This window comes from Strongylocentrotus purpuratus, unplaced genomic scaffold (genome assembly GCF_000002235.5).
Source record: "Strongylocentrotus purpuratus isolate Spur 01 unplaced genomic scaffold, Spur_5.0 spur5_contig_816, whole genome shotgun sequence".
In the NCBI taxonomy this organism is placed as follows: domain Eukaryota; kingdom Metazoa; phylum Echinodermata; class Echinoidea; order Camarodonta; family Strongylocentrotidae; genus Strongylocentrotus; species Strongylocentrotus purpuratus.
This window is the reverse complement of record NW_022145520.1, coordinates 1,208,034-1,352,212: the sequence shown is the minus strand read 5'-3', so window position 1 is coordinate 1,352,212 and position 144,179 is coordinate 1,208,034. Positions and strand designations below refer to the sequence as shown.

The 144,179-nt window shown below is 37.7% G+C and overlaps 6 protein-coding genes and 1 non-coding gene across 12 annotated transcripts; 5 read left to right on the top strand and 2 right to left on the bottom strand.

Moving 5' to 3' along the window:
• Positions 1 to 29,650: 29,650 nt before the first annotated feature.
• LOC115921679 lies at positions 29,651 to 41,593 on the top strand. 2 transcript variants are annotated; one of them, XM_030979548.1, is made up of 2 exons: positions 29,651 to 30,037; positions 35,308 to 41,593. In XM_030979548.1, the coding sequence occupies exons 1-2, from the start codon at positions 29,659 to 29,661 to the stop codon at positions 35,709 to 35,711; spliced, it is 783 nt and encodes a 260-aa protein (XP_030835408.1). In that variant the 5' UTR covers positions 29,651 to 29,658; the 3' UTR covers positions 35,712 to 41,593. The 2 variants fall into 2 exon arrangements, with proteins under 2 accessions (XP_030835408.1, XP_030835398.1); XM_030979538.1 differs by lacking the exon at positions 35,308 to 41,593 and adding an exon at positions 32,342 to 33,430.
• A 4,459-nt stretch (positions 41,594 to 46,052) lies between these two features.
• Positions 46,053 to 55,180, top strand: LOC105444240. Its single transcript, XM_011678206.2, has 4 exons — positions 46,053 to 46,417; positions 51,443 to 51,784; positions 52,399 to 52,500; positions 53,207 to 55,180. Exons 2-4 carry the CDS (start codon positions 51,619 to 51,621, stop codon positions 53,407 to 53,409), a joined length of 471 nt encoding a protein of 156 aa, XP_011676508.2. The 5' UTR covers positions 46,053 to 46,417; positions 51,443 to 51,618; the 3' UTR covers positions 53,410 to 55,180.
• Positions 55,181 to 63,786: 8,606 nt separating this feature from the next.
• Positions 63,787 to 73,394, top strand: LOC115921538 (cell wall protein DAN4-like). Its single transcript, XM_030979022.1, has 5 exons — positions 63,787 to 63,817; positions 64,412 to 64,609; positions 69,707 to 69,892; positions 72,381 to 73,321; positions 73,380 to 73,394. Exons 1-5 carry the CDS (start codon positions 63,787 to 63,789, stop codon positions 73,392 to 73,394), a joined length of 1,371 nt encoding a protein of 456 aa, XP_030834882.1.
• A 56-nt stretch (positions 73,395 to 73,450) lies between these two features.
• On the top strand, positions 73,451 to 82,871 carry LOC100894105 (mucin-17). Its single transcript, XM_030979522.1, has 9 exons — positions 73,451 to 74,339; positions 74,758 to 74,895; positions 75,407 to 75,534; positions 76,405 to 76,597; positions 78,004 to 78,075; positions 78,641 to 78,679; positions 79,320 to 79,391; positions 80,373 to 80,560; positions 81,418 to 82,871. Exons 1-9 carry the CDS (start codon positions 73,454 to 73,456, stop codon positions 82,093 to 82,095), a joined length of 2,394 nt encoding a protein of 797 aa, XP_030835382.1. The 5' UTR covers positions 73,451 to 73,453; the 3' UTR covers positions 82,096 to 82,871.
• Positions 82,872 to 84,806: 1,935 nt separating this feature from the next.
• LOC115921677 lies at positions 84,807 to 98,360 on the bottom strand. The gene is made up of 2 exons (XM_030979508.1): positions 98,094 to 98,360; positions 84,807 to 86,294 (listed from the first exon to the last, which is right to left on the bottom strand). The coding sequence occupies exon 2, from the start codon at positions 86,206 to 86,208 to the stop codon at positions 84,856 to 84,858; it is 1,353 nt and encodes a 450-aa protein (XP_030835368.1). The 5' UTR covers positions 86,209 to 86,294; positions 98,094 to 98,360; the 3' UTR covers positions 84,807 to 84,855.
• Positions 98,361 to 100,071: 1,711 nt separating this feature from the next.
• LOC115921668 (probable cation-transporting ATPase 13A3) lies at positions 100,072 to 142,480 on the top strand. 5 transcript variants are annotated; one of them, XM_030979474.1, is made up of 29 exons: positions 100,072 to 100,227; positions 103,081 to 103,157; positions 104,842 to 105,009; positions 106,293 to 106,375; positions 114,101 to 114,281; positions 114,835 to 114,992; positions 117,798 to 117,867; positions 118,739 to 118,873; positions 119,722 to 119,788; positions 121,163 to 121,291; positions 121,676 to 121,852; positions 123,257 to 123,367; positions 124,551 to 124,597; positions 125,216 to 125,404; positions 126,593 to 126,799; positions 127,538 to 127,645; positions 128,622 to 128,775; positions 129,224 to 129,344; positions 129,922 to 130,046; positions 130,808 to 130,983; positions 131,839 to 131,949; positions 132,817 to 132,896; positions 133,695 to 133,847; positions 135,406 to 135,502; positions 137,467 to 137,539; positions 138,884 to 139,034; positions 139,277 to 139,428; positions 140,234 to 140,418; positions 141,769 to 142,480. In XM_030979474.1, exons 2-29 carry the CDS (start codon positions 103,107 to 103,109, stop codon positions 141,949 to 141,951), a joined length of 3,642 nt encoding a protein of 1,213 aa, XP_030835334.1. In that variant the 5' UTR covers positions 100,072 to 100,227; positions 103,081 to 103,106; the 3' UTR covers positions 141,952 to 142,480. The 5 variants fall into 5 exon arrangements, with proteins under 5 accessions (XP_030835334.1, XP_030835328.1, XP_030835357.1 ...); XM_030979468.1 differs by having other exon boundaries at positions 100,073 to 100,227; positions 114,038 to 114,281; XM_030979497.1 differs by lacking the exons at positions 100,072 to 100,227; positions 103,081 to 103,157; positions 104,842 to 105,009 and adding an exon at positions 105,118 to 105,180.
• Positions 121,981 to 122,112, bottom strand: LOC115921744. The gene has a single exon (XR_004063090.1). It is a non-coding gene; the product is annotated as a U4atac minor spliceosomal RNA (small nuclear RNA).
• Positions 142,481 to 144,179: the final 1,699 nt, after the last annotated feature.

Sequence of the window (144,179 nt, the reverse complement as noted above, 5' to 3'; positions counted from 1 at the left end):
AAATAACCCATATTGAAGGCTGATGGTGTTTCTCAGCGTTTCCAGTATTGCCCGTTCGCCTCGCATCGGGTACGTGGCGACTCGGTTTACATGTAATGACTAGCAATATCCGGTCACACTGCCAGAGAACTTTGGCGAAGACGGGGGAGTATGGAGGGACACATGCCCCGATTGGATGGCGAAGAGAGAGAGAGAGAGAGAGAGAGGATACCAAAAGCGGGGAGGAGGGGTGGGAGGGGGGGGGGGGGGGGTCAGAGTGCCTTTGTCTACATTATTTTGCCACTCTCCACCCAGGTGTTAAATGGGTACCCGGTAGGATGCGAAAGCTAATGTGGTTAGATTAGCAAAATTAATGTGCGCTTGTAAAAAAAGACGCCTGGCTGGAATGCTCCTCAGGGAGTGGAGAATGTGCATACATTGTGTGCGGGTAAGCCTGAATCCTATGACCGGGGTAATAATAAATATATCTGTAAAGCGCTTTGAGAGGGCTTTCGGTCCTGAAAAGCGCTATATAAGAACTAGCTATTATTATTATTAAGGGGGGAGTGGGAAGTCAACGTGAAAAGAAACTTACGAAACCCTCCAACCGCGCTCATCCACCACTCGACAAACCTGTTTCCTCGCATTACATCCACGTACTAAGTCGAATGCCTCTCCCCCTCCATGACATCAGCCCCCACCCCCTCTTCAATGGCTAGACCCATGCTACACCAATGCCAGAGAATATCACTGAAATGTCAATTTATTTCACTTAATTCCCCAACAAGGATTTTTATGCCTTGGCCCTTCATTATCCGTCCATACATTTTCTACATAAAATTAATAATGAGCTCAAATCGCTGTTTGGGATGGGTGGACGTGGGAGGCTTACAAATGAGTATACCTCGTAAGGTATCCTCGCATGACCTGAATAAAGTCAGTATAAGGCTTTGCCAGTAATTCTTGATCAATATAAATCATGTAAATATTTTTTGTGTAAGTATAGTCTGTATAATTTTGTTATCGTTGACAATTAGCACCGTTTAACTTCTGCTAAGAGTCAGCAAGACTTCAGCAATAATTGCCCAAAGATTTGATACTCTCCTGCTTCTAAGCAGACGACTAAGAGGATTTAATATAACATCATCTTCATCATCATCATCATCACCATCATCATCATCATCATCATCATCTTCATCATCATCATCGTCATCTCCATCGTCATCATCATCATCATCATCATCATCATCATCATACTCTCATTTTTTAGACCGCTCGCGAAAATGCCCCCAATTTAGAGCCGATTTCGGTCCTTTTTCGACCAGAAGGCTAACGATCCCTATTCAATACCCATTATTATCGCTTGACCGTTAACAATTTTATCTGAAAGACTTTATAGTTTGAAATTCTTACAACTGATGTGGTATAGTTTTTTCAAAATAAAATCGGATCTGAGTCAGATCGTGTATTCTATTCAATTCAATATAATTTTTTTTTCTTCTCCACATTTTGGTTAAAAACAAAGAAATACAACAAACATTGTGGCGGGGCTACATTAAAAATCAAACAAAAGCACGAGAGTCGTGGACAGAGAAAGAAAGAACAACAGTTGGACCAACATGCAATTACAACAGAAACAACACCAACAACAGAAGTATGATCATGACTTTATGACTAGCATACTGAAGCTTGATGGAGAGTCGCATCATTACGCCGTGATCACAAGACGAAAAATCGCCATTTACCTCTTCGCAGAATTTGAGGAACTAGCTCGAGCGCACCCGTAATGCTTCGCGAAGCGTGAAGAGACATCCTCGAATAGGCATAAGTGCTTTGTAATTAAATCTTTCACGAGCTGAAAGGAGCGGCGTGACTCGGAGGTGTTCAGAATTTCACTTATTAGCATATATCCGATGTCAAGAGCGTATTAACAAGCACAGTCTCATGAAATAGAGAAAGATCAGGCCTTTTGTACTCGAGCAATCATGCATTGATCCGATCCTTTGGGAGATTTAAACGTGTCTGTAGACATTTTGTTCTTGGATGGTTTTCACCATGATAAAGAATTAATAACGCACGCACACGAATACTCCCTCCATCTTTACTTGGTCATGTTAAGCTCCATTCCTCTAATGAAAATGAAGCAATCAATTTGATTTTTAGGGAAAAATCAATACGTTTCACATCAAATAATTTTTCAACAAAGTATTAGGAAAACGACTTCCATAATTTCGCTTTCCATGATTATGATAATTTATTTTCAGCCTAATCTTTTTCTATTTTGACCAGGATGATATTTTAAAAACATTTAGGTACCCATTTCCCGCTGCCACAAGTTATACTTAATGAAATGAGGTTTAGTGATACCAATAAATCAAATGATATTTGGCATTTCAAGTAGTTTATGTATAAATAACCCCCGACAACCACAGTTTGATTTTTAGTGTTTTCTGACTGAAATTAAGAAAAAATAAAAATCAACAAAAGCATTTTCTGAAACAGTAACCACTTGTTATTTTTGCTGGTTAGTTTGCAAAATTAAACAATGTATTCGTCCATGTCATGTCATAGACGTGGTTAGTAATCCCGTATATAGAATATATCCTATATTTCTTCGTATAATCCTAATTCATATGCTTCGCCGCCGGCAACTACAAATCAAACGGACAAGTTATTCTTATACAGAAATAGAAATGGAGAAAACAAACAGAATTATCCCGAAGATTTGGTTTCATTTTGTCAACTAACCAGCAAAAATAACAGGTGGTTACTGTTTCAGGACATATTTTTGTTGATTTTTATTTTCTTAATTTCAATCAGAAAACACTATTAATCTAACTGTATAGTTGTCGGGGGAAATTACATGAACTACTTGTAATAACAAATAGTATTTAATTTTAGTGGCGCAATTAGATGACATGACTTTGATCATTAATGTCACAAAGTTGGTTGGGAAAAAATTGTGAACCAACTTTCATGCATGATTATAAAATACATAAACTTGATACATTTTTGCCACAGACAATCACATTTTGATCGACAAAAGGACATAAAAACTTAAAAATCACTGGCGCGATGCCACTGTACAACCACCTGTTCTAACTTGTTATCAAGTAAGATAAGACTGTAGATGAGATGTCAGTTATAAATCTTTTTTCTTCCCTGTTTCTCTGTCCCTTTCATTATGCTATAAACTGTCTGTCTGTCCGTCTATCTGTATGTATGTCTGTCTATCTAGCTATCTGTCTATCTGGCTATCTGTCTATCTAGCTATCTGTCTGTCTGTCTGGCTATCTGTCTGTCTGTCGTTTCTCTTAACATTTAAACAATCTTTCCCCAAAATATTACATTTCAACTAATGTCCTTTTAATAATCTGCTTCCCAGACAAGTATAAGTTACGTTTCAAGTCATTACTCTGATGGATATTCGAGATCTTCAGCAACTGATTTAAAGATATTCTAGTAATGATTTTTTGTTATCTAATCGGGAATCAATCAGTGAAATGTTGTAGTGTGTTGTAATATTGTAGAAGGAAAGAAATACAAAAAAAACTACGAAGAAGCATTTGATTTTACCGAATAATACCAGAATCGATAATAATAAAGTAGTGTTGGCCATGATATTTCTTTTAGGACGATCAATCTATAATATTCATGTTGAACAGGAGCGTTAACTCGGGGACGGGAGGGGGAGGGGGGGGGGGGAGGTCTGGAGTGGTTGCCCTCAAAGACTTTATTTTAAATTTGCATCATGGAGCATAAACCGCCGATAAATTTACAAATAATAATTATAGTCTTATTCACACAGTGTGTAGCTCAATCAATATGATTACTGCATTCAACATTGCAAATGTTAACTATTTGATACCAGACATGTCAGATTATTGTAAAAACTTGATAAGTTTGTTAGATTTATGATGTTAAAGTTTGGTAGATTTAAAAGTGTAATTTCGGCATGTTTTTAACTCAAGTTTATATAGCCCACATGTAACACAAGTATGCACTAATATGAAAGTTGTGATGTTGTTTACAGGTACTTTTATTGCCACCAAAATATCCAACCATTATAAATATGTATTTTCAGGCTCTTTCAAACGGCCGTGCATGTATTTTTGTGTGGGGAGGGGAGGGGATCGGAGGGGGGGGGGGGGGGGGTGCTGCCGCTGCATTAGTAAGAATCGAATAGTTCAATGTAGTCCCCTCAATCCTGAATGCGAATCTACGCCCCTGGTAATTGATATTCACCGGGTGTAAGATAAACATCACTCTCCACGATGATGATGTTCTCAAAAATCAGCATTCATTCCAGCCCTCAAGGGGACTTGTATCAAAGCTACATGTATCTATACGCGAGACTGTGAGTGGCGTAGTGTGCACCTAGCCATTTAGGGGGAGGGGGCGCCAGTGTTACTTGAAAAGAGGGCGATAAATCGGCCGTGGACTAGGATGATTGTGTTGAAGGAGATACATTCATCTTCTTTTTGTACATTGTCTATCCCCTTTCACTTTATTCCTCCCTAATTCTTTCCCCCATGCATTGAAATTTCCTTTTTGCCATTTGATTGGGGGGACCGGTCTAGCCAGTTGAATTAATGCGAGAGAACAATGCCGTGAAGTGGGGCCAGTGTCTGGAAGGGATGCAGTCATAATTTCATAACGTCGCCTTGATCATCTCTTTTTCTTTCCCTTTCCATCTCTTCATTTATTTTTTCGCCATTCGATAGGAAAATAATGTGCCCTTCATGCCGCCCCCGTGGCTACGCCTCTGAGCCCACTACTCTTAGCTTGTCCCCTCTGTCCAACTTCAGGGTTTAGTGAGCATGGCATGACGTGAGCCACGATCGGCTTACCCCCGCTGCCAGAATACCAAGCAGCGATAGTGACGTCATAGTGACGTCAACTGAATGATAATGAAAGATGTGTGATGTTATTGTTGTGAATCTTCACGTGGTTCTTCGAATAACTTCGACATTTTCGGGCGTTTTGCGGATAGTAACATTTTCTTCTGTAAATGATTAAATACTTTTAAAAATCATTGCTCTTGATTGAAAAATAAATTAACACTTTGAAACAACTGTACTGAGAAACAAAACATGGTATTAAAAAGGAGTGCAAAAGGGTACAGAGGGGAATAGTGAGAGACGCAAGTTCATTTAGCAAGAAAATGTGGCTACACCTTTCCCCCACAGTGCTATACAGTGAAGGCAACTTTTCACAATTTTCCTCTCACTAACACACACGGAAGTATCAAGCAATACAAATCGCTAAAGTAAAGTAAGTGATAAAGTAAGTGTTAGGCGCTATATAAGCAAATATAATTATTATAATTATTATTAAACTTAGCTAAGCTCTACCCGTGACCGATGCTTTATGTTAGCCTCCCTTTCATTAACTCCTTTAAGATTAATATGCGTGCGCATACATTTACATAATCACTATAAATGTGTATAATCATCAATACTAATGAAGATTCTTAACACTCCTATAAATTTGAATCTTCACGCTTTTGTATTTACAGAGGACATTGTTACACTTGAAACCTTATGTGGGCGAAGGGAAGAGTAACTTACCCGACGTAGGACATTAAGGGAAGATTAGGAAAATGCCAACAGTAAAATACATTCTGTCTCTCTTAACTTCACCTGTAAAAGCAGAGAAAATTTGTTATCCAATGAATCATACATGTACATTAATGAAACAACGAACACAAAATGGATAACTTACTGAATTAAAAAATCCTCTGTAACCCTTTGACCTAGTTGTCGTGTAAATATTATTTAGAAAGAGAATGCATTTTAAATATTGTGCTCTATTATTCTTCGCAAATCTTCATAACGCATCGTTTCAGCGGTAATTACGTTATCAATCTTGCCTTTTAAATTTTCCAAACGGTTACCAGCTTTAAAATTGTCTCTTTTAGTTTAAAGTACACTGACGAAGCAGACCACATTTTTGCATTTCACATCGAGCACTCTTGACGCGCCGGGGCCCGCAGGCCTCCCAGTTCGTTCGCGGTCGCATGCAATCGCAAGAGGTATAGCACATTCCCCCCGGGGTTGTGTATCCGTTTACATAATTCGTGTTGTTGAAAACGAAGCAGTGTCCAAACCGTCTTGCATGTAGTGCGTTACTACCGCGGATGTGGTGTATTGGCCGCGAGATATGTTGGCTTTAAAAATGAGGTTGGCACAGGGAGAAATGGGGGCATTTTATGTATAGCACATGCATGACAAATGGGAACTTCTAAAATGAAACAAGAGGATAAGGGAGAGAGAGAGAGGGGGGGGGGGGGGGGCTTGGGAGGGCCAAGGCGTCAGTCATGTAGGAATACTGTAGCATGCTTGACCACAGGTTATTTCTTCTAAAGCTAAAATACACCCTAAATGAAGGATTTTACGTGGTTTTTTCTTCTTCCGAATTCACCCCCTAAACGGGTATTTTACTAAAGTGTTCCTAAACATGTATTGTAAAATCGTAACCCTTGAGAATTTTGAAGTGCGGTTGTTGACAATGTAATTCACAATGTAAACATTTATTTCAATAAAGAAATCAATAACATCAATCCGTACACTTCCAAAAGGGTTTAATGGACAGCTATCATAAAGTCCTTTCTTTGACGAAAAAAGGATTTAATTTCGTCGTCGTCGTAAACCCCGGTCGTAAACAAGCATTTCATATGCTGGTATACGCGAAGTATAGGGGCCACTGGCGTACCTATGGGGGGGGGGCAGGGGGGGCAGAGTGCCCCCCCCCCTGACGGGCTCCAGGGGAAAAAAAGAAAAAGGGGAAAGAAAAGAAAAGAAAGGGAAAGGAAAGAAAAAGAAAAAAGGAAAAGGAAAGAAAAAAGGAAAGAAAGAGAAAAAAGGAAAAAAAGGAAAAGGAAAGAAAAAAGAAGAAGAAGAGAAAAGGAAGAAAAAGGGAAAAGAAAAGGAAAGGAATAAAAATGGGGAAAAAAAAAAGAACATGGCCGTAAGCACCAGGGGGGGGGGGGCAGTTGACCCCAGATATTTTGAAATCGTACAGTTTTTTTTCTGAAAATGTAGTGTAGGCCTATACCAAATCCTTCAATTCTACTTTTGAAAATGCAAAAGTACCCTCATGACCAGTTCGGTCGCTCGAACTCCCTTCACTCCTTTTGCTTTTGAGATTCTTCGAAAACTTTTAACGCATCTTTCCCCCTTCCCCCATCAAAAAAATATTCCGCATACGGCCCTGAAAAATTAAAACAAATGAAAATAGGAAAATATAAGTGATATAACAAATTTGAAACTCTTCGCTGGCGCGAACTGCTTGCTAGCCTATTTTGTATTAAATGTTTTCACTTCCTCGTCCCCCTGAAAAAAGAAAAGGATTAGTATTGCCTAGAATACAATTGTGCCTGCCCCGACGGGCCCCGACCTGCAACCATGGCAACAATAACACACAATATATGTACCAAATGTTACTAAAAGAGACTAATTCATTTTTCTCGCTCGCTACACTCGCTTGCGAATAAAATGAATAGACATTGCTTTGGAAACATTATTGTGCCCACCCTTGACCTGCAACAATATCATTAAAAATGGAAGAGTTTTTTCGCCCTCTCGCCGAAAAGGAATTGAATCGCGTTAAACGCGATTGCGTCCATCCTGACCTGCACCAATAAAAACAAGTTTATTTATTAATTTCTATTTATTTATTAAATCGCTATGCTCGCTCGCCAAAATGGAATTGACACCGCTAACGTGCCCGCCCCAACCTGCAACAACCAGTTAATAATTATGAACGAAACGTTATTCAAAGAAGTTTTGGTGTGCTCGTGCTCGCCAAAACGGAATTAACATCACCTTAGACATGATTGTGTAAGCCCTGCCCTGCAACAAAAAAATCTGAAATTTATGAACCAATTATCATTACAAAAATTTTGCTCGCTCGCTACGCTCGCTCGCCAAAATAGAAATAACACCGCTTTTAATAATCACGTCCCTGACATGGAACAATTAAACCAAGTTTATATACCATATTTTCCTATAAAGAGAAGTGATTTTTTTTTGCTCGCTCGCCAAAATAGAATTAACACCGCTTTTAATAATCACGTCCCTGACATGGAACAATGAACCCAAGTTTTATGTACCATATTTTCCCTATAAAAGAAAAGTGATTTTTTTTTTCGCTCGCTACGCTCGCTAGCTCGTGGAATTATGTGCCCACCACTAACCTGCTACAATATCATTAAAAAGAGAAATGTAGGGGGTTGCCTGCCCGCCAAAATGGGATTGACATTGCCTTAAACACGATTGTGCCCGCCCCCTACCTGCAACAATGAAACAAATTTTATATAGCAATTCATTGAGAGAAAGATGTATTTTCGCTCGCTAGCTAAAATGGATATAAAATCACCCTAAACACAATATTGTTTCCGCGCCCTGTATGGGACAATTGAACCAAGTTTAAGTGGCAATTATTAAAAAAGAAGTGATATTTTTCTTGTTCGCTACATTAGTTTGCAAAAAAACGAAATTAACGTCGCTAACAAGTGAATGTTCCCACCCCAACTTGCAACAATACCAGTTTATATACCAAACGTTACTTAAAGATTTTTTTTGCTCGCTCGCTCGCTCGCCAGAAGTGAAAATTAGCATCGCCTTTCGTTTGTTTCGGTCGCTTGCCCCCCCCCCCTGACGGAGTACCCCAGGTACGCCACTGATATGGGCCTCATTATGTATTTTTACATTAGCAAACTTACGTCACCGAAAGTTATATACAACCCGCGCTTCCCGACCAGCTTTCGATTAGGAGTCGTGATCTAGAAAAATACCCGAAACGCGTACAGCAGGATCTTGAAAAAAATACCCTTTCTTGAAAATTTTCGTTTTTTACCCCTTAACGCGGCACCGCGCGGACCGCGTCTAACGCGTTTTCTTGGTCACGCATGCATGGTTACATTATTTGAATGAGACCCCTGGAGACACTACACAACAAATGTAATTTACAGAAATTCATGTTATTACTAAGGGGGACATCATTCGTCATTGGAAGTAAAAATCGAAACTTCAATTTAAGGAAACTAGCCAGGGGAAAGCTTAGAAAGAGAGAGAGAGAGAGAGAGAGAGAGATGGGGGGGGGGGGGGGGGGTGAGAAGCGATTATAGATAGTTAAGAGGTTTTAATGTCTCATAATTAGGTTTATTATCTTGATAGGGCATTGTACTTGGTTGAACGAATGTTAAATAATTGGGTTTGAGGGAGTTTGTGCGTGTGTTTATGAAGGATCGAAAGAGAAAGAAGGATCGAAAGAAAGAGGCAGAAGACGAGAGAGAAAGCGAGAGAGAGAGAGAGAGAGGGGGAGAGGGGGGGGGGGGAGAGAAAACGGTAGAGGGATATGTTTAGAATTCTAATAATGGTCAGGCTGTTGTTGACGTTACATTTTTGTCCGTGGTTGGACGAAATAATGAAGTGTCGAAATTGAAATCGGGGGCACACACTGGGGAATAGATAGGCATTGGCGATTTGTGTGAGTGTCAGTGCATTTGGTTTATTGGTGTGTGTGTGTGTGTGTGTGTATGGTTGTCTGTAGAGAGAGAGAGAGAGAGAGGAGGCAAGAGAGAAATAGAAGTATATCATATATAGAGAGAAGGAAATAGATAAGGATATAGATAGGAGAGAAAGAAAAAGAGAGAGAGAGAGAGAATAAAATATACAACAGAGATGGACAATGAAAGAGAGAAGGGAAGAGAGAAGAGAATAGAGGGAGAGAGAGAGAGAGAGAGGGGGGAATACAAGAGAGTGTGTGAGAGAGAGAGAAGGATAGAAGGATAGAGATTAGAGAGGCAGAGAGAGAGAGAGACATAAGAAGATATATTTAATGGGAAAAAAGCAGAGAGAAGAATATAAAAGAAGAGGGAAGAGAAAGATATCAGATGGATACAATTTTTTTTTGTTAATCAACAATGAAGATTAAAACAGAGAATCAAAAGAGGCAGGAAAAGGAAGAATAATGTGTTAGACAGATAGCGAGAGAGAGAGAGAGAGTATTGAAAGATTAGAAAAGGGCAGAGGGACAAGGCCGGATTAAAGAGAACTCTGGAGATGTCATTGGAAATAATCCTCGGCTTAATCTCATTAAATGTCATCCCCAAATTAATTCTGTCCACGCACAGCATTGACCCTGGTCCCAGCTTCTCATACGAAAAAATGCCCCGTCATTACTCATTTTGGAAACCTGTACCAGGGTAATGAACGCCGTGATATGAGATATTGTGCATAGAGTGCTTTTAGGTTTTACTTCATGCATGACAAAATGAATGTTTCTAAGAATCGCAGCTTAATTTCCACATTTTGACATGAGATATTGTGTATTAAGTGCTTTTCATGTTTTTGTTCATTACAGAACGAGCGCTTCTTAGACTTATACCTTGAATTTTCATATTTTGACATGAGATATTACATATGTTTTTTAGTGTTATTTCATGGGATAAGTGTTTCTAGGAATTTTAGTTTGACTTTCCATATTTTGACATGAGATATTGCGTATTACAATTTGTTCGTTGTTATTTGAGGGCCTAGTGTTTCCAGAAATTGTAGCTTAATTTCCATATTTTGACACGAGATATTGCGTATTACGAGTTTTTGTTTTCAATGCTATTTCATGGCCTTAGTGTTTCCAAGAGTTGTAGCTTGATTTTCTATATTTTGACATGAGATATTACGTATTACGATTTGCTCAGTGTTATTTGATGGCCTAGTGTTTCTAAGAATTTATTTTAGCTTGATTTTTCCAAATTTTGACATGAGATATTGGGTTTTACGGTTTTTTCAGCATTACTACATGGCAGTATGAGTGTCTGTAAGAATCGTAGCTTTATACCTGTTGAAGAATGTGGCAAATTTATAAACGTTTACCTAGTGACGAGCTATTATAATGCATTTTATATTTCATGGTATCTCATTTATTTAGTGAACATTCAGGTTACAGGAGTGGTTGCGAGGTCGGACCGACGTTATTGCCTGTCCAACTTAACAATACACCATTTGTAATTTGCATTTTGAAAATTGAATGAAAATACGGTTATTCTTAAAGGAATCGACCAGTTCTGGTCATGCGATTTCATTGTGAAAGAAACTTTGTGGAATCGATCAGAAAAGGTTGATCATCTAGCATAGATCTGGAATCATCATAATGATAAGAAATTTGGCCCTGTCTTGGTAAAGTTACAAGCACTGTGCACAGAAATATGTATAGGGGACTACGCGATATCTATCCAGGCCGGATAGATTATTGGTAGGCGGTTTCCCGGCAAAATATTTATCATCACGTATTAGTCAAAACATATTCTATCACATGATTGGTATTAAAATCGCCCATTTCATTTTTTGAGAGAAACTGGTCTATACCTTTAATTGAAACAGGTGAAATAATCCTATACGAGGCACTTAGCAAAGAAGTAACGATGCATCAAATTTGATTAAATTACGAAAATGGCATATTTCCACTACTGATGTAGCCATTGTTGTTGTCAGAGTGAACCCAAAGCCGCTATTAATGCTTATTTTATTCAAGGTAACGACTTTTATGAGAGCACTATGTGTTATCATATTTAATCAGTACATGCAGTTCAGCTATTGCCGTAACGATGTTTTTATTAACACAAATTCTCGAAGAGGTGAACGCACTATTCGATATGTTATGGTACATGCTAAACTGTAGGAACAATTCACTTATTTACCATTGATATAATATGGGCTTAAGCCCCACTGTACTACTTGTAGCTACTTGCTCCCTCTATGTAGAAAACAATGCCTAATCGATGACCAGTCGTCCCCCATGATCCTAAGAACTAGACAGTTTATTCCTCAGCACTATACATCCTGACTTATGGATCCTGCTGAGTATCGTCGTAGAAGATCCTCTTTTTCTTATGTTAATTGAGAGCTGAGTTGATGGGATAGCCACCTGTCAGTGACCTCCCTGGGTGGTCTAATCCCTCCTAGCCAAACTAGTACAAACGGCCTTTAAACCCATAAACAATTCTTCTTTGGGATTACTGTTAGTATTTTTTTTTGTAATAGCACGCTTGATGAATAAGTTCACATCTGTAGTGGATAACAATATGTGGCTCAGTGGTTAGAAAGATGCTCTCACAACCAGGAAGTCACTGGTTCAATTACAAGACGGACTAATTATCAATGAGTTCAAATCTATTGTTGATGTGGCGCGGTGCTAAGAGCAGTGGTCCTACCGGTCTCGGATTCGAATCTTGGACAGACCTATCGACGAGATTATCTGCATTAGATTTCAGTATGTGTTTTACAATGGTCTTTGAACAATATTAGGTTAAAGGTTCTGCTCCAAGATAGACGAACAAAAAAACTCGTAATTGCAGGAGTGATTTGATTATTATAGAGGTTTATAGTGGTGGTCTTAGAACCATTGAGATCATTGGTTTGTATCCATGTGAAACCAAACGACATGTTCATATCTGCTTTAGACAGTAATAATAGTTCAGTGGTTTGAGCGCTTGACCTATAGAACTCCAAGGTTTCTGGTACCAGTGAAAGAAATCAATCGACAAGTTCACATCTTCATTAGATAGTAGGCACAATACATGGTTCTGGGGTTTGAGAGAAGGATCTAGAACCCCAGGTTCAGGGTTCCAAACCTTGAGAGACCAACATAATATAGTTCATATCTACGGTAGATAGTACTATGGTTCAGTGGTTTGAGCGGGAGACCTAGAATCCACAGGTTCGCGGTTCTATATCGAGGCTAACCGATTAGGCCATTTCTTCAGTAAATAGTTATATGGTTCAGTGGTTTGAGCGAGGGACCTAGAATCCACATGTTCCCGGTTCTCGATCAAGGCTAACCGATTAGGTCATATCTCCAGTATAGATAGTAATATGGTTCAGTGGTTTGAGCGATGGACCTAGAACCCACATGTCCCAGGTTGTATTTTTGAGACAAACCGATCAACAAATTTAGTGTATATCTGTATTATGTATACTTGTGGCTCACCGACTTGAGCATAGATCCCACGTTCAAATTCAGGGCTGAATGCTAATGCCCTTGTAATTTGAGAGAGGTTAGATTATAAACGTAATCAATAAAATGTAATAAAAAATCTACCCTATACTTGCGTGAAGAGTGTTAGAAGACTCTTTTTGTTTGCTATGGTATATTTTCATAACAAGCGGTGAAAAAATACGTCGAAAACCAATTACATTCTCTCTAGCTTATTATCTAATTTTCCTTACTCCAAAGAGCTCCCTTACGGTATATTGAACACAAGCAAATCGGCATAAGAGAAAAACAACACATTTCGACAGCGTTATTGAAATTTTCTTAGCGTTTGAAAATGTATTAAAACACGCACATTATAAGCAAACAACCACATAAATCATTGTACTTATCGGAGGAGCCAACGAGCGATGAGTACTATTAGCAACGAGGTCCCAAGAGTTCCCTTAACCCTTTGGCTTTTATTTAAGCGCTCCCGTGGGAATACCCAGACATCGCAATTACACATATTGCTTTTGGTGCATGTCCGACATACAGTACAGGACACGGTCACGTGTCGACGATGATGCTGGTTGACACTTGATGGTTGTTTACTCCACTGAGTATTGCCCGCTCCCGCGAAAAAACCAAGTGGTTTGTGTGCATAATGAACGTGTGATTGGTTGATTACGTGCGGGTGTTAAGGTTTGGTTAAAAGCAGGAGTGAGTCAAGAGGGGAACATTGATGGTTGCAGGACCTGCGTGGAAGATGAAACAGCGGTGTCGCTAAGTGGTGCGCTGGTAGACACGAGTGACATTCATGGCATTAGTGATTGATAAAAAAAGAGAAGAGGAGGCGAGGAAAGGAAAAGGACGAGGCCGCCTACATCGATACGTCAAAAATGAATACATCATGAATAATTTCAATGCAATTTCTAAAATTTCCGGTTACAAGAAAGTTGTATTCATTATAGCTGCTTTAAGGAAAAGTTAGAATGCGACCATTAAAAAAAAAATGTTTTTCTCTATCTAGAAATAGAAATTCTATGTAAATTTTGTCATAACTGTGTACCGGAGTGTTGGCTCAGTCAGTATAGCGTCCGCCTCACAACCGGGAGGTCGTGGGTTCGAACCCCGGCCGCGTCATACCAAAAGACGTTAAAAGGTGGGAGTTGTTGCTACCTGGTTTGGCGTTCAACAATATGGGATAGAGCAACGTCGATCTGGCGCTGCTCAGTGGCTGCCGGGCTCACGATCAATTGGGCAAAAAGAATTTCCGTTTCGGTTTAATAAAATTTGGAGTGGACTTATTAGGCTATTATTATTATTATTATTATTATTACTACTTTGAAGAAAAAAAAGGTTAATATGATTATAAAAAAAGGTTTGTATCTATATCAATATGACCCTCTTTAGCTCTTAACACTAAGAGTTGCAGAGATAAAGAGCTGAATAGTTATATTTGAAATTAATAACATTTACCGAGAGAGAGAGATGGAAACTATAGTAGAAAAACAAACGAGAACGTCGAATAAATTGGAGGAGAAAGAAAGATGGAAAGAAGAGACGAAGAGCGAGAGAAGAGAGGAAGAGCGAGAGGCCAAGGGAACAAGTACCGCTCTCGAGAAAATTATAGTGCTTGAGCTGGGTTGAAAGACGCGGTACAATCTGAGTGGATTAACTTTGATGCGAGCTTGAGACCAGGGATTAGCTCGTCAGACAACCATCGGATAATCAGATAAATCATGGACAAGAACAGAAAGCTGTTAAAGAGGAGTTTAAAGCCCCACTGCACTACTCATAGCTACTTGCGCCCTCTATAGAGCAAACAATGCCTAATCTGTGACCACTGGTCCCCCATGCTCCCTTTTCTTATGTTAATTGAGAGCTGATTCGATGAGATAACCACCTGCCAGTGACCACGATGGGTGGTCTAATCCCTCCTGGTCAAAATAGTTCAGATAGGCTTTAAAAGAAGAAAAGAAATAAAGGAAATTAAACAATCGCGACCTTCACTACTAGTACTAATCATAACAATCATTCTGGATATTCTCAAAGCGCCGATAAAGTCCAGTTCTTATCATAGCTTTAGCCCCACTGCCCTGAAGCGCTAAAAGGACTTAAGGGATCCGGTAACTTTGTCTCAGATTCTGAAACAAAATTCTGGATCTAGCTCATGATGCAATGATAATTATAAACCTTTAGGTCAGTCAGGAACCCCATGACTTTTACAAGCCGATCGCCTGTGTGATTATTAAGATATTTATGATTGGAATAACAAATTTTGAAAACCGTTCGCCTGACGGTTTTCATAACACTACAGTCTATTGGGGAAAACGAGTATGGTAAAACCGGTCGCACAAAGATTTTTACTTTTTTGTGGCACTTCTTGATCATTTTGAAGCCCGATTTTTTTAGGGCTTCAATATTACACCATATCACAGACACTGATAACACGTAGGGCCGTGTATCTCATATTTATCATTGTTAAATGATCCCTTTAAGGAATAACTTCCTACCGAGTACTCCTACTTATATTTACTACTCCTGGGTAGAGGATGGCAAAATGCAGATTTATATCTTGCCAAAGGACATTGGTATGATTGAACAGAACTGGGACTCGAACCGCGACCCTTGTGATCCACAGTCCGGTGACGTATCCACTAGACCTAGGCACCAGACCATCTGTTATAAACATACAAATTAAAGCCAAGAACACGACGGAGCAAAGCAAGAAGGGATAAAGAAGAAAAGAAATAATATTTTGTTTTTAAAGATGAAGAAAGATAGATTTTGAATGACTATAAAAAGATGACAGTTGGATAAATGTAAAATTCGAGCTGAGAAGCAAGGTTATACAATAATTAAGCAAGAGAGGAGAAAGAAGAAAAGAATTGGTTAATATTGAAAATTGTAGATATAATAAAGTCTAGGATGTAGTAAAAAAAAAAAAGTATAAAGACAGTTTGATGTCAATAGTTTCAATGTAGTTAAAACGAAAAATGAGCAGGGGGGGGGGGGGGGGGGGGGGGGGGAGAAAGAGGTGATAATAGAAAATTATGTAGAAAGATGGATATGAAAAGTCTATGCTATGGTCATAGATAGATAAAGACAATTTGAGGAAAATAGTTTATGTGAAATCTAAGCGGAGAAGTTATTAATGCTCGAAGCTATAATGTCCAGTGTTACTTCATGGCAAAACAAATTGTTGCTTATCATGAGATATTGTGTATTGAGTGTTTTTCAGTTGTACTTCCTGACAAATTGATTGTTTCTAACAATAAGAGGTGATACAGAGGTGTAGAAAGATTGATACGAAAAGTTTATGATAGTCAAAGGTAGATAACGACATTTTGAAGTCAATAAATTGTTTAAAGGTAGTTAAAAAGTAACATGAGAAAGAAGAAAAGAGGTAATAATAGAAAGTTTGTAGAAAGATGGATATGAAAAGTCTATGATTTAGTCAAAGATTGATACAGACAGTTAAGGTCATTGGTCATGAAGCAGTTAAAGAGAAACATAAGAAAGAGGAAAAGAGGTGATACTAGAAAAATGGAAATGAAATGTATTTGGTATGGTCAAAGACTGATAAACACAGTTTGAGGGAAACAGGTTATGTGAAATATATACGGAGAACTTTTTTCCTTCTTATTTTGTATGAAATCATTAATGTTCCTTGTTTTTTACCCTTGAAATGCTCTGTATATATTTCAATGCTTGCACTGTTAATTAAAAAGAAGTTAAAGTAAAGAATGAATAAAGACTTAACTGATCTGAATGTATACACTATAATCATAGACGAATCGTACAGCGGTGCAGACCTGCTACGAAATGAATGACAGCTACATCCGGGACATGTCTGGTCGTGCCAGTACATACCGCCCCCTAGCAATGCATTAATGTAAAACACCCCTGAAATTAGGTCCCACAATTATGCACGGATACCTGAAGACATTCCGGTGCACTGCTACAAGCACTAGGCATAAATAAATGAACATACTGCCACGTGAATAAGAAATGGACCCAGATGGAATGTATGTATACCAGGTTATTTGAATTATAAATAGGGCAGAGAGAAAGAGAGAGAGCGCGAGAGAGATGTATGATGTAGTCTTTTGTTGTCCAAACCCACCAAAATTTTCTTACATGATTGTAAATGATTGAGAGAGAGAGAGAGAGAGAGAGAGAGAAAATAAACGCTAGATCTAGTTAACTTAATTTAATTGTTAGATCTTTAATCCTAACAAAATCTTAGGAAATTTAGGAAAGTAGTGGGGCGATGCAAGAAAGTTGAGTCGCAATCGATTGCAAATATCAGTTGCAAGTTTAATCAATCGCAACTTTCTTGCAACACCCAATAAGTGTGAGAAGAATATTGTGAAGGGAGTGGAGGCACACAATGTGTGATTTCGATGAATAATGCATTTAGAGCAGTTGTGCTATGTACAGGATTATTCACACACCATGTAAATTTATATTTTTGCGTTTTTCGTAACTTAAGAATGAAAGGTGGACTGTCTGAATTATAGGGACTTTGTTGAATATTTTTAGATAATAAGCTTTAATAATATACAATCTCAAGAAACATAATTCTGAACAGACCAAATTTCTCAAACTTAGACAGTTACAAACTTGGTTAGGGCTTGAATGATTTAGTTGCCAACTAAAGTAGCGAGCGTTCCGCGCAAGGTAAGGTGCCTGGATATATTCACCCTTTTTTACCACGTCAGCTGGACTTTTAAAACTAGCCGCTTCTCGATTTTCGATTTAACTCGACCTGCACTTGGCGGAAATGATGTCGGTCATTGATCGGTCCAGCCGTATAATAAGTGTCCGGTATAATACCCCCGTGTGACGCGAGCATGACGTTTAAAGCTAAACGGGGCTTCTAGTGAGCTGATTGGGAACTGAACTTGAGCCAGTGTGCATGCCTTGTCAGGCTTGAAGATTACACGATCCTTTTCAGATTCGCGAAATTAGGGCAAGGAAATTGATCACGTTTAAGTGGATTTTAATCATTTTTCCCGACCCCTTCTTGCAGGCTTTGCCTTATTTTGGAGGTATTTGAATGTGACGTGTATGATGCCACCACGCAACGGGAGTCTCACGTGTATTAGATATTGAATGAAATAGAAAGTGCAACATTTACAGATAATTACGAACTATTGTATGCATAATGTGTAAAATGTACAGATAATCACGGAATATTGTATTCACGAGGTGTAAAATTTACGCGTACTGGTAGATCACATTCTCTCTCTCTCTCCCCCCCCCCCCCCCCCCATCTCTTTCTCTCTACCTCTCTATATATCTCTCTCTTTCTACTTCTCTCCTCGATGGATGCTGGAGATCAAGCTCATTCCATTCCGCAACTCTCTGTCTTATCATTCTCAATTACATCCAACTCCTCTCTCTTTAAGCTATTTCGGTAAACCATCCATCCAAAGTACCCTTACTGTTCCTCTAATGATGTTCTCCACTTTCCCTCGATCTTCCTTGTCAGTGCCACATTAAAACATTCTCTAACCTCAACGTATACTGATTTAACAGACTCTCTACTCTGCCTGTTTTTCTTCTCTTTGACTCTGGAGGATCCTTGCGCACTCTACTTGTCGCGAGGAATATCTTCCTTTTGTTTTTCTTCTTCTCTCGAAACTATTTAGTTATTCTCATTTTCTTACACTTTTCTCCTTTTCCCCTTCTTCTTGTTCTTCTTCTCCCCCTTCTTCTTCTCTTCATCTTCTTTCTTCTTCTTCCTCCTCTTTGTATTCCGCTTCTTCTTGTTCTTCTGCTTTTCCTGTCCTGTCTAATTCTTGGCGCTTGGCGAAGAACCGTACTTGTGTACTTAAAGATGTCGATGTTGTCCCAAACACATCCTTACCATCCTGACTCAAATCATCCCGAACTTTCCTTTAATACTCCATTACCTAGTACCACACCATCCATAGCGATATTAGGGCTTAGGTGTCTGGTATTCAGGCTCTACTGACCACATCAAAATGCTCTCTTTTATGAGCCGCGATATGGACAAATCGATCCGTTTGAGAAGAGGGTGGAGGCATTGGCGCATATTGATATCATGCTTCAAGTTGATGCAAGTTTAGTATTCCCGTCGTAGTTCAATCCATTTTGTTTTTATTGTTTTTTGATCTTCATGTTTTATTGATCCCTTTCATTTCAAATTAAACATCACATATTGCTTGTTGCTTTTAGGAAAAAGTTGTTGACAAATTTTTCGGAAATTTTGGTTCGTCAACACCCCAAAGAAAAAATGGTCTGGCGACGATCTTGGGCAGGATCTGATGCAGGATTTTAATAAAGAGGGAGAGGGAGGGGGGGGGGGGGGGAGGGGGAACGAAAAATCTCTCATAAGCTAAAACAAATGACGAACAAAATACAAAACAAACAATAAAACATAACAAGCACATCAAAACAACAACAAAAACAACAGCACAAATATTCATTTTCTGTTTTAAATGCCAGCTGATATTAGGAAAAAGTTGTTGACAAATTTTTCGGAAATTTTGGTTCGTCAACACCCCAAAGAAAAAATGGTCTAGCGACGATCTTGGGCAGGATCTGATGCAGGATTTTCTTAAATGAGGCAGAAAGGGGAGGGGTGCTAAAACCAGTAAAGCAAAACAAGGTAATTCCTGCATTACTGAACAATCGCATGCAAATCAATATTGTCTATCTTCACTTCCTATTCACTTCCTGGCAAAAGTTTGACTCGGATGTTCCAAAAATCGACAACAACCACCCCTGGATGTAGATAAGTGAAAAGTAGGAGGGAAAGAATAGAAAAATGCTGAGCCTTTTAATGTTTTAGCGAGATAAAACCTCAGTGAAATCGGAATTTTTCCAGCTTTACGCCTTTCGGGTTTATTCAGATTCTAAAATCAATGCGAAGCAAGAACATTTTAAGCTGTAAGGTCTGTCATTTTATTCAGATTATACAATCAAAGCGAAAGAAGGAAGATTTAGCCTTATGGCCTGTTGTTTTATTCAGATCCTAAAATCACGCGAAGCAAGGAATGTTTTTAGCTGTAAAGGCCTGTCGTTTTATTCAGATTCTAAAACCAATGCGAAGCAAGGATTCATTTTTAGCTGTAAGGCCGGTTGTTTAATTCAGATTCTAAAATCACAGCGAAGCAAGAGATCTTGAGCTTTACGGTCTGTCGTTTTATTCAGATTACATAATCACTGCGAAGCAAGGCAAACTTAGCATTACGGCCTGTTGTTTTATTCAGTTTCTAAAATTACAGCGAAACAAGGAAACTGTTAGCTCTAAGGCCTGTCGTTTTATTCAGATTCTAATGTTAAAGTTCAAATGAACTGACTTTTTAGTGTGTTTCGGTGTCGTTAATCCCTTTGCTTACAGCCTCAACCTCGGACTGACAAAGCCATTATTTCTCCAAAAGAAAATCCGGTTAAGTCTAGGAAAATGAAGCAGAAAGGGAAAGACGAGGAATGAAGTGGATGGTGAAATCTGGGAAAGATTTATATTCGTTACGCGTATCGCCGAGCGGAGAAAATTATCGACAAATTAAGTGATGAAATGTGAGAGTCACTCCAAAGCAATCCAGCGCTTCGAAAAGGGGCGGCGATCGTGGGGGCACTGGGTCGGTAGCTACCCCCTCTATAGGAATGAACGTGTTCCTTAGGCAGCGCACACTTTTCATTAACGCGTTGTCGCCCCCTTCGTCAACGCAAATGCGTCGACGCCGCCGCGGCGTTGTCAAGACACAGGTATTTCATTTCTTTTTGAGTTGTGTCCAATCCTGCGTCATTTCGTCTCTCCACATTCAACAGTCGTTTCTGTCCCTCGCCATCTGCATGCGAGGTCAGGTTGCCCCAAAGAATCTTTTTATCCATTTCTTGCCTGCAACACATGCAAGAAGGCGGTAAGATTTATGTATTGTTATTTGGTATGCAGTAACGGCTTTCTTGCGGGCAGCCGACATTTTATGCTCGCGCGCGCGAAGCTCCTTAGTTATCGATTGAAATTGGACTTAAATAGGAAAGCACAGTTCCGTCTGGTTCAGGTAATGAATATGACTCGTGCCCCGAAGGTTGATGACGTCATACTGAGAGAAAAGGTGATGGGAGGGTGGGAGACAGTGGAGAGAAAGAGAGGGAAATGGAGAGAGAGAGACAGAGAGAGAGAGAGAGAGAGAGAGAGAGAGAGAGGGGGGATAGGAGAGGAGAGAGAGAGAGAGAGAGAGAGAGAGAGAGAGAGAGAGAGAGAGAGAGAGAGTCTGTTTCTGAACTATAGATTTTTATTCTAGTAACTTGAAAGAAATGAACCAGGAAGAAAAGCTTATTTAGAACTCAGGGACATGATAACAGAGAAAACGTGTTTTCATCCGAGAAACGGTTACAAAATATATTTATAAAATCCAACCGAAAATTAATAACAAAAATACAAAGATTCATATAAAGCGTGAAGATGGTCTTAAGCGATTGAATGGTGATGAGATTGCACCATAGAACATGTTCCCAAGATAAAAATAGTTCGTGCCACATGAGAGTACTTAAGTTTATGATGAAAATACATTTATTTTTTGTTAAGAAGGTTTGTGGAACACTGAAGAAATTGTATGTTTTGCGATGCTGTTTTTTTAAAATAATGGCAATATTGACTATTGCAGTAGTAAGATTCAACAGTAAAAACAGTGTAATTATGTTTATCTAGTGGGAAATAAAATTGTTCTAATACTCGGAGGAGCTCAGAAAATTTCACAATTCCCTACGTGCGACAAAAATGAGAGGGAATACGAAAATAAAGGATTATCAAAAGCTACTTGTTAATAATAATAATAATACCGCTTTTATATAGCGCTTAATACATCTATGATGTCTCTAAGCGCTTTACATATTATTACCTCTTATATGATTGTTACCCCCACTTTAAGGGGGGGGGGGTCACTAAAACATAATTCATGGGCTGCAGAAAAATGATTAGATTATGTTTTTTAAGATAAAGTAGAAAAAGGAAGAAGGGGAAACAAATTGAGAATGGGGAAAATACCGGGAGGTTTATCATGTTAGTTATTCCATTTTCGAAAACTCCACGATAGGTAGACGTTTGATTAATTTCTTTAATTTCGTTCACCTAAATGTTCTCTAAAGTAGACCCTAGTGTCAGATTAGATGTCGCCCACGTATGTCTATGTCGGTCGTCAAAATTGAACCGAAATAGCCCCTTAATGGTAAACAATTATGGTGAAAAATCTAATGCGATTTTAACAAAAAGTCATTAGCATGAGAGAATGAGTTTTGACAAGGAATCAATAAAATTCATGCGCAGCAAACCTTGCCATCTGATATCAGAATAGAAGAGAGGAAAAAAAAAGAATAAGAAGACAGAGGGAAAGAAAAAGAAGAAGAAAGTAGTAGAAGAAAGGAAAAGGAGATGAGGAAAAAGAAATTGTTGTAAAAGGTGAAGAAAAAGATGAAGAAGACAGACAAAAAAGAAGAAGATGGATAGAAGTTGGTTTGGTTCGGTTTTATTTTCCGTATACAAATTCAAATTCATGCAAGAATACAATTTACAAATATAATACATATCAAGAATTAAAAACGGCTGGAATGCTCTATTCAGAGCCATTATCAAAGTGGCTCTGTTCTTTCTAGCGGTCCAGGAACAGATAATATTAAACATATAAATAAAACATATTACGAAGATATTAAATACGCACTATCCAAACCCCCTCCCGAACTCTCTATATCACATTATGAATACGACTGTTACCCCCCTCCCCGGAGTAGCACGTATGTGAATGACATTTATAGTTTGACATTCATCGTGTTAAATGTCATTCGGTACTTTAGTCGACAACCATCTTTTTTCCTATCTGCCTGAGGACTTCTTTATTTTTCCTTCAAATTATTAAATGACCCGCCCTCTTTATTTTACTTTAGCTCTCCTCATGTTGTTATTGTAGCTTCTCATCTCCATAAAATACCACTTGTCACTCATACTCTTAATCATTCAGACATTATACTTCTCTATAGTGACAGGAAATACATTATTCACATTAATGTTAGACATTTGTTGAGGTTTTACACTTCATAAATCATTTATGTTAAAGCCCCTCCAAAGAGCCCCACATATTTGATGGCAAAATTTCACTCAATTTCTATCAATAAATGAAAGAGAATGTCTTTTAAGACACATTGCTGCAATGATTTCAAAACAAATGTGTTTGAAGTTGAATATTGATGAAAGATTGCAAAATTTTAGTATTCTGCCTTCAACAGAAAACCCAAATTATGTATTCTTTTATCAATATCTGTCTTCAAACACATTTTTGGGGGCAATCTTTGCAGACGTGTGTCTTAAATGACATCCTCTTTCACATTATGATACAATTTAAGAATAATTTTCCCATCAAATTGTTGTCGAAGTTGGGGCTCCCGACACTTTAGAGGGTTTCTTTTACTGAGCGTTATCGAGCACATTCTGATGGCGTCGAATCGCGATTCTAATTGACATAACACTGTTGTGCGCAGCCTCTTTTTTTGAGAAAGGTTGCCCTCGAATACACAACAAATTAGATTCTGTATTAGTAATATGAATTATAGATATTAGTACATTGATATTAAGCCCTTATCAAACCAGAGGGATGCTCAAGGTACCTACCAAGTACTTTTATTCTCTTGTTGGAATGCTCTCCAGGGAGTGGAGAAAGTGCATACATTGTGTGCGGGCAAGCCAGAATCTGATGACCGGGGTAATAATGTAAAGCGCTTACAAACTCGGACATTCCCGACGTATTAAGCGCGATATAAGCAAAAATATTATTTATTCCCGAAGTCGCTTCCTACCCAAGTACCCCTTTACTACACCTGGATGGAGAGAGGCAAATCTAGATTAATGTAATGCCGGAGAAAAAGTAGTGTTGCGCCGGGAATCGAACCGCGAAGCATGTGATAGAAAGTCGGAACCGTTTCCACTAGACCACGACACATTTGCAATAAAAGTAACAAGCATTGTGAACAAGTCCTGTATTTTCTTAATATCACGATGGCCAACGGGGTTTACGGAGAGAAAGTGGGAATAGATCCCGCCAGTTTCCTCGTTTCTATTCCATATTTCGTTGAACTATTGATCAAAAAAAGAAAGAAAACGCTATACCCAATCCCAAATGCAATCTGTAATTCTTGTCTTTCGTGTCCTCAGGCGAATTTTCTCATTCGTTTTGATTGCCGATGTACCATTGTCACACTCCTAGGTCCCCGGCTAGCACGACTATTGTGTAGGGATATGTATTTTCACCACGAACACGGAGTTTAAAGAGCCGGTCTTAGCACCGATAATGAAAACTATATAATATTCTTGTAAATTATATTTGGCTTTGGTTATGCTCACCTAAACAAATAATTATTGAATTGTAGTGATTTATAATTAAACTTTGATTGCAGCCAATCGCCACCCGCTGTAATTCTTACTAGGCAAACTAGGAAATATATAAACATAATCATGATATAGATAGGCCTATATGAATAATCATATCAATAAACTGACGTGATACAAATTTCATACGATTGGTATCCAAAAATAATGGAGTGGAACTCGGGTACCATGGTTAAAAATCAGATCTGCATAAATTCCATAACAAGTTATTGGAGAATTGAGTGATATGTCTCTAGTAAAGCGGACAATATCTATGCAAATTTCTTTCGTTTTGAATTATTCATGTTTTAGTTGTGACGTGATCGACGTAGTACAATATTAAAATAGAAGAACAATAGGGATTAAGAATGAAAAAGAGAAGAATGAAACATGAAGAAGAAGATGCAGACGAAGATGAAAGATTTAAAAGAAGACGAAGGGAAAAGAAGTAGGAAAGAAGAAAAGCGCGTCGTACACAGAGTGGCTAGAACTTTAACAGCCGCGAATGACATCGTGAAAATCCTCTCTTCAATAGAGACACTCTCCCTTGTCAGGTCTCCCGTGATAAATGATGCATCCTTCTTGTTCGCTTTTCCCGCACTCACACTTCTCTCTGCCTCTCTCAAGTATGGTGTTTCCTCCCCCCCCCCTCTCTCTCTCTCTCTCTCTCTTTCCCTCTCTCTCTCTCTTTCACTCCCTTCCCACCCACCTTTTCTGCCTCTATTTCACTCTGACAATGCAGTTGTAATTTGCTTTGCCTCGTCGTATTTTTACGGCTTTGTGCTGCCGAGACTTAGACAGGCATTTACTCAAGCCAATTCTGCAAAGAATGAATGTCCTTCATGCTCTCGGCAGCGTTTTTATGTCGTTTTAATTTACGCCAATCGAAATCATTCACTGAATCCATTGAATGATGAATTTTCATATTGCCCATAGGTTTAATACGTGAACAAGCCGATTACAGAAGGCAATGGGTGAACGGAATAACTTCCACATTTTATAAGCACTTACATACCGTTACATCGATTCACGACAATGCAAAACGCTTATTGTGCTGATTGTGTCGTCTTGTGAAAATATATTTTCTATCTATAAAAAATAAAAGCGTGAATGATAACGCACTTTTCCATGTGGAAGTGATGCAAGTCCAATGGGAAACGTTTATATCTTTATAGAATACAGAATCTATTCTTCTGAAGATTCCTTAAATAGGAGCAATGCTTCATACAGCGGTCAAGGGCATATTGTTTTCTAGCTTGCTACGCGGTCTGACTTCAAAGATATTCTGTTTGTTTCTTCATCTAACCCGCGGTCAAAACAATAAATCCTCATCACGATTGCAAATATATTGAAGGGGAACTAACCCCAAAGAATAAGTGTATATATTCTGCAAAACGAGATAAATTCCTGCCTTTTGATGTACAACTTTTGAACGTGTACAAGAGATATATTACTGAAGATTTCTTGGCATGATGTTATGCCTTTTAGCATGAAAGAGGCGCAGCCATTTTCTTGAAAATGTGACGTATCAGTTGGAGTTGTACATGTATCATGCACCAACATTTAATTGGAAAGACTTTTTAATTCAATAACAAAACCATTACTTTTCAATGAGGGAAAATCATAGCTGAGAAGATAACAGATTACATTTGGTGAAAAACATATAATAGGGTAACAATAAAAATTGTAACTCATACTGAAATATAGCGGTTGCAAAATATATTGCATTTATGCGAAACCTTCACCCCAGAACAGCACCAACTTAATATGCATTTTGCGTTCTGGCAATTGGAGTACAAAGGATAATAGCAGGTGGTTGAAATGTTTCAACACCACAAACACCTGGGAAGGAAGCATCCATAAATTTGAATACATTTAGTTGATAAACGACTCCGCATAGTACGTCATGCAGTCAAGAAAATGGCGATGCCCATGTCTTGCTGAGAAACTGTACTTTATTCTAGCTGTATGCCTTTCTCATACACTTTGGTGGGGAATCTTTGAGACGGCATGGCTACTAGTCTTATTCAACGGTCATCCAATGATACTTTCTATAAAAAGAGAAGAAAAACAGTTTAGTCCTGTTTAGGCAGTAAATACCGAATTATGAACAATTCATATCAGCATTTACAAATCAATTCGTAATTGCATTCACCATTAAACATACAAACCACCAGCATATAAATCAACCTCAATAGTTTGAGGCCTATACAGAAGCGTCCTGTCAAATAAGCCAGTTCACGGTTGCAGTCTGAGCATGAGCAGATAAAGGTCATTGCAGAACAAATTTTGAAATACACGGAGACGTAATACTGGATACGTGCTCATGAAGGGCATGTGATCATTACTCATTCATGCTTATTCAGTGCACTCCATGATACACAGGTGGAAGTATTCTTTGAAAAGGGGAAACAAAGGCTACTTATATATCGCTGTAAGAGTGATTATTTCAAAATGTACAAAGTGGGACGTCTTCATGTTTTGAAGATCTGTGCATATTCGGGGTCATTGCAGTGATGTGTTAACCGTGAACTGGTCTATTCAATACGGTCTCTTTTTACAACACGTTCGCGAAATGGCTATGTATCATTACCATTATAATGACAGAGCTGTGAATAGTCTCCGGCACGCTAATGACACGTTTCAAGGATTTCATGATAATCAGAAAGTGATTGCGAGCGAGATTGCTGGTACTATTTTTACTCTGGCATTTATGAATGTCCATTAATATTCCAATTAGTAGATTTATGTAAGCTGTGAAAGGTGAATAATTTTTGAGGCCCATGCAAAAGGCTGACATTTTGTTTGAGACTGCAAGCGAGTCTGTAAGACTATGAGCGATATTAGATTGATTGTGTAATGATCTGCGGCGATCGGTCATCATTAATATAGGCCCTTTAACCGCACCTGTTAACATTGGTTTCAAGGAAATACATGAAAAGAAAACCCGGACCTCAGTTGTGGTAAACTGAAAATATAAATTAGCATGCAGATATTGTGTGCAAAATAAACATTACATGTAGGAAATCAATACAACGAAGCAATTTCAATTATTGTTTTAAAAAAGTGGCTGAAAGTAACTTGAATTGTGATTCGTTGTAAATTTTCCTTGAATGAGGACAACGTCAATTCATATACGCGGTCAAGTATATTTTCCGCATTGCAAACTGAATGCGATATCATTATTTCAGATCCTATAAAGATTTTTGAGAAATTATTATTGTTAAACGCAAGTCGGTTGTAATGATGACAATTTCGAATGTTTTATCTATAGGCACACCTGTTTTAGACCACTCTCATAATATGAACCGAAAACTGCGAATTCAGCCGCCAACTAAATTAAGTGGAGTCTTGATATTAATTGCGATACAGTGATTTCTTTGCATGATTAAAATGCTATTGAAGTAACCGTAATAATTGTACTTTTATATTTATCTCTGTTTATCTACATCTATATTCCATACCTCTTTCTATGTCGTCACGCTCTGCATTCCTACATGCAGTGATATGGGAAGCAATCAACAAAACTTGTCGTAGATGGCGTAAAAGAGTTTTCCATGAAAACCAACTCGCTTCTATAGTTGAAATGCAAGTAAAAATGTGCATGAAATCGAAAAACACGTTAAGAACACTCAAACTGTTGTGCCGATAATGCATAAGATTCGATGAACAAATCCAAGTAGCTATACCAAGCCCTCCCATATTACCATCTCGAAAATGGACCCTTGAGATAAAAATACAGGATATTTTAACAAAAAAATATAGTAGCCCATACTGTGAAAGGGATACTAGGCCCAATTGAATGGAGAGAATAAAGATTTTACGGAAAAGAAATAATGTACAGCTAAATGAAGAAGAGAAGAATAAAGATTAGTAAGAAAAAAAGAGGAAAAACAACGAACAGCGGAAAGTGATTACCAAAAGAGAGCTTAACAAGAATTGCGGAGGAGGAGGGGGGGGGGGGGAAGCTGTTATAACGAAAAACCGTCAGTTAATGTAGTCTGCCTACTCAAGTTGATGGCAGGGCATATATTTCCTTTCAAAATAAATAAAATGTTTCGATCCAAACGAAATCCAATCGCTAACGCGGTTGGCTTTCAAACACTTCCACTGCTGTCAGTTACACTGAATATAGCGGACAGCATGCATGGCGTCACGGCGTTTACCCCCTCTGCGGTTTCCCCTTCTCGCTTTAGGGAGACTTGAGTGCGAAAAGTATGTAAATGACAGCGAATGGATACGTTAACATCCCTATTCTGGTGCATAGTTAGACTAATGGATATTCCTAGAAATAAGCGGGGTGATATCTTTGCTACCGCTTTGACATTTTAGTCTTCATGTGGCAGAATGTAATCACGGTAATGGAGTAAATCATGCTCTCCGGATTTGTACTGCTTGGGAAAATTGGATGGACCGTATTATTCTCCTTTTTTTTCTCTTCTTCTTCTCCGCCTTTAAACTCCTCCACCTCCTTCTTCTTCTCCTTCTTCTCCTGTGTGTTTCTTTTTTTGTTCTTCTTTTTAATTTGTTTTCTTCTCCTGCTCCTTCCCCTTCTTCCCCATTTTCACTTTTCTTGTTCTTCTTTTGCTCATTTCTTGTATTTGTTCTTGTCCTTGTTCTTCATAATCATTACCGTCTCCTTATCGCCATCGTTGTCTCCTTCTCCGTTTCCTTATATATATATATGTCTCTCTTTCCCCTTCCTCTATTTCCTCAGACGTCCCGTTTGACATTTACAATATGTTCAGAGGGAGCCAGAGAGAGAGAGAGAGAGAGAGAGATAGAGAGAGGGGGAGAGAGAGAGAGAGAGAGAGACAGAGAGACAGAGGGAGAGAGAGAGAAAGAGAGAGAAAGAGAGAAAGAAAGTGAGGGGGGGGGGGGGTTAGGGAAGAAGAGACAATGTGCTTGAATCTTCATGCGAAAAAATAATTAGTATGTGGTAAGACTTTGTTTTTAAACATAATCACCTAGAACCCATTTCTTTTCTGCATGGTATTATAACTCGAAGATCGTAGGACACTGTCTCATATTGAAATGCTTATAAATTTGTTTAAATTTGCGTTAATGCCTATCTGCATTATACTGTTTGGCCAGGAAGGATAAGACCTCCCTGCATGGTCACTGACTGGTGGTTATCTCATCAAGTCAGCTCTCAATTCACATAAGAAGAAGAGGACCATGGGGGGGGGGGGGACCAACGGTCGCCTCTTAGGCATTGTTCGTTCAATAGAGGGCGCAAGTAGCTTTAAGTAGTGCAGTGAGGATTTAACGCAACATTTCTTTTAATGTGAATGTTTTGTCACAGAATGCAAATTGTAATAGCTTCTGTTGTTCATCATTGTTCTCCTCTTACAGCCTCTACCGTGCCTAACAACAACTCCACCTCACTCACTCTCGTTCTCACCGTACCCCAGAAACATCTTTATTCCAAAAAGGCACTCCTGGTGTGGTTCTGGCACCCTTACGAGCCATCGCCGGGCCAGGTCATGAGCTACTTCATCACGTACCAGCAAGAAGGAAGTAACTCCAAGACGGTTATTACGGTGGATACCGCCTTTACGTCAGAAACCCTGAGGAACTTGCAGCCGGACGAGCCCTACAGGGCATTCGTCAAGGCAGTTCTCAACAGCACCGATGTTCCTTATATAGACAGCGCCCTCACGCAGTTTGAAACACCAAAACAAAGTAAAGAATCTAATACTGAATGAATCCGTTTCTGTAATGGGCAGAGAACGAAACGAGGAGGACATTTGGGGAAAACATTTGGCGTAAATTCAATAGCCACAAAGCTTTCAAATAACAACAAGTTTTCTTTTTCTGACTCTATAAGACGGGAAAACCAAAAATGTTACAAAAGTTGCTTGAAAGTTATAGTGGCACGGATTCTTTTTGGAGATGCAGCCAAATGATTGAAATAACTAACTAGTCGGTGGGGAATATTGGTTTGTTTTTGTCCGAGAATCCTTAGATGCTCAGATAATCTTAGAACGTCAACATGGTCAAATTGGAAATATTGGTATACGTAAAGCAGTGCCCAAAGTGCAAAATGAAAAAGAAAACAAAAAGTAGGAGCGGAACTGCTATGGGCTATAAACAAAGGGCGAAAGGGCAATGGCTGAAATAGCATGGCAAAAGTTTCGGTATTTTCGGAGGGGTTTGTGGATATATATCAAGTTCTTTGCTTTCTGCTTCAATTGAAGATGCTTTATTTCAACTAATAAGTATTGTTACAGTAGAATTCATTTCATTGTGTTGTCACCTAATGTTCATAACATTTATCTCTTAATACCATGTATTGTAGTTTTGTCACGCCCATTTCGTCTCAATCTTCCGTCTTTCCTCTACATCTGTCCATAATTATATTTCTTCTGTTTAATGTATGGAATTAATCTTCTTTTCCGATGAAGTTCTATACTTTGATTATGTACAATCCTTTTACATCAGAATCTATCTTAGTTTAACACATTCCTTATAACAATTTCAATAAACTTTCCCCAAATATTAGTAGACCTGGGGGGGGGGGCGATGTTTCACAAAGATCCTTAGTCGAACTTATCTCTAAGTTGGACTTAACAATTATGGAAAGCCGTTAGCATCTTTGAAAATATTTGGTAAGAGTTATTTTAAAAGGCACAAAATGTTGATTCAAATCATTCTTATTTTCTATTATCAAGGAGATTTCATGTTCTTGATGTCGAATTTATAACAATTCTAAAATACACTGTCGCTCACATAGGTGGAATATTTTTGTTTTACCCCAATTTATGGAGTTATTTAAAAAATAATAGATCTAGATAAAAGTATACATTCTCAGATTTTATTGAATAATAAGTTGCAAATGTGTGTTTTGCGTAACTGCTAAAGCATGTGTATGCTACCATGCTTATCAAATAGGGGACCTACGCCCTTAAGTCATAAATGACAGTAATGAGGATTAATGCCCCCACAAAAGGGCACTAATATAGCACATCGACACGGTTTTGATCCTGGGGCCTCACAGTTACGAGGCCATTGCTTTGTCACTGAACCATAACTGTACGCAGCGGGGGCTAGGAGAGGGGGCAGTTTTCATACATTTAAAAAAAAACAGAAAATGCAATAAATTTGCAATAATTTATTGCATTTTACCCCGGTCCCCAACATAAACTAATCCTCTGGTTGGCCATGCATTATGGCTCAAGGCATGGGCACAGAGAGGATTTTTATGTTGGGAACCGGGGTAAAATGCAATAAATTATTGAAAAATTATTGCATTTTCTGTTTTGTTTTTTAATTTATGGAAACTGCCCCCTACCCTAGCCCCCGCTGCGTACAGTCATGGTTCAGTGACAAAGCAATGGCCATGTAACTGTGAGGCCCCATGATCAAAACCATGTCGATGTGCTATGTTAGGGCCCTTTTGTGGGGCATTAATCCTCATTACTGTCATTTATGACTTAAGGGCGTAGGTCCCCTTTTTGATAAGCATAGAAGCATACACATGCTTTAGCAGTCACGTAAAACCCACATTTGCAACTTATCATTCAATAAATCTGAGAATGTATAATTTTATCTAGATCTATTATTTTTAAATTATTTTTAAAATAATTCCATAAATTGGGGTAAAACAAAAATATTCCACCTATATGAGCGACAGTGTACTTGAATTTTCACTTTTGAATATATATATTTTTAAGGCTACAAATGGCTCTTCATAAATTTTAAGTCCAACTTAGGGTTAAGTTCGACTTAGGATCTTTGTGAAACACCCCCTAGTTTATAGGTACACAATATTTGATGATTATGCTTGGTATTTAGTCAAAAACCGAACGGTTAAGATTTAAAGGGACAATGGGAAAATTACGACCACCCTTTCAACACAAACGATTGTGACGGTTATTAACTCTTAACAGAAGCCGTCGTATTGAAACGGTTTGATGAATTGAACATCCAAAATATAGACTCATCATCGTTAAGTAATTTCGTAATAACTAACATTTTCATTTTCAGGGTTTGAACGCAGTAGTATGGGGGTCACGGAATTTGTCATCCTGTTTTTAATCTTCGCACTTTGGGGATTGGCCATGCTAAGATTCTTTGGCACGTGGAACAAGAAAATGAATTTGAGAGTGACCAAAGACTCGATAAGGACTCGAGACTCATCGCCGACTCATCGCCACTTGGAAGCGTATAGGATGTACAAGAAGCGTCGCGCAGCGGCTCAACAGGCAAAACCGCCGAGGGAAAGGTCACAGGAAGAAGCGGGCGGTAGCGGCGGCGGCGGCTTCGGTAGGAGTTGGCAGCGGTCATCCACCATGAAGAGTTTTAGGGCTCGTGCGTCAAACTTCAAAAGGACTAGATTCGGATCGTCAAAATCCTCAGCGCCGCCGTCCCCGCTACCGACCGCACCTGAACGTGAACCGTTGCGGTCAGGAGAACTTTTAGCAACGCCCCACCCTAGTATGCAGCTGCAGACACTGCATCATGAACATGAACATCATCATCATCAACAACAACATCAACAACCGCAAGACCAACCGCATAATTTAACTCCACCGCGGTCTCAACCGCACTTGACCGCCGCGGTTGTAATTGGTGTGCCTGTCCATGTGTCTTACGAAGCGGCCGGTGGTAGAGGTGGTGGGTCCCCTACGGCAACGGTCCGGTTGAGTCCTGACCACGAGCCGCATTCTGTCATATGACAACATGTGGGTACTCTACGTTGTTATGTATCTTGCCTCGATGCTTGGTTTTCTTCTTTATTGGTGTTTGTTGCATGCTGCCTATCTTCGTCTCGGTGTTTTGTGTCTGCTTTTGTGAGCAAGAACTATAGTTAGTGTGGTTTATGCTATTTTCGGTTACCCATTTCTGGCACATGTTTGTAGAGTTTTTTGTGAATTATATTCTGTGTTACAATGCATAATAATATTTAAGTCACTTTTTCATTAAGGCGTTTTAGATATCAGAATCTCACTTTGTTTCAATATAATTTATGTTTAACATTTTTTCCCCATCCAGAATATGAATGGTACAGGCTGATTGGAGGCTGGAGAAAGGGAGAGACAGAGAGAGAGAGGGAGAAAGATAGAGAGAAAGAGAGAAAGAGAGAGAGAGAGAGAGAGAGAGTGATAGAGAGAGTGAGAGAGAGAGAGAGAGAGAGAGAGAGAGAGATAAGGTGGGGGCGGGGGCTATGCAGGGAATAAAACATAGCGCCTTTGTCATTAAAAAAAATCATGTTAATTTGTATAAAAATGTGTATACACTATAAACATGACGAACAAAGAAAGCGGACAAATATACAGTTCCTCAGGTAGATAAAGGAACATCTCTTCACTGCTATTATGTAAAAAGGTGAATATGCTTGTGACACCTGTTCTACACATTTTGACATAATAGCAGTGAAGGGATGTTCCTTTGTCTACCTGAGGAACTGTATATTTTGTCCGCTTTCTTTGTCAGTCATTTTCATAGTGATATTTGTATAACCTTATTTATTATCTCAGGTACTTTGTTACCTAGTTCACAGAATGCATTTGTTTTGTAAAATATTGCTTTCCTTAACAAAGTACCAGTATTCATGCTACCCTTTGGTTGCAGATTGCTTGCTTGTTACTGTGGTGTGCTATGGCAAAGGCTTTTCTGTGTCAATCGTTTTCCAAATACCGTGCAGGTCTAACTACTTTTCATTTTTGCATCGTAAACAAATTACCAGTTGCTGTTGTATATCTATCGTCTTTGCCAATGTTGATTTTGCTCGTGCTCGGCTTCTTTTTTGCCCGCAATGCTTCAATTTCGTACGATCATTGTGCTTTGTGAATAAAAATGGTAATTTATCCCTTTTGCACTCCCCTGTTGGTGTAATTATTATACAGCCGTCAACGATAGGTGGTGAAATTGACTTTGCTCTGAATCTCAATAAACAACACTGTCACGCCTGTGCTGTCTGATCAGTATAGGGGGCGCTAATTCAGTTTATATTTACAAAGAGTTAGTAAGTGCTGCACTATAAACGCACATGATGTATATGTTGTATGTACATGTATAATTATATAGTTTGTCGTTATGCACTTTTTTTTTTACTTCGATTTTTTTTCTACAATGGAATATAGTTGGCATATTGAATTTCATTACTATCTCCATGGCGGCCTTTCTTCTTTCCCTTTTTTCTCCTTATTAATTTGTACTCGAAGCAAACTTAGAGATTTTCTTCTATGCATGCTGCAGTTCATAGTATCTCTCTTTTTGAGTTAAAAAAAACACGATCACATCCCTTCCCAAAGTTTATTCGATGTTTCTATTTTACCCCAAAACCTTTTTTATTTGATATGTACATTTATGGTTGTTCGCACTAACATTCTTTTGACATTGTTTTATGTGCATGTTTGGTACTTAGATTTAGAGATTATATGATGAATGATTAACACAGATTTAGAATATCTCATTTCTTCTTATCAGACTATCATTATAATGTTTCAACCGCTACTATTCTGAAGATGATTTCCATCAAAGTGTTTAATCAAAAGAAAAAGGAAATTCGTACATTGGAATTACTCATCTACTTAATATTTCTCAGATTTCACCCTGTTAATTTGATTCAGTTTCATAGACAAGGGCCCACCCTCTGTGGAATGCTTAAAACAATTTACAATAATTGTTTACAAGGACTTTGTTTCAAATGAATGTATTAAATACCCAGTTATATCCTGTGTTTTATTCAATAATATCAAAAGTTTAGTAAAAGCAGAGTCCTTTAATATGAAATAAGTTGGATAGGGGGCGGCATCGAGTACTGCTGCAGTTCGGTCTTTCTTTTCTCATCAAATAAACCGTTCCCCCCTTATTTTTTAATGTTGGTAGTCATCCTAGTTATGACTGCGTACTCTGAGAAAGAATCTGATTGTAGACAATTATGTTCAGTATTGCAGTTGAATTAATCTCTATTAAATTATTTTTATTCTCGATTTGAATGTTTCTAGTTGTGACCCCGCCTTACGAGGGAAAGCCCGGTCTCATGAAGGGGCTCATTACCATGGCAATGATGCTCTGTTTCTGGGTCTTCGTCGTCCTCCTCTTCTTGCGCCAGTGGCGAATAATCCGCCAGCTGGAGCCGACACCGACCACGCGGAGGTTCCACCTCGTTCACGACGAAGGTGATGGAGTCGACAGCGGTGGCGTCGCCGTCTACAAGCCGTACGAACCGCAAAACATCGACACCATACGCGTGGTCAAGAATGCCAGGGATAGCGTCCTCAGCGGGGATAGTCCGAAGCGGATGTCGTTGAAGCGCTCGTCGTTGAAGCCGGCGTGGGCCGACATCAAAGAAGACGACGAGGAGGTTGAGTCCGATGATGATGACGTCAGGTTGTCGACGCGGAGTTGATTGATTTATAGTGGGCTTCTATATACACTCGACTGCGATGTGTAAATGGAGTCCACGAAACTTGCCTTGTATGATTATTTTCTACCGAGAGTCTGATACTGTAATGCCTGTCTGAATTTCCACCAATATACAGTTACAGTTCCAAAACATTTTCCAAATTTATGCACCGTCTCTATATACTACATTGGTTATCAGTGACGACCCTAAAGATACCAAGAGGCTCGCCCGACATAGAAACAAATGATGTACTTTTCCGGCATTCGTAATTTTGACATGTTGTAGTTTGTTACAGGGGGATGCAATGGTTGGTAACTAGGGTCTTTGGGGGGGGGGGGGGGAATATCTTATTTTGTGAACTGTTATATTTTATCAAAAGAAAGGGCTATTGCTACAGGGGTCCTGACTTGATGTGGCATGGATGGAGGGTTTAGAATGGCACTTTTACGAAAGTAAGCACCAGTAGTTAGTAAATACAATCTGCCCATGAGCGGATAAACGTCATTGTTAACAATTGTACCCCTTAGACATGGATACATGTTCATAAAAGTTATGCTATCAGTATTCTTTTAATCACCACAGGGTACATTGTCACACACAAGTGAAATTATCTCTGAAGAGGGGGGGGGGGGGACAAACAGGTTGGTTGATAGTGTTCAATACTTAATGGAAACTGTGTTCCAATGAACCTACGAGTCATCACCATTCATCCGGAATCATGAACTACTTCTGAATATATCATAAGTTAAAGGTGTCCATGCATGGATATATAGTCGTTCGTAAAGTAGGCAACTTGGCGATCACTACATAACACGGAGCCAACGGGTATTACGCTCCCGCGCGTAAAAACGTTGTGCTGCCCTCTGTAACCTCACGCACGAGCGACTTTAAAGTACTTCGTTTTGGCTCGGGTTGGCGGTGTTTAAAGTTTAGGCTTATAGTTTATTCAAGTACTTTTTGATTGGTAGGAAAGATATTCTGTTGCTGGTGCTGGGTAAATACAGTGTGTCCCAAAAAAGTTAACAGTTGGAAAAAAAATACGTGTCTTTAAATAGATACATAAAGGCCTATGTCAAAATATTCGGAGGGCAAGTGGGTAGGTAAGAGCTTTCGCTATGAATTGAGATCAACCAATTTTATATAATGTTATGCTTGAGTGAGCAAAAACCACTGATGTGAAAGAGTGGTAAATATTAACTTTATAAGAATTGATATTTGTTGTTTGATATGCATCCTGAAAATATTATGAAATATTTATTTGCGGACATTTTTTCCAATTGTAAACTTTTTAGGGGTGGGGATCACTGTTTTTATCCTTTTAATTGTGAATGGAAAAGGGTTGAGCAAGAGGCCCTCATTTGACCCTGAGATCGGTTTTAAATTCAAAAATGGAAACTCTTGCTTAGTTTTACTTCAATCTAGACGGGAAGGTACTGGGGTATTCTAGCAGACCGACAGTCCACGAGGTCGACAGTCTGCGAGACCGACAGCTCACGGCATAGACCCGGGAAAAATTACAGTCAGAAGGATCACGAGGCTAACATGTCGGTCTCATCGGCTACCGGTCCCCTGAATCCTCAGAATACTTCTTCAGGAGACTAATGAGACCTGAAATTTGTGGTCCAGGGGGGTGTTTCACAAAGCCTTTGTTCAATGACAAATTACAAATATCAGTGACATATCTGCTGATAACCAATCAGAAGCATGGATTACAGTAGCTTATAACAAAAAGTGTCATTTGTCACTGATGACAAGTTTTGTGAAACGCCCCCTGATGGTTGTCGGCATCGTTGGTTTTCGGTCTCGTGAGCCCTCTGAGAATTTTTCAGAAGACCTGTTAGACCAACATGGTCGGTCTCCTAGGCTGTTGGCCTTTCGGTCTATACGCACAAGAGATGAAGAAAACACACGGAAGAAACTGCCTTTTTGGCGCTCAAGGACTGAGATGATCCGTTTTCCAGAAATTAAAGAGGACGCTAACGGAACGACTTCCGTCTTTTATTGTTTTATTGATTGGTGATTCACCTTGTTTATGTATATATAGAGAAAGAAAAAATACTTTACATTCTTTGATACTTATATTGCTAATTTTTCTATTTCAAGTTTTGATAAAATAGTTGATTTACTCTTTTTGAACGCATACATTTATATTTTTGTTAAACTTTTATCAAAAGATTTTTGACGCATAAATTATGTACAGAAATTCTGTTTTTGATCATTTGGTTAGGAATGCATCCCTCGCGTTGCGAAACTTCCAGGATTGTGCGAAAATATTTAGAAACTGTTTATTTGTTGACATTTAAGAATTATGTAAATTTCTAGCACAACTGACTATTAGACGCATATAAGGCCTATATTAAGTTCATTTTGTCGCAATAGTAATACATGTAGTAATAATGATAGTAGTATTAATGATTATAATCTGGATTTATAAAGCGCTTAATACGATAAACCGTCTCTAAGCACTTCACGTATTATTATTACCCCGGTCATTTGATTCATTCACGCACACAGTGTGCACCATCTCCACTCCCTGGAGAGTATTCTAGTCACAGTGAGGGAAAAGGGTAATTAATAACGTAAATGCTTTTTTCATCCTACCTGTTCCCCATTCCTCTTGGGTATGGATTGGCAAATGTAGATTAATGCGAAAGCGCCCTGTTACTGCCGTGTCGGGGATCGAATCCACGACTTTTGCATTTCAAGTCAAGTGCTTAAACCACTCGACTACGTCACCTCTAATGACATCCATATTGCCAGAGCGGTGCAATTATAACTCAGTAATTGAAGTTAGAGAGGATTGGAATAATTTGAATAATTTCCTCATTAGCGAGAGATAATGAAGAAATTATTCCAATGAATAATAAAGCTGTAATTACTCAGTGGAAGATTCGAGTAAGATATTTATCTTATCTTCGTAGAATATACGATTTTCTTGAGTAAATATAGAAACTTTATTTAAATACAGCAGCGAGAAGATTGCTTGTCTAGACATTTTTCTGGAGATTATTTAAATGTACTTCCACAGCTTTACTGAACCTAGTTAATATTGCCGGGGAATATATTTTTCCATTCCTCTTCCTTTTTTACATTCCCTTCAAATCGTCTTTTCTCTTTATGTGAGAAACAATCTTCGATGTACAACGGAGGATGCGTAGACATTGACTGTTTTGGATGCACTCATTTAGAATATTTGAATTGTACTTTGTTTTGTTTATTAATATCCAATTGCAGACTGAAACATCACAATTGAGCAAGAATGTGGCCATATCTTAGGGGTCCATAAAAACTTCTGCAGCGCGACTTTATTTGTCTAGAAAAATTAAGAAAAATAACACATTTGAAAACACATCACTATTAATATGCAAGTACATGCAGCTTAAGTACCCGTAACAAGATATATCTACAATGAACGATGTACAAACTGTAATGCTAATCGTCTTTAAATATAGATCCATAGGATTTTCGTGCATTACATTTTGAATAAGACCTAGTGTTAAACAATACCGAAAAGAATAATGCTATGATGAAGTGCCTATGCATCAATTTCTTAAATTGTATATTTAATTATTTATTCTTATGATGATTAACATTCGAGATGTATATAGCTCATAATAACCTGCGGTATTGATTATTGCAATATTGGTAAATGGACGGTGTAAATTGTTCTGTGTATTTGTGTGTAAGTTAAACACAATTCCATTGTGTGAATACAATATTTTCGTCAACAACACATGACCTTTTTCGACGTGCACTTCACATTTACTGAGCGGTTGAATAGGGGAAAGGGAGGCAATAGTGATTCGGAAGATTAGGTTGAGTTTTCTTTCCGTTTTTCGGCATTTTTTTCTGAAAGGAGGAAAAAATCATGATCTGTTATCAGAATAATATTAATCATTATAATAAATGATAATTATGATATTGATGATGACGACTATAGATTAAATCTACTGTATTTTTGTGTAAAGGAAAAAAAACGCAATTTTGGCATCTCATAAATATTTGAAAACATGAGTAGATATAGACCGACTTTATGATGACATCAAACCTGATCAATATGCTCAAATGAAAGAATGATTTTACGATTGAATGAAGAGAAACGAGTCATAAAAAGGTGAAATAACAAAAATAATGTACTGTATACCTATCAAACATAAATTTTACCTTTAATATATTTGACGTTGGTGTGTGACGGAGTTTTGACAACCAAATACCATGTTGCAATATTATTCCCCAATTTGCAGTCGTGGTGTGATAATTATAGCAATAGATCATGTTTTTATCTAAACCGATTTCCACCAAAGCGTAAGTAACAATTTGCAGGCAAATTGTGCCCAGGCTCATTAGTGCTGTCCTTCGAAACATTTTTACAGGTGTTTTAGCATAAGGTTTTAGCATAAGTTTTTAGCGTATCCATGATATGATTATGTTAAGAATGTTGTAAATAATAAATTTTACGCAAAATTCATGTCATTTAGATCCTGTTTCACATGTGTTTTTTAAGGTGTACTACCAACCCCTTCATTCTAAAAGGATTGAAAAATATTGAAAAGTGTTGATATCTTTCTGTTTGTTTTGGGGTATAATTATGTCAAGCTACATTAACTCAGACTGATCTCCTAAAAAGAAAGGATTTAGAGGTTTACTTTCTTGATATAATATTTTACCAGGATAACATGAGAGCACAAATAGAAAGTCAAACGGTTAAGAACTCTTTGTTGAATTAAGTGTCAAACCCTCAAGAATGGCTGACTTTTTTTAGGTAGAAAAATCAGCAAGTAAAAACATGGTGTTTCTGTGAATATCATTTTGCTTTAAAGCCCCTCTGTACTAGTTTGGTATGGATAATTATACCTCCCTGCGAGGTCACTGACAGGTGGTTATCTCATCAAATCAGCTCTAAATTAACATAAGAAAAGGGGCAACATGGGGATCAACGGGTACCGCTTAGGAATTGTTGGCTGTATAGAGGGCGCAAGTAGCTATAAGTAATGCAGTGGGGCTTTAAGTAACAAAATGAAATAAACAGGAGAGGTTCTGAGATATTTTATAATGGATTAGATCCTGTTGCGGTCGGTACCTTATAATATACATCATACAATTGCTGCCTTGTGCAACCAGATGAAATGCTTGGTGTACACTAATTTATTTTATTTTCAATTTAAAAGACTTTTATGGAAATGAATTTTCTAATTATTGTTTATGTATTTTGTAGAATTTCGTATACATCAAGATTCTTTGGTTGTGTAAGTTGTAATAGATGTTAATGTCATGAGGTTGTTCTGCAATTTTTTTTCTTGCAGACAATTCGGTACCCAATGCCATAGTAACGGTTATTGTTAAGACCCCGAAGTAGTTGGGGGATGTTAGGGTTATTTAGGGGCAGTTCCAGGGGGCGCCCTTCTTGGCGCCCGTGAACAAATCAAAATAAAGTCAAACCAGTCTATAGCGACCGCCCAAGAGAAACACAAAAAGTGGTCTTTGTAGACAAATTCCTTTAGTGCATTTTTCAATGAGAAACAATTTTCAAAGGAAACAAAACATATGGTCTTTGTAGACAGGTGGTCACTAAATCAGGTTTGACTGTAGTATGGTATATGGTCGATATCTGGGCCAAATGTGGTGCTTTTAGAACAATCTGAACCAAAATATCCCTTACATCCCCCACTATAAGTTGTAACATCTTGTTTTAAGACTGTCTTGTGCAGAGTAAACCGTGACGCGTATACAATATATTCCTTTGGAGATGCTTTGTTTGAAAATATACAGTATAAGTCTTCAGAACTTTTTTTCTGGAACTACGATTTGTCAATAACTTCTCATTCTGTAAATAATTGATTTATAAATCTAGTTTGTCATAAATAAACACTTTGAAGAAAAAAAGACGAACGTTTCTCGTGTCCATTTATGTTCGTTTTGAAGAATATACAACTTAAAGATAGGATAATTCTTTAAAAGAGTTTTAAGAGATAAAGGGAATCTTTATGATATTGTTATACTAAAGATGACAGAGTAAGAGGGAGAGAGAGAGATAGAGAGAGAGAGATAGATAGAGAGAGAGAGAGATAGATAGAGAGAGAGAGAGAGAGAGTCTGAGTGAGGAAAAGAGGGACAAAGAGAGAGAGAGAGGGAGTGAGGGAAAGAGGAAGAGAGAAGGAGAGAAAAAGAGAGAAAGGGGAGGGGTGGACAGGGAGAGAGGGAAAATAGAGAGAGAGGGGAAAGGGGGGGGGGGGGGGGTAGAGGGTAGATAGAAAGTGATGAAAGACGCTGACAAAACTGAATAATAATGAGATACTGAAACAGCTTTGAAAGTACATTCTATCTATGCTCGCATAATGCTCCCACAAAAGCAACAGGATGGACCAACCAAGATTCGATTCGATTCTATGTCAAATAAACTTATGGTCTTGATTTGTCGAAAAGATGCAAATATAATATCAATTTCATACATTATTATGAAACTGCTGAGTAGAAAGAAAACAAAAGAAAAGGATCCAGACAATTTTTGCGCACAATGTAACACTTCATTTCCGTATATACGAGCTGCAGTTTCATCAAACAAAATTGTCACATAGATTCTTGTTAACCAACAACAACAAAACAAAATTAGAAACTGTCCCTTATCAACCCATGAGTGTCAATGTGCTACAACGGAAAGCTAGGTTCAGATTTGACGAAATGACAATGGAGAAGGAAGGACATCATTTATCCCAACTTTCTAATCGAATCCGGTATGTATACCGCATCCCTGTATTAATGTGCTTCAACACGTGATTACGTGTCAAAGAGGAGATTGACTTTTGGTTATAGGATGCAAAAATAATGTGTGCACTTCCTCATTCTCAGTTTTCTTATGTATAACTGATTTTCTTATAAAAGATATGGCGTATATATTCAATAATGAATGAACGCCAGTAAACTATTACCAACAACAACAACAACAACATTTTATTCATTGAATTACGAAAAAGATTATTGCTGTAGTATTGCCCCAAAGCTCTAATATTCAAATCATAACTAACAGGGGCGGATCAAGGATTTTTCCAAAAGGGGCGGGGGCGTGAAGTTTACGAAATTGCGAGCGCAACGAGGGGAAAAGGAGGGGGGGGGGGGGGGGGGGGCTTTTGTCCCCACGTCCCCCTGGATCCGCCCCTGACTAATGGGCGATTTAGACCAACTTGAAATACTCTCATACTCATTTGTGCATTGCCTTTACTTTGTTAAGTTAGCAAGACTGAATTATCACGAGAAAAAAAATGAAGAGGAAAAAAACCGAACAATACAGTTATTCTTATTTACATCAATCTTTCCCCAACTTATTTCTAAACCTGTTTCACAAAGCCTCTTTTTAATGAAAAATGACAAAACAAAACAATCAGTGACAAAATAATCTGCTGATAACCAATCAGAAGCAAGGAGTTTACTAGCTTATAACCAAAAAATGTAATTTCAATGGCAAAAAATAAATACAAAATCAGTGACAAATCTGCTAATAACCAATCAAAAGCAAGGATTTCACTAGCTTATAACAAAAACTGTAATATGTCACTGATGACAAGTTTTGTGAAACAAACCCCCCCCCCCCCCAGTAATCGAATTTACCTTTGAAATTGTTTCACACTTATGTAGCGGCGGTATTATGCTGCTTAAAAACGAAGGTTATACGGTTTACAAGTTATATAGATTTCCTGAAAAATAAATATTCGCTCAATGTCAAGGTAAACTGTTTGGCCTCCCCACCCATCCCCAAAATGACAAATGTCAAGAATTCCAAACAATGATCACAAAAAATAAATATGGAGGGCCATGAATCGAATGAAGAAAGATAAAGGCCGCAAAGGTCGAACATCTTTTCGCTCTGACACGTTGAATCACACATCATCGATAACGCGAAGCCATAAGCATAGCTGTGCCAACCCACTTTAACCCAATTTTGAGAAAACATCTTACAAGTTTAAACACTATAGGGAAATCTGTGGATTTCCGATAAAAGGAAACTATCGATGGTTTTCAAGCAGTATGTACTGTGTGTTAAACTATATTACTATATTACTATATTACTATATTACTATATTACTATATTACTATATTACTATATTACTATATTACTATATTACTATATTACTATATTACTATATTACTATATTACTATATATTACTATATTACTATATTACTATATTACTATATTACTATATTACTATATTACTATATATTACTATATTACTATATTACTATATATTACTATATTACTATATTACTATATTACTATCTTACTATATTACTATATTACTATATTACTATATTACTATATTACTATATTACTATATTACTATATATTACTATATTACTATATTACTATATTACTATATTACTATATTACTATATTACTATATTACTATATTACTATATATTACTATATTACTATATTACTATATTACGTATTACGTATTACGTATTACGTATTACGTATTACGTATTTCTGAGGGATGTACCATTTTCTTTACATTTTGATATGTTATGTAAGACGCACAGGCCCTTATACTATAATCGCATCACATTTTTTTTGACAAACAGAACTGTCAGTAATTAGTCGGCTAAATTTGCCTGTGTTAAAGCTATTAAATTCGAGAGACAGTTGGTGCTAGTAAATATTTCGGTCACACCTCCAACAAACTCCCAAACCGACCTATTAATGGCCTCTGTAAATTTGCGTACGGTCTGTAGTCGGTCTGGTGACGGTCTCGTTCGTCTGACCTGGGACCCGTTTCACAAAGCCTTTTTACAATGACAAATGACAAATATCAGTGACAAATCTGCTGATAACCAATCAGAAGCGAGGATTTCCGTAGCTTATAACAACATCTGACATTTGTCACTGATGACAAGTTGTGTGAAACACCCCCCCCCCCCCCGATTCCAGAGAGGGTGCGAGAGATGGTCCATACAACTTCTTTTTTTGGCGCTTTTTCCCTTCTTGCTTTGATAATAACAATAGATCACGTTGTCAATGCACTATACTGCCATATATCACTTATTTCCAATATCTTTTCAATGTAGACAAACTTTAGTAGTTCTCCTTATGATACCGTTGAATGGTTTGCGGATATTGTTTGCACAATGGAATGAAACCTGGTTTTAAAGTTTGTTTTAGTGAATGTACGGATAATGTTTGCAATTACTAAGGGGTCAGTTACATTGGCCAATAACAATGGTTATGTATTCTGATAGCTCACATTGTCAAAACAATATTACCCATACAAAACAATAATGATAATGTTAAACAAAACAAAATCCATGTCCACTGGTGACGGTACCATTATATTCCTCCGATGTCGCCTTCTCTCTCCCTCTCTCTCTCTCTCTCCCTCTCTCTCCCCCTCTCTATCGATAGTTAGCATGCATTCCCTGTAATGTAAATGGTATTAGAAGACGCACAGGCCCAAATATTATAGTCGCATCTCATATTTGACGAACACGTCGACGTCAATTAGCCGACTAAGGGCGCGTTCATGCTTGATTTTGAAGGCAGAATGAGCGATTTGTAACGCTCATCGTAAACGCTCATCGTAATCGCAGTTCCACGGTGCACTGTTCATGCTCACTTCTCCAGGCAATTCTCCTTGGGTGGCCTTCAGCTGGATTCGCAAACCTGTGTGCGCATGCTACGTAGACCCACTAGAGGTCAGTGCGTTGACCCCATTTAAACGCGTTTACAAATTGTAAACGCATCTTTTTGTGAGTTTACGATCGGCGATCGTGATCGCCGTTTTTCGGTGATTCTACAAAAGTGAGCATGAACGCAAGCGTGTTTTAAACTAAACGCGTAACAGATGCCTGATTCTGGCCGTCAAAATCAAGCATGAACGCGCCCTTAATTTGCCTATGGTAAAGGTATTGAATTTGAGAGAAAAAATTGGTGCTATAGTACTACCTAAAGTAGGCATAGTAATGATAAAGCTAAATAAAAAAAAAAATCCATGTCCAATTACTATTACGGTACCGTATGTTCCTCCGATGTCTCCTCCCCCCCCCTCTTTCTCTCTCTCTCGCTCTCTCTCTCTCTCTCTCTCACACACTGATACCCACTCCCCCCCCCCATCCCCCCGAATCCCCTCGGTTCTTTCCACTGGTCTTTCGACTATTATGTCAGGTCGAGAAGCGTGCTTGTCTCCCCAAATAAAATGTCTGAATGTGTAGACTAGGCCATTGCCAACGTCAAAACTCGGATCAATACATTGCAACGCTTTCTGCTTTCGACCAGACTAGACCAACTCAGCGCGGCGACTATTGTATTGTACGTCAAAATGTGCCTTCGCTCTACCGATCGGCGCACTATCGGGTGCGCTCGTTCTATCGTCGTTTTTCGCAAATCGGCCAGCTGATCGCCTGTTGTTATTACCTTTCTGCAATTTTATCCGTGCTATTGATACTGCTACCGTTTTCATGCAGTGTCAACAATAACCAACTCGCCAACAAAACAGACTTTAGTCGAGACGTGGAACAGTATACATGCTCTCATTTCTGGTGGTGTGCCATTAATGCTTGAGCGTAATTCGGGATAAGATTGTGGAAGCATATCTCTTATTGTTAAGAGACGCCGCCAATTCTTAATAGATGCACAGCCATATTTACAGTGAGACGAGCGGAGAGTGTGTTTTACTAGCATCGCCGTAGGATAGATGAATATCACACTACGCACGTCCAGTCGGTAAGTTATGAATACCTTTTTAATATTTATATTCAGTGATCTTTGACTATTAGTTTATTGTACATAGGCTGTACATGTTGGATACATTTTGCAAAACATTATCAAAATGTTGTTAATGACTTCTTTGAAAGGACACTGCTGTGCAAAAACTTTACAACACGTTAAGCAGGCATTATACCAATTCATACTCTCCAACCTAAGCAAAATTAGAAAGCTTTAAACCTAGCTTAAAATATGATGACAAATTAATTTCTAAGGCCCTATATACATCCCTCAAACAATAATTATGCCTCATTTTCGAGGAACATCTATGACTCGATATTTTTCTATCAATCTCGGCCTATTCTTCCATGGTTGCCCAACCACATATGAGTTGAATTTTTAGACAGCTAAAGTGTAGTCACACAGTTTTCATTTCAAGAGAAAGAAAAATCAACAGCACAGAATAGACAGCGACATTCTGAGACTGAAGTTTGAAAAATTTAACACATTTCTTCTCGTAATAAAGCACGTTTCACCACCGGCTCAGTGAATTGACGTACTACTATATGACCTCAAACAAATTACCTTCACAAGTAAATGTCAGAATAAATATGCTTATTTTTTTTCAGAATTCGTTTCCATTTTCCATTTAAGAATATTTTGTGAAATGATGCAGATAAAATCGCTGATTTCTAGTGCTAGGTCACAAAGCCTTCAGCTACATGTACTCCCGGGCATGTACTCCGGTACGCATCTAGGTTATCCAGATTAACTCTGAATTTCTAATCAAACTTTCCGCTTTGCCTTCTGATGCAATAGGCGAATATAGGGGGGGGGGGGGGGGGAGGTGGGGGTACAACAAAGTCCAAGATAATAATGGCAAGTTTTTGATAATGGCATTGTCCGTGTGATTTCCTTTTTCTTTTGGTCGTTTTCCGGCCTTCATACTTCGGTGTCGTGATTACCGATTTTAATATAACACACTGGATATTCGAACGTCTACATCAGAACATTGCTAAACATGATGGTATTTAAAGCCCGTCTGTACTAGTCTTGCCAGTAGGGATTAGACCTCCCTGCATGGTCACTGACAGGTGGTTATCTCATCAAATCAGCTCTCAATAAACATAAGAAAAAAGGGGACCGTGGGGGACCAATGGTCACCGATTAGGCATTGTTTGTTATATAGAGGGCGCAAGTAGCTATAAGTAGTGTAGTGGGCCTGTAAACATAACACACTAAACGTCTAAACATTGCTAAACATGATGGTATTTAAAGGGAAAGTTGGCTCATGGGAAAGAGCAAAAAAAAAAAATTAATTAGCTTTCTCATCCATGTCTGTCGGTTTGAAAGAATATCATTGTATATATCTTCCGTTTGGAGCCAAAAGGGCTTTAACTCACATAATTGAACATACACGTATATATTGAGTTAATACATAGACTATAATTATACTGATGACATGTTAGATAACGTCCTTTTGGGTCCAAACAGACGATATTCCTCCGAAAAATAGTGGGTGGGTGTGAGAGTGGGATAGTTATTTAGATAGTTGTATTATCGTCCTTATAACCGTCTGTTTCTCCTCCGCATAAAACAAATCTTTTTTGTGTTTCATTCGATCGGTAGAAGGGGGAGGGGCGTCGTCCCCATGCCCTATAGGTACTACTCAAGTTAGTGTTTTATAGTAATACTCTAAAACAAAAATTGGTACATGTATTCAATTTTCACTTGTCGATGTATGCATCTACTGCACACAAAAAACAAAATGAAACAGAAATGAAAACATAATTATTCAAAATAAATAAGACAAAAATGGTGCTTACGTGCCAGATTCGCTTGGTTCAAAGTCCTATCTAGCACGCGGCGATTCGTCATAATTAGTAGCCGACATCACCGCTATCACTATACATGTCAAATATTGTTTACAATCAAACAATCACGTACTATACATCGAGATAAGAAATCGGTCGAATAGATAGTAACACTATTATATCAAGATATTAAATGCCTAACAATAGATAGGTCATATCGTTTTTTCTAGGTTTTTATTCTAGGGGGTCTTTTTCGTGAATTCACGATATTTTTTAGTCTTTGAATGCTTGTATGAAGTATTTAGTTCATATTTTTCACCAAACAATACAGACGGAATGAATTCGCATAATAAGAGTTTTTTATGCGTGCAAATAGGATCCGAGCAGAACTTTGGAGTGTAACGGCCAGGGGCGTACGCAGGGGGGGGGGGGGGGGGGGGGGGGGGGGGTTGGGAGTTCAAACCCCCCCTTTGGTATTTTATGTGTGTAAACCCCCTAAAAAACTATTTAAAAAAAAACCCTTTTTTTTTTTTTTTTTTTTTTTTTTTTTAAAAAAAAAAAAAAAAAAAAAAAAAAAAAAAATTATGCCCACGGCTAACGTAAAGTGACCTTACCCCTCCCCCAACGAAAAAAAAATGTCAAATTTTCAAATTTCGAGACCAAAAAAAAAAAAAAAAGTCTCCGCTACCACCCCCCCCCCCCCCCCCCCCCCCTCCCCCCCCCCCCCCCCCCCCCCCCCCCCCCCCCCCCCCCCCCCCCCCCCCCCCCCCCCCCCACTGAGCGACTTTTCGGCCGGCGCGATTTTCAAATATTCGGGAGCAAAATATTTTGGGCCAGATTTTAAACCCCCCCCCCCCCCTTGAAAAAATCCTGCATACGCCCCTGGTAACGGCCATTGTTAGCGGTGTATAAACAATGTGATTCTAAAGTTCAAGGAGCTGAACATTAATTAATCATGTGAGTCGGTTTATAGTTGATTGAAGATTACATGAAGGAGGCTAATATTTATGTTTCAAAATAGCATCTAGGAAGGCTCTCGCAATGGCCCAATGTGGGAAGTTGGGTCACGTGATGCAACATGAACCAAAGTCGTGTAGCAGATAATGCCCCCGTCACATATTTCATATTTTGTTTTATGAATTGATTTATTTTTCCAAACAGAAGTACATGTAATACAAATCAAAAGAAAGCTAATACAAATGACATCATTCAAAAGCTAAATCAGTTACAAGTAAAAACCCAAATTCGTACATTCTCTTTTTCATCCAGAACAGTGTACAGATGAAGAACAATATTTAAAGGGGAAGTCCACCCTGAAATTAAGTTAGTTTTAATAGGAGTAGAAAAATGAGAGAAACAAGTCAGTGAAAGTTTGAGCAAATTCCGATTAAAAATAAGGAAGTTAGGATTTTTTAAGTTGTGATCAATCAAACACAAATTGGCAACTCTATGACGTATCATGCGAGCTCAACTTCTATTTGCTCAGTACTAAAAAAATCTAAAATTTTCATTTTCCCTCAAGAAAAATTTCAACCATACACCCTAAATATAATAATTGCAAATATGTTTCTATACTCCCCCTGCAAGGAACAAATATATATTCCGTCATCAATAACGAAGAAAACATGATTTTATGGAATATTATGCACAAAGCAAATGAAGGAGAGCTCGTATAATAAGTCACAGAGTTGCCAATTTGTATTTGATTGATCACAACTTCAATAATTCATAACTTTCTTATTTTCATCAGAATTTGCTCAAACTTTCACTCACCTGATTTTCTTATTATTCTGCCTCTATCGAAACAAACTTATTTTGGGGGTGGACTTTCCCTTTAAAATATGCAGACTTTTTACAATAATTGTTTCAAAATCAAACAATGCTTTGTAAATAAAATAATAACACTCTTAAGTTAAACACAGTACTACCCCTGAAGAAGGAGAAACCCCCCAGCAAACAAGCAAAAAAAGAAAAAAAAAACATCGTATGTTCGATCTGTTTTCGGTCTAATGTTGGTCTTGTTCGTGTAACCAGGGTACTAACTAATGTGTTAATATTTTACCGAAGTGCACATAGATACATTTCATGGAATCAATGGTTAAGGCTTTAAACTTATTATTGAAATCCAAATCGCCATTTTATGCCGTTCGCCAGTCAGGCGCGGATCCAGGATTTCTTAGGGGAGGGGGCCCAACTTTTTATTTTTCTTGCTTCCGAAAATTTGAAAATCGCGCCGGCCGAAAAGTCGCTCAGTGGGGGGGGGGGGGGGGGGGGGGGGGGGGGGGGGGGGGGGGAGGGAGGGGGGTAGTGAGAACTTTTTTTTTTTTTTGTCCTCAACAAAAATTTCAATTTGCACCCCCCCCCCCCTTGAGCGCCAGGGGGGGGGGGGGGGCCCAACCCCAAAAATAGGTAAAAATCACGTGATTTTACATGATTTTTTCTCAAGGGGGGGGGGGGGCCGGGCCGGGCCGGGCCCCCCCCCCCCTGGATCCGCCACTGTCGTCAGTTTTCGCTTCCTCTCCCGCGTTAAAAATTTATAACCATGCCAGTGGAGAATGAAGGCTGAAAACGGGAATTACAGTAAACTAAGATGGCTCGTCGTCTAATATATTTATGGCTATAAATGTATCTACATCATAAAGGACGCCATGACACAGCATTAAAAACTTTGAGAAGAAAATAAGGATGTGGGGCGATTTCCGACGGGTTGATGAATTTACTTTCCAAACATAGTGTATACTTGAAAAGTTCGACTTGAAAATGGCTTCGAAGAATTGCTGGCTTTCTTTCGATATAAGAGAGAGGAACGTTAAAGGACGTCGACGTCTAAAAATTCATAAATGACCCAAGTTAAAGGGAGTGTAGCATGGCAAATACTGGTTAACGCCATCTACGACTTCTTTTGGACAACTGCACGTAAATGAATGGACTTGATTAACGGTCAGCGCGCGCCAGCGTTCGCGAGACTGAAGGAAGTTCTCCTCACGCTTCGGCTTCGTGTATGTTGCACGCACGTGAATACTGCTGTCGCGCCGTCCGTATCATACCCGATTGGCCCAGAGTCAGGCCCCGAAGTATCGTCATGCTACACCCCCTTTAAGTCAATATGTAAATCTATCACTCCATCAATGAAGTGGCAATTTATTCATTCATCTATTTACTTTGCTTCCTATGAGATTCTTGAGAGGGGATATCAAACTTTTGAATTTTCTCTTCCATTTCTTTTCAGTACCGCACATCCATGACATCTTTTGTCTCCTGGAGAATATAAACCTTCCGTCAGCCTATACTGATTTCTTAACTGAACTTCATAACAACGTATACTCCAAACGCCTGTTATTGCGACATTGCAGACAGAAAAAACATTTTCACGCTGTATGCTTATTGTCAGAGAGGGCGGCAGACATGAATGCGACAACATCGCTTCCTGGCAGCATGATGGCCGATGTTTCCAATACAACGCTGGAGGCTCGACTGCAATCGGTTTCAACAGAGGGCGTTTTTCACGAGGGGGAGAGGACACCAGCGTCCATTCTTTCCAAACTCACGACTTTGGTCACAGAAACTTTAGGTGAGCGGATAAGTTTTGATCCGTGTTAGCGAGGTGATCATGTGACAGGATGGGTCATGTGACTAGAGAAGGCCTAATGTGTCCAGGAAACAAGGGGGATGGTTGCTATATATATGTTTTTTTTATTGGGGGGGGGGGGGGGTAGGGGCAGTTTGGGGTCGTCTGATAAAAAAATTTCCGACAAGTAGAAATTCTTTCACAAGCAAAACAAAGCATGACAAAATATTACACATGTTATGCAATTTGTCGTTAAGATTGTAATATTTGATATTGTTAATTTGCCCAAAACTCAATGGGGAGGGGGGGGGGGGGGACCCCACGCCTATTCTAGCGCCGCTCTTTAGTCAGCCTTCATTAAGCTAATGTGGTATAGGCCTTCCGCCTAACAATCCATAGTGTTGCAAGTTTATATTAAACCCTTCCGTTTTTAAGTTTGCAGTATATTCCCCTTTTCTAAGTATCACAGTAAACGATAAGCTTTTGCCCACATTTTTTTCTATGCTGTCAATTAATTTAAAAGCAATTTTAAATAATTTAGTTTTTAAATAACAAACTGAAGTATTATCTTTAATATTTTACTTCATGTTTCCAATTTAACCCATTTCCCCTTCCAGGTAATGATACTCTGCATCTGAACACATCATCATCGTATAGACCGGGTAACTGGAGTTCACCGGTTAATGTGACTCAGACTCCGACAGAAGATGATGATAATGGTAGGTTGAACTCGGTTATTAGAATGAATACAGTGTTATGATTTATGAATTAAGATGTTGGATGATGAAGTAAACAGATGAATAATGCTTGATTAAGCGACGATTATAGCGATTCAAATTGGAAGGGGATGAGAATTAAGACAAACGAACAAACTACCCGAAATTTTTTTTCTTCCGTTTTGCATCATAGTTTGCCAAATCTAAACGAGCCCAATTTGAAAATTGTAATATGTGTAAAGTAATTTTGTCCTTCATATTTTCGAATGGATTGTCATGGTTATTATTTTTTCCTATTAACAAAATAAGTCATTGTAGAAGGTTCACGCCTTAGACAGATTCCTGTTAGGGGCAGGGGGGGGGGAGGGGTGATGAGAGGATTGTCTTGCAAAATATAGTCACAAGAAGATAAAGAACAACAACAACAACAACAACAAAATTTCTCATAATCAAAAAACGAAATTTATTAGAAATTAATGAAGAAACCCATCCCTGTCCACAACTCGTTGCCACTGTGAGTGGTTAATTTACAAGGAGAAAATCAAAAAATCTCCAATTATTGCTCGTTTGATTTCGAATCGCCTGAACATTGCTAATAAAAAAATTAATGCTTTTGAACGCTGGTTGTGTGCTATTACTATTTCGGCTAACCACACACACACACACATACCACTTTCCGTCCTATATTTTCTCCTTCGACATCATTTAGGCATCAAACGCCTGGTCGTCATCCTCACCAACATCTTCGTCGTCGTCGCCATCGTCGCCACATGTTTCCTCGCCTTTCAACATCGCCGATGGGAGGAGAGTGTAAGACAAGAACGGGAGAAAGGCCTCCTCTGCAAATATGACATCGTTGACATTGAAGAGGAAGAGGAGATCTGCGAAGACTACGAGATCTTCGACAAGTAGATCGTCGTCGTCGCCATCGTCGTCACCTGTTTCCTCGCCTTTCAACATCGCCGATGGGAGGAGAGTGTAAGACGAAAACGGGAGAAAGAGCCCATCTGCAATATGACATCGTTGACATAGAGGAAGAAGGAGAGGAGATCGGCGAAGACTACGAAATCTTCGAAAAGTTGATCGACTCTAGAGACTATTTGATAGAATTCAAAAGGAATCGATTTAGGGAGTCGGGAATTTAATTTATGCAGAGTCTTATTTCTTTTTTTGCTAGTACTAGTTTAGGGTATACGCTTGATCACAGGTGAATTTAAATGGGTTTATATTCTACTGGGTCTATAAAGCTGAGTTGAACGTGCACATGTCAAAACTCTCTTTTTCAAAACGCTATGGTTTTATGACATCTACAAAATCTATGACACGGCGATCGCTCGACGGCATCTTCTAATGATCGAAAGAACTGGTGGTTAAATTGCGTTTGCCATTACATGTCGCCAAGATGGTTAAAATAATTAGGAATTTCGTTTTTATAAATGTACAACGAGAGGATCTCTCAACCGGCATCTTCTAGTGGTCGAAAGAACTGGTGGCTGACTTCAGTTTGCCAGTACATGTCATCAGGATGGTTTAAGTAGTTAGGAATTTCGTTTTTATAAATCTACGACCCGGCGATCGCTTAATGGTATTTTCTGGTGATTTAAAAACTATCTGCAGCTTGCCAATCGACCTACTTGTGTGAGGAAGGTGACTGAACCATAAATATCGAAACTGTCAGAGATAATTTGGACGTGTCGTCGAATTAATAGCTAAAGATTTGAGAGATTATTTGTACGGACTTGGCATGTATAAAATTAGAGGTTTTGACTGAAGCGAGACAAGGAAGTGGATGTTTAAAAGCCAGCTATACGATGTCATAGACTCGACCAATGGGGTTCGGTTACTACCAATTTGTTTCCGCTGCCAGAACCCCAGTCACAGCCTTCGAGATCGACTCGAGACCGACCACAGACCTAACAAACAGTTACATTACCCCCAAATGCCAAAGAGTTTGTCGGTATTTTTCCATCGGTGTTGAGTCGGTTTGGCGCTGTTAATTGAGATATAAAAACAAAGACATGGGGAAAGAGATAGCGGGGAAAAAAAGGCGGGAAAGATATGACGGGAAAGAGATGGCGGGGAAGTTTCGCCATTAAAACAATTTTCTGATAAAATCCTACAACTAATACCAGAATATTGTACATTACGAAAGAAAATGCAGGTATTGTAGTAATTGCTTTCCGCATTCCAAATATATTTTAATATGGAGACCTATTCAGATCATACAGGTATAATATTTCCATTGTATTAAGTATTAAAGGTACATTATAAATGTGCTGGGTAAATCTTACAGTATCTACAATGTACTCTCCATGAGTTATTCCAATTTTTAATTTTGTTATATATATATACAATATCATTTGAAAATCTATTTCACTAATTTATTTGTACAAACGGTTTACAAAAGTCAATATGTGAGTATTGTGTAAAAAAAAACCCACATATAACGAATACTTGCCACGATTGTCCCTAAAATTCAGTATTAATTCCTTTTTTCATTCCAAAAAAAAGAAAAAAGAATAGGTAAACAGAAAGAATGTAGAACAGAAAGTGAGAGTTGGTCTTTCAAAACATTGTAATTGCATTTTTTTCAAACGCTGCTAATCAATTAATTTACTGTAAAATGATATTTATAATCGTTTTGACTTGTACATACACAATAAATGAACTATTATGCTATTATTATTAAAGAAATGTGTGATTCAGTGTAGGCCTTCATTACAGTTGTATTTTTTGACAGACGGTCAATCCTCTGAAGGGGAAACGGAAAGAGAAACAGTGCTAGACAACGAGAAAGGATGATAGGAGAAGATAGAAAGAAAAGAAAGAAAACAGAAGGAAGAGAAGGGAAAAAAAGAAAGAGAGAAAGAGCGAAGAAGAGAGAGAGAGAGAGAGAGAGAGAGAGAGAGAGAGAGAGAGAGAGAAAGAAGAGAAAGAGAGAAGAGAGAGAGAGAGAGAGTGGGGGGGGGGGGTGTACTAGAAAGGGGGATATGATGATATAATGTGTTGTCGGTTTGAGAGTGAGGAAATTACGGCCCCGAAAAGTAGGCAGCCCTCCCCTCCCCCTCCGATACAAATATTTACTTTTGCGTGCAAAATCAATCAACCCTAACCGTGCCATCCTACAAATTTTAAAACGAATCTTAGTCATGCATATTGCAAAAATATTGCAAAATTATTTACTTTACTTGTATCAAAGAGAACTGTTGCTGAGCTAGCGCCATGAGCGTCCCTGGACGGTGTGTGCGCTCTATAAGTTTACACTATTATTATTATTATTATTATTATTATTATTCACCGAAAGGAGCCGTACGGCACGACTGATTCAACTGTTACAAAATCGATGGATCATTATCTTATTTCTGCCCTATAATATCTTCAACCGGGCATATCTGAATCACTAATCATAAAGTTTGATGTTAAAGGTACTATGTCCCTTTTGCAGCCAACATCAAATTCTGTAGGACTTTGCAGGAATAACGAATATGTCATGTATGTCCTATCTGTGAAATTTAAACGTCAGCAGTGTCCTAGTATTCAAATCATGCAAGGAAACCCGTTACTTTCTAGACCTCCCTGTCAGGCACTATTGAGTGACTGACTGACATCTTTTTTTCCTTAATAGCGTACATAAAAATGAGCTGTAACAGGTACATGAAAATTTTGTCTACATCAATAACCCACTGCTCGTAATGGCCAAAATTAAACAGCACAAAACGTACGACCATTCGATACAAGGGTCTGACAATCAGACTATTACTTAGGTGGTTGCAATCATTTATGTCGATTCGACAACTAATGATCGTTATTTTCTCACAAAAAAAAATCTATTTTCATACCCTTTTGTTTTTTGAAGGAAGTTCTAAATAAATATTGTCTTTCAAATGCCGTTGATATTTAACCTTTTTATTTTTTGACCTGCAAATGGGACATAGTACCTTTAATATACCACTCGGGTGTGATAGATAAATAGATCATAAATACCTTTACGTTTCGCAAGAGGTTGCACGAAGTCATTAGCATGCTTGCTACTGTCGCGGTAAGGGTTAGGAAGGATATCATAGGAGAAATGTTCTCTGAAAAAGATTGCACTTCAAATGCCCTCATAATGAAATTTGGCAAGAAATGGGCCTAGCTCAAACGTTTGGTCCCAATTGCATGCCACGTCGTAGTACTCTATTTTAAAATATTCTATAGCATTCATAAAACAATGTGCAGTCATTGTAATTTGTACTAAAACTTATGAATCAAGTACTTTTGATTATTACGATTCAAGTCCAAAAAATTGTTCGCTTTAGTGCTGCATACCATAACTCACTACAAACTTTTATAATAATAATAATAACTAGAATGGAATAAAAATCTGCATAGAATCCCGGGGCTGAACTGTATAATATTTTTACAAAAAGTATTCACATGATATTAAAAAAATACATTAAATAGAAATACTAATGTTTCTTTTCTTCAAACGTTCAGGCCGTCCCGAGAGTCTGAACGTATACCATATTAAACAATCTTTTCTCATCATGAAATTATGTTAATGTTTCGCATTATGTTAATGTAACACCACAATGTCGCCACAATATGGAGGTTATTCGGATCAATCCGGTAAGGCGGTATGCGTACCCGAACACCTCAAAGTGGTCACCGCAATGTACATTATGACGTCATAAAAACTCCGATAACGCAGCGGCGTGGCATCCGAAATTCACCGCCCTGATGACTGGTTGGTACTTATCAGTGGCGTAGACAGGTTCGTACACCTGGGGGGGATGACTCAGGGGCGGATCTAGCTTTTTGCTAAGGGGGGGATTGACCAATAATGACGATGCGGAGCATCGTCCACGAGCCGCAAAGCGGCGAGCCGATTTTTTTGGGGGTGTTTATTTTAACCCCGTAAGTGATGTTTTCCTGGCATCTATTAACACAATGGAGACCATAATAAGCAGTGCATGATAACGTCTTTTTAAATCAAGTAACAGTTAAATACACAGTTATATCCAGAGTTATCATGTGTTGAATATCTTCTCACAATATTTGCACTTGAAAGGGTTTCTCTCCAGCGTGCGTTCTTTTTTCTTTCTTTTTTTCTTTTTTTTTTTCTTTTTTTTCCCTTTTTTGTTTTGTTTGTTTTTTGGGGCCGCCCAAGGGGGGGGGGGGTTAAACCCCCTAAACCCCCCCCCCCCCGTAGATCCGCACCTGTTTAATCTTGTGGTTATCTTGTGGTTTCCAAACCACAAGATAACCACAAAATACTTGTAAGATTCTTTTTTTTTACCGTCTGAATTGGCTTTCACCGTGTGAATGCGGCTAATAATAAACACAATTACAATAATGATGAGGATTATTATTATCATCATCATCATAAGTATTATTATTATTAGGTGATACGTACGTAGACGTATCACCTTTTGATTTCGTCAAGATTTTTATTATTTATTTATTTATTTATTATTATTCTTCCTCGAATTTGTTCGCAGGATATCTCAAGACTGAATAAAGCCATTATCATGAAACTTGCCATGATGATAGATCTTAGTCTAACTTAGAACTGCGTGACTTTTCAAAGACTCAAAATTATCGTGACGTCATCCAGGCGCCATTTTGTGAAAATAAACTTATGATCATATCTTCATAAAGGAAAGCCATTTTTCATTCATATTTATCATGATTTAGATCAATATCCGTCCGGTCAATTTTAGGTCAATAAACATGCGTAAATGCGCGCGTGCGCGCTCGTCCGCGCGTTTACGCGCGCGCAAAAATTAAAAATGCTCTAAATCATCCCAAATTTTTTTTGCATACGTTTCAGACCATATGGAGCATTTGATAAAAAAATTACGCACACGCGCATGCGCGCGCGTTTTCGCGCGTACTAGCATTTTGCAACATAGAATCGCCGAATTTTCTCTATCATCTTATTTGGCACATTTTTCCAAGCATTTTGATAACTTGTTCATCTTTTAATAACGCAATGAGCGTCCGTCAAAATTGACAGCACGCGCGGATTTGCGTTATCTTTATCCACAATACATGGGCAAAAACATGCCTATATAAAATTCATTGTAACTCTTTAGAATAGATAGAAACTCCTAATATTTTTTCATATTTGGATAGATTCTGAGTCGGAGATATGATTTCATGTCTCATTTTATCCTCAATTAACTCATGACGTCATCATAATGGCCTCCAAACTCAAAATTTAAATTTGCATATTATGACATCAGCATATTTTTAGGAAATTGATTGTATCTCTTTAAATATGGATCAATTTTCTTTTTAATTTTGATATGTTCTAGCTCAGACAATTTTCTACAAATGTAGTATTCACAATTTTTATTTTTGACAAAAGTATCATGATGTATTTTTTGCGATTAAAGGAGGCATGTCAATTTTTCGCATTTAGCGTGTATTCTCTATGGGACATGACTTGTTCTCAAAACTGGATTCTACACTCCTGTCTTTCGCGAGCAAAATCTCCGTTGTTTTAGCTTTGTTTTCGCTGAGCTTTGGATATGTTGTAGCTGAGACAATGAGCTATCAAAAGTGTGCCTTTTATTTTTCTATTAGATGCCGGGATCATGCTCATATTTCACTTGCAAAGTAGGATTTCTGAATTCCATTTCCCGTTTACGTGTAATCGCTATAGGAGATGTTTTGGTATATCGGTAACGCACTTGACTTCCAACCTCGAGATCCCTGGTTCGAGTCCGGGTGTCTCCAACAGTTTTTTTTTTCACTTTTTTTTTCCCTTTGACCTTCACTGTACCATCTCCTTTGATTATTTAAACACGTAGATTCGCAAATAATGTCATAAATAACCCTTTTTACTTTATTATTACCCTATTTTCACTTAATCCATTACTTTTTGCGTGTAATCCCTATGGGAGATGACTTTTTCTAAAATCTGGAGTCTACATTCCTGTCTTTTGCGAGCAATATCGCCGTTATTTCGGCTTGGATTTTGTTGATTTTTGTGTATGTTGTTGCTGAGACTATATGCTATCTAAATCAACCCTCATTTTTTCAATAAGATGTTATGATCGCGCTCATAATCATGAACATGATCATCATGATCATCATTATCATAATGATGATAATCATTTATCAATTACATTTTCATTTCTTTGAATAAGATAAAAATCGTCAAAAGGTGTTCTTCATGATGTAAATTAGAGTCAAATGTGTAACTGGTTACTGCACAGGGTCAAAGGTCATATATTGTTTCAATCTATCTTCCCTAGATCCATGATGATCAAGGAGACATAATTTTATCTTGACATATGAATAGATCATAATGGGAGAAGCATATGAATGGGAGAAGCATTTTATAAAATAATATATCGTGTAATGCATTATTCGTTATGTAAACCATTATCATACGTATCACCTAATTCGTCTAAGTGACGAATTAAAGTCTAGTTAATATTATAATTGTTATCATTATTATTATTACTATTATTATCATCATTATGACTTATTAAGTAAGCAAATATCATTCCCCAAAACCTGGGGGGGGATGATTGTACATGCCATCCCCCCCACCTTGTGAGGTGGGGGGGATGCATCCCCCTCATCCCCCCCGTTGTCTACGCCCCTGGTACTTATCATCTATACTGATAAGTGTTAGGCAACGCCACACTTGTACAAACTGCGCAGCTCAACTAGCATGAACTAGTTTACATGTGTACAACCTGCAGAATCGATGAAAACGAGAGCAAAAATATTATCTGGGAACTCTACCGGTCTTCATTTTCGTAAAAACAACCCATCGAAGTACGTGAAGAATGAAGTGAAGATTAGAGTTTCATCGTTATACAGCATTATTGAACAGGAACCAAGAGGCAATAAACAAATTCGGAAGTTTGCTACGAATTTTTTGGAAAACAAGGTCGCCTTTCGTACTCCGAGAAGAGGAGGAGTATATAGGAGGAACTTCCATACTGGGAAGTATAACATCTTTTTTTTTGGTTGTTGAGGCTTTTGAAAGGATGCCATCGGCTACCATGGTCGTAACAATGCATCGGATATTCTGCATATCAATTCTGGTGTGTGGACTTTTTGGAGGAAGCTTTCACGTCACAGCTCAAGGTAAGATATTGTAGAATGATTTTTATATAGTTGCAGAATATGATTTCGAAAATATATCTTTACATAATTTGTAATGTTTCTTCCATTGAATGATTGTATTCATTGCAGTTATGGCCGAGTCAAAAGTATGTCTCTTACTTTAAAAGGTGTTGTTGAATTCTCTCATGGAATTGTGAAAATAATTTGACATAAAAATATCGTTTTATTTGATGCTTTGTATGATTCAAGTTCTAGTAGAGCTATCAGCTTGATATTGTCATCAGTTCTACTGAAATATAAGATGTAGTCGGTAACGTACGATACAAAAAAGGAGCTTGAACTTGCCTATATAATTGTGTAGTTAAATATTATACTAAAAACTTAAAATGAGAGAACTGTAAAGCATGATTTTGTTCAATTCGTTATAAACACATTACAGTGCGTTGCAGTTGAGTATTTCTAATACAGAAGCTACGAGGACAGATGATGCCTCATCTAACTTTTAACATCTAGCATATTAATTAATCACATCTTCCATAAGATTTTAGACATAATGATTTACTTATAATTTCGTAAAGTACAATACTGAGTCCATCTAAGATGAATAAATCAACATCACGATATTGTTAAATTATTTAAGTATTCTTGCGTCGAGTAGTTACTTGTTGATTTGTAGGTTGTCGAGAAACTATATGCATAATCAAAATACTTATAGAAAAGATTAAAAGGATACCTTAACATGTTTTGAATTAATGAAAGATGATTAAACTGGAATTAAGTATGATAACCGAACAACTTAATTTTTGTAACTCTATTGCATTACGATTCTATTGATATAGAAACTAGAAGTTTATGAACTTTAGAAAGACCGATGAATATTTTTTTAATAATCAGGAAATTTCTTTCATTTCAATGATGACTCAGTCCTCTTTCAAAAACCATTGCGATTAGGTTTCTTTATTGGATTACAAAAAATAAGTGTCTTTAAAAAAAATAGATGGTTGGTAATGGTCAAGATTGATCCTTTGTTGTTTCCGATGGTTGTGAATTTCCATCAAATCCAAGTTTTATTGACTGCGGCTCAATTCTTCGAGATTTATGGCGCCTAATAAATCAGGAATCACAAACCGAAGTGGTTAAGGTATATCACCGCATCCACTTCCAAGTTTAACACTACAAAAATAAGCTATGCTTTCCAGTTCTTTAGGTTCCTGTGTCATTTCATAATTTTGAACTTACTTTGCCGCGTCATACCAAAGGACGTTAAAAGATGGGAGTTGTTGCTACCTTGTTTGGCGTTCAACAATAAGGGATAGAGCAACGTCGATCTGGCGCTGCTCAGTGGCTGCCGGGCTCACGATCAATTGGGCAAAAAGAATTTCCGTTTCGGTTTAATAAAATTTGGAGTGGACTATTAGGCTATTATTATTATTATTATTATTATTTAACTATGTTCTTTATTGTTCAAACAATTGATATGAAATGAAATAAATTCGAATCAATCAATCAATCAATCATAACCACGTATCCTTTACACAGCGTCGTTCATATGACACATTATAATTGAAGATCATTTCCAACGTATGAGTAATTTCGATAACATTATTACAGTTGTGGTGTAAAACGGCAAGATTTAGCTGGTCAACGTGATGAACTAAAAGGTGGTGACTCCCAAGCAAGTTATGCGATCTTGTTTGAACTGCTTATCAAATCGACTTTTTCAGGTGGTAGTTCGGTTTGATCACATGTAGACAATAAAACGGGTGCAAATAATCTCACATGCCACTGTGAGGCATATGGAATTTTAAGTAGTGAAGAATGAAAATGAAATTAGTGTGTATTGTCATTAATCAAAGTTTTTCATTGATCGTAAATTTCAGGGTTTATTTAAACTTTTCACAAACTGAGGCTTTTGGTAACACTATGTGGCATACGCACCCATCATAGAAGAGAATATTTATCTAAAATGCTTAAAACAACATTTTGTCAGCCAAGTTTACAGCAATGTTCATACCATTATCCTTAATGTTGCCTTATACGGAAATATCAAGCGTATCTTAAACATCTTCCGACTTCCTTAAAACAAAACTTTCTAATTTTCCATATGAATAGTTACCAGAAAAACGATAACAAAACCTAATATAATATTAAACGCAAGAAGGATGGCTTAAATCTTTCCGATTTAGATTTCTCCATAACATAACTAAACGTTAAACGCAAGGCATCTGTTCATAATCGCTATCCTGTCAATTATTTAAGTTTATACAAAGAATTTGATTGGTTACCCTTTTAAAAAAAATGGTGGGATTTTCCAAGTTTCTTTTTCAGGTATCATATTCCTTGCAATAATTGACTCTAAATCTCAAGATTATGGAATCGAAACAAACCAATTTGTATCGTCCTGCCAAAGAGTTAGGATTTTCTCATTGGTCATGCCGAGAAGTTTAAGTTTATACAAAGACATTTATAGGTTACTATTGTACAAAATGGTGGAATTTTCCAAGTTTCTTTTTCAGTTATCACATTCCTGGCATTCATTGACTCTAAATCTCGAGAGTATAGAATCGAAACACATACTTATTTTGTATCGCCCTGCGTAGATCGTCATCCCACATCGTACAAATCTATTTCCCTTATCTTCTTCAAACATTGTTTAAGATAAACCTCTTGCTTTTTTCCTCCTCGGTTTTTATTTGCGTAACTTGCTGGACACGTAATATTACAGGGTGCGACCTGCTGTCTTAAATAAACATTAACAGATTTTTAATGATTAGTCAAAGTTAACCGTATGTCATTGCATTTTGAAGCTCCGGACATTGCGAGTTGTAAAGCATTGCAATGCACATTGTGCCTAGTTATTTATGAAGTTCTTATAGTTTCATTTATTTCGTGCTTTTATAAAGAATCGCTGGTCATACCTAAGTCAACTCCAACAATTAAACGCATTAAAATATTCAGATAATGTGATGTACAATATATATATATACATAAAGTATTGTTATTATTGTTACTACTATTAATATTATCGTTATCACTCTAAGTGTTATTATTATTAACATCATCAAGACTTACCCAGTATATATAGCTTCCTGAATGAGCTGCTAATTATTCCATTGATCATTATTATTATTATTATTATTCAGTTCAGGAATTTGTTTATATAAAATGATATTTTTCTGTATTTTTGATCTGCATACATTTTAGACGCAGATTCATATTATGAAACAAATTCAGTTTAGCGGAACCACGAGTGATTTAATATCAAGTAGTGGTCACAACGATGTAATTGTATAGCCTAATAATCAAAAGATAATATGTGTCTTTTGTATTGTATTTCCTTTTTTTTCCTCCACGAATATCAGAAATACATCATTGAAAAATAGTTTCCTGTTAACTCAACAATACCTGAATCTTGAGTAGTCAATTTTATTTATGTTATAAATGTAAATTATCTTGAATATATATTTGTTAATCTGTTGCAACTGAAAATGAATAAAATCCCTATGGAGGGAAAAATATGAAAGAAAAAAAATTATTATTATTAACATATCGAAAGTTTCACCCCGTGAGAAAAAATAAATAAAATTGAATCCCATATTAAGAGGTGGGGGGGGGGGGGGTCTACCTCCTGCCCCGAAATTACCTCTGCCACAGGCTCCTCAACAAATAAGTATCAAATAATAATGAGAAAAAGCTGAATGTAAAGAAAAACTCATGAAAACACTTTCGAAGTCAAACTTTAGTAGGCTAGATCTACATAAAGCTGATTGCTTTATAAGGTAATTAATATTTAGCAAATAACTTTTGAATAAATCACTAATTGTTGCCAATTTGGTCCTCGCAGAATGCTCGTCGATCCCTCTGAGTGACCCCACGCGAGTGGTGGCCACGCCCCCTCAGTCCGGTTCCAACTACACTTTCTACGAACGGGTCTCTCTATCGTGCAACGCCACGGGAGAATACACTTTCACTGGAAACGACTACAGCTACTGTGAGGGCAATAACCAGTGGAATCCCGACCCAGCCACAGTCATATGCTATGGTGAGTATTACAATCTTAGGATCAAGTATTTCTAAAATGATTTATGCATGAAATACCTGGGGATGTTTCACCAAGATCCTAAGTTGACCTTATCTCTAAGTTGGACTTAACAATTATGGAAAGCCGTTTGCAAAATAGCATTAATTTTATGAACAATATTTTGTATAAGTTATTTTAAAAGGCATACAATGTTGACTCAAATCAATCATATTTTCTATCATCAAGGAGATTTCATGCTCCTGATGTGGAATTTATAAGAAGTCTAAAATACTTGATTTTTCGCTTTTGAATATATTTTATTTCAAGGCTACAAATGGCTATCCATAATTTTAAATTCCAACTCATATAAATACCGCAGTGATCATAAGCAATTACACACCTAATATGTGCACCATCTTCCCACTCTATTAGGAGTATAACATCACACAGTCACCGCGAGGACATTATGATGATTATAACCAAAATGGTTTTCGTCATCCCAATCCCTTTCCTGCATATTTATCAAATAAGAGGTGATACGAATTTTGCAAGCCTTCTTAACAATCTTCATTATCAGAATTCATTTCATGGACTGTAATAGTTTAAAGGTATAGACCAGTTTTGGAAACGCCCCCCTTTAAAAAAATGAAATGGAAGCTCAAATTACAAATCATGTGAAAGAATATGTTTTGACTAATACGTGACGATACAAATTTTTGCCGCGAAACCGCCTACCAATTGATATATTTGGTAAATAATCATATCGATTAGCTCTGAAAAGATATCGTGAATGCACTTCAACATTGAACATTTGGGCATATATTTCTGCTTTTTGCGAATTTAGGTTGAAGTATTGCCATCTAAACCTCTGAATGCAATATTTAAACTATATTGAATGGATATTTCGCACCCAAAACCCTTGAACCGCAATGTTACCACTAACGATCTTTACCTTTAATACTATAACGGCACATTTTTGTTACATTCAATGCCCAAGGAAGACTTTATTTTTGGAGTTCTTGATATTGAGTGGAGATAAAATCTTAAAAGATACTGCCCTCCTTGTTTTTATACGTAAGTCTTTTATTTCAAAGCAAACATGCCCAGTGTTTGTCTTGGTCCCCGAACCTTTGTTTGATGTCAAGTTAATGAGGAGATTATTTGTGTAACGGGTTAAAGAAATAAACAACGAGAGGGGAGGTGTATAGATATATAAAGATAGAGGTAGAACGAGAGAGAGATAAACTATATGCATCTTTTATTATGTTGGACGATCTCGCATTCAAAATATTTGAATGAATTTCCTGAAAAAATGAAGAAGAAAAAAATAGAATTCAAGGGAAATGATGAAGACATGTGTAGTTACACTTTTTCACGCAAAATTTGTCCCTTAGCAAAAGCTATCTCACAGGTTGTTATACCTTTGTCTGAGAATAGTCTTTCCTTTTTTTTTTTACCTCTCTTAATTAGGTTCATAATTTTTATTATATTTGTTTATTTCTACATGGTTCATCACATTGAATAGAATGACCAAGATAAGACATTTCGTCGCCTTTAAGAGGGAGGAAGGAGGGGGGAGGGGGTGGTGTTTGTTACTATGCAACTATATTTCCTATATCGACACCTTGAAAATATATGATGAAATGTTTGTCATCAAATATGTTAATTAGTTAAATACGTTTTTACTTCAAATTAATTATGTTTATTTTCACATGAGTTCATTACGATACCGTAAACCTTTTACCAACATAATATCATGTTTTAACTTACACGATACATTTTTATTAAGCCCAAAAAGAAAAACGGTAAAATAATATGTCTCTAGTTTCAAATCGTGCACTCTAAAAAAAAAAGATTCCCAATATTGGGTAAAATTTTACACTTTACGACGGTAAAAAGGGAACATGCATGTTTGTTGGGTAAAATTTGACACAGGGGTGGTTGGGTAAAAATTTACCCAGCAAATGTTTAATGTTTTACCCAACTGATGTGCAATATATTTGACCCAATGTAAAAGGTAAAATGTTACCCAACGACAACCATATTCCCTTTTTGACACAACATTGGGTAATTTTTACCCAACTCATCCTGGGTACTCGTTTACTCTGTTCTTGTGTAATTTTAACCCAACCTTATTGTATGATTTTTTTTTTATTTTTACACAGATTTGGGTAAAAAAGAAAATTTGTCCGAGGAGTTAGCTGGAAAAGTACATGCTATATGTAGTGTAGTGTATAAGTAGCAGACCTCTCTCTCTCTCTCTCTTGGCTAGACAGTCTTTCGCTTGGCGTGCTCGCAGTAGGTGACTGCATCGCGGATGACATTCTCCATACGAATAATGTGTTGTCCAGAATTATAAGGAATTTCATGTCCATATTGAGAAGATTTACAAGCATTCATGCAAAATAAATGCTGCGGAAAGACACAAGTGCATGATCGTAGTTTATTTCGAACAAAGTCGTCCATCCTCTGTCGATCTTGAACACGATTAATTTGATGAACAGCTAATTCGGAACGACCGACCACGCTAGCGCTTCAATCATAGTTTTAACATCAGCTGTGTCATAATACCAACGTTTAGATTTTAAAACTTGTGTTTACTCAAATATTAATCTGCATCGTTACTTTCTTACCCCGGAAATGCGAAAAAGTCGAACTTTGATATGACACTATGGCAAGTGTAATGAAATTTCGAGGGGACTTGGTGTTTGGCACAAGGTTGGGTAATACTTTACCCAACTTTTTTAAACAGCGATTTTGCACAGCAAAATTTTGCACTCTATTTTTAGATGCATGATGTCGGTAAGATCAAGTAGCACCGTAAATGTTGAAATACGAGATGACAAAACAAACCAAAAAAGAAGTACATACATTATTTCCTCACATTTAACTTTTGTTACAATATCAACATTCAACAAACACCAATGTAAACACTAAGCTGCACCAAATAGTTCAAAAGAGTTCTCCCCCATTCTGAGATAAATGCAATATTAAAACAGAAAAATAATTGATTCCAGTTCTTGAAATATTTACATATAAGCTTAAAATCAACCGGAATATTGTCACTTTCTGTGTATGTGAATCACTTTTACATGCTTTTAGTTATACCGGTAACAGCGACATAAGACCGGAAAATGATCGAACAAAAAATATACATTACCCGGAAGGGCAAAGATTCTGTCGAATATCGGTTGGTTTGGCGCTGGTGCAGTGTTGTGACTGGTTATTTCATGGTATCATAAGACATAATACGATATAAAACTACCAGGTAGTTTTTACTTGGTAGGGCATCGTAAATATGAAGTAAACAGCGATATATGAACATTAAAAAGAATATATCGTTTAAAATCATTGGGAGAATATTTACTGTGGTTTGAATCAGTTCAAATCGTACAGCTGTCTTCTCGACTGAAAAGCTATTTTTGTATTCATGCACTCCATAATACTATTTCAAAATTTCTTACACATTTCTCTAATTTAATAGCTAATTTTTTTGATACATTGTGTTTTTAATTAGCCTTAAAATATAATATTGAACTTCATGGCTTGTTATCTAATATACTATAGTTGTGATAAGTTCATTTAGAAGGAAAAAAAATAAGGATAAATTTGTTCAATCGTTGAGATTTCCAAGGTTATTAGGCTATCTAATGTTTATTTATGTTCCTTGTAATCATGGTTATGTTGTAGACTGTGGATAGAGGATGTCATAGAGTGATAATGTTATCTGTATTTAAAGGTAGTTTCGGTAATTCTGATGTGAAGCATGGTCATCTCCTGTTACCACAAGAACATAGCTAACAACAAAATCAGCAGCGAGCGAATGAGTAAAAAGTCCTCTTCCGACAAGGAAGATGTGAGCTGGGATGGTGGAGTTGGACTGCTGTTTTTTTCTTCACAAAGACTAAGATCGACTTTAAAGGGATCCGGTAACTTTGTCTTAGATCCCTTAGAAATAATCCTTGATTTAGCTCATGCTGCAATAATAATTATAAACCTTTAGGTCAGTCAGGAACTCCATGACTTTTACAAGCCGATCGCCTGTCTGATTATCAAGATATTAATGATTGAAATTACAAATTTTGAAAACCGTTCGCTGAACGGTTTTCATAACACTACAGTCTATTGGGGAAAACGAGTATGGTAAAACCGGTCATTCAAAGATTTTTTACTTTTTTGAGGCACTTCTTGATTATTTTGAAGCGCGATTTTTTTTAGGGCTTCAATATTACACCATATCACAGACACTGGTGACATGTAGGACCGTGTATCTCAGATTTAACATTGTTAAACGATCCCTTTAAGATGGACTTAACTATGACAGGCCATTCGTGCCACTGGTTGCTCTCACCATTGGTCTCTCAATTATGATCTTTAGATAATGTTTTTTCCTTCAATAATGAACTATCTAAAAAGGTAAATTCTGTAGATTTGTGACCACGATTTGCACGTCCCTTGAGAAACCAATGCCAGGAATGGATAGAGGAACAAGTGGCATGAACGGCCTGTCATAGTTAAGTCCAACTTAAAGTCAATCTTAGTCTTTGCGAAACACTCCCCTGGCCAATCAACTGACCCCGGTTCATTACCGAGTCGAAGTTTGATAGAAAGTAGATGTTTAAGTGTGTTCCAAGATGCAATATTCAGATTTTGGAGACTCATGTTAGTGAAAATTTCAAAAAATGAAACAAACATCACACACATTGGACATAATTACGATATCTATCATCTATCATATCCCATTATTGTATTAAGTACATGTATGTGAAGATAGCATTGTCATTGTAATTATTTAATAAAAAATAAAAGATTAAAAAAAAAAATCACCCCCATGGCTGACCTAAGAAAGGTGACCTTACCCCCCCCCCCCCCAACGGAGCAAAATGTCAATTTTTCAAATTTTGAGACCAAAAAAAAAAAGTGTCCTCTTCCCCCCCCCCCCCCCCCCCCCGCTTATTCAGCGGTCGGTTGAGTCGTTGCGATTTTTTTGAGACCCAAAAAAAAAAAAAGTGTCCGCTTACCCCGGATTACAAGCCACTGCTCTACCAACTGAGCTATCGCGCCTCCTCATGAATAATCTTCTTCAAATCCAAACCAAAATGTTTTTTTCTTCTTCAGAAAGATGTGCGGGTAGTCTCATCCCAGACGATGTGACCCAGGAAGACTTGGAAGGCAACGCAAAGACTTACTACGAGCACGGAGAATACATCTATCTATCTTGCTCTGCTAGTCAGACGCTGATTGGCCCAAGTAGGATCACGTGTCTAGATGGCTCCATCGGCGATGATGCAGTTTCGTGCGCAGGTAAGAAGACGAAAATAAAATATGTAACAAATATATTCTTCTTTTTGAGATTTTGAGATTTAAGATTTTAGATTTTAGATTTTAGATTTTTTAGATTTTAAAAATTATTATTATGATTATTATTATTGTTATTTTTTAATTTATTTTTTTTAATTTATTTTTGTTGGGGGGGGGGGTTGTTATTCTGAATGAAATGTTGACTGTTTGAAGTAAAGGTAATGCAGAGTTTTGGAAAATTTTGGAAATTGGATAGATATTGATTCTTTAAGATTTTAATATATTTGGATGCCCCTATCGATGTATTATAAGCACTAGACAATTTAGCCCCTAAAACACTTCTGCTGTCGAGAAATTGAATAATCAAAATTTACCGTTGCTCCCGGTGAATTTCAAATATTTCAAATAGCACCTAAGGCCATTTCATGGTAGCTGCGACCCTGGCAATTTCAGAATGTGCAATTCTGATATATAATTTCCAAACGAGAATAGCAAATCGGTCGATTGTAGTCAAGAAACATGGTTTTAAAGCTAAAGTAATACCAGTCTCGAGAGGGAGCTATACAACGCAAAAAGTTTATTATTTACAATTTCATCACTTTAATCTCGATTTCAACCGCGACAACGATTAATGAATATTGTAAAAACGCATATGCTTCCGATATGTTCATTTGAACCAAATTCGTGACCCCATACCGAAACTTTGTATAACCTTTAACGCCTTTGTTGAATACTTTTAGATGTTAACTTTAGTATGTCACAATCTCAAGAAACATAAATCTTGCACAAATCAACTTTTTCACTTACTCACAAATTACAAATCTTGGTAAGGGAGTGAATAATTTAGTTGTTTACAGTATGGCATTTTGCTGAAACAATTTCAAGGAGAGTATCCTGACATATCCCACGGGCAAAACAAATTACAGGAAAAAGCTAAATGTTCATAACGGCTGCTATCGACTCAAGCATTCTTGCTTATGATAGTTGGCCTCTGCATTTATCTTGATTAGTTTTACTTACCTTCATACTTTCAAGCTTTCAACTATGCATTTTTATGTGTGCGTATTTTAGTTGTCACTCTTTATGTAAATCAATTATATTATATACTATTATTGTTATTTGAATGTTTTATATTTGATTTATCAATAAATGCAGAAACATCTGCTAAAAAAAATAAATAAATAACCTTCTACTTAGCAATCTGGAAAATTAACGTATACAAATATATGTAAGTCTTGCGAAGAAAATAAAATACATGTATTTCTCTTCACATCTCGCATTCTTCTCCTACCTCTCCTACAAATATTTGCTCAATTAATCTTACGTTGGGTTGTGTAATTTGGCAGCAAGTTAACAAATTCAGCCTGATATATAGCCACAGAAGTAATCTTGTTATTTGGGGTTTGTTATTTTGCCTAGATAACGGGCATAAAAGCCACAATCTTTGCTTTGGAATTTATTGAGCAGTAAAGTCGATTCTTTAAATAAGTTGAGATCCCTGATTCACTGGATTTATGTAACGTAAAGTAGAAGAGCGTTCAACTTCATAGATGACTGAACATTTATTTGGTCCAACCTTGCTAACCTATATTTAATTCCTAGTGTAAGGAATGTCCACTTTGAATGAACATTTATTACAAAATGTTTAGCAGAAGCAGTAGCCTATGAGGCATTTCAATTAAGTAGTAACATATTAAAGTAGTAGCAGCAGCAGTAGTAGTAGTAGTAGTAGTAGTAGTAGTAGCAGCAGCAGTAGCAGCAGTATAATAGTAGCAGCAAAAGCAGCAGTTGTAGTTCCAGTAATAGTAGTTATAGTAATAACAGTACTACTACTAGAAGTGGTAGTAGTAGTAGTAGTAGTAGTAGTAGTAGTAGTAGTAGTAGTCTAGTATTAGTAGTAGTAGTAGTAGTAGTAGTCAGCAGCAGTAGTAGTGGTAGTGACAGTGGAAGTAGTATTGGTAGAAGCAGTAGTAGTATAGTAGTAGTATAGTAGTAGTAATCGAAGTGGTGGCAGTAGTAGTAATAAAAGAAGAAGAAGTAGTAGTAGTAGTAGTAGTAGTAGTCGTCATCTTCGTCGCAGTAGTAATGGGAGTGATAGTAAGCAAAAGAAGTGGGGGAGGGGATGAAAAAAAGGAGACATGATAAAGACAAAACAGTACAAAATATAGTCAAAGAAGGATGTATTTTTGAAGCAATTGCTATTATCCACACACCACCGGTGGTATTGGTTGACATAAAAATGGCATCGGTATGCAATCCATATAACTTTAACCCATTGGCTGTAGAAAATATAGAATCCATTGGAAAATGGATTAAAAGGTAAGATGATTTTATGTGAGCATGTCTACTTCTGATCCTGTTATTTTTGTAATCTTTAACTATTGAAAGAACGTTGAAATCTCTAAACTACAGATGTTGTAGAATAATGTTGGTGAATTAATCAAGTTACAATCTTGAATGGTTTTTCTTTTGTGTCTGTGTACAAATTTAGGAGGAACGACTACGGCTGTGTACACCACAGCACAGGCTACTACGAGTAGTGCGCCCTCAACAACTGCCCAACAGGACGAAACAACATTGGCTTTTCAGACGATCATCAATACCGTAATGGGTTCCACTACATCTCCTGACGACAGCCTCACGACCAGACAGCCTGATGTATCGACACAGGCACAAACCAAGCCAATGACATCCACGGTTTACATCACAACAACCCCAGTCGTCACTGTGGAGATTTCCACAGTGGTTCCAACCGATGTCTCTGCAACCTCTGTTCAGGAAACCACAACAGGAGCCCCTCCCTTTACGGAACTAAGTAACACGAATACGGCAGAAGCGACTACGATGTCCACAGGCATACATTCAACAATGTCGACGCGTTTCATGAGTACTGATGTGTACGAAGCAACGACGTTTCAGACATTATTTTCAACAAACACTCCAGGACGCACGCAAAGCACGGATCATGCCGTGACCGTCACTACAAGTGGATCTACGGACGAAGCGACTTTGGCAATCACAGACGTATCTGTAACATTCTCAACGCCTGTACTGGCTACTGATGCGGACAGCGCAACGACGTTTCAGACAGCAATCAAAACGGATACTCCAGAAAGTACCTCGGGCACTGAGTCTTCCGTAGCAGTTTCCACAGACGTCGCAACAGCCAGCGACGTAACAGCCATCAACCCAGCCACCACGATGCCGACAACTGAGCCCATAACAACAGGATTTACAGATTTACCTCGGACGGATGGCAACCTCGTAACCACATCGGCCACTGATGTTTCTGCAACTGATGATGATGTGACGACATCCCCCGTGGAAGGCACTGAAGTGGTGACAGCGATAGTGACAGTCACAGAAGGGATCACTGAAATCGATGGTTTTACTACTTCCCCCGTGGAAGCCACTGAAGAGGTGACAGCGGAGGTGACAGTCACAGAAGTGATCACTGAAATCGATGGATCTACTACTCCCCCCGTGGAAGCCACTGAAGAGGTGACAGCGGTAGTGACAGTCACAGAAGGGATCACTGAAATCGATGGTTTTACTACTTCCCCCATGGAAGCCACTGAAGCGGTGACAGCGGTAGTGACAGTCACAGAAGGGATCACTGAAATCGATGGTTTTACTACTTCCCCCGTGGAAGCCACTGAAGAGGTGACAGCGGTAGTGACAGTCACAGAAGGGATCACTGAAATCGATGGTTTTACTACCTCACCCGTGGAAGCCACTGAAGAGGTGACAGCGGTAGTGACAGTCACAGAAGGGATCACTGAAATCGATGGTTTTACTACTTCCCCCGTGGAAGCCACTGAAGAGGTGACAGCGGTAGTGACAGGCACAGAAGTGATCACCGAAGTCGATGGCAATACTACCTCCCCCGTGGAAGCCACTGAAATCGATGGCCTTACTACCTCCCCCGTGGAAGCCACTGAAGTGGTGACAGCGGTAGTGACAGGCACAGAAGTGATCACTGATGTCGATGGCGTTACTACTTCCCCCGTGGAAGCCACTGAAGTGGTGACAGCGGAAGTGACAGGCACAGAAGTGATCACTGAAAGCGATGGCGTTACTACTTCCCCCGTGGAAGCCACCGAAGTAGTGACAGCGGAAGTGACAGTCACAGAAGTGATCACTGATGTCGATGGCGTTACTACTTCCCCCGTTGAAGGCACTGAAGAGGTGACAGCGGTAGTGACAGGCACAGAAGTGGTCACTGAAATCGATGGCTTTACTACTCCCCCCGTGGAAGCCACTGAAGTGGTGACAGCGGAAGTGACAGTCACAGAAGTGATCACTGTAATCGATGACCTTACTACTTCCCCCGTGGAAGCCACTGAAGTGGTGACAGCGGAAGTTACAGTCACAGAAGTGGTCACTGAAACTGATGGCTTTACTACTAATACTACTACACCAGGCGGCAGTGACATGACAACAACCATGGGTGAGTAAATTGGAATTCTATTTATCTCAGAAACTATGCTTGATGATGAATGTGGGTGTCATTCATACACAATACAAAGATTGACGGTTCAGCCCTTTAGTTTTCTTCTTTTCTTCTATCTATTTTTATCAACATTTTAAATGCTACTTAGAGGTAAAATAGATAATTTTGCATCTAGATAACCGAGTGGCAATGTGCCAGACATGAGCGCTATACAAGACTCCACTGTCCTCATCATCATTATCATCTCTGACTCTATTTTGACATTTATCTCATCCTTGCATCATCCCCCTCTATCTCTCTCATTTTTTTCTCCCCCTCTCTCACTCTCTCTCTCTCTCTCTCACTCTCTATTTCTTTAAATATTCATTTTACAGTTCTTTCTCTCACTTTTTCACGTTTTTTATTCTCCTATCAGTGCCTCAAACTTGTGAGGGGTTCTGCGACCCGGACCGGGAGCGGTGTGTGACGGGATCGGAAGGGCCAGAGTGCGAGTGCCTGCCAGGATTCTATAGAATCACCGAGGACAAGACAAAGACGAATGTCCAGTGTACAGGTATGTGTAAGGCTGGGTTGAGCAAGGGCGTCGCAAGGCCAGGGTTTAAAAAGAGGAGAGGGGAGGGAGGGGGGAGGGGGTGGGGGGTTCAGGACTAAATCTACAAACAAGTCAACCGAAAATCGATATGCAGAAATGTCATAAATTGTGGCAATTAGCCGACAAGCTCAAGATTGATACAAATTTGCATTCAATCTTTTAATGGGGTGGGCGTGGGGGGGGGGGGGGGGGGTCACATCCCGCACCCACCCTAGCAAAAACTGAAGAAAACAAATCATTACCCACTGGATATGATGGGGAAGTCGATGAATCCAAAACAAGACCAATAACCTTATCTGCCATAATATACTGTTTGGTGTGCTGCCATCTTCGGCGAGTTGCTTGATTTTTCTTTCATTATAAGTAATTGTTCATGTTTATTGTATGCATGTAATTCTATTCTGGAAATCTACGTAGTTATTCAATGAAATCATTCATCTTTTGATTTCTTCTTTTTCTCTGAATAACGCAGAGGCGATACTATTCGAGGTCGACGCACGGATCACGGAAATTGATTGGCAAACTGTCGAGTTCAGCGAAGATTTGAGAAATAGTTCCAGTGCAAGATTCATCCATTTGGACGATCTCATATGCAATGCGGTGAGTGTGAAAATAAAAATCCCTGTGGAAAGTTCCGAATTCATGAATTTCGTCATTATCATTTGATATTAAAACAATGACAGGAAAAGATCCAACTACTTGTATTAGATATTAAGCCCGCTTCCTATTGAAGAAGGAGTAGGGGCCCATGCATTTGTGATTTATTTTGATCATAATAATTATAATAATATTCAGTTCTTGTATAGCGCATTATCACATTATATAACGTCCCTATATGCGCTTCCAAAGAGCCTTGGAAATTATTACTCTAGTTTTAGCTCGTAAATATTCGTAGCAGGTGGATGAAATGTTTTGTAACGAGGGATTTTGTACATTAAAGTTGATTACATTACGAAAATGGCCTGTAGCATTGTGCGCCACCTATCGAAATGTGCGAACATTGAGTTGATTTTTCGAAAGGCTTTGCGACCGTTGTATAGAAACAAAACACTAACATCAACAACGATATAAAAACTACAACCACCCCTACAATCATCACCACCACCACTACCACCACCACAACAACATCAAGATAAACGCAATAGGCCGTTTTCGTAATGTATTCAAATGTATACAAGTTTAATTAGCAACGAGCTATTACATTCACCTGTTGCATAATTATATCAATATTCGGAATGCGAATTGCATACATGAATTGTTGCTAGGTAGGGCAAAGATTATGCACTGCTTTACCTAACACGCAAAGTTTGCTATTTGCATTCTGACTATTGAAATACAAATCTTCATAACAGGTGTACGAAGCATTCCGTAACGAGCCCCTTCACAAAGACGTACGCATTAAATTTGATTACATATCGAAAATGACTTATTTGAATATCATGTGGTTTCCTGTTCTTACCTCGTCTGTAGGTGGCGTCTGTCCAGGATTCTACCTCGGACTTTCTCGTCTGTCAGGTGACGTCATTCTCCGATGGCAGCATCATCGCCGCGATCGAACTGTACTTCGACGAGCTAAGCAACGCCACGGAGATCGAGGTCTACAATGAGACGATAGCGGCGTTTATAGAGAACAACATCACGGCTGAAGTCACCCGAGTTGAATGTAAATTCACAAATATTAATGAAATTGAAATAATTATATTATATAGGTTTATAACATACTCTCAGGGGTTGTTCTGTCCAATGCGTCAAAGTTTGTTGTAAAGTGGACATGGTGGAATTACCCATTAATGTGCGTACAAATTTCGCACGCAGCGAAACTTTTGGCGCGTTTGTAATTTACATCAAACATGTTGCAAGAGATCGTGAAGCTGTCAGTCATGCAGAATGCAGTGTATGATGACTTTAATTTCCTTTCGAGGTGGTTTTTCTGAAGGTGATGGAAGTTATAGGAATGATCAAAATATGCAGCCTGTATTCCGACTTCTGGCCAAGTTGTCAAGGTTGCTGGTTCCAAACAATTTTGTGTTAAAGATTGTTTTGGTGATCACACCAGCCCCCAAACATCGAATTTGCCCTGCTCCAGCCTGTTGCTTGAATGATATCGCTGTGAACCTCATGAGCAGTCGCTGTTGTTTAGAACCAATACGCAACCCGGATGACGAGCGATTATGACGTTAGCACGTCGGTACTCTATACATTCAATTGTATACCCTTTGTCCAGTGACGAACTATCATATTCACCTGGCCTAGTAGGGATAAATAGAGCATGTCATTAGCGTTGCTAGGTCGGTCAAACACTTAGGTTTGCCCAGCCTAACTCCGGAACCTGCACATACTATTTTCAAAATGTATTGAAAATGTAGACACGTTTACCAAGCGTCGAGCTATCATATTCACCTGCTAAATAGTAGTTTATATCAGTAATTAAATGTAAATTGCATACAGTAGTTGTTGCTATGTCAAACCTACGTAACTAAGTGTAAATATATGCAAATTGCATTCTGACAATTGAAATACAATCATTGTTCGCATCAGATGAATAAACTCTTCCATAACGAGGCTCCTAACACCGACGTTTGCATTTAATTTGAATAAATTTACTCTGACCGATGCAATATATTTAATTGGAAAAGTGATTATAATGTTTCGTTACTAGGAACTTGGCTTATAGAAGTATGAATATTGAGAAAATGGCCTATCGAGCGACTACATTTGAATAGTTCTTGCAATGTCGGACCATTATGCTCAACATTTTAACAGGCATTGTTTTACAGGAACCCGTTTCACAAAGCCTTTTTTTTTTTAAATGAAAACGACAAAAAAATAAGTGACAAATCTGCTGATAACCAATCAGAAGCAAGGATTTCACTAGCTTATAACAAAAACTGTAAGTTGTCACTGATGACAATTTTTGTGAAATTGGGCCCCAGGTATGTAAATATGACATTTGTAACCACACCTAGATATATCTCAAATTTCATATCTTCATATCATTTGTTTATTGTTTGCTAATCAAGCTGTCACAAATTACTGATTCTTTCCAACTTCTATTCTTTTTTTTTATAGTGGTGGTACCATCGATTCCCACAACTGTGCCTGCAACTACCACAACTCAAACAGCAACAACTGCAACAACAGGTAATTGATCATTGGAAGAAGCTTTTCAAGTCGCAAAGAATTTGTTTGAGCCATATACCATTTGTTTCGGTTAGCTAAAGTCGTGGCCTTTTGTGTAATACAGGCACTAAGATGAAAAATGGAGATTTTGATTATTCAATGTTTCCTTAACTCTTTATTTCGAACCCGAATCCTCTCCTTTTTATCGTATATACCAAAGGGTTCAAGATTATTAATTGTTTTGAACGCAAGCTTAATCTTTACCGGTGTCGTCATGGAGCTGCTCGTGACCGGATATCAGAATTTATCCGGAAGTCATTAATTGTGTTGCATAAAGCAACCCTTCATTCGATTGGTGCCTATTATTTTGTGCGTAAACGTACGTGCGTCAAACGAGCGACAGGGCAGAGAGGCAAAGAGGGAAAACGAAGTGTTATTGTGTTACACCTATAGTTAACCAATGAAAAGTTTTACACATGAATGGGCAATCTGCATTTTTTCCTTCAAAAGGACGTACGCTGCAAAATGTGACGAATCCTTGCAGAATATGAACACAATTTATTTTTCTTCTCTCTTTTTATTCCAGAACATCGAACATCTGGCAGGACTACTCACACGTCAAGTGGTACGTAAACATAATTATATAGACAAATATATACCAGATGATATTTAAGAATAAATAAATAGATATCTTTGTCAGATCCATTGTCTTTCATTTGCTCCTTGCCACTCTTCTGTTGCATTTTTTTTCCAGCAGATGTTTCTGCATTTATTGAAAAATTGAAAAATCAAATACAATATATTCAATTAACAATAATAGTATATAATAAAATTGATTTACATAAAACGTGACAACTGAAAAAAAAAAAAAAAATATGATTGAAAACTTGTAAGTATGGAGGTAAATCAAAGAATTAAGATAAATGCGGGGGCCAATTATCATAAGCATGAATGATTGAGTCGATATCAGCCGGAAAGGGGGGAGGGGCACACTTGTATGTACCCATATGAATGACATATATTTTCAAGTAAGCTTTGAAATGATGGAAAAATGATGGAAATGATGACAAAAATAATGGAAAATGTTTATTCAATGCAAGCGAGCAAACAAACAAACAAACAAACAAACAAACATATAGAAGAACGAATCGTTTGTATCACGTTACGGATCGCTATACAATTATGGTGGAATAACTATCATGACTTGTAATAGCAGATAAGTCATCGCAGATTTATATTCATTCGGATTTGTCTTCTGTAATTAGGAACAGCAGGGTCAACAAGCGAGACCGAGTCTTCAACCACGCAGTTTGCTACGACGGCTAAACCAGCTAACAGTAAGTCATGCAAAATTGTGCTTTGCCATTGAATTTTGATGTGAATGTGGACAAAAAAAAGTATTATTAGGAGAGAGATTCGATGAGGGGGTGGGGGTGGAGGAAAGACATTTGAAAGGGTGTTGTAAGCAAAGAATGCAGTACAAAGAAGAAAGTGGTAAATGAAATTTATATAGACAGAGAGAGGGGAACCAGAAAAAGAGAGGTATAGAGTAAACCAGAATAAGAGAGAGAGAGAGAGAGCGAGAGAGAGAGAGACAGACAGAGACAGAGAGATATGGGGAGAAAAATGACAGAGATACAGATTAAAAAGAGCGAAAAGGAGATAGATAGAGGGGGAAGTAGGAAGATAAAATAGACGTGTGAAAAACAAAATTATGAGGCAAGCGATGGTAGTAATTTTAAGCTGTTCAGTTGGCATTCCTAATGCCTCTCCATCGACAGATATCATGACAAATTTATCAACACTTTTGTTTATCAATATCACGTCTCATTGCTTAAAGGGTAATACAAAGTTTTGGTATGGGTCATGAATTTGGTTCGAATGAACGTTATTGGAACAATATTCAATGATCGTTGTCGCTGTTGAAATCGAGTCTAAAGTGATGAAATTGTAAATAATAAACTCTTTATGTTGTATAGCGCCCTCTTAAAACTGATGTTACTTAAGCTTTAAAACAATGTTTCTTGACTACAATCGACCGATTTGCTATTCCCGTTTGAAAATCATGTATCAGAATTGCATATTCTGAGATTTTCATGGTCGCAGCCACCATGGAATGGCGCTATTTGAAATATTTGAAATTTACCGGGAGCACCGGTAATTTAAAAAATATTCAATTTCTCGAAAGCAGAAGTGTTTTAGGGGCTAAATTTTGTAGTGCTTATTATACATCCACAGGGGCATCCAAATATATCACAATATTAAGAATTACTACCCATCCAATTTTCAAAATTTCCCAAAACTTTGCATTACCACAGATACAGCCGATACGACTCTCCTGGTGCTGTACATCTTAATTCCCGTCGTCGCTCTCCTCCTCCTCATCGCGATCGGCTTCATCCTCTACCAGAACAAGAAAGTCTCGGCCCAATACGGTGCCTACAACCCCGGAGGCAAGAAATCAAAGCACTCGAAGACATCCAAGAAGGCCAATGCTTCAAACAAGGTAAAACTTCTAAACCTAACTTATTCAATTTGAAGAAATAAATTATCTTATTTTCGAATTCCATATAGAGGTGTCGTGGTATAGTGAATACGTCACCGGACTGTGGATTTCATGGTTCGCGGTTCGAGTCCTGGCGCGTCACTCATGTCCTTTGGCAAGAAATTAACCTGAAAGAACCTGGAAGAAATTCCTTGAATGTCTAAACAAATTATCAGGGTAGCTCGGCTAATGCCCGGGTAATAATATCACAGCGAACATTGCGTTATAAAAATGTTACTATGATTATTTTTTAATTCTGTGTTGATGTTTTGTATTCATCTGACCGCTAAGACAGCATACGTATGCGTGTAAGTAAACAGCCAAGGGGAACGGCAGCTTTAAAAATCCTCCGAGGGAATTGGAAATGAGGAATAATGCCTTATTAAACAAAGGGCACATCCGCATCCACTTGGTTTCGAACCCAAGAACCTTCCGCTTTAATATCATACTACTGCTCCACCACTGAGCCATCGCGCCCGTACCGATAAGAGTGCTTAATGTGCAAAATATAAAAAGTATTAGAAGAAAGACAAGAGACGAGTTGGAATTCATAAAGTAGAGAACACAAAGAAAAGAACATGCTAATTGGAGTAAAAGTTGAATTCCAAGGGGATTAAGCTTTATGTGAGGAAAAAAGATAAGCTGCTTGTAAATTTGATTTTGTTTTCCCCTCCAAGATGTGTAATATACATATGAATATATAAATATATATGTATGAATAAAATATCGTTATATTCTGAAATGAAAATATGCGAAACGAAGAATTGTCATATACTCGTATACCATGATTATAATTCTTTCCAATTGAACCAAATTAGGACACAAACGGCCATGTGAATACTGCCTTCTACGATGGAATAGTGACCAGTGTAGACGAGTGCACCCAAACCTCGGGACCTCAGTCATCGGGAGACGATCGTCCCGACAACGGCGTGGTCGTCACGGAGGACATCGACCACATGGTGTATCCTTACCCCTGGAACGAGCCCGGACGACTCGAGGGCGATGATGACGTCAATGCGATCTACGCGAAGGTCGATCGAAAGTCCGCCAAAGAAGTGACGCATAAAAACCCACCGGTTATTGTCGAGATCGAACTGAAACCGGTTGTGGTCGAGGAACCGCAAAGCCCGCCGGTTGACTGGGCCGCGGTAGATCCTGAACTAGGCGCGGTTGAGAAAGAAACGTCAGTCACCGAAGCGGTTGAAATTGATTCAGACCATAATTCGGACGATCAGGTTGCGGTAGACGGACAGGTGGGCGATAACGAAAACGGGGAACACGAAGTGAATAACACGGGCTCGCAAACCGAGGTCGACGAGGAACCCGACTACATAGTCATAGAAGGTTTTGAGCTCAACGCATCTTCTTCCAACGACGGGTCGACGTCGAAAGACGATGGATCACTCAACCTCGACGCCATTAGTTTAGAGTTGATGTCAACGATGGAAAACGAAATGGACAAAAGACTTAATAACAGGAGCACACCTTGTTGACCTTTGAACTGTGATTCCCGGCAGGTCTTTCTGTTTCTTAGTCCTTAAAAACATTATTCGGATCTATAAATAATACATATTAAAAACTTTTCATATAAAAGAATGTCAACGTGAAGGTCATTATCATTGAATGATCTAATTCGTTATTATTATTTCTTGATATCATTTTTCATTTATTCCTATGAATTAAACGTATCAAATGCATTTGTATCTGTTGTATGTTTTTGAGATGTTGGGACCCTATGGAAATCAGCTTTTGTTATTAAAGGTTTTTCATCCCATGAGAGCAAATGATGAATGATTCAATAAATTATGTCCATTTGTAAGTTTTGTACATATATTTTATATTTTAAACAACTTATTGATGTCAACTTAGAATGATGATGCAAAATAAGCAAAATGATGGATCTACGAAACTGCTCGTAAATGTATTAAAAAATAAAAACAATATTCCTTAATGTTAAAATATTTTGCAAGCTACGTCACCAAAATCGTTTATTTCTACGTTTTATTTTCATACTTTCTGTTGATAAAATGTTTATTTTAAAGATATATTTCAAGTTTTACGATTAAACTATATACGTTATTTATCATTAAATTATAAATGCTAATACCGTTGTCACAGGTTTAAGAGATATTTAGAATTTTAGACTAATCATATTTGTGTTCATTTTTATGTAAGTGTAAAGACCGTTTTTGTATGTAGGAATATTCTGTTTTTCTTCTGTAGGCGTACATGTGGTTGCATATCAAACCAATGTGTATTACGATAAAAATGGAGGCAAATACCCGAAAATCACCAGTAAGAATATGAATATTTATGTATACGTTTCTTTTAACCGATCATTCCATTTTAACATTTAACATTATTTGAGTAAATCATATTCAACAGTGTTTTGACCTTTGCGTTACGAATAAATTTATTATGTCACGTTAGTTTTCCAAGTTTCTTACGAATGTGCTATTAAAAAAAATGTGGATATTACTGATGGCATTCTGATCATGCTTCCTGTCTAGGAAATGAAAATAAAAGTTTGACCGACTATTGGATCATATTTAAAATACGCCTTTTATTTAAAAATATATATATTTATGAGCCTTGTACGAACCTTATAGATACATTTCAAATTTCTCCGTATTCATTTTATTTTTTGATGTGTATTTCAAAAGCAACGCATGTTCAGATTTTGGGAATGTGTAACAAGCATTCGTATAAAATTGTAAGTGGCTAAAGTGAATTTGAAACAAAATAGTTATGTTTTACAGTTCGAGATGTCGAAATTGCCCCTATAGTAGGGGGGGGGGGGTTGCATCCAATTAAATAAATAATGTCGGCAAATCTTATAAAATTGATGACCTATTTTTCTTTTCTGTTCCATCTTTCCTTTCTTTTTTGATTGGTGGAAAATCTGATTTAGCTTGTCGGCAAATATGGTTCGCCTGCACCTCTCATTCAAATGCTAGGTTCACCTTTCACAAAGCATTTTCCAGGGATTCACAGCAATAGTAAAGCGATTAAGCCATTCTCTCATAGTATGAAGTTACTTCGTTTAATATAGTTTTTTTGTACAATGGAAAGATCAAATTATTGTCTATAAACAAGGCATGATTTATAAGTTAATCTTAACGAGTTCTCAATACACTATTAATTGCCCATAAAGTTGGAATATTTTTAAAATGTATTGTCATGAAGGGATCGTGAAAATATGGTTTATTCTAGATATATAAGTTTAATATATTCGCATAACTTTATTGATAAATCTAAAGGGCCATAGAGATTGATCAATATAGTTCTGAGAAGATATAAATTTTATCTATCAGTCTGGAATAAACCGTCACAATCATTTCATGAAAAGAGGTAAGACAAAATTATTCCAACTCTATGGGCAGGCCTGGTGTAAATTTATCCAAAAAAAAGTGTAGAGATTGATTATATCACAATATCTGACAAATTAAAAGACTTGGAATATCAAATCGAAAAAGTATTACGTTGTATTAAAAATAGAAAGATGGAGAGAGAAAGAAAATAGAGAGAGAGAGAGAGAGAGAGAGAGAGAGAGAGAGAGAGAGAGAGAGAGAGATTAAAACAAGGGGGAGGGGGTGATCTTGCCGTCCAATGAAATTCATGAAGTTGATAAAAATCTAATTTTTACAAGCATTGCAAAAATGTAAAAGTATGTACCACCAAAATATTCGGCAGGAGTTGGCAACGTTTTAGAAGTAAAAAATGAATTTCTTAATTATAGAGACTCTTAATTATTTCGGTCATGCTCCTTGAGATGTGGTACATGTTACATCATAACTATAATTACATTATATCAATAATAGCTAACACATAAGGCCTATTTTCAAATGAATATACATGTTTCATCAGACACCTTACAAAAATGTATGTACAAGGAAAGATCTTGCAAGGAGAATTTTAAGGTAAGATAGATAACGCGCAAGAGAGAGATACAGAGACAGAGACAGACATATAAAGACAGAGAGAAAGAGATACAGAGATACAGAGAGACAGAGAGACAGCGAGAGAGAAAGAGAATAGAGAGAGAGAGGGATATATATAGAGAGAGGGAGAGAGAGAGAGAGAGAGAGATAGGGAGAGTAAGAGAGAGAGAGAGAGGGAGAGAGGGAGAGAGAGAGAGAGAGAGAGAGAGAGAGACCCAGGCAGATATACACAGGGAGAGAAAAAGATAAAAATAGACAGAATAGAGGTGGAAAGAGAGCGGAACTATGTTTTGAAGATGACCTACAATATTATTATTCATCTTCTCTCTGCGATCGTTCACCAGACTGAATGAAGGAATCTGTTTTATCGAGAAAGTTCTTGATCTTCAGTTGCAAGTCGACGTTGTCACTTCTGTTCCACCTGGGAGAGGTTGGAAGACTCTTGGTAGGCATCTGTCTCGATCGGAGAAGTACCCTCTGGTTCAGCGTGATCGTCGAGGCCAGGACGTCCGGGGACGACTTCCGACGAATGTCCAGGTTTCTGAACGTTGCCGGTTTCATCGCCAACGATTGCCGCCTCGCCATGTTTAACGATCGTTCAGTTTTATGATGGAAGGGAACGACGATGGACACATCTCCGACATCATCGTTGACATCATCGTCATCATTTTCGTGATCGTCTTCCTTGTCGGGTCGTTTTCCACTTCTAGTCTGAGCCCTGATGATTGGCAAGAATTCTGGAGCCAAGACTGACAAACTGCGGGAAATGGACGGCGCCGTCGACGAGTTCTTGTTGGCTGAGTTAATGGCGTCTATCTCGTCATTTGGCGAGGCCTGGTTATCTTCAGCCTTGCGGATACCACCCTCAACAGTTACGCCTTCGGATACCTGTCTCAAGGAAGAAATGCCACTCTGACACCTGAAGCAAACGCGTGACGACTGTTCATCGCCCTGACTTGAGAAGGACTCAAGGTCCCTCCGTGAGCTACAGAGGGATCGTGACCCTACACAGTTCACCTCGTCGTCTTCCACATGTAATCTCTGCTGCGAATTTCTACGACTCTGCTTCGAGGTGCTCGATGGTCGCACAACAACATTATCATTCTCATCTACGGCCTCGGTCGACGGAAATCTACCCAGATTTGATTTGTAGGCATTGAATCGTTTAAGTGACTGTGCCAAGGCGTCATTCGCGCTGAACCGTCGACGTGTGTTAAACTTTGGAGTTGCCGGGTTCGACGGGTTCAACCGTGGCAAATGAAAGTCGGGGGCTGATGTCCTTGACGAGGTTGAATCGTCGTCGTATTCTGGGCTCCCTCCGCTTGATGATGATTCCTCCCATACGTGACCCAGAGGCATCAGTCGCGCCTTGTCTACCGGCTGTGGTGTGGGGTCACGAAGCCCTCCAGAGGTCATCGTCGATCCTGGTCTCTCAACCGGGCCTAGCCTCGGCGTCGAGGACTGGATATTCTGCAGAAGTTCCAGCATGTTCTCTGTCTTCCGTCGGATGTCTTTGACGGAACGTTTCTCCCTCAGGTCTAGTTTCCCTAGCTTGGACTCTAGGAGTACCTGGTGGCCGTGGTTCTTAACCCGGGCCTGTTCCTGTCGCTGGTCCAATTCCGTTGCGGTCAGACCCCTAGCCCAGATTGGACGATGTTTTTCCATGGTGGTGAACCGATCAGCAACTCGGGGAGAAGAGGACGAGTCTCTCCCTTTATCTCGAGGAAGAGCTGGTGGGGTTGGTTGCAGACCTGAAATGAATGGTGGGAGAGAAAAATAAAGGTCATTACCATAGTCAGAACCAAGCATTTGCATATCTCCGGAGTCCCGGAAACAAAATGCCCCCCAATCGGACGGAAATTTTAATATTATAGGAGAAAAATAGAAAGAATGAAGAGCTTGAAGACAGCGTGAGAAGAAGATAATACCATTCCCTCCCACCCATCCTTCCCCACTCAATGGCCATTTTCTCTCGCATGTTATTTATGGACTAATGCCGGTGCCCTCCCCTACATTTTAAAGCGATATTTAGGAGAGGGTGCTAGTATTGGCTTAGACAGGTTGTGATAGAGCTGAACCCCATCTTTACTTAGCCCATACTATTTTTCATCCTCGTCGACATGTTTCAATGCAGGATAAATCATACCATAAAATCCTAAATGAAACTATAAATAATATTGATTTCGTCACCGAACTATGTGTTTGACTTCCCTTCATTACAATAGCGAGATCAATCATGTAAATATCTATAGGCCTATATTAAAATGACCTTCCACCGATTGATTATTTCAAAACTATTTCTATTTCTCTTAATTGTAATTATATGATGACCTCTCTTAAATAGTATCTCAATATGTTTCACGAACCTACTCATTTATCAAAAGTGTCAATTAAAACACTTCAGCTTTATTTATAGAGCAAATATTGACCAACTTAAGAGAAAAAAAATTAACATGAGTTCACAGTCGTGTGTCTACTCCCCTATCATTGTCTTATAAAAGCACTGTAAATATATAAATCTCAAGAACAATCTTATCTGTAAATATAGCACTTAGATAATGAACTAATTTACACCTTCGATTCGAATTACGTGACGGAATGGCGAAGTAATGTCTGCTCATGATCGCATTTTGACAGGGTCAATTAGGCAAAAAGAAGGCCTCACAAGCGACAAGTCATCGTTATCGAATGCATAAGAAATATACGAAATCCAATACAACTATCAACAAATTATATTCATGCAAACAGGGCTTTGTTGTCTAATTTATGAAATAAAAAGATATCCATGAATCTTTCAAAAATCAGTGTGACTTGCCAAAATATCAGGTATTGTATTTATAACAAATGTGAATTAGAAAGAAAAGTGAAAAACACAGTAGTCATTTGTTTTGATTGGAAGAAAAAAAATAACTGATAGAATAGTGGAAATTTAAACACAAATTGCTTGAACAAAAAAAACTATTTACTAATCATGATGATGATGAAATTCAGTGTCCGATAAGTGAGACAGATAGAGTGGAGTAGAGAGAGAGAGAGAGAGAGAGAGAAAGATAAGGAGATACAGAAAAAGAGACAGAGAGAGAGAAAAAAAGAGAGACATACTGTAGACAGCCAGGGATATACAGAGAGAGAGAGAGAGAGAGAGAGAGAGAGATACAGACAGAGAGAGATACAGAGTGGGAGAGAGAGAGAGAGAGAGATACAGAGTGGGAGAGAGAGAGAGAGAGAGAGAGAGAGATTTTTTTTTTTTTTGGGGGGGGGGGGGATGTCTGCAGTACAGATGGGGCAATGGACTTTGAATACATGTATATGAACATTTTGTTCACTGGCATTATACATGTAATCTGCACACAAAGGACATGCAATCATTGCTTTATTTTTTTCTGAACAAACAAAACTTGTCTATAAATTGCTGATGGAACTCTACCAATCAAGCAATTCAATGTCCAGATAATTAATATGTGTAGTCATTTCCAAATTGACTTCATGTTTTTTTATTTTTTTATTGACTAGTCATACACATCTTGAATAATTTCAGGATGTATTTCTCGGCTGACGCTTTGTGCCTTGTAACTTGACGAGAAACATGTCTTCTGTTCTAATTCAGTTTTCATTCATGTATAATTTTATCATTATCTATTAAAGCCCACAATGTGTATTCTTATCCTTAATGACATTCATGAAGATTAGCATAAGAGAATTATTTTTTTGAAAGACAGAACGTTCTTTCGGATGCTCGCCATTTTGTTGGTTGGGCGTATTATGATTAAACGGATTTCAGGACCACTTAGAAATCATATTTAAAGGAAGATGGTCGACAGTTTCCATGTGCAGCAGGTCATAATTCGCTGACATCGGACTTGGTGGAAATACCAATAATGGTTCGCACACAGCAAACCATGCATAGTACTATCACAAAATACCCCTCCCAACCCTTCAGTCTCTCGGAGAGTCTTCAGTTTAGGGAACTGTATAAGATTGGTGGAAAATGCAAACAATTACATAAGGCCTGTTGGTCATAAATATGAAAGCTACACTATAATCCTGGTGATTGACAACCTCTGTTATTAAATTAGGTAAACACCCGGATGATGTCAAATTTCCCCTGAGAACCCACTATTATGTGTCTTTGACGTGTTTATATAGTGTTTTACAAACATACATCATTGTTTTCTATGAGAACCGATATAAACGTACTGTGCCATACTATTTCTTTATGAATTTTTAAGTATGCATAATTATCATCCTTGCTTTGAAATGCTCCTACGGTTTCGCTTTCGAATGTGTTCTCTCCTAATGATGGTTCTAACAGGCCTATCGAATCGAACAAATTTTCAATTTAAAATTTGCGTTGTAACAAGCCATTAAACAGATATCATGTATTATCTTCAAACTTGACAAATCAATATGTTGCAATATCGTGACCTGAATGATAAATTATACCCTCAAAATGATGGGAATATTCTGTAGCATATAGCTTTAATCTGTTTAATTAATTTCATCTCAGGCTATATCTTGGGTCATCATACTAATATCTTACAAATATTGACTTTATTATTAGTAAGCGATAAAAAGTCATTGAATTGCAGCAAAATTATTTTGAAGAGGGAGCACCCGTTACTTCCAGTGGCAATCTAGCTATTAATTTCCTATTAGACTCCAAAGTACAACGCGTGTCGTTCAAGTCAAATTGTATCACGGATGATTATAAATCAACTAAGATTAATTAATCATTGTCTAAATACTGATACCAATATGACGAGGTAATTTTGTACGTGGCAAAAAGTGATTTCTTATTCAAAAAAGATTTGTATTATTATTTTCTTTGTCTTGTTGGTGACATGCACAAAACGGCACATGCACCTCTCGTTAAAGGTTGACAAGTTCAATTTATGTTACTACCATCATTGCCTGAACAACTTTGCTGTAAAAATTGAAGAACTGAAGATAGTTTTTTCATTCTCTAGATGAGGGCGTTTTTTTTTAATCCGTCAAGGTTTATTTTCAGCTCAGTTTTCTCCTGGCTTAAGCCTACAAGATTTAGGATAAACAAACTGGTATTATTATTAAAGGTTCTATGTCCCATTTGCAGGCCAAACAAATGAAGAGGTTAAATTCCAACGGCATTTAGAACTTCCCTAAAAAAGGGGGAGCTTGAAAATGTCTTTAAGTGGCAAAGTAATGAATATTAGTTGTCGAATCGACTTAGGAGCTATAGAGCCAGTAAGTAATAGTCTTGATTTTCAGACCATTGTACCGAATGGTCGTACGTTTTATGCAGCGCAAAGATTCAATCAGTTTAATTTGGGCCATTACAAGAAGTGGATTATTGATGTAGACAAAAGCTCATGTACCCTTTACAGCTCATTTTATGTATGTTGTTACGAAAGAAGAAAAAAGCCAGTCAGTCACTCAATAGTGTCTGACAGTGAAGTCTAGCAAGTAAACGGGTTTCCTTGCCTTAAACTGAATATTAGGACACTGCAAACGTTTAAATTTCACAGATAGGGCATACATGACATATTCATAATTCCTACAAAGTTCTACAGAATTTGAGGTTGGCTGCAAAAGGGACATAGTATCTTTAAAAAGGTATAAAACTATAAAAAAAAAAAAAAAAAAAAAAAAACACCTTACAATAATGAGGGGGGGGGGGGGAATCAACCGACTCTAGCTCTTGCACACATATTCGTCCCAGGGAATGCTTAAAGCTCGTCTGAGCCAGTTTGACAAGGGGGATTAGACCACCTAGCGTGGTCACTGACAGATGGTTATCTCATCAACTCAGCTCTCAATAATATTAATAAAGAAAAAGAGGTTCATGGGGGACCAACATGCACCGCTTATAGGCATTGTTTTCTATAAAGAGGGTGCAAGTAGCTACAAGTAGTGCAGTGGGGATTTAAGTCGCCTACAAAATGTTATCATTATCATAACTTTAGCAAAGATGTCCTGGGCGCTGAAATTATTCACGGAATAACTTCCTACCCAGTAATAACATAACAAATTAACAACGACTACGGAAACAACACCAACAACAACAATAACTAAAATGATCTATAATGCGTAATAATCAGTAATGTTGTTTATGATGATGATGATGAGGATGATGATGATGCTGCTAATGATGATGATGTTAATAATAATAATGATAATAATGTAATGATAATAACAACAATGATGATAATAATAAAACATTTAATCTCTGCACTCCATTGTATTAACTTGAAGTTTGAAGTGTGAGTCGTATAATCGGATAAGTCGGTAACAAAATAAAACAGATAAATAAATACAGATTATATAATGATTATTTAATGAATTTGGCATATAATATAGATATGACATGCAAAATGAGGGTGTGAAATGTAAAGAGCCTATAAATAACATCTTGATACAGAACAATTCAGTACTATTCCCACCCGTCTATCTATCTTGATTAAACCTCCTTAACGACAAGCACCTTCGGGTGCAGTATCTGCATAACACAACATATTTTCACGTTCAGTGTGCTTTTAGATGATGAGATACGACTTGAGATCAATAGGTTCAGCTCTGCGTATTTTTCAAATGATTTCCGCCCCGCGGCATGGAAATTTAACTACACAATTTAATACATGATGCACTTTAACCTTATATATGTTTGGTATAATGTACAGTTATTTATCACAAATCACAAGAGAATATGATAGTTGAGGAACTACATAAAGCACAAACATTACCGCACGATACAGACCGAGGCCTATGAACATGATGTATATATTTCTTACTTATTGTTTGAATGAACATGTTGTTTCTACTTCGTTCTTATTGTTTGATAATTATTGCATGTATATTTCATTGGATCGGGCATTAATACTGTTTTACTAAATATTATCATTTGGTCACATGAATGCTTTAGATGGTGCCAGAAGTGAGGTATTTTAAATCAATATGCATATTGATGCAAATTCCATAACTTAAAATATGGATATTACACAACGTAAAATAGCTAAATATTTGTAAAATACTGAAGTAGACTACACATTTCGAAAAGAAATTATGTAAAACAAAATGTTTAGATATACACTTAGGTGGCACTGTTTTTGTTTGTATGTGATAACAAATTGGAAATTCAAAAAAAAGTTTTGTAACGATTTTTGGGGGGTAATGACTGGGAAAAAAACAACTTTCGCTGTGGATTGGTATCCCTTGAGAGAGATTTCATAATAGCATATGCCTATCAGTTAATTGAAGTGTTAATTTTTTTTAAAAACGTATCTGTTTGATTCGGCATAAAGCTAATTGTTCTGTCATTCGTTAATGTTCTATCTTACTTCTGTTCCTTTGTTTATAAACGCAGATGCTTTTATGAGATCTCTTTTTTTGTTTTTGTTTCACAAGTGCACCCTGATCATTGGATTTCAAGTTGATTCGGTGCCTTAAAAATCTCAGATATTATTTATATTTATTAATAATGAAAGTAATAATGTTTCTTATTGTTAAGAGGGAAAATAAATCTTGCGTGGAGTTAAAATATTATTATGTCATGTAACCATTTCTAACATAATACGTGTGAAAATGGATACTGATTGAAAATTATTTCCTCTATATTCAATTTAATTAAATGATTAGGAACAGTATTTCTAAATTTTGGTTTAAAGCTTATCTGCCGTAGTTTACAGGAGGGATTAGACCGCTCTGCAAGGTCACTGGACATGTGGTTATCTAATTAACTCAGCTCTCAGTTAACATAAGAAAAAGAGGATCATGGGGGACTAATGGTCACCGATTAGGCATTGTTTGTTATATAGAGGGCGCAAGTAGCTACCAGTAGTGCAGTAGGCCTTTAAGATGGAAGAGACATTTTAATGATAACTATTACATAGAACAAACCGTAATGCATTAACGTGACTCGGTAACACTGTTGAAGGTTGATGAAAAAACTGCGTAATTTTGTTATGAAATGTTACTTATTATATTCCTTCTACTATTCTAGCCCTCTAACATGAACAAATCCTGAAAAATTATCAAACCACAAAGATATTTATGGTTTTCTTTATAGGCGTCACTGTGCGACACTCTCTTACAGTAAATTCTCCCAACCATTTTTGAATTTTCCCAACCGTTTTTCAATGGAAATAAGACATAAAACAACCTTTTAAAAATACTTCAACACTTAAATGTCTGAAATGGTATATTAGAGCAAATTCATTGCTTTGTGACGATTTTCATTCACCTAAAATGTAATTAAATTGCAATAATATCGTTGGGCGAATTGAGGATTCGATCATATTAGTTTCCCCCAATTTGTATCATTAATAATGGTCCGTTTTCACTCGAACTTTCAGATTATCTTTAATTGTACATCAACCATTGAAGTCACTACCTGCTTTAAGCACCATTTTTTCTCATCTGAACAATGCTACCAAGTCCCTTTAATCGTAGACTTAATCTAACATGCCAAATTCACTTTTTTTCATTTGTTGTAGGGATGGTACGTCGCATATACTGAAATTATTTTGTAAAGTAGTTATACATTAATCTTTCATGTCATTCTTCTTTCATTCTTACACCTTTAAAAAAAGCTTAACATCTATCATTGAGAATTCAGTTGATTCATGCCTTCATAGGAACGAACAAATGACCAGATATCCGAACGAAATAAGGAACAAAAGGAATACAACTGAATCCCGGGAACTGAATACAGAAATCAAAATCTCAATACTCTTTCCAGAAAAATATGTCTTTAGTTGAAGCAGATAATAGTAGGCTCTTTGAATGAAGTCACAACAAGTTGTCCATTAAATATGATACAGATAATTCGATCGTGCAAAAATGGCTGACACAAAATTGTTAAGGTCATCCTTACCTTTGCGATCATCAACATATTCATTTCGATCCCGCATGATCCTTATTATAGGTGATCACAATTGACATCAAAACGTTTCGATAAATAACATCAAATTTGTCCTGTGAGTGCGAATGAACGATACTCCTAAAATCTCGTTTTCCTAGATTTTACGGTTTGTAACGTTGTGTCCCGACATTTCGACACGGATGTCTAGTCTTTCAAACAATATTTTCGTTTAATGTGCTATGCGTGATGTCTGAGGCTGCACGAAACCACTTTGAGCAGCGACCCTAATTTGAGCGTGTCGACTTGTGACCTTCTTCACAAGAGATCGCTTAGCATATGAAATTTAAACGATTTTTCGTAGTCAAAGTTATAGCCATGTTCGTAAATATAGGCCCTGTAGCAGAAAATGTGTTTAAACATTTCACTTGGTAAAATTTGTTTAAGGGAGTTTTTAACGGGGAGGGGGGGGGGGGGGGGGTATATATCATTCAATTGATTGTAGATTATTATGTTATTATTTGAATGAACGTGAGCGAGAATATTGGGCAAAAGAGAGAGAAAGAGAGAGGGGGGAGAGAGTTCGTTCCAGTAACCAAACAAAAAAAAAAACGAAAAAAAAAAGGGGGGGAATGAAGAAGACAACAATTGCGAAAATCAGATATTATGAAACACTTTCGCCCATTAGTACTAGCATGACAAGGAGGTTTTATATAACAGTGATGTGGTATTGTTAGTAGGCGTTACTTAGCATAGACACGCAAACATATTTTGTTTCGAATGATCTTTTTGTAAACCCTATAGTGAAAATAGACAAGACAAAAGTGAGTTGGAAGCTGTGTTAAAAACAAAGATTCTTTGATTGAAAGCAAAGGAGGTCTATGAATCTTAAACATTAAGGTCGTGTGGTAATAAAGAAAGTGTTATTTATATATACCAATCGGTGGTTATATCCAGGCACGTAGCCAGAGTTTGATGTTTGGGGGGGGGGGGGACGCCCCCCCCCCCCCCCCCCCCCCCCCCCCGTGGCTACGTGCCTGGTTATATCTAGGTTTGTTGTCGACTCTGAATTAATAATGAATAAATTGTTCATTTCTTTGCATGATAACAAAACTATATCATTAATTTTAAAATAATGTTTATGATGAATTTACTGGATACGATCCTTTCAACAGCTAAACTTAGTAAATTTTATGTAAAAAATATACAAGCATATCGTTAAGTCTGTACATTTTAGAATTGTTTAGCAATTTACCTGTAGAAAGAGCTTTAAATTAGAAGGATGATTCTGCTTCATTTATATTATTTAAAATTTTAATTTTAATGTAAAAGGATAAATAATTTGCAAAATGGCGTCACAACATACATGTAAACAGTATTGGAAAAAGACAGTTGGGTGGATTTACAAAGTAAAACTATATATTACAGAAATTTAATTTCATAAAATTATATATTTTTGTGTGTGAATTATTAGAAACTGATCCATGAATTTGAAAGGCCTCTAGCTCTCTTCTTAGTTTGAATAATATTCTTCTTTTCAGATTGTTAAAAAACAAAATGGAAAAGATAGAAAAGTAAACCGTTAAGGAAAAAAAGAGTACAGACAATATAAAGAAAAGGAAGTGAGTGAAAAATAAAGAAAAAGATAGGAAAATGAAAAAAGAAAGAAAAAAAATTAGAATAAAATAGAGGAAAAGGAAAAGGAAAGAAGAGAAAAGAAAAGAACAAAAAAGAAAAGGAAAGACAGGGAAATAAAATGAAATGAATTAAAAGAAAGATTAAAGAAAAGAATAGAAAAGAATAGAAAAAGAAAAGAAAATGAAAGGAAAAAAAAAACAAGAGAAAAGGAAAGAAAAGAAAAGAAAAGAATAAAAAAGAAAAAAAGGTAATAAAGAAAAAGACATTAATAGAAAAGGAATTGAAAAAAAAAGAAAGAAAAAAAAAGAGAAGAAAAAACAAGAGTAGAGAGGAAAAAAATGAATTAACAAAAGAAGAAGAAAAGAATAAAAAAGAAAAGGAGAAAGAGAGAGAAACGAAAAAATAGCCGTCCATTGTGTGTTACTCGGCCATCAGGCCTATTGCCTCGGTCGGTTTGTTTGTTTTGGAGATAACGACTCTTTTAGAATCATATCAATATTTGATTAGTTTGATCTAAAACAAACCCGTCGCAAATATAATCGTAGGTTATCTGTTATACCTTTTTGTGACGTCGACGCTTCTTTGGAGAGAATGATCTATCAATAAGGAATGTAAATTTAGTTTTGCGGAAACAGAAACGGAAACCTATTTTTGTTCTAATACTGATACACATTTTAAAATGCGTTCTATTATGGAGTTTTGCAGGTTGTCACAGATGAAATCACCTGCTGGAAGTCAGAACGGCATCAACTTATAAGATATTACACAGAGTTAACGCCCTTCTGGCTCTAAGCTGACGAAATTGTAGAAGGTCATGCTACCACGGTCCGCGTGGGCGCCTCAAAGGGATTCTATCTTTACTCGATAGCTCGCGTGTGAGCTATACAACCACATAAAAATTGTTACCGGATGGGCAAACCCAATACAATGCCGTTGAACTTGGAGTCTATATTTAACACGAATTTCGAATTTCAAATAGAAATTCATCACAATTGTCACAATTAATGAAAATTGGCTAAATATATCATGCACTTCACAGACATTGTTTGTTTTACCTCAAAGGAGTTAAGACCTTTGCAGACAAATGCAGTTCGCCATTGTGTCCGTGTAAATATAGCTTTGAAAACGAACGCAGCAATAACGGTTTTCGTGCGTGTCGCGTTGCTAGGATCGAGTTGTATATGTAACCATTACAATCTTAGGACAACATTAATTATTATTACTTATTCTAAGGGAGTATTATTGGACCTGTTCGACGGGATGACACTTGTTCTCTTCGTATAGTATGACTCATCTGTGGAGGTGTAGTGGTGTAGTGGTTTAGTCACTTGACACTCACCCCAAAGGTTGAGGGTTCGAATCCTAGCCCGGAATCAACGTCATTCGGTGAGACAATAATCCACATTTGCCTCTCTCCTAATGATGTGGCTACCCATAGGACACATTTTATTATAATTTATTATTGTCATGTATAGATAGCACGATCATCAGTGACATAGCCAGAGCTAGGGGGCAAGAGGAAACTAGTCTGCAGGCACAGACCCTAATTTGACACTTAATCAAAAAATCATTGTGCCTTGAGAGAAGTCTAGCCCAGCTACCTACTGGAGCAGCTACAGTACATGGCCTATGGTAGTCTTATAGTGCAGACTCACTTTTACGACTGACCAGGGTTTGTGCTTGCAGACTAAGAGGAAACTGCCCTTCAATTAAACGGCGAATCCCCCGGCCCTTCCCCCCAAAAAAAGAATTATATAGGGAAAGTGCGAAAATTTGATCAAGGATGATGCGACCACCCCATCTAAAAATCCCCTCTTTCCCTCTCCCGGTGGCCTTTAATTCTCGCGCAATTCTACCATTTTGATAATGCCCCCTCCCCCAAACAAAAAATGGCGGGACCGCCTACGCCTACGCTGTGCTTCTGATGAAGAGTATGATGACAACATTTTAATAGTTTGAAGTATAGGGGGGGGGGGGGGGGGAGGAGCTACCTATCTTTAAAATTGTTTTGAGAATTCATATCTCAAACAAACATTTAAGTGAACGACCCTAATATGGAATAGATAAATCTGGGATTATTGAAACATCTTCTTCTTTTTTTTTGGGGGGGGGGGGAAGAAGGCCGAGGAGTGGTGTCTGATTGATCGTCAGTCTACATGTTGTTAATGGTATACCGTTTCTAATCGTCATTCATGAAATACAACTTGCAATATTGATGTAAATACATGTCCCGATAAAACAGTTAGGTCCTATTGCAATGCTATATGTGATGTTTCTCTATAAAAGATAGAATCTAGAGAAGGGCACAAAATTCTACCTAAATCTATTTATTTATTTTATTTCCAGGCAAGATGATAACAATACATAGAAAACATCACAGGGCTGACAAAATGATATAACATTAACAGTATGATTTTTAGCGCCAGCCAATGCCTGGGGATCACCTAAAAGAATATTCTGTCGAGAGGCTCTCCACATTGGCTGGTGCATATATAAAACAATATATACAGATAAGGTAAACATAACTATACATGAATGTCTACCTAAAATTGACCCTCATATTAGGCACATATTGTGAGGGGGATCAAATACTTTTATGTAATACAATAATTAACGCATCGCACCTGTACATCGCTCGACTTGGGAGTATATGCCACCCTCTGGCAAATTTAAGAAACTGTGCATTATTAGAAAATGCTTTTCTTGCCAGGCCTCGTAGATAAGCTAGGAAAATAATTCATTTGGATCCCCCTTAATTACCTCTCCCAGAAGTAGTATATATACCCGCTCCCCTTTGGCAAATTTAACAAACTGATTATTATTTTGAAAATTTGTCTTTTTCCTGTCTGGCCTCACAGAAAATGTTACTGATATTCCCTTCTTATTCTTTAAGTGATTGGGCAATTATGATATTTGAAGACATGCAAGGGAGATGAAAACAAAATATAAATTGATTTACTAGCTACTTTTTAGTTAGTGCTATAAATCAGTAAAACATCAAATGTAACAGTTGTCATTTTTGTGAGCAAAGTCGAATAGTTAATGATTAGTCTGAAAATAATGAACACGTTATACTTACTGTTTTGTTTGTGTCCTTAATTACGTCTGTTTTCAGGTAAAACATTTTATCCAACTCTACTTAATAATCCAACTGTCGAGGTTCCATGGCAAAAATGCATCTCAATTTGTTAACCTTCTTCGGAATCAGTTAAAGTAAAAGAAATCAAAGATTTAATTGTTCCATATCATCAATATTCAGTTTTGAACAATCCAGACTTATGAAAACTGAAGACTCTTGATCGTTCACCATTCGCGAGCGAATTCTGGGAACAATTAAGCCCCTCGGACCGCCATCACGATAAATATGTAGTCTCTATAGAAAAAAAAGGCAGTACCCTGTACTTTTATTCAGCGCTTTACGAAATACGTTAATCAAAGCAGGGAGGTGGATCAAAGGAAGAAAATAAAGCCGTAAACAAAGCTTACGAAAACCACACGCGATTTAACACCATTCACGCTAAATTGCTCAAGAACAGGCAATACAATATCACTCGTTGACTTGTTCCTAGTATAGCCGTTCTATTATGCTCCACTTTTTTTCTAACATGAAATTTAGTCAAGCGTTTATAAATAGTTGTTAAATAGTTGGAAACAATGGTAAAGTCGGTTTGGTATTCATAACCTAGGCTATATACATCTTACAAAACAGCAGTTTGTAATGAAGTTAAAAGAGAATACGGACCTACGGCGCCTGACCAATGACTTGTCAGAATTGGGGTGGTGGTGGGGAGGGGGTGGGAGAACGAAAGTAAATGATGATGTCAGAGGTTCTGTTAGACCTAGCTGCTAAAATAGAACCTTCATGAACCTGCTTTTTTTTGGGGGGGGGGGGGGTCTATGCCTATTTTTAGCAGTTACGAGGGATTTCAACAAATTTTTGGCCACTTTCAATTATTTTAAAGCTTATCTGCCATAGTTTACAGGAGGGATTAGACCGCCCTACAAGGTCACTGGACATGTGGTTATCTCATCAACTCAGCTCTCAGTTAACATAAGAAAAAGAGGATCATGGGGGACCAATGGTCACCGATTAAGCATTGTTTGTTATAATTATATAGAGGGCGCAAGTAGCTACAAGTAGTGCAGTGGGCCTTTAATAAAAAAAAATCAAGTATAGGCCATTATAATGATAATAGATAATAAAAACGGTGATCATAAAAAGTGTAAATTTGTCCGCGGCACTCATATAGGGATGTGGTGGGGTCCCGCCCCGCCCCCTCCCAGTCCGGGGTCAGAGGGACCGCATGCGTGTTCCCCCAAATACCCGGCAAAGGGGTACTTTTTCGCAAAGCCCAGTCCGCCATTGACTTTCACACCAGAGATAGGGGGTTCCTAAGTTAAAGAGGGAACATGCATAGGTCTACACGTTAACAATGAGTGAGGGGGGGGGGGGGGGGGGGGGGGGGGGGGTAGGTATGGTGGAACCGTTATGAAATTCAATAATCATGATGAATACACAGATGTGCTTTTGCACATTCATGAAGAAATAACCACGATTTAAATAATCGACCATACGGCGGCCCAGAACATTATCTGTTCTAAACAAGATCTTGATATAAAATGTACCAGCAACAATCATATAAAACAGTTTAAAGACCCATTTCCATTAAAAGTTGGGTAACTTAGATTAGAAGAAGAAAGAGAAGAAGAAGATACAAAGTAGAGGAAGCTAGAAGAAGACGGTAGGAGGATGAGAGGAATAAAGAAAGTTGCAAGAGGACTATGTGAGGATTGAGGAGAAAAAAAAGAGTAGACTACAGTAGGCCTAGAAGTAGAAGAAGAGGATAAGGAAGGCGAAGAAATATGGCTGAGGGGAAGAGGAGCGGGAAGAGGAGTAGGAGGAAAAGAGAGGGAAAGATCAGAAGCCAAGGAAAAGGAGGAGGGGAAAAGGAGGATGAGGGAGAAGAAGAGGAAGGAACAGCTAGAAGTAGAAGACACGTCATACATAATGAAGGAGGATTATCATGATATGCGGGCGCCCTTAATATTTCTCGTGGTTACGTCATCAATTTGTTTTGCAGACGGTGTTTCGATTCCAAGAGTTTCGTGGCAATTTCACTCCAGCTGTCATTATTTGCGGTAGTTAGCCTTTAACGAGATGTTGCTAAGATGAAATTCGATATAGTGGATTTCTACAACGAGCCGCCAATTAGGTAAGTATAATAACCGTCTTTTGGGTACCTATTATAGCGTTATAGAGAGCATTGTATCGCCATTTTAAGTCACTTTTTTTAGTATTAATTGTTATGTCCCACATGCTGACTTTTGTGTTGGTCCAATTCTTGAAACGCCTGAACATGGAACACAACCGGCTTGAATTTTGACCATAGTTCGCGAGTGACCTAAGACTAAGTTCGCTATCTCAAAGAATGGGCAAGATTTCAAAAATCTGATACAACCAATGGAAAGAAGAACATAAAATTACCCAGAGACAATGATTTTCTTTGGAATCGGGTGCAAGATTGTGAAAATATAGACAAAAGTCAAAACTAAAGTCGTAAAGATCAGCAAATTTTGCAGTCATTTGGTAATAATTAAAATAAATTAAATTTGTGTAGAATATGAGAAATCATCGAATATCACATTTTATAATATTGTCAAAATCTCTGCAAACTTTGGTCATGCCTTCATACTGTCACATCCCCATTTAAACTTAACCTAACTTGACACATAGATCTAGCAGTAAAGATTTAGTGAGTAAAAGTAGAGAAACAGATTGATCAGTGATACTTTGAGCCCAATCTGAGCAAAGTTTGTTCAATCCAAAACTGAACACTGTTGCTAGAAATGGGCTTCTCCCAGCAGTTTGAAGAGATTGTTGTGTGCTTGGTACAAGATCTAGAATGGGCGTATGGACATAAGAAGGACATTGCAACCAACAATTTGAACATTCTTTGATTACAATAAAAATAATTATGCAACACATTTCAGTTACTCATAAAACTGCCTAAACCAATGTGGGAGTGTGTCATGAATACACTGCTGTACTAGTTCAAAATAAACACCAATTTCAATAGAAGCAGCTTTTAATTTACTTACATTTGCTAGCTAACCTGATTCCAGGACTATTCAAGTATTTCTCTGCTAAAAAATTAGGGATTGCACTTTGCAAGTTGAAAATGGAATTAAAAATAATTATTTTCTTCTCTCATGTATGATACACCCTGTACTAACCCCTGCCAGACACATAAAACCTATGGGAGCCAATTCTATACAATACTATGCAGAGATACAATTGTTCCGTTTCCAGTGTAACAATCATTTCTGAATGTTGTTATGTTTGTAACCCTGTACTAATCCTGCCAGACACATAAAACCTATGGGAGCCAATTCTATACAATACTATGCAGAGATACAATTGTTCCGTTTCCAGTGTAACAATCATTTTCTGAATGTTGTTATGTTTGTGACCCTGTACTAATCCCTGCCCCTGTACTAATCCCTGCCAGACACATAAAACCTATGGGAGCCAATTCTATACAATATTTAGCTATGCAGAGATACAATCGTTCCGTTTCCAATGTAACAATAATTTTCTGAATGTTGTTACGTTTGTGACGATGTACATTTGCTATTATTGCATTATGTGCATGTACATGTATTTCTTCTTGCAATGTGCATGTACAATGACTGTAAAACCAGTGAAAAAAAGAATTTTCTTAAAGGGAAAATAAATTTCAATTCAATTCAAGGTTACATGTATTTTTTTCTAATGTAACACTAGTTTTCAGAATGTTATTATGTTTGTGACGATGGACCTGTTTGTTTTGCTATTTTTGTATTATGTATTTCTTCTTGTATTACGTGCATGTACAATAATAAAAATTCAATATTTATGGAGCGCATAATAAACAACAGTTTCTCCATGCGCTGTAAAACCAGTGAAAAAAGAATTTCCTGAAAGGGACAATGAATTTCAATTCAATTCAAGGTAACATGTATTTCAAATTGCCTTGTACAAGTATTAATTGCCTTTCAGTCTGTATCAACACCCATGTTATTCCTTCAACAATCAAAATCAAGTGCTTTAGACATGTGATAATGTATTTGTTAATCTAAGCCCTTATGTCAGCCATACTCAAGGTTCATGCACTAGTTATTAACCCACTTCCCATACACTTAAAGCCCAAGTCCACTCCAAAAATAAATTTCTTTCAATAGAACCCAAAAAATCAGACAAACCAATCAAAAAAATTTGAGCAAACTCAGATAGCTAATAAGAAAGTTATGAATGTTTAATGACATGAAATACTTTGAAAATCACTACACAAATTGGCAACTCACTCATGAGTCTGTGACGTATGGTCCTCACTATCCACTAATTATTTTCTTTATATTGATGATATAAATTTCCTATTTTCACCCTAAGAATCTTATTTCTTCACACCAGCATCCAAGTTAAATTGTTAGTCATGTGTTTTTGTGTGGATGCACAAATAAAGAGTAATTTTTGTCCACTTAAATCATGAAAAATTGAATTTTGATAAACTATTTATATAAAAATCAATAATTATGAATAAACAATATTCAGAAAATAGTATCAATTCTTCAAAATTCATAAAAGTTTTTGGGAAATCATGCATGCAATATGATACAAGTCATATAACCTGGGCAAAGGCATGGGGAAATCAAGTTTTGGGGGATAAAAAGGGAAATTAATGTGATTAAACTATATAAAACAATTGATGAGTTGTGAGGACATGACGTCACAAACTGATAACCATCTTGTCAATTTGTGTTGTGATTCTCATTGTTCCATAGTTTTACATACTTTTTCAAAAATTCATAACTTTCTTATTAGTTATCCGATTTAGCTCAAACCTTTTTTGATCGGTTTGTCTGATTTTTCTGCTTTTATTAAAAGTAAGTTATTTTTCGAGTGGACTTGTCCTTTAAAATGTGATTATAACCTCTAACAGTGTTTATGAATGTTATGCCGTTTACTAATTGTTCATGTTCAGAGGGACTACACCCTGTATATTCCACTTTTCTTTTGTATCCGACAGATAACACAGCCTGTGAATTCTGCAAGATGCAGAAAAGCCAAGAGAACATATTAAATCATGGCACAGAGGATGAATTGGTAAGCTTAATTCTGCTGTATTTTTTGGTGACGCTACATGTGACTTTAGAAGCATCTTATGAAACTTGCATGTACAGTATAGTGAAACATGTACATGTATAAGACCGATCAAGGGAGGCAAGAGAAGTGGTCTTTATTTATATGCAGGTAGTATTTATAGACAGGGTATCCTAATACAGGTTTCAATTGGAAATAATTTCAAAGGGAAACATACATCTACCTACGTTCTTTATTGACAGGTGGTTGCTAAAGCAGGTTTCAATTTTTAGGGGGGGGGGAGGGGTTATTTTTTGGGGAAAAGGGCCATTCTGTACAATTTGTCCCCTTTGACATTATTATATGTACATGTATATCCCAAAAAATAAATATATTGATATGACCATTGACTATAAATGATTCTTTCTAGTACATTATCACTGACAACATGAAATTGTCATATCAAAATATTTTTTATTTTTGGATGAAATACGTGGAAACCCCCCACATATATACAGTTTATCAGAGGACATATTGCACAGAATCCCCCCACCCCCCCAAAAAAAAGTATTTTCATTTAATTTTTAGTCATTCTCTCTAGCCTCAACATTAATTCATTCACCACATGAAATCCAGTCATGAAAACTTGAGTTCCAGTCTCTGTTTTATGTACAGTGTGTAGATGGTAATTTTCAAATGTCACAAATTGATAAAGATTATTGTGAACTCTCTCTTATGAATTGTATACATTGTTCTGTACATGTTAATGTACCGGGTACTAAAAAAAGAAATGAATTTGGCAACTTTAATAAGCACATGTCTAGGTCATCAGGCTGGCAACCACCCAAACAAGTAAAGGAAGAATGCACAGACTTGTGTGACATCAATCAAGTAAAAGTAGTTTTACAATGCATAGCACATCAATTCAAGATTCCAGTGACATATTTGTAAATGCTTCGTATTGCTTAAATTTTATTATTGTATCCAATATGTAAGGATTAGTGAAAAATTTGTTTTTTCTCTTTAGAATGCTTTTAATACAATGTGTGTATTTGTTGATTTTGAAAATTAGATATCATGGGAATACTGGGCCTCGTCTTATGAAGAGTTGCGATTGAGCGATTGCTTGAGTTGCGATTGAACGATTGCTTGAGTTGCGATTGAACGATTGCTTGAGTTGCGATTGAACGATTGCTTGAGGTGCGATTGATATCAATTACAACTACATGTATACCCTGTTCATCCAAGCATAAAGACTTACCTCACAAAAATGGTACCAAATAATTTGGAATGAAACACTCTTTCACTTGTGTAATAATTTACTGTTCCTGGATGATTTTTAAAATAATCAGCTATTTTCTAGGTGTTAACCTTTTTTTGACTCACACTGTATAAGAGATAGGAGACTACAAACTTGCGATTGATACGAATCAATCACAACTCTTTATAAGACGGGGCCAAGGTATCAAAATGCACAATAAACAATGGAACCATGATGAGAAAAAATAGATTTTCAAAATCATGTTAGTATATGTTAAACCTGTTCATTTATTATTACTAAATGATAATTATTATTATTATTATTGTTATTATTATTGTTTTTAGTTTTAATTGATTGATAGTCATAATTTCTATCTTGAAACTCTTTCTTCAAAGTGCAAAAGTAAATTATTCTCTCCCCCGTCTTATTCTGTGAATTCAAATATAGGTATGCACAGGGTACAGGCGTAGCATTCCGAAGACCATACTCTGTGCCTTTCTGACAATTATCACGGTAGGGGCGCTTCAGCTAGTCTTCTACTGGAAGCCAGAATGGCGTCTTTGGTGCACCTCGTCAAAATGCGCGTTAAAGAGAGCTACAAAAGTCCTTCTGCAGGTAAAGTAACTTGAAAGGAATTCATTGATATTTATAGTTCAAGATAGTGTTGTTTATTAGAAGAGGATGTAGAATGATCAAAGTCAATAATGAGTTGAAATAATTTAATAAAACATGATTGATATCTCATCAAAATGTGCATTAAAGAGAGCTACAAAAGTCCTTCTGCAGGTAAAATAACTTGAAATGAATTCATTGATATTGACCGTTCAAGATGGTGTTCAATTGTTTTATATAAGAAGAGGATTTAGAATGATCAAGTGAATAATGAGTTTAAATGATTTAATAAAACATGATTGATGTCTCATCAAAATGCGCATTAAAGAGAGGTACAAAAGTCCTTCTGCAGGTAAAACAAATTTTCATTAATTACTTGTAATGAATTAATTGATATTCACAGTTCAAGATAGTGTTGTTTATTAGAAGAGAATGTAGAATGATCAAAGTCAATAATGAGTTTAAATGATTCAATTAAATATGATTACTATTTAAACAATAACAATGAATGATACATTACACTATTTACAGCATTATGAATACGGTATGCTATATAATAAAATAAGATAAAAATAAGAACAGGAATGGCATTGGATAAAAAAAGGCATAAATGCCAGTCATGTCGGCGCCAGGTTTAAGAGTTGCTTACAATAAAGCAAGCTATTATTTTTTGTACAATTCTGGATTAATTTCACACTGCATGTAGCTACATACATGTATGTATCATTCTCCATGTTCAATGGTATGCAAATGCAAAATTACCATTTTATAACACACAAAAAGGAGTTTTATAGTAATCCATCTATAACAATTTTTTGATAAAAGCTAATAAAACGGAAAGTGGGTTGTCAAAGAATCCATGTAAGCGTGTATACAGTGTACATTAGCTTGAACGTGTTATGTCCACCAAAGCTCAAGCCCTAATAGACCAGTTCACGGTTAGCACATTTCTGCAATGACCCGAATACCCACAGATCTTCAAAACATGAAGAGGTCCCACTTTGTTCATTTTGAAATAATCACTCTTTAGTGATGGAGGTGCTACATAAAAAACCTTTGTTTCCCCTTTTAAAAGAATACTTCCACCTGTGTATTATGGAGTGCATTGCTTGTGCATTAATGAATAATGATTACAAAACTTTCATGAGCACGTATCCACTATTTCGTCTCCGGGTATTTCACAATTTGTTCTGCTCATGCTCAGACTGCAGCCGTGAACTGGCTTATTGCTGTCATTTACCTAAATGTGTTCTATCTTATCTTAATTTCCTTTCTGAATACTGTAGGACCAATACAAGGTGCTATGTGTGGCAGGGATCAAGGCAAGACCACTCTCAGCAGCAGCCATAGAAAGCCTACATATTAACAGGTTTGTTGGACTACATACAATATAGAGTAATGAAGTGTGACATCAAAGTTATTTTTTAGAATTCTCAATTTGAACTTCATTGTCCGAATGAGCATAAAAAATATTGTCCAACTGTCGAAAACCAATTAAATAGGTTAAGTATTGGCTGAGAAATGAATACATGTAAATAGATTTTCTATAGGAACTCAGTGTTATTTTGCTCTGGCCCATAATGTGATGAACCAGTGCAAAATAACACTGAGTTCCTATAGGGAATCTCTTTATGCAGATGGTCATACAATGTATCTCAGCCAATACTTAACATATGCAATTGGTTTTCGACATTTGGACATTATTTTTGATGCTCTTTCGGAAAATGAAGTCCAAATTAAGAAATTCTAGAAACAGATTTTTATGTTGTCGCAGCTTCGATACTCTATTTGATTTTGATTTGCCATTTATGTTATCCGGAATCACAAGAAAAAAATCAACAAAAATATAAATATGTTAAAAGAAAATAGGAGGAAACTTTGAATGCTTGAGCACGTTTTCATGGTAGCTCAGCAAAGCCAGGGTTAATGATATAATTGCGGGGCCCTCAGGGAGATCAGTATTAATACTGATGAGGCTACCCTGGCTAAACAAGACATATTATTATTATTATTAAATAAAAAACTAAAGCTAAACAAGTAACAGAATGAAATAAAAACAAAGCAAGGGGCTTGTAGAGAAGCAACTAAGTTCCCTGCATGTTGCTTATGGAAAATATTAGATAATTTTACGATTCACATTTAGGATACACAAATGACATGTACACAAATGTATATTAAGTTGCATACAGGCTTTTTCAGTATTTTGATTGCAAGTACTAATATCTAGAATGCAGTATGATTACAAGTTTACAATACTATTTTTGTAATGTAATCAATATTAAAGTATACGCATAATTCTTTGTTAAGTGCCATGTGATGTTACAAATGATTTCATTCACCTGTTATAAAACAATCGCTAGACCAACATTATGGCCTAGGTCCTACCTACATGTAACAACAGGGAATGTATGCAATTATCATTCTGTCTATTGAAGTACCATTATTTGTAACAGTTGAATGAAATAATTTGTAACAAGGCACTTACACTGTAACAAAGATTTGTTCAGTGAATTTCATTACAATACAAAAATGGCCTATTTCATAAACAAATTACCATATGTATGGGATGGATTTTGTAGGTCACATTTTCTAACGCAATGTTTGGTAGCTTGTAAAAGGACATATTTGCTCGTGCATGAAATTAAAACCCAAATACCTGCACACGCATTTTGCAGGGAATTTCAAAGGAAAATCAATCATTGATTTCTGTAACTAATATTGGTACAATGTCTGCTGTGTTCGTGACAGATTTGTATGCATTGTAAAGCCTCGGCTGTGAAATTTCTTCCCATTTTTATGTCTATTTTAATAGAGAACAAGTGACCTCCGTCTTTAATATTGTGTAAAAGGGTAGAATAAAAGGAAAAAGTGCCAAGGACAGGGTAATAGGATTATGATTAGGTTTAGGGTTAGGATTAGTTACTGTAGTGTTTTGTCCAGGGTGGAAGTTAAAAATGGGCTATTTTCGTAAGGTAACCAAATTTAATGCCTACTGATACCTCTTTGTCCAGTGTTCTGGAACCTGGCGACAAGAGACTTGCGCTCCGCACACAACAGGGGGCGTTTCACAAAACTTGTCATCAGTGACAAATGACAGTTTTGTTATAAGCTACTGAAATCCTTGCTTCTGATTGCTTATCAGCAGATTTGTCACTGATTTTTGTCATTTGTCATTGAAAAAAGGCTTTGAGAAACGCCCCCCCCCCCCTGTTCTACCCCTGCCAAATTTCAATGTGGTTATGTGACATGTTTGATTTTTTTTTGTGCGGAATACCCTGTACATATACATACTGTACTTTTGAAAAACCATCCCTATATCACACACAGCTAATTATACATGTAACCTGGTGAAATCTGTATCTTTATTTAGTGGTTTCTAGTTTCATTTTGCAAGGTTATTGTTTCACTAAAATAATCAGAACAAGGTCGATTGGCTATTGAGTACTATGGCTAGGCTATATCTGCATAGTGTCATTGGGTACATGTAGTTTGTGATTTCCCTTGACACTTAAGTACCTGTATAACAGTATATGGTTACTGGTAACATATATTTTAGCCTAAATACTAGAACCTTTCTATTGTATTCATTAGGAATAGGCACATCATGTACATGTACATTGTACATAGAAGCCTGAATTCACAAAGGTGGTTCGTCAACAAACCTTGGTTTGTCGACAAACCTCCTTTGTGAATTTGGGCCTGTACGTTGATACACACTCTGTGCATGTACATGTATATATATAACATGTCTTGAACAAAAGTATCTACATGTACATGTACAATATGTGGAAATTTCTTGCATTGATGAACCAGTTGAAATGTAGGGGCATTTTCCCCCAATTTCTTGTGAAGTTTTTTCAACTACAAGTACACTTTGATCAGATTGATAAATTTTAATCCACAAAAGATTGTTCATTTTTTAAAACTCTTTATTTACCATTTTTGCTTGGACTGAAAGAGATGCGACCCTAAATTATGTCGAGTTTTTAATGTTAACCCATCGCCTACGGCGGGAACTGGTTGGCCCCTGAATTAAGCCTTTGGGAATAAGAGAATTCAGTAGTCAACGGGTTAAAGAAATAAGTTTTCAAGGGAAAATAAGGTGATTAAGCCAATTAATTTAGGAAGTGGGAATTTATAAGTAATTTTGATTAGCCTTGCTAGTATTGTTGACAGTCTTAGGTTATGGTTTGACACGTAGTAGATAGATCCATGGTCTTTGTAATAAGTTGACTTTGGTTTAAGAATAGTCTTTCTTGGGTTGGGCATTTGCCCTTTACCTTGATTGTATTACTTGTCCTTTGTCCAGGATCCAAGCTGTAGGTCCCCTAGGAGCTTACTATACAGGTTACATGTTTACATTGAATACTTTAATACTGTGTACATGTACTTTCTTTAGTATTCAGCTATCTTGACACTATCAGTTACATGTAAATTTTGCGAAGGAAATATACTTTTAAACACTTTTGACTAATCAAGGAATCATAGCACTGAATTATATGTCTTGGAGTTGAGCCACAGGTCCGTAGAACATACATGTGCATTAACTCATGCACTAGCTGTCGTATTATTCAGCTATTATAAAAATTTCATTCATCAAGGATTTACCCTACAACTAATATGATTAAAAACAATGGTGTAATTTTTCTTTGCCAAAGTTTATTTGGAAAGAAGTTAGTTCTTTCATAGCCCTGTGCATGGGATGTATGTTTCTAATGACTGCAGCTTTTTAGAGAATGAAGGATATTACTTTGGTTTAATTCATGAATTTTATGCTTTTCATAAAACAAATAATTATCTGCACACATCAATTGCTGCTTTAACACTTTATTTAAAGCCCCACTGCACTACTTTCATGTATTGCTACTTGCGCCATGGTCTATTATTGATTTATTTTGTACTTCTAACCTCATTTAAAAATGCTTTTTCACCTTCTTTTTCCATGATCAGACTAAAATTGTTATGTGATGACACAAGGCACAACTAAAAAGTTTGAAATAGTCTGTTAATTCCTCAGTTTCCTCGTTATGTAAGAAATTCCTCTCATGGTACCAGTAAATAGTTGAAGCAAATTTTATATTGTTTGGTTTGACAGACGCTAAAAAGACAAATAACAGTGCCTAATACAGGAATTTACTAGATCACGCTGGTCGCAGCCTGCAACCTCATGGTCCTCCAAAATGGCAGCCTATAGCTTTGCCGCAGACTGTATAATTTCCCACTTTTCTGTGGCAGATCTGCCGCAGACTGTTCCTATGGCATACTGGTATGCGGCAAGTCTGCAGCAAAGTTTCTTTCTGCCGCATACTTTGGCATACTCTTTGCCGCAGACTTTAATTCTGCGGCAGGTCTGCAGCATACTTTTTACTTTCCTATGGGATTGCCTTACCCAATATCGAACCACAATGAACGAGCCAAGTATTAAACACCTGCTGTGCTTTGTGTAAATAATGTTAATGCTGGGAGCATGTGTGTATGACAATCCTTCATTTGAAATAGTACACCCTCCTCTGATATTGTATGGCTTACCTTAACATAACCTGAAGTAGTAATAATGCATCCCTTTGTTCTAGTTTCTGTCAAATTTGCAAGCTATTAACCCTTTGCTCATGGGAACCTGGTGATCCCTGTGTTAAGCCTATGGGACCTATACAATTCAGTTGCCAAGGGGTTAAAGCAACATATAAGATGCTCTCTGCAAGTGAAGAGCAGTTTATTCTCAGGCATACCAATTATTGTGATAAATGCTACATCCAAATTATAATTTTTTTAATTCAGTTTGAATTTATAGTAGTATAAAATTAGTAATTCCCTTTTTTGGATATCAAACAGGTTTATGAATGTAGCTTGCATTGTAAATATTGTTCCAGTGGAAGATATGATGCCAAATCTGAAATACTTAATTACTTAATCAATTTCATTTAGTTCCAACAATTTCAAGATAAATTGTATTTCAGCATGACAATAATTAAACATTTGGAGCCAACAAACAGCAAGAGCTTGTCAAGGTTGTCCCAAACACAAATCAAATCATTTGAAAAGGTACAAATTAACGAATAATTATGAATTATGCTAATTATTTCCGTATTGATAAACCAAATAAACCGTATGGCACAGCAGCACAGAAGGTTACAGCTTGCATTCCAATTAGGTACAAGGACTCGATCCTGTTGACTTAAAGGGAAAGTCTACCCTTCTATTTACTTAAAATTGGTTTTTAATAAAAACAGAAAATATGAGAGAACAGATGAAGTGAAAGTGTGAGTAAATGAAAGTGAAAAATACAAAAGTTTAAAGGTAAAGACCAGTTTTGGAAACGCCCCAATTTCAAAAAATGAAATGGAAGCTCTCATTACCAATCATGTGAAAGAATATGTTTTGACTAATACATGATGATAAAAAATTTGCCGGGAAACCGCCTACTAATTCATATATTTGATAAATTTGTTTCTCTCATGGTCTGTGAGAGATATAGGGTAGTCCCATATACATCTTTCTGTGTATAGTGCTTGTAACTTTACAAAGAATTGGCCAAATTTCTTATCATTTTGATGATTCCAGAACCTTGCAGATGCTAGATGCTAGATGATCGATTCCACAATGTTTCTTTCACAATGCAATCGCATGACCATAACTGGTCTTTACCTTAAATATTTTGGAATTTGTAACCAATCAGATACAAATTGACAGTGCTGTCAATGCATATCTTGTGAGGTCCTTTCCCATTTGTTCTGTAGTCTGTACTGTAGTCTGTACTGTCTGTACATAAAGTTTAATAGATTTCAAGAATTATGCTGATGAAGGGATGTATTATTCTCATACTGGGGTTGTGTAGAAACATGTGTGCCGTGATTAAATCCAGAGGCATGAATAATTGAATATTATTTGTCGAGAAAAGAGGAATTTTACATTTGTTTGAGCAAATGGGTGAAGAGCTTGGAAGATACTTCACAGAATCTGAGCATTGCCATTTTGGGCTTGGTCGCTTAAAACTTCAAATATTTGTAATGTCCTTATTTCTCATCAGATTTTTCTCAAATACTCACACATGTATCTGATTTTTTGTTTGTTTACCTGTACTGAAACCACTTCCATACCAGGGCAGACTTCCCTTTAAAGATTGAAGATTAATTTGATTTCTGGTCATGTGATGGCATTGTTAAAGAAAGTCTCAGGAAGCACTTAGAAAGGGTTTATTATAGTGTACCGGTATGTAGCACAAAAAATACTCATACACTGTACGAGGTGTGGATTCCTTTGGAATCATCAACATATTTTCATCTTGCTGAACGTTGCATGCACTGTACACAGAAATGTGTTGTTAACTACTGGTACACACAAATATAAATGTACAGGATAAAAGTTTGGTCTAAACACATTACATGTAAATAATGAATATACCATTTTTGTAATGTAATACAATTTAATGCATAGTTCTTTGTGAAGTGCCAAGTTACAAATGATTTCATTCACCTGTTAAGAATTATTGTATTTCAATAGACAATGCAAAATGTATATTTACATGTTGCTAGGTAGGTCAAGTCATAATGTTTGTCCTACCTAGCAACTACTGAAATACAATTATTCATAATGGATGAATGAAATAATTTACATCGAGGCACTTTACAAAGACATAAGCATTAGATTTGCTGGTTACATTACAAAAATGATGAAGTTATAAAATTCTCTTGCCTTGCCTTCACATAATGTATCATCACCATAATTACATATATATATATTTAGCAGTCATGTACATGTCGCAATGCATAATGAATTTACTCTACACGTACATGTTCATCTAGAGTCAGTAACTGGTATGCTATCTGTTGCATTGATATTAAACGAAGTGCTTTCTTAAACAACATGTATAAATCATGTATTGTTTTTTTGTTTGCACCCATTTCTCCCTGGTTTTGTATCCCCCCTGGTTTTGTATCCCCCTCTCATGTCCAAAAATGTCACAAATTGTGTGTGAAATTCATATTCTATTTTTTGTACAATTCCTAAAAATTGAATTACCCCCGCATGTGAACTATATTCTATGCCTTCTTTGCTGTGCTTAACTTTACTATTACGCTTCATGCTATTTCTTGCATTTATTCAATATCCCTTTTTGTCTTGCTCTTTCATTTTGTTTTTATCATGCCTCATTGCTTTATTGTTTTCCTTCCTGCCCATTTGATTCCTCTTTCCTCTTTCTTCTCTCACATTCTCATCATTCATTCCTGCCTTGATTTGCTTGCAAAACCTAAACACCAATATTGAATTCAAATACACTCTATTGAAAAATTGTGATTATAAATTTTAATAATCATTACTCAACTATTTGATTCAATTACATACAATCCTTTACCAATCTGTTATACATTCATGCATATTCACATATACACTATACACACCGACTCGCATAAACACTACACATATAATATATGCACACACTACATTAACACATACCATACTTTCATTTAATAATCACTTTTCTGCTCATGATCATTAAACTTCTGCTCAATCTCAACACCCATCAAACAAACTTTTACTCAAATTTATCAATAACTTGCACATTTATCAAATGTACTATTGTGCAATATTTACATGTACGTGCACTAACATCTCACAACAAATCTTGTTTCAATGTGATAACTTTTATATATTTGGTTTGTGTATGATAACTTCAACAATATTATTACACTGTCACATAACACAAAATATATTTTCATTTATTTATTACTAATTAAATCCTTCATACATCCCTCATATGTTTATATTATATACAAAAAAACTATGGACACATCTAAACAACCTCATGGTATAACCTCAATCTTATATTTTCATGTGTATTCAATATATATTCGGTGTCGTTAATACTGAAAACCACCAACAAACACCTTAATCTGTCCCTCTCATGTTATATACATGTACATCAACTCCTGAATGCCTTGTACCATTTTACACCTGTCAACCTCTCCTTTACACCTAACACCTTTCATACACCCAACACTGCACCTCACGCCATCCATTACACTAACCACAGCCCCCCAACCTCTTTGGTGCAAGAGTGTGACCAAGATCCAAACCAAGTCAGCGTTTTCTATAGCACCAGCACAGAACGCCACAAGTACACCTCGGAAAGCACCGACATCGCCGCCCCCGTGACAGAGGGAGGAGACGACGTCAACAATGGCGGGAGGCACTCGCACCTCTGGTCGTACTCGAGCATGGATTCCGATGAGGAGATCGATGACACCAAGGCGCTCATCAATATAAAAAAGACAGAGGTAATGTACACGCTACACCCTTAATGTTTGCACTCAAACTGAGGCATTGAAATATTGGTGTTTATTGTAGCCCTACACGTACATGTACATATGGAACCACAGATATGGAATTAACAGGGGAGAAATAAAATGACTTTTAAAAATCAGAACTTCAGGTATTAAAGTTAAAATAGAATTGAAGTACAATCTAAATCAAGTTTTCATACACTTCTATTATAGGGAATACAATTTTATGCTGGAGGGTATATATGTTTGATAATACTGTTTCTATGATGAAAAAGACGATTTACACATCTATGTCATTAACCAGTTTAATATACGGTACTGTGATCATCATCTTTTTGCTGAAAAAAAACTGATTTTTATATTACAATAATACCGCAAATCACTATTTTATTGGAATGTAAAAGCTCTTGCATTTTCTAGATACACGTAAACCTGTACAAGCGAACGGAGAAAGAGTGTCTGTAAAGCCATACATGTATGTATTACATTTGTTAAAGAAACTGTTTATAAATGCATGATTTGATTATGTCTTGTTATATTGCCACAGACTCGGAACAGTTTTCGATACTTTGAACATCACAAGCTGTTGTATTACTGGAACGAGCCTTGCGACAGCTACCTCAGGCTGTATGCTCTAGAAGAAAATACTCCATGCTCCTCAATCTACAGTTACAGAGGCTTCAACAGCGACCAAAAACAACAGAGGTAATGTATTTTCTTTTCCTTCTCACTTATATTGAAAAGACAAAACACTTAAAATCCTATTTCACTTGTACTTCGTTATGTTGTCAGGGACATGCAAATGATTCCATCAGAAATATGTGCAAATATTAAAGCCCCACTGCACTACTTGTAGCTCCCTGTGCCTTCTTTATAGCAAACAATGCCTAATCGGTGCCTGTTGGTCCCCCATGATCCTCTTTCTGTCCCATGATCCTCTTTCTCTTATGTTTTTAATTGAGAACTGATATGATGAGATAACTACCTGTCAGTGACCTTGCAGGGAGGTTTAATCCCCCCTGGTCAAAGTTGTGCAGACAGGCTTTAACATTTAATTTGTAAATATGACTTTCAAGTACAAATTCAATTTTATTTAATTCCAGTAAAAGCATATAGTACACATACAAATTAGATATACAGCACAGATGCAAATCATTCTACATGGAATCAACGGAACCATTGAACACCAAGGCGGTCTTGTCGAGATAGTTCCCTTATCTTCTTATCGAGTCACTACACAAGTCCCGTCCAGTAGTCCACACAGGCTTTGGCATGGCAATTCACGGCTTCCAGGTCATCTTGGGTGCATGGCTCTGGCAGGAGTGGGCAGACTAGCAGGTGTTCCATTGTCTGTTCCTGGCCGCATTCACATGCCGTTTGTTCGTCTCCTAGACCTCACCTCTGCATTAGGACTCTGCATCGACCGTAGCCAGTTCTTAGGCGGTTCAGGCTAAGCCAGGTAGGCCAAGTCTCACTGGAGCCGGTTGCGAGGGATTCCTTCGGGCTGAGGGAGAGTTTATGTGGAGTGGTCTGAAGGTGGTTAGACCACAAAGTCAACATTTGGTTGTGAGGGCTAGTATTAAGAGGCTCTACCGAGTGCAGAAAGCTGTGTCTGGGATTTGAGCCGCTTGCCCACTGGCTGTTGTTCGAAGAGTGGGTGGAGTGGATTGTTTTCTTGTTTGTCCTTTTCTTTCTGGGACAAGACCAACCTTCTGACGTGTGGAGGGGCAATACCGCAGAGCAGGTAGATGTCTTCTACTTTAGTTGGCCTGGGTCAATTTAGAGCTGGGTCAATCTTGGGTGCATGGGCCGACCTACTCCATACTGGTGATGCATACTCCGCAGCAGAGAAGCAAAGCACGAGGGCTGTCGTCCGGATTGTTCTGGCATCAGTCCCCCAGTTGGTGTTGGCTAGCTTCTTGAGGATGCTGTTGCAGGCTCCAACTTTTGCCTTTGTGTTCGCAATGTGGTTCTTGTAGGTAAGGGAGCGATCGAGTGTGACGCCTAAGTAGACTGGGTTGGGAGTGTGCTTCAGCCTCTTCCCATACCAGCTGATCCTTAGTTGATGGTTGGCATCCCTGTTCTTGAGGTGGAATGCGCTTATCTGAGTTTTATCAGGGTTAGCTCTCAGGTGGTTGGTCGCATAGTATGGGATGAGACCGGCCAGGGCATCACTGAGGGACTCCTCCAACTTCACAAAAGACTGGTTCCCTTATGAAAAAGTTGAAAGTGCTGGAAAGCAAGAGGAGAGTACACTATATTAAAATATTTACTTACATGAATATGCTAAACTCCCCAAAAACTCACATTCTAAGATTACAAATGTAAACAAACAGAAAGACCAGACAACTCTAATAAACAAATATTACAACTTCAGACTGAAAAATCAGAATATAGGAGGATTTTTTTATTTTTCTGTTAATACTATTATAAAAAAACAATTTGTGTGATTTCATTTGAAAGAGAATTCCATATTCCACTTATGTCATGTACAGTGTAATATATTTCCAATATACTTTAAAATTGAATTGAGTTGAATCAGCTCGATCAGTCTTCTGGGTCAGAACATACTGTGTTCTTTGCTTCTTCTGCGTCTGTCATTGAAACATGCATTAAAGCCCCACTGCACTAGTTTGACCAGGAGGGATGAGACCTCCCTGCAAGGTCACTGACAGGTGGTTATCTCATCAAATCATCTCTCAATTGACATGAGTAAAAGAGGATCAAAATGGTCACAGATTAGGCATTGCTTGCCATATACATACCTGCCAACCACCCCGATTTAGGCGGAGTTCCTCCGCATTTTTCATACCAACTCCGAATTCCGAATGCATGCCTCAAAACTCCGATTTTTAAAAAAAAATTTTATATTTTTTTTTATAGAGTGTAATGCACTTGGAGAGTATATAACTATTATGTTTGTATTTCGAAATGTAAAGCGCCTTGAGCATGTTCATGTAAAGGCGCTCAATAAATACCAATATGTATGTATGTATGTATAAGACTAAAGCATAACACAGCACTGATAACCAGATCACGCCGACATCCGCGCTCGCGCTCATAGAAGATATACACAGCGCAGCCCGAACGTGATCGTTAGTTCCCCCCCCCCCAATCTACGGGCTACTACCCCAATCCTTCGGTGGTTCGCGACCTCGTAGTCCATCCAGAAAAATTTACTCCTAATTTCTCTTGTCTCAGGTTGGCAGGTATGCATATAGAGGGCACAAGTAGCTATGAGTACCGGTAGTGCAGTGGGGCTTCAAAGTAATCTGAACATAGAGATGACCTGCGTCTGAAGACAGCTTAACCTGTTGTAATAAAATAAATGTTCATATCCCCCCCCCCCCCCATTGATCACCTAATGGCTAATTGTATCAAGAGATGTCCCTTTCAAAAAGCTCTTCGGCCAGCACAAGAGAATTGATGAACCTTACACTGTACAATCACTACCGAGATCACCATTCACATTTCTATTTTCTTTATTCTTCTGTCTATTCATTTGCCCAGGCAAGACATCTACGGGAGAAATGTTATTGATGTGGAAGTCCCTTCTTACCTGATGCTGTTTGTGAAAGAGGTATAGTGTTTCTTGCATTGCCTTAATTTGTGGTATAAATACTGGACAATGAGCAAATTAATGAGTAGCTGGGTAGGTTGTATGAATTCTATTTAGGATGAATATAAATGAAGAAGATGACAAATCCAAATGGAAATAACACATATTTTTGTAAATGAAAAGAAAATAGATAACAAAGTCTGGCATTCTCAGACTTACTCTATATCTTCTCACTTTAAGTATGATACGTTTTTTGACTTAATATTGTGTTTTTCATGTCCAATTACATATTCTACCTTCCTGTCTCAAATTTGAAATTTCTGATAGTTTTAATTTGGTTTTGACAGGCATTTATCAAACAGATACATGTACATGTACTTAAACATACGATCCCCATGATTCTCGCACATCCTTTGTTTTGTTTAATAATTTTTTAAAAATTTCATTATGTCACAGTAATCCTCACACTTCCCCTATTTTGCTCCCCTAATTTTGCGTGGGTCTTGAGATTCAGATTTCAGATCCATATACCAGGGGGGTGTTTCACAAAGACCCTAAAGTCAAACTGAACTCTAAGTTGGACCTAAACATTATGAAGAGCCAGTTGGAGCCCTAAAATAAAATATATTCAAAAGCAAAGTATTCTAGAATTTTCATAAATTCCACATTAAGCACATCAAATCTCCTTGATAATAAAAAATATGAATGATTTGAATCAACATTTTATGCCTTTTAACATAAATTTCACAAAATATTTTTAAAGATGTGAACAGCTTTCCATAATTGTGAAGTCCAACTTAGAGATAAGTTCAACTTAAAATCTTTGTGAAACACCCTCTGGTATGTTTATTTACCATTCTCAAATTTCCCTCCCATTTTTCTTCCCTTCCAGATCCTGAACCCCTTCTACATCTTCCAGATTTTCAGCATAATTTTGTGGATCATGGAGAATTATTTTGTCTACGGTGGCTGCATCGGGGTCATCATCATCATATCCCTCAGTGTGTCGCTCTATGAGACAAAGAGAGTAAGAACCGTAGTTTAATATGCAGTCGCAATAGTAATAATATTAATCTGCATTTGCCACTCTCCACCCAGGTGTTGAATGGGTGAGCAACGAAATCAGTAGCTTTAATAGCTGGAGGAGGGGTATTATAATAGGAGTGACTTAAGAACCTTAATGGATATGAGTGCTTAGTAGTGTACCTTTCCTTTGATGCATATTTCACGCATGATTGATTTAAAGCAAGCAAAAAGCAACATTTGAAGGAAGGAAAAAAAAAGTCATTTGGCGGGCGGTATCTGAATTTCACATTTCTAGAAAGTTCATTTTCTGCCCCTTCATATGACACCTCAATCAGGAAAAATGAGCCAGGAATAACCAAAGTTCTGTTTGTTTAAAGTGGTGCTTGCATTTCCATAATTTGATTAAACGAATTCGTTTTAACTGGCCGCCTGCCGTAGCAACAAACTGAATTTACAAAAGATTTAACTCCGTTTCGTTGACGATCAGACATAGACGAAAGACTTCATGCATGGCTGATTGTCAATGAATAGGAGTTAAGTCTTTTGTCTTTTTCAACAAACTTATGAATTATTTTGTCATATTGCCTTCTCTCTACTAACCTGCATGAATTGTACCAGAACTGGACAAATTATCTTGAACAGAGACATTAAACAATCCTTTTGATATATTCCAAAATGGCGTCGCACAACGTACATTTGTTCTCATGAGAGCCAATATAGTTGACCACTGTGGACAGGTGGCCTTTATAGAGAGGGTGGCCATGGAAATGGATTGGATTCATAGATTGTGACAGCTTTTTGATATCTCTTGTATGTTCATGTCTTGTTTTTGTTTTTTTAAATCCTCAGCAATCGATTGTCCTTCATGACATGGTGGCCCATGAATCTACTGTGACTGTATGCAGAAATGGAACAGGTGAGTCCATCATACTTTGTTTGAAAAATCTGTAGATTTTCTTCTTTAAAGCCCCACTGTACTACTTATAGCTACTTGCGCCCTCTATATAGCAAACAATGCCTAATCGCTGCCTGTTGGTCCCCCGTGATCCCCTTTTTCTTATGTTAAATGAGAGCTGATTTGATGAGATAACAACCTGTCAGTGACCTTGCTGGGAGGTCTAATCCCCCTGGCCAGACTAGTACAGATGGGCTTTAAACTTCAAATGTACATACCCTCTGAAATTTTGCTATAGAATACACCTGTACATGTACATGTAGCATGATAATCACATCTCACTGAGTGCAAGCTGATGAGGGATGATTTGTTCAGTAAAGGGAGAAAATATCATGTTGTGATTACAATACTGGAGAGTGCTGATGTAGGGATTCGCGCCTTCTTCCTTGTAATACAAGTTCTTCAATTATATTTATATTCCTACATATAAATTGTATTGTTTGAGCAGATGTCAAATATGTTGTCAAATTGAATGGAAGAAAATAATTGTTCATTTGAATTGGAAAAAATAAAAATCTTTTAGAAAATATTTAGGGCTGATGAGAGCTGTGTATAAAGAAAAGACTACTTTTGTACCTGTAACGGTAATATTTTTATGAATGCAATTACATTTAAAAAATTCTCTTTAAGATGGAAACAAAAAGTATATAGAAAGAAGTTAAAAAATAAGGACTGAAATAAACAAGAATAAAAATGGAATGTGATTTCTATAATTCCTCTTTGTAGTCCCAAATAGTGGGTTTATAAATCGTTTTGGTTCAAAAGCTGAAATCAGTGAATCTTTAAATGATTTTTTTTGGTGTGAACAGAAGAAGAGATAAATTCTGGTGATGTCGTTCTAGGGGGGTGTTTCACAAAAATTCTAAGGGACTTATCTCAAAGTTGGACTTTACATTCATGTAAAGCCGTTGACATCCCTGAAAATATTTTGTAAAAGTTATTATAAAAGGCATAAAATGTTGATTCAAATTATTCATATTTATAACAAGTCTAAAATACTTCAATTTTCAACTTTTAATTTATTTTATTTTAAGACTACAAATGGCTCTCCATAATTTCTAAGTCCAACTAAGAGTTAAGTTCAACTTAGGATCTTTGTGAAACACCCCCCTGGTGATTTGATCTACATCTCACCTCATGCTCCAGAAGCCGAAATTATGTTGAAATATCTTTTTGTTGATTTTTCTTAACAGAAGAAGAGATAAATTCTGGTGATGTTGTTCCTCGTTATTTGGTCTACATCCCACCCCATGGTTACATACTAAGTTGCCATGGCCCATTATGCTTCAGAACCTAAAACTCTGTTGAAATATCTTTGTTTTTTCTTAATAACAGAAGAAGAGATAAATTCTGGTGATGTTGTTCCTGGTGATTTGATCTACATCCCACCCCATGGTTGTATAATGAGCTGTGATGCTGCTCTCATCGGCGGAAACTGCATCGTCAACGAGAGCATGCTGACAGGTGAGATCACTACTACTACTAATAATAAACCATTCTTTTATAGCTGCTCTGCTAAAGCCAGGGTAATTATGCTGCACTATTGCAGAGTGCTTAGAGACTTCTGATAAGGTAAGTGTCAGGCGCTACATAAGCAAATATAATTATTATTATTATAGCGCATATCACAAAAAAAAAATTGAGTCCCTCTGCGCTCAGAAAAAAAAAAAAAGGGATAATAGCAGACGTGAGGGAGGAGTAGAGAAAGAATGTCTGCTATGTCATAATGTACTAATGTAATGTAATGTACTAATTTAACAAAGAAATGTGTCTTTAAGAGACTCTTGAAATGTTATCCTACCAAATCAGTCTTTCTTCATTTCCGTGTAATTGTTTTTTTCTTTTCAGGAGAGAGTGTACCAGTGACCAAAACGCCCCTCCCCAGCCCTCCCTCTACCGAGGGGGAACCCCCACAGTACTATTCCCCAGAGAATCACAAACGACACACCCTCTTCTGTGGTACAAAGGTCATCCAGACCAGGTACTACGGCTCGGAGAAGGTCAAGGCCGTTGTCGTACGCACAGGTGTGTATTCCGAAATTCCGAAAGTAGACTGGATTCAAATCTTTTGAATCCCTTGTCCCGTGCTTTCGGGCATTCATATATTGTCTTACTTTCCAAGTTGAACTTTTCCCATCTTTTCTGAATGGGAATTTTCCATAAATTGCACCAAACCCATCAGCCGAAGCTGTAGGCGGTGACGTATGTGTTTGTAATTGGTGTTAGCAAAATCATCCTCACTATACGTTCATTGAATGATCGTGCTTCCCCAAGATAAGGACTGACACTTGGTTAGGGAATGGCAAAATGACAGTATCCAAAATAGTATACTTGTGGTCACAGTTAGTAAATCAATCAAGTGAAATAAGCGAAATATTTCTTCTTTTTATCCCATTTCATGCAATCCATTTCTTATTATACTAAATATTGATAACAGATATACAATTTTGAGTAAAAGAAGTGTCTCAAATATGCCAGAAAATATTCAAAAATGACTGAAAACCAGTTTGTGCATATTAAATTAGATGCTCATGAATATTCATAAGGTGTTTGGAAACCGTTGACTTCATTGAGCATTTGGCTGTTTGTTTGTATCTTGCTAATTTATCTCATGCTGTGAAATGAAGACATTATGTTTGATAAAAATGGCAATTATGTTTTTTTTGTCTTCAACGCTGACAATTATTTATGCAAATTAGATAGGTCATGGTAATTGATCTAATTCAAATGATTTTGTCCAAACTCGCTCTTCAATTAAAAACTTTATACATATATATCATACTCTTATTAGCTTCTACTTTACTCACGCTTAGCAGTACAGAAGCTAAACTCTCTGTCACTCTATTGATTGTAAGTTAGTATATGACTATTTGAAGTGGTGGACTTTAACAATGCCAAATCTGAGATGCATGGCCCTACGTGTTATTAGTGTCTGTGATATGGTGTAATATTGAAGCCCTAAAAAAATTGCGCTTCAAAATGATCAAGAAGTGCCTCAAAAAAGTAAAAATCTTTGAGTGACTGGTTTTACCATACTCATTTTCCCCAATAGACTGTAGTATTATAAAAAAAAACATTGGGAAAACGTTTTTTGAACTTTCGAATTCCAATCATAAATATCTTGGTTAATCAGACGGGCGATTGGCTTGTAAATGTCATGGGATTCTTGGCTGACCTGAAGGTTTATATTATGATTGCAGCATGAGCTAAATCCAGGATTACGGTCAGAATCTGAGACATAGTTACCCAATCCCTGTAAAGTGGAAGGCATAAAAATGGCAGCATGTAACATTTATAGAGATATCTGTTTTGTTCACTAAGAACTCCCTCCAACTTAAACAAAAATGATTCAAATATATTAAAGTCTAATAAATATATTAAAATATTTATTACATGCATGTGTTTTTTTTTTTTTTTTTTTTCAATCAGGGTTTTCTACAATGAAGGGTGACCTGGTCAGGTCGATCCTGTTCCCTAAACCAGTTGGATTCAAGTTGTACTCTGATTCTATGAAGTTCATTGGGATCCTTGCAATATTGGGTAAGTATTTTAGCTCAGTATTCATCTTTGGCTAGCTGTGTTTGGCACTCATCGTCTTCTAATATTAATAATAATAATAATAAATAAGATTTATAAGGCGCCAAATCCACTTGACAGTCAAACCCTCAAGGCGCAGCTTGTGCAAAAGATGAAATACGTACATGATACATTTATACAGATTTAATTTACACATGGTAGATGATCATAGGTGCCAACCATTTCTATTTTTGAGGAAGGATCTATCTTTTGATCTTCAAGCGTCTGTTTTTAACCCGATATTCCTCTCTTTTTTCTGAAATATTGTATATAAAAGTTATACAAAATAGACTATATTTCTAGAGGAGTTCCTAACTTTTGCTTTGAAAGATTTGGCTCACTAAATGGCTCACTAAAACAAACAATGTGTAATGACTTTTAAACAAAACCAAATTACATGTAATGTTGAGATGACAGTGTGCCAAACTCATAAGGTGTTTTTCATGCAGCTTTTAAATCAAGGAATGCAACTGACCGATCCGTAGCCATGCATAACTGCTTTGTTTATTAGATACCTGTCCGTGTACATTATATCCTTAAAGATAAACTCCAGTAATGGTAAAAGAAAAATAATAATTCTCACAGAATCAAACGAAACTTACACTGAATGTTCAAGATTACAAATAAATGACATGTGCCAAACAATTTTGGAAGAAAATGTATACTGGCTGAGTAATGAGCATAGAAAGACAAGGAAATCAAGGTAGTACTAGCCCCGACACCATGTGTGTTGTCCCATATATAGCTTTCTATGTGAGTGCTTGTTACTTTACCAAGACTCGGTCAAATTTATTATGATTTTGATGACTCCAGAACCTTGCAGTGCTCACCAATACTTACATGCTACATGATCAACTGTTTCTGATCCTTTCCACACCTTTTCTTTCACAATGCAATCGCATTACCAGTACTAAAGTTTATCTTTAATAGGTGAAAGATAATTCTGGAATGGCCTGATCTGTTTTAGTTATGTGAAAATTCACTATCGCTTCGCTATTAGAGATACCAAGATAAAATATCCAATGTAATTAGTTTTCACTTGAAATACGATTTTAGTATGCACAATGTGAGGAAAACCCCAGCAGTAAGTCTCATTTAATCTGTGATTGGATCTTTCTTTCTTTCTTTCATGTTTCTTTCTCTGTAGCTTCAATTGGAATCATATACTCTGTGGTGGTTTTAGTAATGAAAGGTGTAAGTATAAATCATTTTTGACATTTGTGTTGTAGCTTTAAAGAGAAGGTTGAGTTCTGCATGGGGAGAGGTGAACAATAATTTGTGAGCGTTTTCATTCTTCGATAATGGTTTATTCAAAATTCATGTACCCTACCTTTGACATGAAGGGTATCGCACACTGGATAAAGCGTATCTGTACCTGTATGGATAAGTGGCAATGAAAATGAATATCACTTTGCGCATAATGAATATGAATTTCTATTTAAAAAACTTGTTAATAAAAAAATCAGGTTCTTGATTCATGCAATGATATTGTTAAATTTCCCAGTTGAATGATAATAATAATAATAATAACATTCGCTTTTATATAGCGCTTAATGCAAATGTCTCTAAGCACTTTACAGATACACTATAACCCCGGTCATTGGATTCAATACTTGCCCGCACACAATGTGTGTACAATCTCCACTCCCTGGGGAGCATTCCAGTCAGGCATTACTTGACACTCAAAAACTGTTTGACCAACAATGAGGGTCACATCCTACCGGGTACCCGTTTAACACCTAGGTGGAGAGTAGCAAGTGCAAGTAGCAAGATGACCCTGATGATTTTTGGTTTGCCTCTCTTTTTTTAAAGGCCAGGATATCGGACATTGTCTACAAAGCTCTGGACATCATCACGGTGGCCGTGCCCCCTTCGCTGCCAGCCGCCATGACGGTAGGGACGGTCTACGCTCAGCAGAGGCTGAAGAAGGGAAAGGTGTTCTGCATCAGTCCGCAGAGGATCAACATTTGTGGAAAACTCAAACTTGTCTGCTTTGACAAGGTTAGTGCTTAATATGAATAACCTGTTAAAGCCTGTCTACACTAGTTTGGCCAGGGGGAATTATACCTCCCTGCAAGGTCACTGACAGGTGGTTATCTCATCAAATTATCTCTCAATTAACATATGAAAAAGGGAATCATGGGGGACCAACAAGCACCGATTAGGCATTGTTTGCCATATAGAGGGCACAAGTAGCTATAAGTAGTGCAGTGGTGCTTTAACTTCTAAAGTTTCTCAGTCCCATAGACTTTATTCAGGAGCTGACCTGTCCTGTAGACAATGGGTTAATTGCTAATCCCAAGATAGGTGGGAATAATATCCATTGGGAATGCATATTGCGTAAAAATAACCATTTTCAGTGGGTTCTATGTATTTTTTGAGTTATGGTGATGCATCTGTTAAGGTATTTCACTTCTTCTCGTAAGGAGATGTGATTGAGTAGAATCAGTGACCCATTTCACAAAGCCTTTTTTCAATGACAAATGACAAATATCAGTGACAAATCTGCTGATAACCAATCAGAAGCAAGGATTTCAGTAGCTTATAACACAAATTGTCATTTGTCACTGATGAAAAGTTTTGTGAAATGCCCTGCCAGTTGTAACTTTGTACATGTAGCTTGATATTGATTGCAACTCTATACAAAAAAGATGGCAACTTTAAAATTAATTGGAGGGCTTTATAGAGATTGTTAATTCATCTCCATAAATTGTAGACTAAACTGAAGATTTCTTGGACCTGGGGGACATTGTACCCCTCGTGGACCGGACCGTAGTGCAATTAGCCTCCACCCTTCCTGGTGGGCCTGTGTACAGCTTATACAAAACAAAAAAAATACATTTCCTCTTACACATTGTTGATGCGTCTTCATTCTTATGTAAACCTTGTTATGCCTAATATACACCAGCTAGATCATCACACCAGCATCTTCTTATGATCCCCAAGACGCAAGTAGCCTGTGGTGAAAGGGCCTTTTCATCTGCAGCACCTTCTCTTTGGAATAATTTACCATTTAATTTGAGAATCATAACTTCCTTAGAGACCTTTCTTTTTTAACAACACTTGTGTTTGGCACTATGACACTCATCGAAACTCTCTCATTCTCTTGTGCGCCTCGGAATAGAATTGTCTAGATAGACACAGCGCTATATAAATACCTATTATTTTTTATTATTATTATAATTCTAGACTGGGACTCTGACAGAAGATTCCCTGGACCTTTGGGGCGTGGTACCCCTCCTGGACCGTATCTTCCAGCCGGTAGTCCAGGCAGCCAGCACCCTTCCTAGAGGGCCATTCCTAGCCGCGATGGCCACCTGCCATTCCCTGACCAGGATAGATGGGGAGCTGGTCGGAGACCCGTTGGATCTCAAGATGTTTGAGGCTACTGATTGGGTGAGTTATTGATGGTATAATAATAATAATAATAATATTTTTGCTTATGTAGCGCTTAATACGTCGGGAATTTCCGAGTTTCTAAGCGCTTTACAATATTACCCCGGTCATCGGATTCTGGCTTGCCCACACACAATGTATGCACTTTCTCCACTCCCTGGGGAGCATTCCAACTAGAGCTACTAGGCTCAAATTGCTAAGCATACCACATTGGCTTTCGCATCCTACCGGGTACCCATTTAACACCGGGGTGGAGAGTGGCAAATGTAGATCAATGTCTTGCCAAAGGACATTAGTGCCGCAGCAGGACTCTGACCGCGGACCTTGTGATCGACAGTCTGGCGATGTATCCACCACAACACCTCTTATGGTATGGCACATGATACAGTGAAGATTCCTCTGTGGTCAATTTCTCACCCAAGGCAAAATTAAAAATTTAGATACTGGATCCAACTGTACGGTTAACCCTAGCCTTAGCCCAATCCATACAATTACCCTTGTCCTAAACTTCACCCTAATTCTAACCTTGAGAAATAATATACAGTGTAAGAGAATTTTCATGTGAAACCTATGGCTGTGTTGTGTAGATATAGTGAAAGCAAAGTAAAAAAATTAGCATGTTGCATCTCATGGTATAGAAATCAACATGAAACACAATAACATTTTAATCTTTTTTACTTGTACTTCTGTCAAATGTAAAGACTTATGTTTGTGTTATTTCTTATACAATTACATTAGGAACTGGAAGAACCTGGTCCTGATACCAGTCGATTTGACAGCCTCATACCAACTGTTGTCAAACCCAAGACCAATGATACATTGTATGCAGCAAGTGCAGAAGGAGAGGTGAGATTAATCATGCAATCTTACATTCATTCATTCATTCATTCACTCATTCATTCACTTTCTCATTCATTCATTCATTTGTTCATTCATTCATTCCTTTGTTCATTTATTCATTCGTTCTTTCTTTCATTCATTTGTTCACTCCCTCATTTACTCTTTCATCCATTCATTCATTTGTTCATTCATTCATTCATTTGTTTATTCATTCATTCATCTGTTCATTCATTCATTCATTCATTTGTTCATTCATTCATTCATTTGTTCATTCATTCAATCATTTGTTCATTCATTTATTCATTCATTTGTTCATTCATTCAATCATTCGTTCATTCATTCATTCATTTGTTTATTCATTCATTAATCTGTTCATTCATTCATTAATTCATTTGTTCATTCATTCATTAATCTGTTCATTCATTCATTAATTCATTTGTTCATTCATTCATTCATTCATTCATTTGTTCATTCAGTCAGGATACATTCCAAACACTCTGTACATCCAAAGTATAAATCAACATTGATAATGTAGTATTAAATGAAAGTGATCATAGTGGTAATTTACAAGTGAGATGTGAGATACATTATTACTATGCTGGAGATAAATGTACCAGTCTTTATCAGACGTTGTTCATAGATTTTTCCTTCTTTCTGCACTTTATGTAAGATAATTCAAAGGTGTCACCTTACCATCATAGTAATATGTCATCATCGTCTGTATTACATGACAATTTGTATTTTATACAGTAGGCTTGCAGTTGCACCATGTGAGAGAGGGGGGGGGGGAGGATTGGGGAGACTTGGAAAGGACTGTCGGTAATCCTCGCCCCTCTCTCATATGGTGCAACCGCAAGCCTACTGTATATCTACATCACCATTCAAGCCAATACTTATAAGCAGCATCTAATTTGTTTTTTGTTAGAAGTTTTATTTTGTGTACCAAGATTTATTTATTTTCTTACGTGCCTGTTTTCCGCAGGAGGAGTTTGAGATCGGGGTAGTGCGGCAGTTTCCGTTCACATCCAGCCTGCAGAGAATGTGTGTGATCACCAGGACGATGGGAGCCAAACACATGGATGTATATGTGAAAGGAGCCCCAGAAATGATTGCTTCATTATCAGATCCAAAAACATGTATGCTGGACCATATCTCCCTCTATTTTTGAATAAAAAAACAAAAAACTTCATTTCTTTTGTGCAGCTAATATTGTTCGCATTTGCACTGTTGACTCCGTATAAGATTTGCAGCTTTGGTTTCAAGCAGACATACCGAATGCTCTAATAAAAATTGAAATAGGGTATTTATTCTAAAGGTTCGTAATTCCGTAAATGATATAATTTTCGTTATTCTGACGGTTTGCGATTCTGAAAAACAATACATAGTTCGACGTCATTTTCAGAATTATAAACCTTATTCCTTTTTTTGAATTACAAAGCCCGATTTAATTTTTGGAAAATAAGAACCTCTGAACTAAGGAATATTTGGAAAAAGTTATCTTAAGGTCGATATTGGTGTTTGTGAAACATTCCTCAGGGTCAGTTGTGTCTCTTGCTATGAATATTTATTTTTTCCTCCTTGCAGTACCAGATGATTTCCAGGAAGTGTTGCAGAACTATACCCAGCAGGGCTTCAGGGTACTGGCCCTCGCTTGGAGACAGATGGATCCCAATTTCTCCTGGCATCATTCTCAGAAAATACAGAGGTAATCCTCACTTCTCAATCCTCAACTTGGACCTTTGAACTATAACATGGAGATGAGGTTTTGTGGGGAGATGGAAAAGGGACCAGTTACCTAGAAAATGTAAAACATACAAACAATTGTGTATAGCTAGTATGTATAAAATCAACATACAAAAGCTTTCTCCCTTGACCGTTCAAGGGAGACATAAAACATATTTTTTATAGGCAGGCGGTCTTTAAGTACAGGTTCCTTTAGTACAGGTTTTAATGAGAAACCATATCCAATGGAAACAAAATATGTGGTCTTTATAGACAGATCCTCTTTCCGTACAGGTGGTCACTGAAGCAGGTTTGATTGTACAGTCAAACCTGCTTTAGTGACCACCTGTCTTCAAAGACCACCTGTCTACAAAGGCCACATTTGTTGTTTCCCTTGAAAATGGTTTCTCATCGAAACATGTACTAATGGAGCCTGTCTACAAAGACCACCTGTCTACAAAGGCCACTTTTCGTGGTTCCCTTGGGCAGTCTTTATAGACAGGTTTGACTGTATAAGGAATTCAATTGCAATTTTTTTTCTTTCCTTTGTGTGTTTTTAGAGCGGAGGTTGAATGTAATCTGACGTTCTTAGGCCTCCTCATCATGCAGAATGCCCTCAAACCCGTCACCACGGAAATCATCAAACAACTCAACGATGCTAATATACGCACCGTCATGGTTACTGGTAGGTAATCCAGGCCTGAAAATTACCAGATTTAAATATTTTTTCTTCCCCAATTTTTTTTTTTTACCGATTTTTTTTCTTCTTTTTCTTCCCGATTTTATCCCTTTTTCCATAGTTTTTCTCTTATTTTCTCTGTTCTTTCCTACTTTTTCCCTATTTTCCCCGATTTTCTTACTTAAAAAGGGGGAATGTTGTTTGATGGCATTCCCCCCCCCCCCTGAATTCTTTTTCTTTTTTTTTTTACTCAAGGGGGGCTTGGTTGAGGGGAAAAAAAAAAAGCCTTTTTTTTTCAGTGCTCACTATCACCCCTGGTTATCATACAATGATGAATATTCACTTCATATATCCAGTTTTCATTTTTTCAATTTTTTTTTTAAAGAATTAATTGAATTCAACATGGCAGCCCTAGGGCTCAATTGCATGAAATGATAAAGTATAAGCATATCAAATATATTACTGAACTTTTTTTAAAAACTTACATTTGTTTGTGTATTATAAAATACTTATTATGTACATTATTAAACACAAATTTGTATTTCCAATATATTTTCCTTTACACCATGCCACCTTGTTTGATAGTCCATACACAAAGACGAAAAAAAATTTGTTCAACTTTTGCCGTTTTTTTTTCTTTCATTCGTGCAATGACTCACCCTGCATATGTATTCCAACTTGTTTGCCAATAAATAGTCAATTTCACCCATCAAATGAAGACATGTGGAATTGACCAAACTTTGCTTCCTTGTCATTTCCCGATAAAGGTGACAACATGCTGACCGCTATCAGCGTGGCAAGGGATTGTGGGATGGTAGGTCGTAGGTCAAAGGTCATCGTCATCAATGCTCATCCTCCCCAAGCTGACCTGCCTGCCCGAATCGAGTGGAGCTACGACACCATGCCCGATAGGAACTCAGAGTGCCTTTCATCCAATTCAGAAGTAAGTGGAAAGAGGTTGTATGGCACTTTTTCCTGCGACAATGGACCAGTTCACTAACATATTTAAATTTATGGATGTTTCTTTCCTGGGGGCTTAGTGAGGAGTTTATAATATTCCATTAACCTGTTATTACTGAATGAACTTAATCGTTGTCAAGAACAACCTTTGTTTAAAAAGTATGCATGAAATTTGAAAATGTTAGTAAGTAAACTGGTCTAGTGCTCTGCAATAATTTCCTACCCTAACTGAATTTTTAACTTTGACCCCCCGACACAAAAATATCCCTGACTCTTAACAGGATCGCTAAACCTAAACCTAACCTAAAGCTTAATCATAACCCTAACCCTATAACTCTGAGGAAATGAATGCCAGATCAATAAGCCAGTTCACGGTTGCAGTCTGCGCATGAGCAGATAAAGGTCATTGCAGAACAAATTGTGAAATACACGGAGACGAAATACTGGAAACGTGCTCATGAAAGTTATGTAATCATTATTCAATTATGCACTCCATGATACACAGGTGGAAGTATTCTTTGAAAAGGGGAAACAAAGGCTATTTATGTAGCACCTCCATCGCTGTAGGAGTGATTATTTCAAAATGTACAAAGTGGGACCTCTTCATGTTTTGAAGATCTGTGGATATTCGGGGTCATTGCAGTAATGTGCTAACCGTGAACTGGTCTATTGCCACTGGAGAAACGTAGGACCACCATGCAAAGGAGATGTAGACTAACCTGTATATATTGACCAAGGGAATTTTCCAAGTCTTTAAGTTGCAGTCCTAAAAAATCTTGATTTTTTTTTAACTTTTAACTTTGAATTTCATCTCTTTCCTGCTTTATTTCACTTTCAGTCTTACCAAGAAGACATCGCAGTCAGCCTAGAGCATGAGAAGTATCACTTTGCGGTCGCTGGCAAATCGTTTGCTGTTCTCAAGAGCCATTTCCCAGACCTCATGGACAAGGTGGGTTCCCTATTTAATTTGATTTGATTTGATATGATTTATTTATTTCTGTTTGATTTTCTTTTTCTTTTGCAGTTTTACAAATATATAACAAACAAAATTTAAAAAATCATTGCAAATTTTACACATGACAAAAGAGTATATGTAGAATAAAGTAAGGCTGGCTGTAACTAATCAAAACATCAAACAGGAGGGTTGACAAAGTAAACAAAGCTTGATAGCATGACTGCACTCAATGGATACATAATAATACAAATATGGAGGAAAAAAATATTGGTAAAAGGGAAAAGAGAGAGAGAGAGAGAAAAAAAAGTAAGAAAGAGGGGGTGTACATCAAGATTCACAGATGTATGTGGTAGTTGGATTTCAATTTTATACCACCTCTTCATCCTTTAAAAAGATACCATCATTCTATACTAAGTTGCATATAAACATAAATCGTCGTGAAATGGCTATGAAATCATAGTGTTTTAGAATTATATGAATTGTCTGAAATAAAGATGTGGACACTTTTAGCTCCATGAATGAGTGGACAAAATGAAACCAGGTCTAAGTTGTAGTTCGCCTTCATGAATATTTCATATGAGCCGGAAATTAAATGTCAGAATTTCAGAATGTAGAATTGAGCCAGAAATTAACTCTCAGAATTTAAGAATGTAGAATTGAACACCCAATATTTTGATATATGATTTTTATTAAAATGTCAATATTATTATCAAAGTATCTAATGATATGAATGGAGTTAGGTTTTAATAGACAGTAATATTTGTTCAAATAATATAACACATTTACAGTTGTATTCAAAGGGTATGCCTGACATATCATTTATTATCTCATACACATTTTTAATTTGCTTTTGCTACATAGATTGTCCAGAGGGGAACAGTTTATGCTCGCATGTCACCGGATCAAAAGACACAACTTGTGGAAGCCTTGCAAAGTTTGGGGTAAGTATTTGATTCTCTTCAATCCCTTTAAAGGCATTGAAAGAGCATTTATAAGCAACTAAATACTTTCAGTTTTGAGAGACAAGGTTGTTAGCTCATGATCATTGTGAAGTGCAATTTTTTAGGCCTTCAATCAATATTACACCATATCACAGACACTGATAACACGTAGGGCCATGCATCTCAGATTTCACATTATTAAACGATGCCTTTAATATAGAGTCGACACCCCTATGGCCTTGAAACAGAGAATACATGTAGCTATTATTTTGTTTTCCAGTTGGATAAACACATCAAATCCTCTGTATTTCAGGAGTGGCACTTTGTGCTAGTCATTTAACCAATTTTAAACACTGATTTACATTTGAAGTAAAATTAATTCATATTACACAACACAAAATTTGTGCAGTTTCTTAAAGGCAACTAGATGAGCAATATCAACCAAGAATCCAACATTTTCATGGCACAGAATTTCTACATTTAAATTAAAGTTGGATTGATTGATACCTATGCCAAATAAACATGTAATTTCATCGTTCCACCCTACGTTTTCCTATTTCCCTTTACCTGTATGTTTTTTTTTATCTCATGTTTATTGTATGTATATTTCTTTATGTATTGGGCCCCCATTAATCAAGCCTTGGCATTTAGGGGCACCTTGACCATTTACATTGTATCAATAATTTTCATACATGCATGATTTGTATACAGATTTTTATTTGCTGGAGGTTTAATAAAATGAATTGAGTTGATTCGATTTGATTTGTACTGATTTGACTGCTGTGTTTAATTGTACAGGTACTGTGTTGGGATGTGTGGTGATGGAGCCAACGATTGTGGAGCGCTGAAGATGGCCCATGCAGGAATATCCCTCTCAGAGGCAGAAGCTTCTGTTGCGTCCCCATTCACCTCGATGGTGCCTGATATATCGTGTGTGCCTAACGTCATCAGGTATGGAGTAGAGGTTGTAAACGACAATGTTGATGATGATGATGATGATGTAAATGGCCATGCTGGGATATCTCTCTCAGAGGCTTCCTCCTCCCTTCCCCTCCTCCTCCTCCTCCTCCTTCTCCGCCACCATCTCCTCCCCTCCTCCCCCTCCTCCCCCTCCTCCCCCTCCTCGTCCCTCTTGTCCCCCTCCTCCTCCCTCTTGTCCCCTCCTCCTCCTCCCCCTCCCCCTCCTCCTCCTACTCCTCCTCCTACTCCTCCTCCCCCTCCTCCTCCTCCTCCCCCTCCTCCTCCTCCTCCCCCTCCTCCTCCTCCTCCTCCTCCTCCTCCTACTCTTCCTCCTCCCCTCCTCCTCCCCCTCCTCCCCTCCTCCTCCCCCTCCTTCTCCCCTTTTTCCTCTCCTGTCCCTCCTCCTCCCCCTCCTCCCCCTCCTCCTCCTCCTACTCCTCCTCCTACTCCTCCTACTCTTCCTCCTCCTCCTCCTCCTCCTCCTCCTCCCCCTCCTCCTCCTACTCCTCCTCCTCCTACTCCTCCTCCTACTCCTCCCCCTCCTACTCTCCCTTCTCCTCCCTTCCTCCTCCTCCTCCTCCTCCTCCATCTTCTCCTCCTACTCCTCCTCCTCCTCCTCCTCTTACTCCCCCTCCTCCTCCTCATACCTCTCCTCCTTCTCCTACTCTCTCTCCTCCTCCCCTCTTTCCTCTCCTCCTCCTCCTCCTCCTCCTCCTCCTCCTCCTCCTCCTCCTCCTATTCCTCCTATTCCTCCTCCTCCTCCTCCTCCTCCTCCTCCCCCCTCCTCCTCCCCCTCCTCCCCTCTTTCCTCTCCTGTCCCTCCTCATCCCCCTCCTCCTCCTACTCCTCCTCCTCCTCCTCCTCCTCCTACTCCTCCCCCTCTTATTCCTCTTACTCCCCCTCCTCCTCCTCGCCCTCCTCCTCCCCTCTTTCCTCTCCTGTCCCTCCTCATCCCCTCCTCCTCCTACTCCTCCTCCTCCTCCTCCTCCTCCTCCTCCTCCCCCCTCCTCCTCCTCCCCCTCCTCCTCCCCTCTTTCCTCTCCTGTCCCTCCTCATCCCCCTCCTCCTCCTACTCCTCCTCCTCCTCCTCCTCCTACTCCCCCTCCTCTTACTCCTCTTACTCCCCCTCCTCCTCATCCCCCTCCTCCTCCCCTCCTCCTCCCCTCTTTCCTCTCCTGTCCCTCCTCATCCCCTCCTCCTCCTACTCCTCCTCGTACTCCCCCTCCTCCTCGTACTCCCCCTCCTCCACCTCCACCTCCTCCCCTCCTCCTACTCCTCCTCCTTCTCCTCCTCCTCTCTCTCCTCCTCCCCTCTTTCCTCTCCTGTCCCTCCTCATCCTCCTCCTCCCTTCTCCTCCCTGCCTCCTCCTCCTCCTCCTCATCTTCCTCCTCCTCCTCCTTCCCTTCCTCCTCCTCCCCTCCTCCCACTCCTCAAGAGTGGTACTTATAGATTAATGCCTCAGGATTATAGGGCTTGAAGATATTTATATTAACAAATGTTTTTGTGTGAAATTTTCATTTTCTTCTTTCATTATCTATTTCGTCTGCAGAGAGGGAAGAGCAGCTCTGATGACATCCTTTGGTGTTTTTAAGTACATGGCTCTCTACAGCGTCATTCAGTTCACGTCAGTCATGTTGCTCTACTGGGTGAGTTATGAAAACCATCTTATTGCAACTAGAATTACGATCTTCTACATTTATGCTTAGACAGGTTAAGCAGCAGTGCATTTGTGTTTGATTTTGTTGCGATGACATCGCAAAAATTGCAAATTATAAAGTGAAATATTAACAATGCAACCCTCGCCGCAGTGATGAAATACACTTATAAATGTTCATCCATTCTATGTATGCACAAGTCATGAAACGCTGTAGACGTAAACGTCACTATGTACAGGCTTTCCATAGATTACAGAACATGGAAAAGTAAATAGTGATTTGGGAGGCAAGGAGGTGATTTTAATAATCCCTCATTTCAGGTATGCTTAAGATGCCACTCTAAAAGGAGCAAGTTTGACAGCTCTTAAGAATTTTGTCATTATTTTATCTTGCTGTTCATCTACTAAAATCATGAGAAACCAAAGTGGATTTGGGTACTTTTAAGTACTTCAAGATAAGTAGGGCCTTGCAGCAATGTGACTGATTTATTGCCATTTTCAGGTAATACTTGAATGACAGCTACATGTGTGAAAATGTCATTAAAGGGACTTGGTAACATTGTTCAGATGCGAGAAAAGGATGCTAAGGTAGTGACTTCAATGTTAGATGTATAATTAAAGATAATTTGAAAGCGTGAGTGAAAACACACCATTATTAATGATAACAATTGGGAAAAACTGATCTGATCGATTCCTTAATTCTCCCAACTATATTATTACAAATATAATTACATTTAAGGTGAATTGTCACAAAGCAATGAATTGGCTCTATACCATTCCAGACATTTATTGTGTTGAAAAATTTGTAAAGCCTGTCTTATGTCTTATTTTCATGGAAAAACGGTTGGGAAAAATTCAAAAATGGTTGGGAGAATTTACTGTTACTGCACATTGATGCCTTCAAAGAAAACCATAAATATCTTTGTGGTTTGATAATTTTTTCAAGATTTTTTGCATCTTAGAGGGTAAGTTCAGTGAAAGGAATATCATTTTTAGTAACATTTCATACAAAAATTACAGTTTTTTCATCAACCGAGTCACCGAGTCATTTACCGAGTCACTTTAACAGTATACTAATATTTGTGTATATGTCAAAGAGGACTTATGTTATCTGCCCATATTTGAGGGTAGAGCACAGCTAAGAAATAGCAATATGACAAGCATGTGTATGTCAAAGGGGCTTGGGTAATTTGCACCTTCCCAGAGCTAGAGCTCAGTGCAGCTCAGGAATAAAAAGGTTTGCAATAGTGCAATGTTTGTATATATGTCAACGAGGGCTTTTGATTGTTTGCACATTATTGATGTGTAGAGCACGCTTCCAGTCATGTATTTACATTGCTTCTCTCTCTCTATCTCTTACTCACTCTCACCTCTCCCTATCTTATTCTGTCTCTGTCTCTCTCTGTCTCTCATTCTCTTTCCTCTTTCTTCCTTTCTCTTTCTCCTTTTCTTTTCCCTCCCTCCCTTTCTCCTCCTCTCTCTTTCTCTTTCCCTGTCATCCTCTCTTTCCTCTTTCTCCTTTTCTTTCCCCTCTCTCTCTCTTTTTCTCCACCCCTCTCTCTTTCTTTCCTTTCTCTTTCTCTTCCTTTCTCTCCTCTCTTTCCTCTTTTTCCTTTTCTTTCCCTCTCTCTTTTTCTCCACCCCTCTCTCTTTCTTTCCTTTCTCTTTCTCTCCCTCTCTCTCTCCCCTCTCTCTTTCTATTTCCCAATCCTCTCTTTCCCCTTTCTCATTTTCTTTCCCCTCTCTCTCATTCTCTCTCTATATACCCTTTTATATTTTATGCATTACATCTCTTTTTTGTATTGATATGATACTCCCAGAAGCATGAATGTATATCACATGTGTATTTTACTCTGTATTTGTCATAATGTATCTTCCATAGAATCCATCTCTTAACTGTAATATGGATTTCAATTAATATTTATCAAGCAATTTTGACTGCTTTTATCTTCTCAGATTGATTCCAACCTTGGTGACTGGCAGTTCTTGTACGTGGATCTAGTCATAACCACCACAGTCGCTGTCCTCAGTAAGTTTTTTTTTACAGGGTCTTTCATATTTAGTTGAATAGTTGGTTGGTTTGTATGTTATAACTGACTGGTAAGAAAGTGCATTTATGCTGTTAAAGGCATCGTTTAACAATGTTAAATCTGAGATGCATGGCCCTACCTTATCAGTGTCTGTGATATGGTGTAATATGGAAGCCCCAAAAAAATTGCGCTTCAAAATGATCAATAAGTGCCTCAAAAAATAATCTTTTAGTGACCAGTTTTACCATATGTGTTTTTCCCAATAGACTGCAGTGTTATGAAAACCGTTAGGAAAACGCAAAATTTGGTTGTATAGAAAGACTACCTGTCCATAAATACCACAGTTTTCATTTCCCTTGAAAATGGGTTCTTATTGAAACCTGTACTAAAGGAACGTGTAAATAAAGACCACCTACCTATAAAGACCGCTTTTCTTGTCAACCTTGAACAGTCTCTATATACTCAGGTTTCTGCCTTTAGTTTGACGGTTGGTTGACTGGTTTGTTATAATTGACTGTTAATAAAGTGCATTTATGCTTTCAAGTAAGGAAGGAGGTTATGAACAGATTTAAGTCCTCTCTGAGGGAGGTGGTAATGAGGATTCATGCCTTTGATACCATAGGGTGCTTGTATATTGACTTGGTTTTGAACCCATAACCTCCCAGTCAAGAGATCACTTCTCTACCACTGAGCCATCTATTTTGTCCTGAATTAGAAATTGGTTCATTGTGAAGGTTGGTCCGATAGAGAAGACAGATACATGTATTTGCCAAAACAAACCTAACAATGAACACAGATTCCAAACCTCTTAATTGACTTTTGAAAGTTAGTTAGGTTATTGTTCATATCCTAGAGGCAGAAAGGTGGGTTTAATAATTTGAATGTCTCATTGAAAAAAAGTATATTTATTTATTTATTTATTCATTTTTAAATTTTTTTTTTTTTGAATTTTCTTTTTGGCGGGGGTGATTTTTGTGGTCATCAGACGATATATTGAAATCTTTATTTTTGTGATTGGACATGCCTAAATGATATTGTAACATTACTATTTTTCAGTGAGAAGGAATGAGGCATATTCCAAAATTGTGGTTCATTTTTTTTTTTTTTTTTTTTTTTTTTTTTTGGGGGGGGGGGATATCTTCAGACAATAAACAAAGTAATAATTTGTTTGTGATTGGTCACCTGTAAATAATATTCTAATAACTCTATTTTTCAGGTTAGGGGGTGGGGGAGCATATTTGAAACTTGTGACACAAGTGAGGGGGGAGGGGGTCGTTTTTATATCTTCAGGCGCCAAACAAAATCATTAAGCAAATAATAAATAAACATTTCTTTTTTTTTAGTGGGAAGAAATGAAGCGTACCCCAAGCTTGTGAAGCAACGTCCCCCTGGGAGCATCACCAACCCCACCATCCTCGTCTCAATCTTATCTGAGATACTGGTGGTGGCAGCGGTACAGACGACGGGATACTTTCTCCTCCTCACACAGCCATGGTGAGTACAATCAAACCTGCTTTAGTGACCACCTGTCTACAAAGACCACCTGTCTACAACAGGCACATCTTTTGTTTCCCTTCAAAATGGTTTCTTATTGAAGCATGTACTAAAGAAACCTGTCTTCAAAGACTACTTTTTGTGTTTCCCTTTGGCGGTCGCTGTACACAAATTTGACTGTAATACTGTATGTACAGTGATCAACATAATAATTTGACAAATTTACGCTGTTTCATTTGTAGGTTTACACCCCTGACGCCCAGTCATGACCCGGATGACAACATCCTGTGTTACGAGAACTCTGTGATATTCCTCATCTCGTCGTTCCAGTACATCACGCTGGCAGCGGCCTTTTCCAAGGGAAAGCCTTATCGTCTTCCAATCTGGACCAACGGTGAGCAAAAAATTATTAATAATGATAATCTTGTCTGTCAGATTTGACACTCCTGGCGCTCCCGATTATATCCCTGGCTTTAGCACGGCTGCCATTACGGCGCTCTAGCATTTCAAGGAATTAATTCCTGCCAGGTACCCATTTACATCACCTGGGTTGAGTGTGGTAAATATAAATCAATGTCTCGCCAAAGGACATTAGTGCCGCGGCGGGACTCGAACCACAGACCTTGGGATTGACAGTCCAGTGACATATCCACTCGACCATGACACCTATACTATCATTGATGAAAGCAGCTGAGAATATCTCTACAATCCTTCATAAAACGTGAATGATTATAGGCTAGAGGACATATATCTTTTTGAAAAGATGCTGTATAAATCGATTTGTTTGGGAAAGCCCTATCGTCTTCCAATATGGACTAACAGTGAGCAAAAAATTATTTTCTATCATCGATGAAAGCAGCTGAGAATGTATTTCTATAATCCTGTATAAAACGTGAATGATTATAGCCAGGATGGGGGGGGGGGGGGGGGGGGTACTCATATATCAGGACATACGGAGTGTGTCGCTCTAATGGGTCGTTTTTTCACAAAAAATCCCTAAATATGGGTTCCCACTTTTAACAAAAATACCATTAAAAATGGGTCCGTTTTTTCAAAATTTGAAAATCACCCGAAAAATTGTGATAGTATTGTCAAGAACTCCAGTGTACATGTATGTTACACAAGACGTACATGTAATACACATGGAAACAGGGGAGAGTATGTCTTTAATTCATGTCCATTTATCTCTTTATCGACAGTCCTGTTCCTGATCGCGCTCGTCGTCCTAGTATTCACGACTGTGGTGATGCTGTTCTTACCAGTTGAATGGTCGATCTTCACAAACTTCCTTGAGTTGAAGCAGATTGCTCCCGTCAGCCTTCAGTTTACCCTCATCATTGCAGCTCTGGTGCTCGTCAATGCTCTGTTTGCCTTTATTATGGAGGTGAGGAAATGAGAGAGAGAGATGAGGGGGACGGAGGGGGGGAGGGAGGGGGACGGAGGGGGGGAGGGAGGGAGGGAGGGAGGGAGGGAGGGAGGGAGGGAGGGAGGGAGGGAGGGAGGAGGGGGGAGGGAGGGAGGGGGGAGGGAGGGAGGGAGGGAGGGAGGGGGGAGGGAGGGGGGAGGGAGGGAGGGAGGGAGGGAGGGAGGGAGGGGGGAGGGAGGGGGGGAGGGAGGGAGGGGGGGAGGGAGGGAGGGAGGGAGGGAGGGGGGAGGGAGGGAGGGGGGAGGGAGGGAGGGGGGGGAGGGAGGGGGGGGGAGGGAGGGAGGGAGGGGGGGAGGGAGGGAGGGAGGGAGGGAGGGAGGGAGGGAGGGAGGGAGGGGGGGGGGAGGGAGGGAGGGAGGGAGGGGGGGAAGGAGGGAGGGAGGAAGGGAGGGAGGGAAGGAGGAGGGAGAGAGGAAAGAAAGAAGGATGGAGGGAGGGAATGAGTGGGGAAAGGAGGGAGGGAGTAAAGGCGGGAGGGGAGGAGGGAAGGAGGGAGGAAGGGAGGGGAGGAGGGGAGGAGGGAGGGAGGATCAGCGGAGGTAGGGTCAAGGGAGGGAAGGAATGAGGGGGGGGGGGGGGAGGGAGGGAGGGAAGGAAGGAGCGAGTGAGTAAGTTTACTGTCAAATATTTGTGCCGTTTAATATCCTGTTTGCTTTATAATGGAGTTAAGGAAAGGGATGGAGAGAAACAGAGAGAGAGAGAGAGAGAGAGAGAGAAGGGGAGGGGGGTGAGAGGGAAAGTGTCAAAGGGTCAAATTCTTAAAGGATGTTTTAAACTTTAATGAGTATATTATACACGTGTCTTTAGTTTCAGTAATCAGGCAATACATGTAGATACCCTTATACACTTATTTTAGTCTACAGATTAATACTGTTATGTAGATTATCGTTAAAATTGATTCCACATTATGAAATCTGGCCTATTATTTTTATCAATTCATCTTAATGGTTCGTTGGAGAGCTTGGGGAAATTAAAAAATGAAGAAGAGGAAGAGAGATACGTCAGAGAGAGAGAGAGAGAGAGAGGGAGAAGAGGGAGAGAAAAGAACGAGGAGGGAGGGAGAAGAGGCAGAGAAAAACGGAGAGAGAAAGGGATGAGGCAGAGAAAGGAAGGAGGAGAGAGGGAGAAGAGGCAGAGAAAAGAAGGTGGAGAGAGGGAGAAGAGGGAGAGAGGGCAGAATCTGCCCCCTCTCTGGCCTAGAGACCATCAATAACCCAGCTTTTTATGGTGAAATTGGAATGTCAAGAGATTGTTTTTCCTGCAAACGTTGTTTCATGACTATTTTGTTTATTTTCTCCCGTTATTCAGACTTGTGTGGTTGACCTACCGGCCCTCAAACGTGTCATTCGCCCACTGCGATGCAAAAAGGGGCCCAAGAACCGCTACAAGCTGGTAGAAGCCGACTTGACCAACGACCCCTCCTGGCCCCCTGTCGGACATACCTCAAGTCCCCACGATAAGATATTCAACGTAAGCATCAACTCTGTGTGATTCTCCATCATGTTATTAAAACCAGAAACTTTACGAGTTCTGCTAGTGGTTCATGGACAACACACTTCAATGATGTGGAAATAGCTGAAGCACAATTGACATGAAAGATATTCAATGTAAGCATCAATTCTGTGTGATTCTCCATCATGTTGTTGTTGATTGTTTTTCATTATTTTTATATCATTTGTATATTTTGGAAAAAGGTAATTTTAGTTTTTTTGATATATGGCTGTTATATGAAATGGTGGTAGGAATGTATTTAACACAGTATTTTATGTATATGAGGTAGAGGAAGATAATTATAAGGGATAGACATTTTTAATTTGCATAGATATCTTCTAACGTTGCAATGATTAGATCAATGACACTTTCCTTTGAGTATGTGATAATTGTTTATATCCCATCGTCGTTGGAACTCAAGATTATCTTTGATAAATTATATCATAGCATGTAGTTTATATTCTTGTGTAATGTGTTGGTTATTTTTTTATGGGGAAAAAACAATTATGTGTAGAATGGTACCAAAGAGGTGTGTCTAAAAGGCATAGTTTAACAATGTTTAATCTGAGATGAATGGCCCTACGTGTTATCAGTGTCCGTGATATGGTGTAATATTGAAGACCTTAATAAAAATTGCACCTGAAGTGCCTGTAAAAAGTAAAAATCTTTGAGTGACCGGTTTTACCATACTCATTTCCCCCAAGACTGTAGTGTTATAAAAACCGTTAGTAAATGAAAAAATTGAAATTTCGATTTCCAACCATAAATATCTTGATAATCAGACAGGCGATCGGCTTGTAAAAGTCATGGGATTCCTGACTGACCTAACGGTTTATAGCTATGATTGCGGCATGAGCTTAATCCAGGATTTTGTTTCATAATTTGAGGCAATGTTACAGAGTCACTTTAACTAAACTACAGTTCACAAATTGTTCAGGAAAGTGGCTCGAAGATCATATCATGACAACTTTTTGAAGATTTTAAAAATCTGGCACTCATTTTTCATATACCATGCATCTCTACAAACACTTCCCAACTACATCCCTTGTTTGCATGCATCGGTACTCCAACGTGCGTCAACCATTTTGCATGCAAGTGTCAAGGTGCAGATGTTCCTGTATCGTTAATATCAAATTTCAAGACATGGCTACCTTAAAGACTTTAAAAAATACTGAAGCATATTGGTCTGATACCGTCTACACAGACTACATGCGAGTTGCTGGAATTCACTGTGCGTACGTTAGTTTCGCAGTGCTAGCCATGAACAAATCAGGATGTTACGTCCCCGAGAGCCAGTATAGAAGCAGCTATGCTTCGAATATTAAAGGGACACTGTCCTACTTGTAGCTACTTGCTCCCTCTATATAGAAAACTTCCCAAATCGGTGCCTGTTTCTCCCCTATGATCCTCTTTTTCTTATGTTAAATGAGAGCTGAGTTAATGAGATAGCCACCTGTCACAGTGACCTCGCTGGCTCGCTGGGCGGTCTAATCCCTTCTGGCTAAAGTAGTATAGCCTGCTTTTAAAGCAGTCTTTATATCTTTTATATACCGAATTCACACAAAAATATGTAAGAATTTTTACCTTATCCTTTTCTTAAGTAAATACTGGTTAAAACATCACAGAAAATCTGAGACACTGTCTGTAAATCTTTGCTGGAAAGATGACTGAGTGTTACAATAATTTGGAAATCACAGACAAAAAGCACTGTATGGTATCCGTGCTCGCACAAAGTAAGTTTTAACACGTAAACCAATGGGATCTCATCAAAATTTTACTATTTTCCTGGTACCCAGAATCTTTAGGGAATCTCACTCATGAACTATTCACCATTACTGGCATTGTTCGTTTCTTTACGGGAATGGCTAAAATCACAACTCCCATTTCGACCAATCAGATGGCCAGATTTCTAAAGATAGGTGTATAAACATAGTCATGGATAAAGTGAATATGCTGCACCAGTAAACCATTCATGTGCTAACCAAACAAGAAACTAGTAATATGTTACATCACGGTACAAGTAAAGTAGTAGGCCAGTGTTTTCCTGTTCTTCAAATTGTGACCTTCTTTGCAATAAGAGTTTCTGCACTGCAAGTACGTGAATCGAGTATATTTTTATATAGTTGTCATTACTGAGAATAAGAATGTAATCTCATGTGTTCTATTTATTGTTGTGACGAATGATGTACATAATCTCTGTCATGTATACAGTATGTATTTTGTAAATG

Bases quoted from the DNA above. Each gene is read 5' to 3' on its own strand.
- LOC115921679 (XM_030979538.1), top strand. From the start codon at position 29,659: ATGCAAATTGTAATAGCTTCTGTTGTTCATCATTGTTCTCCTCTTACA. The intron at 30,038-32,341 runs GTAAAGAATCTA...TTTCATTTTCAG, and splicing joins GTTTGAAACACCAAAACAAA to GGTTTGAACGCAGTAGTATG.
- LOC105444240 (XM_011678206.2), top strand. From the start codon at position 51,619: ATGAATGCGACAACATCGCTTCCTGGCAGCATGATGGCCGATGTTTCC. The intron at 51,785-52,398 runs GTGAGCGGATAA...TTCCCCTTCCAG, and splicing joins TTTGGTCACAGAAACTTTAG to GTAATGATACTCTGCATCTG. The intron at 52,501-53,206 runs GTAGGTTGAACT...GACATCATTTAG, and splicing joins GACAGAAGATGATGATAATG to GCATCAAACGCCTGGTCGTC.
- LOC115921538 (XM_030979022.1), top strand. From the start codon at position 63,787: ATGAAACAAATTCAGTTTAGCGGAACCACGA. The intron at 64,610-69,706 runs GTGAGTATTACA...TTTCTTCTTCAG, and splicing joins AGCCACAGTCATATGCTATG to AAAGATGTGCGGGTAGTCTC. The intron at 69,893-72,380 runs GTAAGAAGACGA...GTACAAATTTAG, and splicing joins TGATGCAGTTTCGTGCGCAG to GAGGAACGACTACGGCTGTG.
- LOC100894105 (XM_030979522.1), top strand. From the start codon at position 73,454: ATGGAAGCCACTGAAGCGGTGACAGCGGTAGTGACAGTCACAGAAGGG. The intron at 75,535-76,404 runs GTGAGTGTGAAA...CCTCGTCTGTAG, and splicing joins ACGATCTCATATGCAATGCG to GTGGCGTCTGTCCAGGATTC. The intron at 79,392-80,372 runs GTAAGTCATGCA...GCATTACCACAG, and splicing joins GACGGCTAAACCAGCTAACA to ATACAGCCGATACGACTCTC.
- LOC115921677 (XM_030979508.1), bottom strand. From the start codon at position 86,208: ATGGAAAAACATCGTCCAATCTGGGCTAGGGGTCTGACCGCAACGGAA.
- LOC115921668 (XM_030979468.1), top strand. From the start codon at position 103,107: ATGCAGAAAAGCCAAGAGAACATATTAAATCATGGCACAGAGGATGAA. The intron at 126,800-127,537 runs GTGAGTTATTGA...CAATTACATTAG, and splicing joins TGTTTGAGGCTACTGATTGG to GAACTGGAAGAACCTGGTCC. The intron at 137,540-138,883 runs GTAAGTTTTTTT...CTTTTTTTTTAG, and splicing joins CACCACAGTCGCTGTCCTCA to TGGGAAGAAATGAAGCGTAC.